The 144,179-nt window shown below is 38.7% G+C and overlaps 2 protein-coding genes across 4 annotated transcripts; one reads left to right on the top strand and one right to left on the bottom strand.

The window, feature by feature from the left end:
• The first annotated feature begins 33,074 nt into the window (after positions 1-33,074).
• LOC150085444 (heparan sulfate glucosamine 3-O-sulfotransferase 1-like) lies at positions 33,075-114,540 on the top strand. Of its 3 annotated transcripts, none has more exons than XM_090373251.1 (4): positions 33,075-33,160; positions 108,601-108,700; positions 109,212-109,309; positions 113,111-114,540. In XM_090373251.1, exon 4 carries the CDS (start codon positions 113,127-113,129, stop codon positions 114,207-114,209), a length of 1,083 nt encoding a protein of 360 aa, XP_090229377.1. In that variant the 5' UTR covers positions 33,075-33,160; positions 108,601-108,700; positions 109,212-109,309; positions 113,111-113,126; the 3' UTR covers positions 114,210-114,540. The 3 variants fall into 3 exon arrangements, with proteins under 3 accessions (XP_090229377.1, XP_090229376.1, XP_090229378.1); XM_090373250.1 differs by lacking the exon at positions 33,075-33,160 and adding an exon at positions 49,484-50,100; XM_090373252.1 differs by lacking the exon at positions 33,075-33,160 and adding an exon at positions 75,063-75,114.
• A 2,967-nt stretch (positions 114,541-117,507) lies between these two features.
• On the bottom strand, positions 117,508-128,960 carry LOC150085443 (uncharacterized). Its single transcript, XM_090373249.1, has 3 exons — positions 128,842-128,960; positions 124,477-125,356; positions 117,508-117,703 (listed from the first exon to the last, which is right to left on the bottom strand). Exons 2-3 carry the CDS (start codon positions 125,354-125,356, stop codon positions 117,549-117,551), a joined length of 1,035 nt encoding a protein of 344 aa, XP_090229375.1. The 5' UTR covers positions 128,842-128,960; the 3' UTR covers positions 117,508-117,548.
• Positions 128,961-144,179: the final 15,219 nt, after the last annotated feature.

Here is a 144,179-nt window from a genome sequence, read left to right as displayed (position 1 = left end):
AAATTGTACTGTCGTGCAGTGATTAGTCAAAAACTGCCTCTTCACCGGATTATTTGATGGTTTTCTTACTGCCTGTTGTATATAAGTTTCGATCCTTGTTTAGTTGCTCTCCGCTGTGTTGCAGAAAGAAGTAGCATTTTAATGTCACACAATTACTGGGACATGTTGGATGGAACCTGTCTAATCGAGACCCGCTAATGCATTTTTGTATAATTTATGGAAGATATGTTGTAACCTTGATTTACTTTAAGTGTGCGGGGAATCGACTTGGAAATCGCCAACATAAGTGTTTATTCTATTGATTCAGAAAGGCGTGGGCGTTGTACTTCCGATGCAATGTTGGAGATCAGAATAATCGCTGGACTCTCCATGCTGCCTGTTACTCTTTAGTGGTACGCTTCCAGATCTGCTTGAATCGCAATGATGTTCAGATGCACTCCGGCTTAACACTTTTGTGGGTAGAAAAACCCGCCCATCCCAAAATTTCATGCCTCCTCTCGCCGAGAACGTAATCCAGTTCAGAGAAAGTATTAACATGTCTTCCTGTAACACACCTGAAACAAACAAACGGTTTTCTGAAATCTACAACATTACTTCCGTTTCAACCAGAGAGCAAATTTTTGTATCAAGGTTGGGGCCCACAACACAGCCCAGAAACATTAAAGCCATAAGTGAGGGCGAACATGGGATAACTGTGGAAGTAAAGCAAGTGAAAACACGATTACTCCTCCTTTGTAATCTCTTGTCCACCAGATAAAGCAACTCGCCTACAAGACGTAAGCGCCTGGCCAGTAGGTACCTTAGTCAAGCCCTACAGAGACAGATGGGCCAGACCACTGGTTAAAAATGATGCAAGGAATCGGGCTCAATAGCAATCAAAAGAACTATCCCCAGCTGGGGATGCAGAACATCATATCCACTTGTTTGCACAAAACGTGAGGAGCATCTCAAATAAGCTTATTTGAGATGCTCCTGGTTGGGAAATGGAAAACAGTTAGATCGACTAACTGCGGCAGCAAACTACAAATGTGTGGGACCCGGAAGAACAGATAGACGAGGAGGGGGAGTTATACTTTGCTATCAAAATAAATACCAGCCTATAAGAGAACGAACAACCAATTCAAATAATTTTGAAGGGATTTGCGTTACCTTTTTAAAAGAGTACGTGAAAATACAGTTATGCATCATGTACCTCCCACCTGAGCACACAAAGGAGATAAGAAACGAACTCTATGCTTGGCTTGCTGCAAATCTAAAGCCATCAGTCGACACAATAATAGCGGGAGATAATTTGCCTCTTCCGAAACACAGGGAGGCCAAGAAAGAGCTGGATGCTACATTAGGTTCACTTAACGCAGCTTCCGACACCAGTGACAAGGGGAATGCAGCAACTTGACCTGTTGTACCATAATTCCTTAGACATAAGGCTAACGCAAAACTTCATAAAATTTAAGTCGGACCACAATCCCATTGAAGTAGAAGTAGCACTGAAGATCCATAAATACATGCAGGGTAAGCACACGAACTGGGAAAAGCAAAGTATCTTTTCTCCGTTAAGTATATTAATGCAGAAGTCATTCTCAGTTATCTGACTAGTTACAACTGGAATGACCTGCAAGAAAAGCCAGTAGACGAAGCTTTAGAAATGATCACTAAAAAGCTATACCAAACAGCATGGAAGGAGCAGCAAAAGAAATCAAAATATCTGAGAGAACAAAAGAATGGTTCAACCCACAACTGAAAGCAAGTTTCCTCAGAAAGCAAAAACTGTATAGAAAATGGCAAAGAACGGGTCATCCCGCCGATCACGTTCGTTATAAGAAAGAAAGAGCACATTTCATCAAAGCAAAACGACAGACACACTGCAGTGTTGTTTATAACAAACTAAAACGAGCAAAAAGAATTACTAACAATATAAATAGCACAGAGAATATGACTGAATGCATTTTCAAGGAATGGGCTAATAACACTTTTGGTAACCTGCCTGGACTGAATCAAAGTGAGAACACTGATAATAGTAACAAAATTTTGGACCTCCTGAAAGATTTAAACAAGCGAAACTATTCGACAAGAGAGGAACCAACAAGACCTCCTTTGAGTGAAATACAAATCACCAAAGAGAGCGTAATGAAAGCAGTCAACGATCTTCCCAATAAGGCCACTGTTTGGACCAGACAAATTTCCAATGTTCATCCTTAAAATAAGTAGCCTATTTATAATAGATCTATTACTGCACATCTATCAGGAAATCATCAGCTCAGGAGCTTTCCCGCAAGCTTGGAAAAATTACATTGTAACCCCAATACCAAAGATTAAACACGCAAAATTGGCTAAGGATTACAGACCATTTTCTGTTAGTTGCACCCTACAGAAGGTATTCGAAAAAGCACTGCTTTCCGCCATCAATCAACACTGCTTCAGCCATTGACCACCACATTTGCACTCAGTCATTTCGGGGAGATCAACGATAACAAACTTACTGGAAACCCTTTTTCGCGCGCAGAAAGCACTAAATGAGAAAAAACAAATTGATATTATTTATTTGGATATCTCCGCAGCTTACGACAACGTCTCAATTCCAGCGCTCATTGCGATTTTAAGGAATTATTTTAATGTAAGAGGAAATTTGTTAACTATAATAAGCAGCCTGCTAGAACACAGAAAACTTAATTAAGCACCTAAAGCTACAATCTTGCTTTACAATCTCGCGAGGAGTGCCACAGGGGGGAGTGCTTTTGGCTACCCTCTTCGCGGCAGCCCTGGAGCCGTTTCTTGCACGGTACTACAATTTTATAACATATGCTGACGATGTAAAATTCTTCATCACTTCCAAAGACCATGAATCAGCAGAAAGTATTTGCCAGATGGTAAATAGCATAATCCGAGAATTTGAGAGCTACCTGGATTGCATCGGGCTCCGTATTAATGCACAGAAGTCTGCACAAATGACCATAACTTACACGCAGAATGAAAACGACATCTCAATCTTTGTGAATGGGTGTAGTGTGGAAAAAGTGCACTCTCACCTGGACCTGGTGGGAAGACAGACTCACCTTTGCTCAACATTTCGCCCATATGAAGACAAAAATATTCGCCGCTTTATGGGCTACTAGACAGGAACTGGCGGGAATTAGGGATCCTCAGCTAGCGACCAAGTACATTTTAATGTGTGTGTCCTGCCAATTGCAATGTATGCCTCGCAAATCTGGTCTTCAGCTCCAGATTCACATTATAAGTCCGTCCTTGGGATCGAGTACTGGTTCTTACGATGGCTTAACAGAGTTGCTGGCCACCCTTTTACTATCTCAAGGGCCATTCTCTACTCAAACCTTAACATCACACCCTGGATGCAGCGGACAATTAACAGGAACATACACACTCTCGCACAAATGCTCACAGGCAGAATGGATTCTCCAGCCCTGGATAATATTCTAGTCAAACCGCGTGCCACTGCTAGACGTTGCGGAGAAGTAAATAATCCGCTGCGTCCAGTCCTGCACAATCTTAGTAGCCTGTAAAGATTCTTCCCATCAAATGCAGCGAAAATATTTAACTCACTACACATAGATGCCGAAAAACTGTGAGGATGCAACATACCGGAAAGAGATCTTCCAGAATTCGTACAGATTTAACGAAATATGAATCGGTTGCAAAGTACCAAAGAATTGTGAGTAAAAATGAAATTTTCTGCTTTAAGAACAATAATAATTTGGTAAGCTGTTGACTGGAAAAATATACCTTCTCTAACAGATATGTAAGTTATATATGGAATTATTAGTGAATTGTAAATATATGATTTGTATAATGTATGTACAGAATCATTAATGTGTAAATACTGCATATATTAAACATAAAATTTGTATATAATATTTCGGGACGAGACTACGTGTTCAGTATATGTAACCCACTGCACGTAGTATCTCGTACCCTGATATGTACTTAGCACCCTCCTGGCACTTTGCCGTCCCGGGGTGGTTTCCTTTACAGGAATAAACAGATGATGATAATAATAATGACTCCGATACGATCAGGATACCAATAGCATGCCATTAAGCAATAAGAAACGGCACAGACCATTTCGTATTATATCTAGCAGCCTGTATTGACGGTACCTAGGCGAATGAATCCTGTGTCTAGTGTGCTTCCCTCCATATATACTCTTTCATAGGTGCCTCCAGTCCTGCGACCACCTTTAGGTTATAGTGCATATTTATGGCCTTTCAGGACCATGAAAGTTTTTGACTATACTTTATATAGCCCAAACCACCATAGTCCTAATAAAGTAGCTAAGCAGTGCGCACTCTATACGGGCGAATGATCTGAAGATTTGAGGAACTGGTAATGGATATTCAATATCCACAAGCAGTCAGGAAAGAATACAGTTTACAGTAGTAGCGAAACTTCTGGGCACCTCCTTCTCCCTGCGAGACTTAAGAATGGGTCCCTCCTGTAGTCTGACAACCAACCTTCCGCTCCACCCCCCCCTCTCTAACCCGAAAGGCTCGCCGCTGTGGCGGGCCAGGTGCTATGGTAGTTTCACCACTGCAGATTAGTTAATAACACCTGCAAAAGTATGGTTAGAATTTCCACTCAGTTGAAAAACGTCATTAGTTTACAATATTAGACACTCCATTATTAATCAAGTTCAGAGACAGAGTCGCCAATATTCACTCGAAGAGAGCAATTCAAGAGGAAACTGGACAACCAAATAAAGCAAAAAAAGAAAAAAAAAAAACGAAAGGTACAAAATAGACCATAGGCTGGAGTTCTTTCTGAAGACCCTTAATGCGAAACCCACTAAATGGTTTCGAAATATCAAGTAGCTGATTCTTCAAGAAATAAATCTTGAGGTAAATTCACTTGCTGTCCCAGATCGTTGCCTTCCTCCCACCAAAAAACTATTTTTAATCTACGTTTTCTTAATATATGTGAAAGCTTGTAATATTCTCAATTTTTAATGTAGAGAAGAGCGTATAATAATATCCATCAGTTACATTGGTATGTTGTAACCTTAAAATAAATCAGTTTTCATTGCCATTGAGTTCTAAGACCAACGCAATTTTCTATTATATCTGCTTGAATAATGCTTATAAGAAGCAAGAATTCGTACATTACTACGTGAGCCTGTCCATTAAATTCCATCCTAGCGTGGAATAATGACGTGTCACTGGATATGATAAAATAATGCTGATGTGCGAAATAGAGATGAGAGAAAAAATAAAGAAAGAAAAAGGGATCCACTCTTATTCCATTCAAAACTTCCAGCTAAATTTATTATAGTGGTATAATGTACTCAAGATATAGCTGATTCAGTCTATTATATCACCGCCATCCACAGTATCAAGCAGGAAGGGGGATGGGTTATAAACTGGGATTTTGTTTGTGAGATCTTTGCAAACATTTGTACAAAATCATTACTGCATTACCACCCAGTCCATAAATCAGTCTTCCAGACTCGGACTCCGTTTTCCGTTGAGTCAGAATTTCCTTCATTTTAAATAGTCCAAAGGAGAAATCATTAATTACTGGATGCTACGGTTACCTTTTTTCTGCGCAAATGGATTTCCTTGGAGCAGGAAACTGTTTCAAAAGATGGATTATTTTAATCAATGACTGATTCCGGAAATCATTCGTTGTCTGTCAAGCCAGCAGACAAACCGTTATCCCACTGATTTAGTAAACCCAAAGTAGCGATAACTACTTTCCCCGCTACCCTCGGGACTATCCCCCCCCCTTTTCCACCACCCTCCACTCGTTTCTTCCATTTTCTAGCAAGAACCATCTTGAGCTTAGCGGCACATCCGAAGGAAGGGAACATTATGGTAACCCCTGATGATTGTCATCGATCTTTTCTCTCTGGGTCTCTGTCTCTGACAGCTATGATGAATGAGGCCTTTTGATCCCACTCTGAATACGTTTATACCGACTCGCTTGATTCTCACACCTGTGGAATTTCACAAGCGTTCCATTAGCTCCCCCAGCTAATATTGCCTTGCATGTCTTGTGGGCAACATTTGTTACTTCTTAAGTTTGTTCGCCGTTTCTTAGCTGTCGACAGCAAAGTTTCCGTGTTGCTGTAGATCCCCTCCTTCTATCCCTCTTTGCAAATAAATCTACGAAGTTTCATAACGAATATGCTTTTTTTTTCTTTCAGGTTTCTCTGCTGTCAGATAAAAACGATTTTCTTAAATGTTGTTCTTTGGTGATGGTGGCTAAAATCTGATCTTAGACCGGCCTTTTTGTTTTATAGATTTTTCTTAGTAATGTTTTTTTTTCAAGTAATTAGAATTTTTCCGCAAGAAAAGTTTATTTAAGTAATATGAGTATTTTCGAAACTGGAGCGCACGCTAGTTTATTTAGTATCTGTGAATGTACAATCTCAGAAGCTGCAGACCATCTTCAAAGTATTTGCATACAGGAAAAAGATAAATATCTTAAGTACAACGAACGGGATATTAATTATATAATATCAAATAACTTTATTATACCTCTTGTATTTCAAATTAATGCTCGCTGCATTAATTAAATGCTGCTATATTTATGTTTATCATAAAGGATGGAATACCAAACAAAAGGCAATCGCAATCTTCTTAACATCCATAGGCGTCCTCAATTTTAATTGGCATGGGTTTTTTCCACCCCACACCGGGTGGAAAAGACCTCAGTTCGAATCCCGTCAATGACCCGAGGAATTATGGGCCTTTATCACAACGTGGCTGAGTTTGTTGATCTCAGGAGAGGGTATCATGTATTTCTTCTCCTGGAAACTCTGGTTTTTCGTCCAGCAAATAGAAAATCGACCACAGAACACACAACACAGTAGTTGCTGACACTCCCAAAACTCTATTACAACGTCAGAAAGTGGCTATATAATGTTTTTTTATGTAAATTCGTTTTTCATCAGAAATATATAAATCTGAGTTGGAAGAGGGTGTAGTCATTTATCTTATAAACTAAGGATTTTTATCCCGAAAAATAGGAGTTGTTGTTCTCGAGAGATGGGTGTTTTTTTTTTCCTCTTAAACTGAGATTTTTAATCCGAAAAACACGAATCTGTCATGGTAGAAGGTTGCATGAGTTTCCTTAAGAAACTCGGGTTTCGCAACCATGCAAATCAACAATAGAATGCACTCTAAATAACAAACTACTAATTTACTAAAAAATACTAAATAACAACTAGCTTCTCCCAGATAATACAGATTATGTTGATATTTTATGGATATAAGATTTCTTCTTAGTTTAGAGTGGAGTTTCATTAAAAAAAAAAACTAATCTGTACAACTTAATACATCCCAAAAGAAAGCTTGCGAAAGAGAGAAAAATATACAAGAATATTTCGCTGTATAATATAAATCCTACGCGATTTAAGAGATGATTCTAGATGTGTAAAGGGACGATTATAATAAGAACAATCGATAAATAATTAGCACAAACGATACTTCCATATACGCTGTGGCTTGAAAACTGGCTTAAGATTAGCAGAAGTACCCGTATGCAGGAGAGATAAGCCACGCTGCTCGCAGCATCTCAGAGACTTGTATTTTTCGCTAACAAGGTAGAGATACGGTTACTTTTTTCCCCATCCCCTCGTCTGCCTACCTTCGTACCACTTATAAAAATCAATACTCACCCCAGGCCCTCATCCCGATATCCCTGATAGTCGCGCATCTATCACTGCCCACACACTTTACCCGGGCAATTCAGAAGGAGAACGCTCTTGAATTCACGAGGCTAGCGAAACAAATTTCCTCTACCCACATCAAGGTCTTTAGACGTAACTTTCGGGGTGGCTGATGACGGGTCCAGAAGCCTACGGGGGTCGGCAATAACTGTGTTTGCGATCAAGTGCGCTTAATAATGTTAATATATTCATTGCCCCATTCGGTGGAATAGGAAAGTGAATGAGAGGTTCGAAAATGGTTTCTGTCAGACACTGAAGAGTATAATCATCCTTCCTCCTCCTCCTGTATCTTTTCAAATAAACTTCGGTACACTGCGAGTAAGTAACGAACGAAAAGAAAGAGAAAAAAAAACTATTAGGGATGCTGGAGAGGGTGGAAGACCATTAATGCCAAAATGTGTTTGGATGCACTGAAATTTGCCATCTGCCTTACATATCTAATGTCGGTCTGCTTATTTCTCCCTTAAGGAAACTTCGGAATGGTTTGGGTTTTACAAGCGCTCCTACGAAAAAGCTAACTTTAGCTTGCAACATCTGAAAAAAATTATATTTGCGTGATATCCAGTTGAAATACGCCAACGTTTGACAGATATTTCCTCAGTTGGAACATTTGAGTTTGTCCATGTTAATTACTGTGGAAATCCGTTGTTTCCATATCTAGAGATACTGATATTTTAGACGATTCTTTAGAAGCTTCAAAAATACCAAGATGGAATGTAAAGGTTATGTGAGACCATCTAAAAATATTCTTACAAATAGAATCGCTGCAAATGAAATTCATCCATTATATTTCCAGACGTAATCCCATGTTTTATTACCGAATTTTAGTTGGGCAAGATTCCAGCCTCAATCGCTGGAATCTTGCCCAACTGTACTGGATCTAAAACGTTTGTATCATCTTCTCCGGTTCTACCAACCTACCAGATCTTCTATACCACATTGATTTTTTGCGTTTCAGCGGTGGCTTCTAGACAGAAGACTACATTCCACATTAGTAACTCTAGGTTAGAGACATCCAAGAACTCCTTCTTTAAAAGAACTATGGCGCTCATGAACAAGTATATCTGGTTATGGCTGTGGACAGGAAAGAGTTTCAGACAACTATCTGGGAAAAGTCCTCATCAATTCTTGTGTGTGTGCGATGATGTCTTCTGCTATTGCCTCCTCTCTGAGATTCTCTTCAAGATACTGAACTAAGGACGTCATGAATACCGTATTTTTATTTCCTTGAATTGGACTTTTCCCGTTGGAAATGAGCTATTATTGTACTTTGTGTGTTATTCTTTTATTTATTTATATGTTAATGTGCAGTCTTTGTATCTTTCTGTGTTTTTTTTCTGCTCTGTTATACATTTTAACTGGGCGCATGCCTGTTGTGTATGTTTTATGTTAATAATAAATAAATAAAAGATTAACGTGAAAAAGAACTACGTCTTAATTTAAAATTTTCAAACGATTCGTAAATATAATTAGAGAGCTTCAAAGAGCTAAAAGCGATTTAATGTTTTCCAATTTTTTTTTTAAATTTAATTTTAAAAAAAAATTAGGTCGAATTCCACCAACTGATGACCACTTCGACGGATCACTTAACATCTCCATTTATCTATTAGATCGATTTTAAGTCTCATTATAATGAATACTTTGATTTAAAATATTCGGATCAATTAATCCAAAACCGTGTCAAAAAAGTCGTTTCTAGAAAGAATCATGAGTACAGTAATTGTGAAAGGATATGCAGTTGAAAGAAATGTCTTTTGGGCCCATTCCAGCACTGCCTATCGGACTATGATTAGTGATGTAAATATCTTCGGGGGTTTGCGCACTTGCCATTTAAATCACAGATAACAAACTCCATATATGGGACAGCATAATAAACGCATTAATTTTGGTGCATACTGGGATATTTGTCCCCTCCAGCCAGTGAAATAATAACCCTTTGTGTAGACCTTATGGATTTAGCTGTATAATGAGTTTTTCGAACGCAACTTCTTTCCCCCAACCCCCTCGCCCCTCGCTTCCTTAATCAGCCTCTGCATGATGCCCTCTTTATTTACCTGAGTCAGCAGTGAATCCTTCAGCGTCTACGGTCATTAGGAAGAAAACCTTCAACATCAAGTCGGCGTTTAGCCGAGAAAAGAAGTCGGCTACACTCTGCTCAGCCACTCCTTTTCAACGTCCTCTTAGAGTAGGATAGAGCGAAAGAAAAGAAAGGATGAAGAACTTTCTCATTAAATGATGGTTATTCTTACAAAGCATTTTCGAGAAATTGCCTTGTTATTTGAGGTACCGTAGTTCTTATGTCGTATCGAAGGATATTCCTCATTATTTGAAGGCTTTTTTAGATATAAAAGAATCTTTTCATCTGATAGTCAGAATAGATATTTTAAAACCAATGTATTTCAGTTACGATAAAATGTTTTTTCTTTATTCAGTTTAACTTTCGTTATTTCATCAATACTCCACTGCTTTTACTATCTTGGCTCATAAATATTACTTTCTAAACAAAGCTCTAACAGAATCAGTATACAAAAGATGTTTCAGTTTATAATTATTACTATTTTTAATTATAAGCATCGTTTAGCACACTCTAATTCAATCCAGGAATTTATTTTAGGTAATTCTGTAATTAAAGGAAATATTAAACTTACACTAGTTACTAGCTTTTTTATTCAAAATTATGTTTTAATTAAAATACATTGAAAAGCGCAGACCTCATTGTTTGTATTGAGTCGAGGCATCGGTATTTTGTCTAAGACTATGAGATGTCTGTAAATTTCGTGTATTCTATAGTCAGTTTGCCTGTTTGCGAAAAAAATAAAATTAGTGTAATAGTACAGGATATTTCTACGCAGTAATTCAAAGCTGAACATAAGTCCAAGACTTATGTTCAGCTCAGGCAAATACCGTTGTCGTGGATAGCACAGTTGGTATGATCATCGCCCTCCTCACACCGGGTGGAAAAGACCTGAATTCAAGTCCCGTCAATAACGCGAGGAATTTTTATAGGTCTTTATCACAACGTGGCCGAGTTAGTCGGTCTCAGGCGAGGTTGCATGGTTTGTCCTTCCAGGAAACTTGGAAGAAAATGTGGTCTAAGTCTCTGATGCGTCTAAAACCAAACAACAACAGGCAAATACCGTTATCCACGGTTCTGCCTAAGTAGCCTTTTTAAATTTAAAATTTAAATCTTTTTAAATTGTATAGCCACCAATTGAATGGGTAATTTCGCTATACATTTAATAATCTGAGACACCGCCAGGACAGCTACTTCGAAGATAATGGCTTCTCATCAGTTGGCAGTTGATTCCTATTAGAAATCTTATGTGTCTAATGTAATATAGGATTATATAGTAGTTGAAATAAAATCAAAATTCGTGCGCAACACCAACTTTCGATTTCGATCCTGGAGGGACTTTCAGCTCTAAAATCTTTAATGTAACTACAGTAATCGCTACACTCTTTTTTTTCAATGATGTTTTAGCATATTTTGCTTAATCTTTCTTTCTACAGCACGTGAAAAGAAAATGGAGCCTTCCTTTGAAGTTGCATCCATTTGTTCTCTTCAGGCAGCAGTTTTTGTAATTTGATGTCTCTTCATGGCGCGATTTTAAATGTTCAGTACACTACCCCTGTATCTTGGAGGTAGTGAATGCCTGCTGTTAGCGTAGTGTACACACATTTTGTGAACAGTTTTATGTAACCACACTTAATAATTATGGTGTTGTAAATCACCCAAACATTTCCACTAGAAAGCATGCAACAGTCTAGCAAATCTCAAGGCTACTGTCAGGGACAAGAAATAATTGATGGAAAACATGTGTTACGTCCATTTATTTTCCATCCTACAGCATTTTCGATATCGATTTTAACTCCCTCTGTCCTTTTTCCTTGAAGAAACATCATTACCAGCTCCATCAAGGATAAAAGGTTCGATAAATTCCTCCCCCTACTTCCCCAATCATCGTTTTTCCCATCATTTGCCACTATGAAGGCTAATTTATTTTCTTTTAGCCGACTGTGTGTATGTGTGGGCTATAGTTTTCGTTTCATTCATACTTTTACTTGCATCTCTTACGATCGATGGCCATACCCATGATACCCTGCGTGCAAATAACTAATTGTTTGATCCGTGTGTAAGCTATTGCCACGATTTCCGATTCATTTCACTCAAACGTGAACCATGACTAGATGAGAGGTTTAAACCTGCTAGCTGAAGGATTAAGGATTGCTCTCGATACCATGGATTTTGTTCCGTATTTGGGGACAGTCTCCTGACTGTGCCTCGCTATTATTGAGGATTATAAAAACAATTTTTCTATTTCCTACGATGGATCATTATTATTATTGATGTATTCGTGCAAAAAATAAATACAAACAGATGCCTTAATGACATTTAAGATTGGAAATAAGTTTTATCGAAGCATATTTAGAGTATTTTGCAGGTTTCTATCGTTCAGTCAGTGTTGCGTTGGGGCGATTTCGAGAAAGGTTCGCATGGATTGTCTGAAAGTGTATTGATGCCCTTTAAAGGAGCCAATTTGAAGGTGATGGGCTTTGAGGAGAACTTATTGGTGTATTGAATTTTCCGATAGGCGTCTTTTCGTGGAGTAAACTTAAAGAACCGATGCATTTTGGAGTGAACTAGTGCTAGGCTGATTTAAAAAAAGAAAAAAAAAAAAAAGGAATTAAAGTCGACGTGGTGTAAAAAATCAATCAGCTGTGTTTGACCCATTACTCCCATCAAAAACTTACATTTTTTGTTCAAAAAAATAATTCTAATTTCTGTTTAACTTCGATTATTGTTATCTTAACGTTTTGCGTATATTAATTTTAATGGTTATTTTTAATTAATAAAATTCCATTAATTAAAATCATTAGTATTTATTAAATTAAATACTAATTAATATTTAATTGAATTCTGAATAATTTATATAAAATTACTTTTATTAAGTAATATCTTAATTTATTATTATATATTAATAGCATTATTTTAAGTTTAATTATCAATAATAATTACACGATTTCTAATAACTAATTATGACTTAACTACTATTACTTATTTTTCTTTTATATATTTCACGAGATTATTATTGAGTTCATCTACAACATTTCTCGCCAGATGGCGATAACAACAACGGAACCATATTGAAAATGAGTAGTTGTTGGCAATACTAGCATTTTGCTGGCATTTTTCTTAATAAATATGCGAGAAGTGACAGTGTGCCATCAGTTGTGCCATTTTGATTATGAGGTGTCTACAAATTCGGTACGTATTTCTCGCATTATTAATTGAGCTACATTAATCCTACAATTCAGAGAAACGCAAAGGTCACTCAGAAGTAATAATTCTAAATTAAAATCGTTATCAGTTCTCTGTTAAAAGCGTTACAACCGAAAGAAATATTTCAACTTGTGCAATGCCAGTGACCTACTTGCGCGTCATAGAAAACAGTGCCAATAATAAAATTGGATTCAGTCGCATTTTTTTTAGCAACAAAAAGAAATACTCGACCCACAATGAGGATTTAATGATAATCAATATCACTGCTCTCTTCTTCTCTCTCTCTCTCTGTGTTTGTCTCTTGGTATCACCATTTGCGACCTGGTATGTCGTAAATGCAATATTAATATCCAAAATTTCAATAAAATTACCATTTCACTGACGGGTGACATCTTTAGGAAGAATGAAAACGGCTAACGTTTTAAGAAATCACAATTAATTGTAACTGATGGCATAAATTCGCAAAACAGGACACCAAAGAACAAACTTGATACAAAAGTATATCAATTGTAATAATGCAATCGGTGAAATAATATTAGAGCAAGCGTAGAAAAGAGCCTTAAAATGTTTTAAGGCTAAAATTTCTAATTGAGATATATCAAATTACATTTAACAATTATTAAATGATTTAATTAAGCGAAATTATTTAATATATATATCACTGAGCTCCTTTGTATATAAAAACTTAGGGTTGCAAACCATGCTTTTTGAAACAAACTCTTACCTTTTATTCTTCTTGACTGATATCTAACTTGGCCCACTTCCCTCCTTTTCCCATTTTTAGTATTTCCATTATTATTTATAGGCAGTGTAGGACAACCCATGCAGCCGGGGCAATGAAAATCTAATAAAGTAGCAGTGATTTTCCAGGCTTAAGTTTATTTTTGCTTCTTCTCTGTTCCAGATCAATAAGTAGCGTCTGTGGGCTGCAGGTGCAGAACTAAAGTACAGTGCTCACTTCAAGTGCGCATAAAACTGACCCCGAAATCCCTCTTCTAATTCAAATATGTGTTTTTATTGAATAAGCTGCACTCACGTCTTTTCTACTTTAATGTAATTCGCTTTTAGCTTCACCACACATTCATAAGCGGACAAGCAGGAAAATTTAGGATGCTTTCTTTACGGCACATTAGGAAAATTTAAAGAAATGTGGTTCTTTTGCATTTGGAGAACGTTGTAGTTGGAAAATAGGTATTAAGTAGTTTTCGGAACTTGCTCAAGGAGTCACTGGATGTTCCTTCTGGAATATTCATTAAAGAAACGATATCTATCCGGATTCGCATCATGTGATTGAAGGTTAGTCTAAATTAATATTTATACTAACAAATTTTTAAATGAATCCTTTGAGCATCTTATAATAGCCTGTGCGCATAATATTGGAAATAAATATGGCTGAAACTGCAGCTGTTCCAGAGAGCTTTTTGGGGAAATAACATTCCTGATTAAAAATGCCATCGGAAAAAAATGTAACATTTTTCATCAAAACAAGTACTGTTAAAGGAAAACCATCAAAATGCTTTGCTTTTACGAATTATTGATGTTTTCGGGCATAATGGATCTCATCTATCATTGTCAGTGGTGTATTAACGAGAGAGCTTTTCCTCTTGATGGGAGGGAGAAGAGGGCCCTTGTACCTTAACAGCTATTAAGGGCTCCTCAAGTGGTTGTTTCTGAAATTATCTCTTGGGGTTTCGGTTCATTTTATCAGTGCTTATGTATTTATGAAGTTTCCACGTAATTGATGGAGTTCTTCTGCTACTCCATTGAAAATTTCGATTTGTTTTTCTTGATATATGCTTGCAGATATTTGCAACGAAAGGAACATTAGTTACTATTACGATAAAGTTGTAATCGATGTTAATTGAAAAAAATCCAAACAATATTAAATTCAAAAGAATTTTCAAATGTCTGTTTTGAAATACGTTGGTTGGATCGCTTTAAATCAAATATGTCCACTTATAATTACGCTCAATAAATTCTTTGTAAAGTATAAATATAAAATAGCAAAATAGAGATCTCAAGATAGTTTATGAGGTCGCACTATCGAAATTTATTGCATCCTTCGACGAAACAAATGGTAATGGTACCTCAATAGAGCACTCTGAGGCAGGAGCCACTTGTGTTTAAATATAGTTAAATGGTCGATATTTGCAACTCGTATTTATCTCCTTGATCTATTGGTTGGTAGTTGCAAGAGAAAGTCTTCACTGTTGGCATTCGAAGTATGGACTATAAATACGCCAGCTGTATGACCGATGGGCAAACTCCGCAATCCTGTCTTTTTCGACAACGGGCTGGATTCATATCTGTGCTATCATAGAACGATCTTCTATCATTACATGTCGAAAAAAGCTGGAATCATAAAAATAGTAAATCTTTAGGATTAATTGAAATAGTCTGTTGCATCGGATATTTGTACACTCGAAAACATTGTCCTTTCAAAATTATAAGATCTCTCTCACTACTATATCTGAATATTTTTCTTTCCAGTGTATTTTTGGAATACAGTATGAATGGAGATCTTAGAGATGTGATTTCTCTGCCAGCAAGTTCCTTATATCCTGCCAACAGTTATTCAGAGAGCAATCATAGAGTTAAAAATATATCTGAATGTCCCTAAAATATATCAAAAAGTAGCACGCACGCCGAAAGAGTTACTCAAACTAAAAAGGATTTTGTGAGTTGTGGTTAACCCCCTGCGACTTGACAAAATTGAGACTATGAATATAAATGCCTTTAAATATAATTTTTTTTCCTGTTTTGATGGTAAATCCGAACAAAAGAGCGGTTTAAAAGCGCAAAATCTGTACAGCAGCAACCTGGACATTAAAGCCTAAAATCCAGGACAATGAGAACTTCGCTGTGTTTTAGAAAATACGTCACTAAAAATGAGATTTTATAAAAATAGGCTTAATGTATCATATAATTAATATATGCAAGGAATAATTAAGTAAATATTACAATAAAATAAACCAGGAACGAAAGGCTTTGCTCAATCATAATTTTACTTTATAGACGTTAATGTTAAATTTACATACATAATCGCATAAACAAGTTTTTCAACCAGAAGGTTTCATCTAGCTGACCAATGGACATTGATAGGGTGAGATAGCATTCTGAAACCTACTTTAATTAACGTGGAATGTTAAAAATTTATTCCACAAATCCCGAGATCTGTTCTTTAAATACAAACTTCGGAACAAAACAATGCCTACTGACCACAACCGGATCTTTTAAGCCATCATTCCTCTTTCAACTCTTCTAAAATGAAATTTAAGCAAAGAGAGCTGACTAAATAATACGTTTTTATCAATTTGAAATTCCATATGAATAATATTTTTACACACACATTTAAAATGTGTTTTATAGATATTCAAAAATCGTTTTATAAATATCAAATATTTCATATTTAAATTATATCATTTCTACATCCTGAATTAGTTCAAGACATTGTCCCACCACGCAATACAAATTGTCTATCGTCCATTTAGAATTTCCCGCTTTTAGCCCACAGGAGAGTGCTCTGCAGGATGGCTTAGCTGGTGCAACTCAAAATCTTCATTACTAAGTCTGTTTATAGATAGAGGAGGAGATAAAAGGAAGTGTTTGCCAATATGTCACAATTTTCTTAGAATCAGGTCCTGGGGAACTTAAATGGACAAAGCACTGAAAAATCGGGATAAATCTAATTTATAAGACACTTCCTAGATTTAAACGTACCAAGCTGTAAAGTTTTTACTTGTATCATAGCCTGGTTGCAATTATTTATCATGTTACCTGCCTTTAAGTCACCAGAAAACTTTGTCAGAACGGGGGTATACGACTTTCCCTACATACCATCTTCAGTATAATTGAGAAAAATGGAAAACAAGAGTTTTTCATTCCTCCAGTTTGTTCAGTAACATTCATTTTTTTTTTTTTTTTTTTTTTGACAGTACAAAAATCTGTGACTTCATTCCACTATATGGCTAATACTAATCTCATGAAGGATCGAGTTAAAAGCATTATTAAAATCTAGGTATGCAATATCAAAATTGCTTCCAAAAGGCTTTATGGTTTAATCATAGTAATTTGACAAATATTACCAGATTTGTCAGGCAAGACTTTCCCTTCATTTATCCGTGGCGTGATATCTTTTGATACTGTTGCTCATGAAACACTGTTGTACAAATTGGAGCGATATGGCATTAAGGGCCAGTTGCTGCAATGGATAAAGGGATGGTTGAGTGGGAGACGGCAGAGAGTGGTAATAAATGGACACTACTCTTGTGGACAAAAGGTTATTAGTGGAGTTCCCCAGGGTTCGGCGCCGGGCCCATTGTTTTATGTATTCATCAATGATATTATTATTATTATTGCAATAAAGATTTCTATATTGATGAAAGTATACCAGGCTTAATGTCCAAGTTTGCAGATGATACAAAGGTTGGCAGGGTTGTTAATGACAGTAAAGAGTATGCTACTGCAACAGGATCTAGAAAAGTTAGGCAGATGGGCTGAGAAGTGGCAACTGAAGTTTAACATTGACAAATGTGCAAAGTACTGCATATGGGTACGAGTAACCCAAGAGAAACGTACCAACTGTGTGGTACTACACTCAGGGAGGTAGAGAATGAAAAAGACGTGGGAGTAATTGTGCAGTCAGATATGAAGTTCTCTGATCAGTGTAGACAGGCTGCCAGAGCAGGTCATGGAGTTTTGTCAATGATATGTAGGAATTTTGTTAGCAGAGGCAAGGAGGCGATTATCAATTTTTATAAGGCAATGGTCAGGCCATACCTTGAGTACTGAGTACAGGTCTGGAGGCCTCTTTTTAGGAAGGATGCAGAGTTGCTAGAATTAGTACAGAGGACAACAAGATTGGTCAGAGGAACAAAGGGGTGCGCTTACGAAGAAAGGTTTAAGTTCTGCAAGTTGCAGCATCTGGAGACTAGGCACCTACGAGGTGATCTGATTGAGGTGGTTAAGGCTTTGAATGGTTTGAGCAGGCTCAATGCTGACGTGATACTTCCGCTTGCTCAGACTAAGAACCTTAGGGGGCATAGATTCAAATTGAGGAAAGACAGATGTAGAATAGATGTGCGGAAGTTTTCTTTAACCAGCGGGTGGTTGATTGTTGGAACAAACTTCCATCTGTTGTGGAAGTTGAGAGCTTAAATAAATTTAAGGCTGAACTAGACAAACATTTGGCTTGACTGGATGGGTGAAATGGGAAGGTTTTTATTTTTTTCCGCTGATGCTGTATAAGTTTGCTTTCTTGCATCGTATGCCTCAACCAATGATAATCTTCAGGATTTCATTCTTATCAAGGTATTTCTGTATATTATCCTTAATCAGCGATAGTATTATTTTACCACTACAGTAGTCAAAGAGAATTCTAACAAATCAACACTATTTTTCCATTCTGGACTAATTACGTCATTGTGCAGATTTTAAACTCCAAAAATAACATACCTATAAATGGGCCCCTGATGTATACAATGCTGTCACAATTTCATTTAGCTCACCTAAAGCACATCTATTACCTAAACAGAGCATAATAACTCTAATTTTAAATAAATTATAAAATCGTGAAAATAAACAAGGTAAGAAGTATTTTCTTGTGGTGATAAACCCACTTCGTTTACAATAAAGATCCAACTAAGCATACAACTTACTTATTGGGGGAAGTGGGAGTTACGTTCTGAAGGAAAACCCGCTTGCTATTAAGCTAAAGTTCATTTTAGACCATCACACAAGAGGCTTACTAAAAGCGAAACGCCAAATGTGAACGGTGTCGATCGGCCTATCGCCAAGGGCACTCACTGCCAACTAAATCTATTACAGCGTACTCGTCACTTATCTAATGCTCAGCTCACGGGCAGGTGGGAGTGATGTCGCTAACCAACCGCATAGAAATCGGGGTTACAACATCGCTCTTTGAACTGAAAACGATTTTCCACTTCAAAATCTGAAATCCTAAACGGACATTTCAGTAAAACTGGCGATTTTGTGAACAAAGTCCAATATGTAACAGGTTCTTGAACTCGGGCATCCTTCTGCAGAACGAAACAGCTGAAAGCTCATTTTGAAAAAGTGTGGTAGTTTCCCAAAATCAAAATGAACGAACCCATAGTTCTCTAGAGTGGTTAGACAGCCGGCTGATAAAAAATAATAATAAACTTATTGACATCGTATTTGAATTGTTCATCAATACAAATTTAAGGTTATAATTAACTTCATATTATTATAAAGAGTATCACGATAATTTTTCTTTAGAAATACTTATGTACATGTGGATAACAACTGGTCCAGAGAGTAGAATTATAATGGGTGAATGGGCAAGAACAAAATTTGGATGAGTTTTTGAACTTCAGGAGTGAAAAAGACGTTGGCTGAATGCCACACGTGTTTGAATAGATTTAGGAGAAAAACAGAAACATTCAAGATGCCAATTTCCAGAAACGATATCGTAGAGAGTCTATAGAAATGTCTTGCAACGCCAACTGAATTTCTATTTGTCTTTTTAAAGTTATTAACTTTATACACATTTTTTTTAACAATTTAATTTTTAATAATTTTAACTTGATATATTTGACGTTTAATCACTTTAAATTTTATTCAGTTTCCCATCAGGTGAGATCATCCGCTGGTTACATCCCCCAAGGCTTCAAAGATGTCGAACCCCAGAAGGATGGAAGTTCTGGAAATTCACTATGAAGAGGTAAATAGTCTAACTGCTCATTCCTGAAACTTAAGTCAGGGACCACCAGGTGGCCCTGTAGTGTTATTATACAGTCTTTTGGTGTTCACTGTAATCTTTTCTGAGCCATCTTTTGATGGCATTCGGATTTCCAGTTGATGAATATGCCATAATATTTCATTAGTGGGGTTTATTAAGTTCCTGCAGCGCTCATTGCACTGCCGTCTGCTTAGGTTAATACCGGATTAGTTATTAGCTGGTGGCATTGCTTTTCAGAAGCCTTGCCAAGAGCATTTGTCTGGCTGATAGCGTGTTCTATAAAGAGCAATTACATTTTCGACCATTAATAAATCAAAACTAGATTTCGCTAAGTACGAATAATACTAGCTTAACTGGTAAGCAGTTTTAAGTTAATAGTGTCTTATACTATGGAAAGGATTACATTATGACACATTGCTGGAAGATAATCTGTTCCTTCTGGGTAGACAGCAGAACCCATGTCTTAATGAAAAGCTGTTTGGATGAGACATTCTGTTTAATATTGGATTTTTTTATAAGGCAATGTTTTTTGAATGGAGGATTGATGTTTTCAAGAAAAGTTTATTTTGTGGTAACAAATCATAATTTTATATTCTATGTGCATGTCGAATTATGGAGGTAGTTATTTGTGGATCATCGCAAAACGTAACGCAAAGCTGTCTCAATCAAGCAGTCAGTAATAGATGGGGAGATTTAAAACATTATTCCAACTGAGGATTATAAATTTGGGATGTATGCAGTTATCGGGTAATTGCCCCAGCTGGAGAATCATTTGCAACTTTAAAAGTCAGCCTAAAGGGAACGATTTCGTTTGAAATTGGGTGGGATTATTTCACTGAAAAATCAATTATTCTTCAGTTGACAGTCCACCCTCTCAAAACCGTCTATACCAGTCTATTATGGTTGTTTTGTGAACACGAATTGCCATAGACTGCTGTATTTTGCGATGAGTCTCCTTCGACTGGCAGCCCTCTTCACCCAAGAACTGAATAACAGAACACTGGTCGAAACCTAAGTTGTTCAGGAAGTAGGACACGTATCTGCTGGGCACCTCATATTTTAAGATTTAAGATATTCTGTTTTGCTTCTTCTTGCAGGTGAATGTTAAATGGCATATGTCCACAAATAAGAATTTTGGCACAAGTTGGACGCATTTGGAAATGGGTGGATCTATAAGGAAAAGAAGCCTCTGAAATGAAAAGTTAAGTGTTATGATAAATTTAGTTAGGTTTGTTGTTGTTGTTATTTGGTTTTAGGAGCATTAGCAGTTAAGGCCATATTGCTCCGGGGATATGCGGTGGTCATTCCCTGACTTTTCCGCATCCTTCGTCTTTGGTGGTCACGGGATCGAACCCCGGTCTAATCAAGAAGCGTGTGCTACGCACTGCTGCTCCTGGCTACGGAGGCGTCGATGTTAGGTCAGGTGTGTGTGTGTGTGTATTAAGCATCAATAGAATTAAGGTTTAGCAACCTAAGGCTATGAGTCAATATATTGAGTCTATTCTTCAGTCAGTTTGCTGTTCTTTGGACGAACCCGAGTCAAACTATGCAACTCTGTTCTGAGACCAACTAACCCGGCCACGTTGTGGAAAAAAACCATAAAAATCTCTTGCGTTATTAACGGGATTCGAACTTAGGCTCTTTTCTACCAGGTGTGAGAGGACAACGATTATAACTACTCATTACCCGCGAGGGCTAATTTAAATGGTATTAATCTTCTTATTTTAAATTTTAATAATATAATTTTTGTCAAGTTCAACTGGTTTCGAAAAAATATTTGTGATAATGTATCAATTATTTTGTAAGACTGTTTTTGAATGTACTCATTTTTTTTATGTTATTTCAAGTTATACACCTTGGAAATGTGTTGTAATTTATATATACAAACACAATTAAATTCAAATGTAATGAAAATGCGGTTTAGAAATTGGGAAACCTTTCTGGTGTGCCCTAAAAGTTTAGAGATGTTCAATATGAACTCTCTGCATCACCCTGCAGATATCGACAAAACGGGATATTCTATTTCTCGTGATACAATTGTCCTACCAGTGCAACTACCCTTGCACAAATCTTTGAATCTTTGATAATAAAAGTAAAGTGACTTTCCTGCTTAGAGTATCTTTGTTAAATTTCGTCCGATACGTCTCATAAATTTGTTAAATTTGGTCTCAGAAGATGGCAATAGCGAATTTTCTTCATGAAATCGAGAAAACATTTTTCTATTAGGGCACAACAATCTTGAAAGTTTGTGGCCATCTACTTAACATCAACTCTTAAATGAATATCGAAACAAGAACTTCTAGAGGTTCTTGTTTCGATATTCATTTAAATTTAAATAATTTCCAACTAAAGGTAATCATTTTAGGTCAAATTCGGTAGTCACCCAATTTTCTACTAAACTCGTAACAAAGATTGGGAGTAAGGCAATCTGATGAAGCAACTGTGCACTCCATCACTTGTATACGCCCGGGTATATCAAATGTCCGAGAAACAATCTCATTCAGGCTGCGTTGTACTTATAGCGAAATTCAATAGTGATAGCGTTATGGTCTTGACCTGTTTCGAGTGGTTCACTATAGGTCCATTGGTTATTGTTCTGGTTCACGAAATAGCGAACCAGATGTTTAACAAATCTGGTTCGCTATTTCGAAAGGGTCACTCACGAGCTGGATTTAGGGAATAATTTCGACATTGTTTATTTAGATTTCAGCAAAGCTTTTGACTCAGTCCCCCATGAGCGGTTGCTTTATAAGCTGGAACAGGTTGGAATCACTGGGAAAATCCTTAGATGGATAGAAGGATGGCTTCAGGGCAGGAGGCAGAGGGTTGTGATAAATGGCTATTCCTCAGATTGGGTTGATGTAAGAAGTGGGGTTCCCCAAGGATCAGTATTAGGACCACTGTTGTTTTTAATTTTCATAAACGACATTGATGAAGGGATAGAGGGCGTGATGTCTAAATTTGCAGATGATGTTAAAATTGGTAGAGTAGTTAATGATCACTGTCAAGCTGAGCTTCTTCAGAGAGACCTAGATAGACTGCAAGAATGGTCAGAAAAATGGCAGCTGTGCTTTAATCCAACAAAGTGTAAGGTATTACACCTGGGAAACAGTAATCCCAAAAAAACTTATTCACTTGGTGGAGTTCAACTAAACTCAGTACTGGAGGAAAGGGACTTGGGTGTTACGATACGGTCAGACATGAAATTCTCTGAGCATTGTAAACAGGTTGCAAGGAAGGCCCATGGTGTCCTATCGATGATCTATCGAACTTTTGCAAGTAGAGATAGGGACGTGATAATCCCATTATATAAGGCCTATGTTAGACCACACTTGGAATACTGTGTTCAAGTATGGAGACCGCACCTAAAGAAAGACATCGAGCTTCTTGAAAGGGTGCAAAGAAGGGTAACTCGCCTGGTGAGATCGGCAAAAGGGCGTCCTTATGAAGAAAGACTTCGAATATGTGGGTTGCAGAGTTTGGAAACTAGACACCTTAGAGGAGATTTGATTGAGGTGTTTAAGGCTCTGAGAGGCATCAGTAAAATGAATGAGGACAAAATTTTCAAGATTATAAATGATGCTAGAACTAGGGGACATAAATTCAAGTTACGCGGGGAAATGTTTAGATTGGACTGCAGGAAGTTTTATTTTAGCCAGCGAGTTATAAATTACTGGAATAAGTTGCCTTCATGGGTGGTAGAGGCCGACAGTTTGGGGAAATTCAAAGGTCATCTGGATAGTACTTTCGGGTAAGGGAAGCGCATAGGATGATAGGTTTAATTTCCTTTTTATTTAATTTTTAATTTCATTTTATTATTTTTATTTATTTATTAATTATTATTATTTATTTATTTATTTATTTAATTTTTGTTTTTATCATTGTTTTGTTCGGATTTTTTTTTTTTTTTTTTTTGGCTGGTGCAGCATAAGCCATAGGCTTTCTTGCACCATACGGCCTTAATACTAATACTAATACTATTGGGCAAGCAACCATGAATGCTGATGACTACAATGATATTCTGAATAGCTTTGTCCTACTTTCCTTGGCTTAGTCCTATGGTGAAAAGCCTTATCTGGCCAATTGGATGGTATTTGGCCAATGCCACATAACGAGACGCCCTGCTTATATAAAAATTGCAATGATAGAATTACTGGCTCTAGTTTTTCTCTATTGCAGATCTTTATGTATGGCTAGAAATGGACCTAGATTTGGAACTAATGTGATCTCAAGTGTGTAGTATGCACGCAAATACACTCTGGTGAATAACGAGAAATTTGTGGGTTTCATTAAGTGAAAATTATGTGGACATCCGTTAAAGTAGAGATCTCTAGAGAAATGCGTTAAGTGAGTAATTCGTAAAGGTATAGGTCGAAATAGACATCCATATTGGAATTCAATACCTTTGTAATTAATGTTTAACAGATTGCCGAGATTCGAACCAAATAATTTTAAATATACTTGAAAAAGGACTTGCACGAGCATGGTCACAAATTAGTTTCGTCTGATATTCAGCAACATTTGGGGGCTATGAACTCCTTTGGATGAGAAAATCTGAAGATGAGTAATTAAATGTCTCGTTTCAGATTGCCATTATGCCCTAGTGGTTGAAGGGAAAGTTTCTGTCCTGACTGAACGTTTTAAATAAATCTTGTAAATTAGCAATACTTGAATTTCTTAATTTGTGATTATATCCGATAACCATAAGTCACCTTTGGCAGCTTTATAAAAAAGAATGGAGATAGAGTTGGCTGATCACTTTATTACCTACAAAACATATATATAAAAAAAATCTGAGTTTTTAACAAAATTTCATCCCGTCCAGGTGGAACTCTGATTGCGCAGAATATGAAGAATTGTGTCAGCGACAAGAAAGTCCAATGACTTTCTTGGCTTAACTAAAATAGAATCTACCACACAGGTTCGACGAAATATCCAAAGGGTGTATTGAAGAAAAGCCACAATACGTTGAAATGGAATAATACGAAAGTTGAATGGTGCCGAACCAATATATAAACAATTGTTTATATATTGGTTTGGCATCATTCTACAGAATGTGCAGGTGGAAGAGAGAGAGAATACCATTTCTCTCTCGCTCCTGAACGAAGTGATTAAGGTCATTCAGATGAGAATACAATACCAAGGATGGTACCGACAACATTCAGCCTCTCGTCCAGGGAGGCTCCTTAGAATGGAAGGTGGGAAAGTGTAAGTGACGTGGCCTGTGGTGTCTCAGTAGACCCATCGTAATTACTGGTGAAGACTAATTTACTGGCTTTAGCAGTGCTGAACGGAAATCCCTTCCGTGTTGAACTGCAGGTGTTTCTCGCATTTCTATTAATCTGGCCAGAATTAAATGTTCGCCAATTTCACCTGCGCCCTCTTTTGCTAAAGTGTGTTGAAGGCAAAGTGGTTATTAATCATATCGTTCCGTGCAGTAAAGCAGACATTTCTCCCTCCCCCTTACTCTTATCCGTCAATCAATGCACCTTGCGATGCCACACACTGCAAGTTTTCCGAATATTCATCGATAAATCCGAAAAGGGAAAAAATTATCGACAGAGGTCGCTTCGTTAATCCTATTATCATGTAGATTTGATAGTGGATGTTGGTCATTGGACATTTAGGACACATTTTTTGTTTAATTTTACCTCGTAGTTGCGCTACGATCAGTGAATTATTGAGAAAGATTTATTAGATGATATTTCTCTCTTAATGCTAAGATATAAAAAATTATTGCAAAAGGATAATAGGAAGATTAGAAACATTGCTGCAGAAAATAATATATTTACACATAAAGCCTTTAGCTCTGACTAATCTTTCTAATTAAAATGGTGAAATTTGACTTTTTTTTGATGGGTAGAATCTTCCAAACTCCCTCTAGCGACAGTTTTGGTGCAAAACATTTCAGCCAAATCAGATCTATCGCAGGAGGAGAAAGTACCGCTGTTTTCATAAGTTATTTGGGATTTCTTTGTCTCATTAAATGGGTGTGAGGGCTTCGACAAAGCACTGCGTATTTGGAACATGACCTTACGGCTAACATTACTGCCCACACAGAAACCAATTTCCTAACATTCCTGGAAATAACAAATCAATGGTGACACGTGCTATTTTGATATAAATTATTCATTTCGTTTGAGTCCCATGTGCACGGTATGTTTGTTTACTTCGCCAAGAAACAGGCAGTATAGGTGTTTTTAAATATATTGATTAGATCTTGAGTATAGGTTTGGTGACCACAAAAGATGCCATAAATTTTTAAGACCCACTGGAGACCCTGACAACCGAGAGGTTAATTTGAGCAGATGGTAAAGAAACAGGGATATGAAACAACGATTGAGTGATTTGTTATATAAATTTGGCAGAAGTGACGATCAAGAAGTAAAAAGTAAACTCTTTTTATAAGTATAACTTATCACCTACTGGTATGACAGGTACAATAAGGGAACACGGAATATGTAAGAAATATCCCTATTTATAATTGATCAAAGCATAGAGGGATATCTCAAGAATTAGGATTACATCTAGTGGTTACGATCTTATGTTATACTCTTAATTATAAAATTTTATTTGGATCTTTCACGCCTTGGCCGAGTTAGTCGGTCTCAGATGATGGCGGCATGATTTTTCTCCCTAAAACTCGGTTTTTCGTGCAGAAAATAGGCACATAGCCTATCGAACACAATCCATTTACAGACACAATACAGCTAAGTCTCGTGGCCTTAATTGCCTTGGAGAAAAAAAATTAAAACAGAAACAAACGTATAAAGCCACAAATGCAATGCATATAGGCTTTTTACTAGTCATTCGGATGTTAACGTGAAGCGAGAGAATATACTTAGATAGATTACACTATACTCAGTATACAGGTATTGGGCGAATTTGGAGCTAAGTGCAAATCAAGTATTGGATCCTGTAACTTGCCAAATTTGCCACATAACTACTCAACCCAAACTCTGCATTTAGCTGGAATCACTATAAAAAAAAAGCTGTCCTCCCCTTGTAACGCAGTGGTTATCATCACCGTCTTCCTCATAGCGATGGAAAAGGCTCTGGTTCGAATCCTATCAATGACGAGCAACTTTCATGGCCTTTATCACTCTGTGGCTGAGTTAGCCGGTCTTTGGAGAAGACACCAGGGTTTTCTTTATATAGGGCCTTAGCATTTTCATTGTAGTTCCGCTGCTGGATATCTTCAATGGTATAATGCCACTACATTACTTTTCCCCCCTCTGAAATCGCTATACCATTAGGCCTTTGTTGTTGTGTGGTTTAGGCGCATCAGTGACTTAGGCCATATTGTGCCGTGTATATTATGCCAGTAAATTGCTTGCGCTCTATGGTCGATTTTCTGTTTTGCTGGACGATAAACCAAACTTTCCGGGAATAAAAACAAGAGCACCCTTCCCGCAGACCGACTAACTCAGCCACGTTGTGAAAAAGACTCCAACTGTGCTATCCGCGAGGACCTATTAGGCCTCTCCTCAAGTATCGACCTACCACAGTGGTGAATCAATTTCGACCCGTTTCTTACACTGCTAGCTTATCTAAGCTGGAATCCTGCTTCCCACCATAAGTTCCATTTTCCTACCACCTCAAATACACCAAGGCTGGCCTATCAACCATTTCGAATCGTGTCGAAGAATACAGCCATTTCATACTTCTTTGAGAACGAAGCGAAATGGTTTAAACTTATCTAGATCTTCAAGCAGCCTTTGATGACATCCATCTCTAGTATACCAGACGGGTGAATACTTTGGGATTAGTTGTGACATGCTCTGGTTTCTTAGTATCTTACTTTAACAGAGAAAACAACTTTCTAAATACCAGTCAATGTTCCCTTTCGCCCATTAATCCCCGGCAGGCGTTCCCCAAGGAGAAGTACTCTTAAGCATGTTGTTTACAGCTGTCCTGGCATCCTTCACTGTTAACAGACATAGCATCAGCTGTCATGCTGATGATTTGAAGGTACTTGCCAAAATCGATCCAGAAATGGAGGAAGTCGATATTCTAATACAGTCAACTAAAAGCCTGCCGAACTCCGGGAGTTACTTGCTTTAAGGTTTCAGATGAACCCTACTAAATTCGCCTGGATTGTTTTCTCCTTGAAACGGGTACCCACTAATGCCCAGACAACAAGGGGGACCCATTTGGGAATTGATTTCGATCCCTAATTCTTATTTCATCATCACGTCGACAAAATGATAACAAAAATTTGAAGGCTACAATGGACTGCAAAGAACCAATTTGCTTGGAGATCCAGAACTTGTGCATAACTTCATTCTCATAATAATGTTTGTTGTCATCTTTCATGATGCAGAAATCGGGGCATCTGCCTCCCCAAAAGCGTATTTTGGGAGTATGCTGGCGTCTGAAGGAAGTTCACTTACAAAAACATTCTTTATAATCAAACAATTGCAATCATGGCTCTGAAGCACCACACATAAAAATGTTACCCACCTTAATGAGAAAGAAGTGGCTTTGTCTTCACGATTTCAAATTATTACTTTAACGGTACATGAGCGTGTCGCTCATATATTTTTCATAGAATTTTGTGTTCGCAGACCAATTTGAGTGTTGTACGGGACTAGAAAATCAGGACCTGTACCTAAACAGAAAAAAAAATTCTCATGTGCATTATCTCAGAACCAGGACCTGTCCTCTTGAAGGATTCCACAACTAGAATTCAGACGAGCATCTGCGCTGATCTCAAACAGTAATAGACTTCCACTAACAGATTGACTACTGTCAAAGAAGATCAGCCCAGTCCAAGAACTTGCCTATATTCTTCTCTTCTTCGCAAAAAATTCTGGGTACGCGCGAAAAAGCTTGAATTCACAAGAGAAAGAACTCTCATGGCTAGCAGTTATAAGTCTTTGTAACTTCAGGGATTTCAGGCTTTGTAGAAGGTTTGGATAACGTGAATCGTGGATGGTCTTTATCTTAAGATGTGAGCATTATCTTCAGTACTTGTCTCAAGTTGTTCCATTAACCGAGATCATGGGCGCAGATTTTGACAACGAATGCACTCACTTCTGCTGATTTCTCCATTGATCACATCGGCCTTGGAATAACACCCTCCTGAACTACAGTTCCATTCTGTCACTTGACAACTCAATCATGGCTGTGGTTAATCATCGTTCTCTTCAAAGACATCTGTATCTTCATTAATGTGATATTAACCTAAATATACACTTATCATTATGAGCTTATATCTTATTTATTCTTTCATTATTTTATTTATGTGAGATGGCCAAGATTGAAGATTGCCTAATTAAAAAAAAAAAAAAAAAAAACACGAGTTCTCCTCGCTCCTCTTAAAGACAAAGTATGTTTCTTTGCCTGTAAGGTGTTCACTGACCAAAGTGATGGTGCTTAATGTGTGGAAACATTAGCGAAAGCAAAGTCGCTTTTATCGCTAGAAACTTGAGTAAGGAGTCCGTTGTAGGCGAGGCGTCCACTGTAAATCATGGCACATTTAGGTAATGCCTCCTAATGTCTCCGCTACGACAAGGAGACGCCGTAGCACACCGATGTCGAGGTTAACCCGAAGTTTTCAGCTCAGCGGGGCAGGAAGATGTTCACCCATCCAAGAAACGTGATTTGTCGTGGTCTCTATCAGGCATGCTGTTCAAGTGATCGCGGTTTCATGCGCTTCTGTTTATTTTGGCTGACTCGCTGCTGATTGGTGGTCTCTTGGGGGAGGGGGAGGGGGGACGTTGCTACACTTTACGTGACATTCATAGCTGAAGAGCATTGATTTGCCTGACGCGTCCTGCCTTCATTCACTAATAGTAGGTGCAATTTAAAATGCACCTGTTCGGTTGCTCTCCTAGCACACTTAAGAATGTTGATGTGGCAGAAGAGGGGGTGGATTGGAAGTTTGTAGATAACCTCCTCCGAGTTTTGTAGTCAAACATGTAATTCTGTGTTTGCTTTTGTCACTAACATCACTTTAAGGCTAATTTTTCACAAAATACGCTCTCTATCGGAGAATGTTTGAACTATATCTAATTTTCAAAGTTTCCGATTTTTTTTTTATTCGCTATAGAATTGTCCAGAAGAGTTCTTCGAGGCGAAGAACTCTTCTTCGTCTACTTTCCAGTAATAGTAGCAGAACAATCGATTGCAAAAGTTTTGTTTATCTTCTACTCATACTCCTGTAGAATACAAGCAGCATCCAAAACGTACTGCGCAACACGAAAGAGAAAGAAGAAAAAATCGTTTTTATGTTTTGCTATTTCTACTTCCCTAAATGTTCAAAGGAAGGGAAAAGATACAAAGAATTGTTTTTTCTTTACATTTTCCTCAAGAAATCGATGAGAAAACTTTCTGCAAAATGTAATCGAGATGATAGTAGTAACAAAATATATACATGGGACAGAAAATAATGACAATGTTTAGTATACAGTTTCACCAGTAGGGGGTCAACGTCCCAAAATTATATTTGGCTTCGTGCCCTATTTCTTCGCATTCTAAAGAAAAGTAGAAGCGCCAGTCTGAAACGTAGATTTCTATTCTAGACACACATTCACGCACGCACACTCGTACATTCGCATTGAAACGTATTTTTATTTTTTTCCACAAGAACCCGGGTGGTTGTTTACAGATATTGAAAAATAGTACCGCTGATGCGATTCATTCCTTTGCTAATAGTTTTTCGATCCTTTGAAAAATATAGATACGCGTAGGGCCACGTTTTGTAGCGCGTCAGTCAAATACGCCATCTGTATGCCGAGTGAAAATAAATATCGCTAACAACAGCCTTACTTCCATCGGCCATCCTCGTTCTACGTTTCGAAATTTCAACCAAAAGAAATGAATATCAAAAGCTACGTTAATCCGCACGCTGGTTGGTTTACCACTTCGTAATAACAGAACCTCTTTCTGGATGCAAAACATATTTGGATCACGCGTGTATATACTTATTTAATGCAACCTTATTGGGAATTCTTCTGCCAAACTTCGGGAGCGTGAACATGAATCCCACAACGCCTAATTCTGATGAACTAATCAATAGGTTAGTTCATCAGAATTCGAAGGCGTTGTCGATTGATGTCCATCTTTAGTTCAAATGGAGAACAGAGTGACCACCTAACTGGTCCCCAATGACTAGTTTATTTCCCAAAGAAAATTTCCTTTTCATTGTCTTTGGCAGCTTTCCATGATGCGAAAGAAGCTCTAAGAAGCGAAAGCACATTCTCAAGAACTTGACACGTGTGCTTTATCGACCTTCTATGTCAAGCAAAATCAAACTATAACAGGTGTTTTAGAAGAACTGTAAGGTCATCCACTTATGATTCGGAGACTGGGTGAGTTCTTAAAAGTCAATTCCTTCTGCGCTGTAGTTAGCCAATCCCAGGAGGACTGGTTAGTCCCAGTTTGTCTGCATGCATGAACTGTGGTCTAAATATTAATGGGTGGCCCACAGTGGATAGAAGAATAAAATTTTGTCTAAGTCTTAACAAAGAGTTTAAGGTCCTAAAGTTTTTACCCAGAATAATGACTTATTAAAGAGGTTGAAGTGTTCCTAATAAATTTTCCACGTAGTGTTCATAACTTTCTTAGAGGATATTGCATGTTTCTTGTAAAACTCAAGTATATGTGAAATTTCTTCTAACAGACCAAACTGTCAATATCCAAAAATATAAAATTTATTTTTATAAAAAATGGTGTTGTTGTCTCCTAAAATATAAACTTGTATTCTTCTCTGCGTGCGCTCAAAGTTTTACTTCCAACAAAAAATAAAAAAATACAGAAAAGAAAAACAAGTTAGAATCGAAAGCAGTTGTCTCCAGGGTGATAAAGACCCCCCAAAAAAATCCCCCATCTCCATTTCTTTCAAACTTAATTAATTCTCATTTCCCATGTAGAAATATCTTCGAAAAATCTCAGAGGACTTGGATTTCCTTTCACTGATTTCGTTTTTCGACCAAAACCCAATAATACTTCTAAATCTCAACACCAGATGGCGCGGACGACAAATTTAATTTGTAATAAGCGGAAGCTTCCCTTGATAGGCCATAAAGTCTAGCGCTACTCTTCTCACTCCCTCGACACTTAAAACAGATAAAATTCACCCATCCCTCGGTTATTTGTTACCAACACTCCCACCCCTGCCCTCGTCCCCCTTCTACCACTTTTCTCTCTCTTTGCTTTACTAATATTTGAGCCACGTAACTTCGGGGAAAGCAAGCAGCAGTTTTCCCTTAAGGTTTTGTGCAAGTCTGCTCCAAACAGGTCTGTTGAATTATTTATTTCTATTATTTGCAAGAGCCTCGTCACGGGTTATGTGTGTGTGCGCGCGCGCGCGCTCTTCATCCCCAGAAAGCTGTCCAGAATTCCAATACCGTCTGAGAAGTATTGATTATTGTAAGACTGGATTCAGCTTCTCACAAATCACTTGAAACTGTGCCTCGGGGTCCTCTCTCTTTCTCTCTCACATAGCTACACCTTTTATTCCTTCTTTTACTTTTTCTCCATTGCTAACCTTCATTTCCGAAGCTCTGTGAAGATAAGTTTGTATTTTGGAATTTCTTTGCTTTTTTTCTCTGTTCTTTTGTGAAATTGGATTTTATCTGAGAAGAGTTACAAGAATGATGAGTGTGGGTTATTATACCCGCTTCACTGATTGGTGGTCCTTACTGAGACAAATAAAGCGCCTTTCTCCAAAAATTACAACTTCTGTACAGTGACCTCTACCGGAGTTCATGTTTATGGACGAAACAATAGATAAAAAAAAGAGAAGAAATATTGTAGAAGCAATAATACACCACAAAAAGAGTTCTGACTTTCTCACGTGATCTTCATTTCTTGAGCCGAATGATTAGACTTAATTTGTCGATGATCAGAGTATGGGTTGGATTCTTCTTTCGTCCTGTCAGGTGATATGAGGTATGGTACAGATCGGCTGCCTCCTCTGCACGTGCTATGATGAAGAAGAAGTCGAGGTGCAATCCGTCGAAACCCCTCAGAACGCTGCCAATATCAATTTGATAGCTCGATGCAAGCAGCCGATGTTGTACATCTCTGTACAGGCTTGTAAACGTCTTCTGTTGTTCATAACCTGATAATAAGATACATAAAAAACAAAACGAAACGTACGTTGGCGCTAAAAAAAACGTAAAATGTCCGATAGAGGGCTCTATCATTTTAGTTGTTGGGCAAATCGTAAACCTATTGATTGTTGGTTGTGTGTATGGAACTAATGCAGGGACACACCGTTTACATGAGGGAGGCAATGATAAATTTCGAGGCCTCGGAGCAGCGGGGTAGGAAGCCGAAGAGCGTATTGATCTTCCGGAATCCGTTATGAGAGCACGTAGGTGGAGGGAAAAGTTAGTGTAGCTAATCTACGATCTCGTTATGCCCGTACACGCTGCTCGAAGGGGACACGACCGACCGACGGCACCGGAGAGGTGTACGGCGGCATCGGCTTCGCTTAGTCGGTGGAAAACACGCGCTGCATATTATGGTAATGTACGATTTTGTTAAATAAAGACGAGCAGTAGTGTTTTGGAAAATTGCAGCATTGTTAAATAAAGTAGTGTTTTCTATAGTATTGTTGAATAAAACACTATTTTCTGTAGCATTGTTAGTATTTTGTGCGTAGTGTTTTACCAGGTATTGTTACATAAAGTAGTGTTTTCTGTAGTATTGTTAAATAAAGTAGTGTTTTCTGTAGCATTATTAGTATGTTATGAGGTACGTTGTTTAGTGTTTTCTATAGTATTGTTAAATAAAGTAGTGTTTTCTGTAGCATTATTAGTATGTTATTCAGGTATTGTGTTTAGTGTTTTCTATAATTGTTAAATAAAGTAATGTTTTCTGTAGCATTATTAGTATGTTATGAGGTATTAAAGTATTGTGTTTAGTGTTTTCTATAATTGTTAAATAAAGTAATGTTTTCTGTAGCATTATTAGTATGTTATGAGGTATTAAAGTATTGTGTTTAATAGTGTTTTCTATAGTACTGATAAATAAAGTAGTCTTTTCTATAGCATTATTAGGGATTTATGAGGTATTGTTAAATAAAGTAGCATTTTCTGTAGCATTATTAGTGTGTTGTGAGATATTGTTAAATGAAGTAGTGTTTTCTATAGTATTGTTAAATGAAGTAGTGTTTTCTATAGTACTGTTAAATGAAGTAGTCTTTTCTGTACCATTATTAGGGTTTTATGAGGTATTTTTAAATAAAGTTTAAAAATATGTTTTGTGCATTATGTTTTGTGCGTTATTTTTTTTTATAGTATTGTTAAATAAAGTAGTGTAATATTGCTTGTATATTGCGCGTAGTGTTTTATGAGGTATTGTTAAATAAAGTAGTTCTATAGTATTGTTAAAGTAGTGTTTTCTGTAACATTGTTAGTGGTTTGTGCGTGGTGTTTTATGAGGTGTTGTTAATTAGTGTTATATTTCATAATGTGTTGTTCTATTGTTTTAATGTAAAATTGCGTAATAGATAATATTTAGCAATACAGTTTTAGAGAATAAAGCATCTGGCTAATGTGTTACAGTGATGGTCCAAAATCTTTGTTATTAAAATAAAACATGTGATAAACAGTAGGGAGGAATAATAATCCCTTCAGTTCATTCATTTCACTTGGAATTTAATTTAATTTATCCAGAAGGGGGGACAAACATGGTTTTTGGTGGGAGGTGGCTAATTATTCAGATGCTAGTCTAGTGACATTTTTAATGATTATTGTCGATAATTACAATTGTACTTTGAGTGAATTAAAGCTTTTTTTATCGCGTACATATCTACATCTTTATATCAATATTACACAGTGGAAGATAGGAATGTATAATTAATTTACAGTTTCGGTTTATGTAATATAAAGAAATAATTATTGTGATTTTCGGATCATAGAAATAACACCGTATAAGGGTCGAACCGTGAGGTTATATTTTTATTCTCCCACATAAGTTGTATCGCAATTTTAATAATTAATTTTCAGTTTACACATCATGGAAAATGGCGCACTTTTAAGACTATGCTTTGATCGTTATGCAACGCACTGGTATTTAGTGCTGGTATCACGATATCATATTTATGCATTTTGAAAATTTCTCGAATAATTGTAGCACCCTAATTTTTGCTTTCTAAATTTGTATAAAAAGGACCATGAGTACATGAGTAAATACGGTATATAAATACGGTGTGCTGATAAGTAACTGGTTAAATTTTTTTCTTTCAAATCCTAAATGTTTGGTAGATATCTAAGTTCAGTCGAAGCTGGACATATGAAAATCCTCTCTTCAACAAAAGGATTATTAGTTGTGATAATAAATTATCACTAATCTTTTAGAAGTGGAGAACTTATAGAAATTTAAGGAAAGGGTAGATCAGTGAATTAAACTATTTGAGTTTATATTTTAAATTAAGGCCTACTTGCCTTCTTTGCATCTATTTTCTTTTATTAATTAATACTAATATTCATAAAGCGATCTTTATTTGATTGCACAATGCCAAGAGTTCTAATTTCAGGTTTCAGGACTTTAAATTTATGAACGCCTTATATAAATTTTTCCGTTTTTAGGTGTATGCCTATTTTTTCCATGGTCAAGCAATACAGTTACTTCCCCTAACTGCTTTTGGCAGCTATGTTCAGCAGCAGTTAGTACTTTGAATGTATAACTTCTAATTCAACATGAACTTATATACCGAAAAATAGCTACCGTAATTTTCGGTATATAAGACTCACTACTAAGAACAGAACGAGATTATTAAATTTTAAAAAATTATCGTAAAAATACACCTTGAAATAATATTTTTCTCTACTATTTAAATTTCAAATTTAATTTTGTTTTCATATAGCGTGTCACTAATGGGGGTAACTTTTCATTATAAATGAAATATCGTTTTCAAATGTTTCGAAAAACATTTGCATATTTTAAAGCTATATTATGCAATTATATGAGGAAACATGTTTCATTTAGCATATCTTCATTAAAATAGTATCTTTTGGAATGCATTTACCAGGTGTAGTGAGGTACTGCAGTTGATTTCGTGCACTTGCTCTCGCCTCTAATTGGAATAGCTTTCCTTACAAACTTCCAAGATTTCATTGATCTTGAAACTACGTTGTTGTAGTAGGTGGCAAAATACTTGTAGGATATGTTTTACTATAAACGGTGCGTCTTATACCCCATAAAATACGGTAATTCTTTTAATATGCGAATATAATCTTTTTGCGAATGCAGATATCTGTATTTTTTTCCTATTTGTGTTTATAACGTCTTATTAATGAAAAGGAATGATGCATTGTAGGATGGCAAGAGTTTCGATACGTACGCAGCACTGAATGAAGTCGACTTCATATTCTAACTTCACGCTCGGCTATCTGATATAACTTTGCGTATTTCTGCATTCTCTAACAAATGATCGCCCCAGACAAATCAATAGCATCGCATATATTTTGCTCACGGGACAGCTGTGTGAGCAAAGAATAACAATAGAAAGAATAAATAACAGAATGGAACAGCCGTATAGCTGAAACAAAATCTTTAATTCAAAGGATTTCGATTATGAATCGATCCTTAAAAGGATTTTCAATAAAAGTATCCTTAATCAAAATAACTTACGAAAGATCCTTATTCTTTAATCATGGTTACATACCTTCCATTTTGTTAAATTACATGTACTTTTTACTCGATCAATCATATAATGGCAACTATATTCAACCATCTTAGGTCCCTTAATCTTATTGTTTATGCTAGTAATCCTGTCCATATCACCTACTATAAACAGGTTCATATTGCTTCATTCTCAAATGTAGATTCCCACAAAAATTTTGATTATATTAACAAGATTTGCTCTCCTTAACGATCACAGTCCAGTTGAATCCACATCAACTGCATCATTTGGAAATTAGCTATGATGTAAGGTTTAATTTTAAAAAAACGCACTACAAAGTATTTTAAGATTTTTTTTCTATTAACCATTGAAAAATGATTAATATTAACAACTATACTGATATTTTTCCTAAAAATATCCTCTACTAGATTTTATCGCTGCCTTACCAGACATGACATTCTGGTGATTACTTTTAAAATAGTGTCTTGACTAACATTATTCCAAGCAAGTTGCAAGGTTTCCTATAAATTTGAGAAGATGGGCAAACTTCATAGATTTGACAGGCTAGACGGTCCCATAAAAGCTTTATTGGGTCTAAGTTAGGCGATTGTGGTGGCCACACCATAATTTGCATTACTCGCCCCTCTTGTTTAGTTGCTAGAAAGTCCCTGAACAGCTTAGAGTTGCGCTTTGGGTCATTGTCTTGTAATATAAATTTTTTTCCTCCAAGTCCAGGTGATATTGCATCATGTTTAAGAATGTTTTTATAGCCTTCGTTTCTTAAAATTCCTACAATTCTGAAGATGCCACCCACATCGTAAAAACAGAAGCAACTCCAGACCACGAGGGAACCACCACAGTGCTTGACTGTAGGCACACATCGTTTAAATGTGGCACCATTTTTTTTTCAGTTGATTGTCTCAAATAAACTCCACGCTTGGATCCATACAAAAATCTTAAATTTGGATTCATCCATCCACAGTACGTTTTCCACCCAATTCAATTGTCCAGTGTTGATGGCTCTTAGCCCAAGCCAACCGTTTCTTCGGACTGGTACACGATCATGAAGCCCTGCTTGTTTAAAATGACGCTTTACAGTGGTGTAGACACGGGAGTTTCTCTGTTCCTGTTGGAACTCATGCGCAGATTTCAAGTGCAAGAGGCCTCCGTTCCCGAGTGGTCAGGAAGAGGAGTGCAATAGCACACGCTCCTGGAGTAGACTGGGTTCAAGCCCCTGACTGTTAAATACGGTCGATCTGCCAACCCGCACTGGATCAGTGTGGAAGACAGATTATGGTCCATTTCCCTCAACATTAATTGTTGAGGAGGCTTCCATCCTGCAGTGGGTTGATAATGGCTGCAGTTGACCTTTTTTACCTTTTAAGTCGTTGATTGCGTTTAGAAATCGGCGTTATGGTCTTATCTTGTGCTTCTGTTGTTATGCGCAGTCGTCCTGATCGTGGTTTGTCCTTTAAACTGTCGGTCTCCTTGAATTGTCGAATGGTAGTTTGTACTCCATTAAATGAAACATCTAGTTTTTGCCAGTACTTCTCATGGAATAACTTTCTTTTATATAGAGTTATAAAATCACTTCTTTTTTTCAACACTCATTTCTTGCCATGTTTTGTCACGAAACACAAAAATTACACCAATCACTCTTCCTGAATGACAGGTGTTCGATTTTATAAGTTACAGCTCTTACACCTCAATTTATATTATTGCAAAACACTCTAGAATCATCTACAATCTTCTGTAATATTGAAACAATACTCCGACTCTCTAGAATCATTTACAACAGTCTACCACATTCAGGAATCTTCTGCAATGTCCTACCACATTCAAAAGTCTTCTACATCTCTCTGGAATATTCTCGAATGTTCTAGAAGTTTCTTAGATATTTCTTAATTATTTCGGTTTTTTTGATTTTTATAAATAATAGAAAATATTTTAATAAAAATTGGTACGTGGATTGGTCCTATTTTAATAAAAACTTTTAAAATTAAGAAAAATGAAACATGGTTCCAAACTTTTAGGTGGTAGTGCATATATTTTCGTAATAAGTTATTTGATCAGTTTAGTTGAAGAAAATTCTTCAACTAAACTGATCAAAAAGGATTAAATTATTGTTGCGATATTGATGCTGGGGGGGCCGCTCCTAGCTTTTATTACCTCCTTGCACCCATCTGACATGGAGTATATCCTATTACTGATGTTAATGGTTGCCAGTTCAATGCACCAGACAAGAACCATGGACTGGGCGACGATTTATGCAAGCGCTTTTCTAAGAGGTTTAAATCCAGCTATTTTCTGCTCCCGATATGCATCCGATATTGGAGTCTTGTATTAATTCTTCACCTAAAGATAAAACAGTGCAATATTCGATACAAAATATTCATTAGCATACTGGGAAATGCATGGAATGGTTGTGTAATGTTGTACGAGTAGGTGGATTGCCTGTGATATGGCCGGTGGCAGGATCGTGCTGGAAAATCCAGTTTTCAGTTTCCGGAAGTAGTCTCTGATAACAGGAAAAAGTCTCCTCTAAAGAACTGTCCTCATTTTCTAGTAGTGACTTAACAGTGCCATTTAAAAATTCTATCCATGCCTTGTTTGTTATGCGTACCCAACCCATCTGCCTCAATTGAAACTTCGTTGATTCAGTACATTCAGGGTTCACCAGGTTCTACATAAATTGTGCTTCCCATCCGATCCGTTAAAGTTAAATGTGGAGATTCATCAGTGAAGATTACATATTCTCACTGCTAAAATGTCCAATTATATTTTTATTTAGCTGATATTAGACATAGTTAATAAGTGATTCTTACAATGTTGGTATGCTTTCAGATCACTTAAGTCTTTTTGAGTTAAGTGATCTTAAGTGATCTAACTAGCGTATGGTTTTTATGTGTATGGAACTTGTATGGCATAGTTCCATAGATGGAATTATGTCATAGGAGGCTTAGACCTTGGGAAAAATCTGTCTTGTGTTGACTATTGACCTTTTCAGCCCAGTTCCAGGTTTTCGTTCGACATTTCCGGTCACCTCTATAGGAATCCTTGATAGCGAAGATTAATTACGCTCTTCTTCCTTACAGTTAACTGCTTATATGCCATGCCACTGCCGAATAGAAACTGATGGCATGTTCTGGCTGGTGCATGCCTTTATACACAGGATGAGCAAAAAGTCTTGCATCTGTTGCACAATCTGCAAATGAGAAGTATTGAGCATGGTGCCATCTAAAATGTGTTGTTTGACTCAGTTCCTCACGAGAGGTTATTGTATAAGCTGAAACATGTTTGGGATTACTGGGAAAGTTCTAAGATGGATTGCTGGGTGGCTGTAGGGCAGAAGGCAGAGAATTGTGATTAATGGGTGTTTTTCGGATTGGTGTAAAGTCAGAAGTGGGATCCCCCAAGGATGAGCTCTTGGACCACTTTTGTTTCTGATTTTCATAAACGACATCGGACAGAAGGCTTGATGTCAAAATTTGTAGACGACATAAATATTGGTAGAGTAGTTAGTGATCAGTACTAAGCAGCGCCTTCAGAATGGCAAGTACCTTCAGAACGACTTGAACAGGCTGTGAGAATGGTCAGAAAAGTGGCAACTAAGGTTTAATGGTCAAGGTCTTACACTTGGGGAATTGCAACCCAGGGTCCAAAGACGAGCAACTCGAATGGTGAGATCGGCAAAAGGGCGACCGTACGAAGAATGACTCCGATTATGTGGAGCTTGGCAACCAGGCACCTCAGAGGGGACCAGATTGAAGTTTATAAAACTCTGAGAGGGGTTAGTAAAATTAATGAAGGTGGAGTTTTCTCTGTTATAGAGAATTCCACAACTGGAGGCTTAAATTTAAATTATAGGGGAAGAGGTTTAGACCAGATCGTAGGGTTTTCTTTTAGCCAGCGAGTCTTTGATTGTTGGAATATGTTGCCTTCACAGGTAGTTGAGACTGATAATTTGAATAAATTTAAAGGTCCACTAGATGGTGCCTATATGAGGAGGGAAGCAAATAATCTGAGTTTTCTTATCTACCTTCATTTTTTTAGGCCAGTGCAGCAAAAGCATATTGCTTCCTTGCACTATATGGCTGTTACTACTACTAACTTATTGGTCACCATGGAATAAACTGTCGACAATATTATATCTAGTAAAACCAACAGAGCAGAATCAATCATTTCTAATCCAGCTGAATCCCTTAAACTCAATTGCAACATCCTTCAAGTGAATGATTTCCTGCTGGTATCCAACTAATTATGGAGCTTCCATACAAGGTCCATAAAGTTCTCTACAAGTTTCTTAAAGTTGGACCGTCAGCCTTCGGTAATGACCAGACGAGTATGGCCAGGATGTGATGGCTTCTCATACCACGGGAGGATCTTCTCTCAACCTAAACGTGCCTTCAGATGTAAATGTGCTGTCAATATTCTCGAATTAGTATTGAGACTCGCCACTGAAAACTGCCATTTATTGTGCTAATCGGTTATTTCCTGATACTATTATAATTTCTGATGGCAATAACCACGTGGATTACGAGAAAGTAGGTCGAATTCTCTTGGTTGTCTCTTACAAGTGTTTGACACAAGCCATGCCAAATCAATGTTTGAAATCCAGCAGGCGGTTATAGATCTGTTCTGCTTAGCCAACCTACGGATCTGTCGATCATCCCATTCTAACCTTCGTCTGTAAGGTCTCAACGAACATCTGTTTACATTACACTTAAATAAAATAATCACCCACACGAATCAGGTATTACTAAGTGGATTTGTGCAAAAATCCCATAATTTACGAATTTATGCCTAAACAACATTGGCACGAATTTTCACACAGATCCATCTGCCCTTTCTAGTTGAGGAAACTTCAATAGCGATCAATTTACCAGTACGTCTATCAGGAACGTTTCTTTTATGCCATTTCCAATAAGACTGACATTGATATTTATAGATTGGTAAATAAAATAACTTTCCGCATAGTGGAGTTCCTTCGCAAGTTGTCAATCATCCAACAGGTAACAAGTCATCAATTTATCCAGGGGCCATAGATTCCCCGAGTACAGCGGTAGTTGTCAAACATCAATGCACAGACTCGTGTTTGATGAATTCAATTGATGATCTTCAGCAATAAGTCCAAATATAGACACATTTGTAATTTGACTTATCGAACGAGTTCATCAAAACAACCCGATGTTAATTAGAGGTTATTTTTAGAATCACGATCATCCCATTAATCGAAAGAATAACGTATTTCAGAGAAGTTGAAAAATCTCATAATTGCAATTTATTCGCAGCAATTAAGAGATGCCTAACAACGTTTCGTTTTGAATTCTTTCCTTCTATTCCATACACGTGTGGAGATCTCATTTTATTAGCAAACCCCGATACAACAATTACTCGCTTAAAAAGTCCTTCTCGAGCTATTTTTAAAAATTCGATTTAAATTAGAGCTAATGTACCGTTAAACTATTTATTATTCATTCCTGTTTCAGAGGATTATTATTATTAACCCTTAAAAATAAGAGGGAAAAAATGTTGGTTGAATGAGAAAAATTCACCAAAACCAACAAATGCCAATAGCAGTGGAGATTTATGTTAAGCAGTGTGGGAAATCTAAAATTAACGCTGCCCATCTCTTGATGTTTACACCAGATTACAGCAACGCTATTTATTTCTTCTATTCTACTGCTTATCTCTTTCTTTCTTCTATCAATCGACCAGCACTACGTTTTGATTTCTCTCCATCCATTTTGAGGCTAATGATTTTCCTATCTTTATGCTTTTTATCTGTTTGTTGTTCTTATTAAATATTACGCGAGTAACGCATAAAGTGACTGATGTTATTGATTTACGAGATAGGTAGGAAGACTTAATCGATCCTATCACACCTTTATGTCCATTATTAAAGATAAGGTGGAGATGAAAAGTGGATAACAAGCCAAGTATGATATCTAGTTTACATATGCCTTGGCAGAAGCAGATTAATTACTGAAATATGAACACGATCTTTCTGCTCTTCGTGTTTGCTTAGTTTTCTGTTTATTTGTATAGCGAATCTGCGATGCGCAGGTCATCAGTAATATCACCATCCCATCTTCAAAGAGCTGCACAGGCGCCATCTAGTTGCAAACCAGAGAAAAAAGCTTCGTGGTGGATGGCTGTGCGTTGTTTGGAAATTAAGAATTACAAGCATACGGGGTGGGGGAGGGATGGAGGATGGAATTTGAGCATCACGTCTCCCCTCTTTTTAAGAAGGCTGAATTTAATTGATTGAACTGGACAGGAGCGTGCCCTCGAATATAGTTTTCGATAATTGCATTACAGAGTGTTGTAAAATTTATGAAATCGAGCAGAAATCTGGTTAATCGAAAGAACGATTGAACGAAATATCTTTGCTCGTATAAAAAGGGATGTTTTTCTTCCCCACACTCCCCAACGTCAATACCAACGATCGAAATCGGTGATATAAAAACACCTGGTACTTGTCCTCGAGCTGTTAAAGCTGCTCAGATAACATTCGCTGGTCGAATAGCTCGCTGCAGCAATATCGACAAAAGTGACCAATAAAATAGACAAACTCCCTCCCACGAGGCTTCCTCTCGATCGTTCGCATTTACAGCAGTGCGGTACGTTTGACAGGTAACTCACGCAGTTCGAAATCTCCACCTACGCACAAAGATTCGCATTTCTGTAAGCGCACCATCATTTTGCTTGTGTTCAAAAGCCCACGTCCCAAACACTGTAAATAGCCTGAAGTGAGTGTTTAAAAAATGTAACTAACCATCTTCCAGTGGCACGTGCGTAACTTTCGCATACTGTAGGATATGGAGCCTTGGGGACATGGCATGGCATAGCTTGGAAAGACTCACTAAATCCATTTAACATTTACAGTTTCTCCAACTTATTATTTAGAGTGACTCCACTTTATTGTCTCAAAGTCATTTCTAGGATTGCATTGGAAATTTCTCCCACGCATGTTGTTTAAAACGTGGGATGAACTGAGTTCTCCAATACTTCTTTGGATAATTTTTCTTTAACAGTAATTACGAACATTCCTCCCGCCCCCTAATTTTCCTGTTTCTTCCTACTTATGCTACGATTGTCTCTTAAGTTTTCTAAAGATTTTCAGTTTTGTTTCTCTATATTGCTTTGTAGGCTCCCAAAATTTTCTAAAGGTTTTTCTCCAGATTTTTTCTAAAGGTGTCTCTCCAGTTTTTTCTGTGGGTTCCCAATTTTCTTTCAATAAGTGTTTCAAAAAGGTTTTTCTCCAGTTTTTTCTAAAGGTTTCTCCCAGTATTTTTCTATAAGTTCCTAAATTTTAAATGTTTTTCTCCAGTTTTTCCCAAGTTTTTTCTATAGGTTTCCAAATTTTTAAATACTTTTTTTAAAGGTTTCTCTCCAGTTTTTTCTATAGGTTCCTAAAATTTCAATGTTTTTCTCAAGGTTTCTCTCCAGTTTTTTTCTATAGGTTCCCAAATTTTAAAATACATTTTTTTTTCTAAAAGTTCCTCTAGCTTTTTCTATAGGTTCCCAATTTTTAAACGGGCTTTCCCCAATTTTCTGTACCTTTTTTTTTCTCTTCAAGGTTTTTTCAATTTTTTTTAGTTTTCCCAGTTTTTTCTATAGTTTTTTTCCACAATTTTTTTTTTTGTTTATTCTCTTTATTTCCATTTCAAAAATTTTTCTTAAATTTTTAACTGCAAGTTTTCTCATTCGTTCAACCTACTACCACCTATATTTATTATTTATAAAGCTATTGTTTAAATTATATACTATTATATTACTCTCCCGTTTACTTTGTAAACAACATATATTATAGACGATTACGCCATTTGTTTATCACAAGCATAAAAAGTATGAAAAGGAAATTTAAATAAATATCTTGAAAATAATATTTAAATAGAGCGCAGAACTGTAGCATCCTTGTAAAATACATTCTTATGTATTCGGCGCCGTTTATAAACTATAAATTTAACTTATATAAATAGTAATCAGAGCAATATCTGTCAAAAGCATAAAATACTCGAAGAAACCAAAATCGCGTTATACCGAAAATATGTAGAACGAAATACGTTAAACGGGGAATTACGTTCTTCTCTAAAGTAAAGGGAACAAAATTATATTTCTATACATTATTCACAGGATCATCGGTATATATTCATCTTACAGGTAGAGATGACAGTGTCAGATAGCGCCATCTGCAATGATTTTAACACATCGATGTTCGCCTTGCACATCAGGATATGACAGTCCAAGGATCTTTCTATCCGTTCTATAAAACAGCTAATCGCTTTACGACTTTCATACAAAGATTTATTTCCAGGGGGCTGACAAGCTTATTCAGATATTGAAGAGTCTTCCTACCAGCTGACGTGACCTGCCCCTTTATACAATGAATACGTTGCATTTTAACTGCTCTCACAGCTGGTTCTCTTGTATCTTCGGCCTGGTGATTTAGTAGGTGTCAGAGCTATGCTTGTTTAACGTGGAATACTTATGTGATATCTATTTAAATAAGTCCATAAAGATAGTTTCTATTCTGTTCTTCAACATCGATCCCCGAAAAAAACAATTCTCCAACATCTATCCATTGTTCTTGCATTTACAACATTTTTATTGTGTAAGTATGGGAAGCACATTTAGTATAGATCGATTACACGATTAAGGGAGTACCTTTCCTGCTGAGAGGGTGGTTTCAATAGGAGTGTGACAAGTTCTTTGTAATTTCTTCTTATTCAAGTGTCCCGGACGGTTGTACAAAGGATGAAAGATGCTTGAATAGATCTTTTAACAAATGATTCTTTTTTTATTTTAAATTCTTCTCGAATCTTACGTTCTTGTCTTCGTGGACTTAAAAGCTATCAATGGAACAGAAGAGGGAATTTATAAGTTTTAATCATTAAAGAAAGCTGGAAATAAGGGAGGGATGAGGGGTGAGAAAAATTACCTTCGAGTTTCTCTTTTAACCGTATCAAGCGTAGGGATACTTGCCTGGATAGAAGTTGTCAAAAGGTTTTATGAGACCTGTGCATCGTAGTCAGAGTGATGGTGTTGTCAAGAGCTGTCCTATCGCCGCATTCACCTCACGTACTGAGAAAGATGGTGTCAACCTATCTTTTGGAAATTTCTCTTCTCATTGGCATAAAAAGAGCATCAGTCACAAACAGACTCTTTCAAAAGTCCCATTGGACACCGGCTTACAAAAGGGATTCAATAAACATTCAAATTACGAACTTTTATTTAGGTCCGGCTATTCTCGTGTTTGGTGCGATTCCTCTGTTCGACACTATGAGCGCTATAAATAAAATACGACGCGTGGTGACATCTAGTGGCCGAGGTATGCTAACGCTAGACCCATACCTCTTACCATTTCGTGTTATTTTTAGTTCGGTGAAGATTACATCTTCCTGTGTGTGTGTGGCGAACATTTTCCAACCGCCAGCAATAATCATTCGAACCAAGAGGTGTGTGGGGATGGAGGGGAGGGGTATTGTGAGAGAAGAGCTGCACCGAACCCTATTTAGAATCCATAAATCAGAACATCGCGAAATATGAAAATTGTTTTGACACTCCGAAATTGTCTCACTCGCTCTATCCGTGGGCACGCGCTGCTTCTTCCCGAGGTGGGATGTTGTGGGTAGACCAGACGCACCCAATAACAATGATTTATTCGCTCCTCTCCGCGCCACAACTTCGTCGCTTTTACAAAATTTTATTGCTGTCATCGTATCTCCGTACGTTTCGCTTCTACAAAGATACTTTCGTCACCGCTAACCGCTCGTCCCCGGACGCGGATGAATGAGTGAAATACGATAGCCACTTATACATATTTCAGGGGGTGTGCACGTTCCGCTTTTTATTCCTTCCGATCGAACGACTCGCGACAAGCATCACTAAACACCCGCAAGAGACGTACCTGCACATTCCCTCTATCCTCAGATAACTAACCGACATTTTTCATCTCCATCCTCCTCCTCTGCATTTTTGTTATTTTCTTCTCTCTTTTCTCGTTTTCTGTCAGTCTCATCCTTTGTATTTCTTTTTTTTTTTTTCGCGCGCTCTCTCTCTCTCTCCTCATCCTTTCTATGAGAGGTAGACAGTTATAAAGAACTGTCCAACTCTCATGAATACCTTACACTCTTCTGCTTTCGTTTTTAATTACTCTGCCATTTGTTTCCTTATTTTTTCTCTTTGCCACTTTTCATTCCACTCTTATTCTCCACGTGTTTTTCTTTATTATTTTATTTTCAATAGTTCAGCTGTTGTTCACTGCGACTGAACAACGATTAAGAACTAGATTGATTGGATCAGTGTTTTGATCATAGTTTTGAGAGGTCCCTTTCCTGCATTTTAAATCTAATTCGTGGTCATCATCAGTTCTTTCCCACGTGGCGAGTCCACCATTCCAATTCTCCAACTTCCTCCCGGTCTCTTGCCCATCACTTTTCCTTCAATTACATCCCTTAATAAACTCTCCACCCTCAATACATATCCAATCCAATTTGTCTTTTCTTTCCTTACAGCCATTATGATACTTTGATTTTCTCCCGAATATGTCCACATTTCTAATCCGATCTGCCCATTTCACACTTTAACACCTCCTTCACACTCACATTTCAAAGGCTTCAATTCTTCTAATATCCTCCTTCCATAGGCGCCCATGTCTCAACCCCATGAAGTACACCACTCCATACAAATCATTTAAGCACCTTTTCCATAACTTGATATCCATTTTCTCTCTCTCTCTCTCTCTAAATATCTGCTTCCTCACCTCAAATTCTGTCTTACCCATTGCGGTTTAAATTTTAACGATCTTAGCAAACTTTAACGATCTTCACTCTCATCAAACTTTATTCTAGATACCACTTTCTTTACAACTTTTCTTAAGTCTTTCCAACAGATCCTATAATCCCTCTTCATTGCATCGTGTATAATGTCTTTAAACTGCGTGTATTCTGTGGTCGATTTGCTGTTTACTGGACGCAGAAACCTCGAGTTTCCAGGAGTAAAAACCAAGCTACCTTCTTCTGAGGCCGACTAATTCAGCTACGTTGTTAAAAAGATCCATAAATTCCTCGCGTCATTGACGCGATCCGAACTCGGGTATTTTCCACCCAGAACTGGGGAGGACTGTGATTATTCCAACTGTGCTACCCACAAGGGCACCATATCATCTATACTTCACTATCTGTGCAGTTTTACTCCCATTTCAACTGTGATTTTATATCAAATGTTTCTAGAGAGTGCACAACAACCTTTTGGACAATTAAGCTATTGTTCATTCATTGAAATACCGTTGTTTATCCAATGCGATCTTATTATCTCTGCAAAACGAATGTTCTCACGTTTCAAGAAACGTTATTTCTCCACGATGAAGTTTTAAATTCATAAAGGACACTGATGTGGTTCATTGAACATTTTTAAGTGAAGCTGTCTCTCACTCTGCAATAATCTCCAAAGTCATGAAAGATATCTAAAGATATTCCAACTGTCGTATCTTCTCAGCATTATATGCTGATGGAACTGTTTCCGTTTTGAATAAAAATCGAGTCAATTAACTCAGTCACTTAAAAGTCAGATGGTGAGAACTCTTTCTTAAATGCTTCGCAGCATGAATTCATCAGATATCATAACCACACACGTTTTCAAAAAAATTACCACATTTTTTTTCTTCTTGTAAACGAAGGAAGTTTTCCAATTTAAGTACACCATTGAATCATCCCCATTGGGATCTGTTGAACTTATTTGAGTCCGTTGACTTACAATGCAAAAGATTTATTGGTTTAATTCGTATAAAACATGTTTTTGTTATTTTGGGCAGATATTAATCTTCTGATAGTACAGTTAATGTTTCTGAGTCTTGCTGAGAACAATCTTTGTATGATTTTATCCAATTACTTCCGCATGCTGGAGTGTTTCTCCGATAGTACTCCAACTCTGGTCATTCACGTTGAGGCAGTAATAGCTGTGCATTGAACGGACATAGAATTCTAATAAAATCCAAAAGATTTCTCATGGAAAACCTGCAAGATGTTACTTTTTTTAATGTCTTGGAACTCTGCCGATGTTAGAAGTATAGGCAGAATTCCAAGAAACGGAAACATTTTACACCAGGGGTTAAACATCTGCGGTATGTTTTCACTACTGAAAAGCATGAGAATGACTGCAGAGGGTCAAAACGATGGAGAAGTCCACGATCTTATCTGCATAAATAATTTCCACGGATTCTTAATATTTGATGATCTCCTTCCATGGATCTTATCGAAAGTAATTATGAAGGTTAGACGTCAGTAAACTATGAGGTAACAAAATTGAATCGAAGCCAATTTCACGTTTGGCTTCTTTGCAGATGGTCACTGTAGGTTCAACATTCAAGAGGTGATTCGCTTGAAAAAACAATTGTTGTTGCCAAAATAGCCCTCGATTTTGAGTGAATGAAAGATTGAGATAGACGATTAAAAATGTACGCAGTGATGTCATATCTGTCATTTATTGTCGATTTAATTCGTGTGTTCCAGAAGTAAAGAACTGCATCGGACTCCTCGTAACCTTTTCGATGGTAACGAGGCTGGACTCATTAAATATGAGAAACGCTGCAGTGGATTAGTCTTATTATGAGTCGTCACACTTAATCCTACCCGCAGGCTTTCCTAATACCTGCCATTGCTTCCCACTCCGAAGTTGGGTACAAACTTAATGTCAGAGAGCTCAAGGATGAAAACTAAACTTATAAATGCGAATTTGACCTTTAAGATCGACTGGAAAAGGTCACATTGTGAGTATGTACGTGCGTGGGCTGCGATCCCTCGAAAAACACTGTTTTTCACCCCATGACCTTTTCAAGAGGAACGTGTACATTAGCAAAAATTCAGAAAAGGCAAAGGAAGATGGCGTTGGGATGAGAGAAATCTTTTCTTCGCGTGTGTGCGTCCCTCCGAAGGGCGTCTTGAAGAGTGGATCGGCGACCTTCACAAAAGACGTATATTTCGTCTTCCTACGCAACAGCCGGACTGCAGGGTGATTACATAATTACCCCCGCATACCTTCATTTACCCACGACGTAATATCTCCTTGGAATTCTCTCGCATAAGCACCGCATCGTCCAATCCCTTGCAAGGAATTGCAGACACCGTTTGCTGGCATCGGCCAATCGGAGATGAGCGGCCAGGAACGCAAGTCGCACGAGGGCCGCGCGAGTAGTCTTATGACTTGTGTGTTTGTTTGTTGTGAGGTAAGGAGCCTATGTGAGAACGGGGAAACACCGACTGGCTTCTGGTCATGGCAGCGAAGCTGACTCGCAGGGGTGACGAAGGCCGGCGGAAATGAATGCAGGGAGCGTTCGCAGTTGTGGGCTCGCGCTCACTAACAACATTATCTCTTTCGCGTTACATTGGAACGTGACGACGCCGACTACGCCGCCGCTACCGCTTCTGTAGAAAGGAAGAAGGAGGGTTTAAAAAAAAAAAAGCAGAGACTCGGAGTAGAAACCCCCCCCTCCGGTTTTTAAGTGGGTGCTTTTTTGGGGGAGTGAATTTTGGGCGGAAGTCAGAATTGCACGATTGACTGACACCGCGGAGAAGGTAACGGACGGGTTATCTTCCGCAGGCGGCAGCGCAGTGAATAGGAGGATACCAACATGTGTTTGTCTGTCTGTTCGTGTGGACGGGTTCAAGGTGGGAAAATATCTTCGAGGCAGAGCAGGTGAAATAACTGGATCCGCTGTCCGCGAGACGGTCGAGGTCCGAACAGTTCGGTTTGTGAGGATAACTGCTGCTTGGCATTGAAAGACAAAGGTCAAAGGGTACAGGTGGAAAGCGACTGCTGCGAGCCCCAAAAATGTAAGTAGCTTTTAATAATTTTTGAACCACATTGGAACCACATTGGGAGGAGAACAGTCTCTTCCCATTGTGGTTCCATTGGAGAGTCACACCAATTATTTTAACAACCATCTGGTCCAGTTCCAGTATTTGACGCCAAAAGTTACAATGGGATGGTCTGTTCCTACAATTGCGTTGTCCTAAATGGTTTTCCAGATTATTGGGAATAAGAAAAGGTTTCCAGCTGTACAACTTTCTGGTAACTCAATTACAACCATTTATTTTATTGGCTCTATTAGAACGGCTGCGTTTTCTTAATTCTTTTTAATCGTAATATCGCGTCAGCGTGATCAAGAGTACTGCGCCCGAGTCGATAACGAAAAACAGAAGCGATGCACGATAACCTTGACCCTGACCTCTGACATTTTACGAAAACAGTGTGAAAAGATTAATCGTGCGCGAGTGAAAATATACTAAATGTGGCATACGTTAATATTTGATGGGGCTCGTTTACAGAATCTAACAACAGAATCCATTTACTGCAGAATCCAGCAAGCCAGATCCTCACGAGCGTCGTCATTAGCCCCAGTAGAATAACAGCTACTCGTTTTCTGTAATGGGAAATAGAAGTTGCCCTCTTGTTTTCAACCCGAGGATTAATGCGTGACCTTGAGTGTGAGCGCCATGTTGAGTTGTTTAGATATATAAGGCCAGTAAAGGGGGGAAATCAGTGTATTTAATACTGTAGGTACAGCAATGGCAAATGGTTCCAGTGAAAAAGAAAAATTATTTACTTTCCTGGCTATTTTGTATTTCTCTTTTATCTATTTATGGGGCATCTTATCTATCTTCAATTCTTGCTGCTCCAATAATGAATTCCTTGTTTTCCCTGCCTACGTGTGCTCTTGCATTTGTTGTGAAATTCCTTGACTAACTCATAGAGTTCGATGGATTCGACCTCTATAAACTAAAACAATTTTTGGTTTTTGACTCTCAGTAAAGCATCAACGAACAAAATTGACTTGGACTCAATGCTCTGAGTAATACATTTCTGATCAAGGTTTTTTTTTCTAAAAGTAACAGTAATAAATAGAAATAAAACTAGTAGAGAAACTTCAGTCCCTCTAAGGAAGAGCAATCTTAGAGGGACCAAAAAAAAATCCTAAACAGGAGGAGTATAGATAAGAGCCCTAACTAGCAAGAAGATAGCCCAATCAACCCTGCTAGTAGGGAAAAGAACAGAAGGAATTAGATGCTTACGGTAAATAAATTAAACCAATAAGTTATATACAAAACCATAATATGTACAAGTGCATCACCTTGAAGCAACCAACAAGCCCAATTTCAGAAGCACAAAAGAGAATTACTGCGAAAAAGGAGAAAAAGTGATTGGAAAAATCAATCAAAAAATCAATTAACATTTCTGATCAGAAACTATCCTATTTTTTTCTTACTGCTTTTATCCATATGCTCTTGAAAACCCCATGGAGGATTTTCCAAGGGTTGGCTTGGACCGCCTAATACAATAAAAAAAAATTAGGCAGTGCTTGTCATAATACACTGGATCGAGCTTCTTTTGCATTAGTTTCAAGCAGCCAACTCATCCCTTGTGTTTTGAAAGTCATTTGTGATTTCCTGTCCATATTGCTTCGTCTCCATGTTTTTATGAACAGGCAGAAGGATCGATTGGCAAAATAATAACGGATTAAGTGCAGAAATAGGCTAAGTTGTGATTGTTATTCTAAAAATGTGTTTTGCACAGTAATCATTATGCCTGTCACACATTTTCTCGGTCAGGGCAGTGTTGGAGATGAATACCGTCTGTGTTTCAGCATTATAATCGTTAGAGGAACACACCGGCATGTCCACGGCATACTCTTCTGCTAAGAGACCTAATTTATCTTTTGTTCTTTGTTTCCATCACATTGATCTAAGAGTTTAGACGCATAAAAATTTCCTTTCATGGCTGCCGAAAGTTTAATAAATTCATTTGCGATTCATCAGAAAAAGGAAACAGTTTGATTAATACTCATTAGGTGTGAAAATCTTCCAACAGGAGTCATCGGATGACCTTGAAGTTTAATCTCAAGGTCACCGGAAAGAAATTCCCTACTGGATCCAATAGGATGTTCTAAACAATCAATCCCGGTAACTGTCACCAAAATAACTGCCTTCGAGTCCAGAAATGGATTGTCAAAGTTCTTTCCACCAAGAGAAGCTTCGAATCCGGTCCTTTTTACACGGACTAGAAGAAGAACTATGATAGCTCCTGTTCTAGCCGCTAAGGTTATATATGGTGTCAAATTATAGTATAGAGTGTCTGTATATATGATATCAGACTATCGAAATGTCCATTGAACTTTAATAATTTTATTCTTTTCGCCCTAGATCTGGAAGCCACATGTCCATATAATTCAGGCAATGGTAACCAAACCGTGATTGTATAAGAAATGTGGTTGAGGTCTGTCTTCATATATTACTTTGAAGAACTGAAGTAAATCTGGAGCACGAGAGCTATAAAACATAAATGGGTATGATTTGGAAAATTATGTATCTACTTGAAGTTCATGGATATATAATTTTTAATTAAATATGCTACTACAAAACGTGTCAATCTTGTATTGGGAAGTAAGTTACCATGAGTTGCCTTGGTCTTTCTCTTCAAATACGTAGTACTGCTCCCTAACGAGCAGTATTATTATTTTATATGCCACTGCTCAGACAATAGTTCAGAGATTCTGTTCTTCTGAGGTTGACCGAATGTCATCAATGCAGGATATAATAACTCAATGTTAAAATATTTCCATCATATGAGATTTGCCAAAATGGCAATGTCCTGTGCATTAATGTTTTATTCTTCTCATATATTTAGAAGCCTTTGTTGTAAATATGGTATGTTTTGAAGTATCGGCTCCGTTCAGCATTTCTGGTTGTTGGAAATGTTTCAGCACTTGGTTATCGGGTCCTAAACTGATGATTTATCCACCGATGAAGAGACAATCTCCCAAACGGCCTTCTGGTGGGTCTATTGCAAGTAAATAGCAATATACTTCTTCTTAATGAGTAACAGTGTTTATTTGAAATGTCAGACCGAGACAACCTATTGTGACTTCACAATATGAGACTGAGACAACCTATCGTGACTTCACAATATGAGACTGTGAATTCACAATAGGTTGCATTTTGTTTGCCCTCAGTTGATATAATCCATATTCCCCACACCGGGTGAAAAAGACTCGAGTTCGAATACTTTCAATGATGCGAGGAATTGAATTTTTATGGTCTATTTTCCACAACGTGGCCGAGTGAGCCGGTCTCAGGCGAGGGCAGAATAGTTTTCTTCCCAGAGACTCTGGTTTTTCGTCCATCAAAAAGAAAATCAACAACAGAACACACGCAATTTGCAGCCAGTATATATATACTCAGCAATATGGCGTTAGTCGTTGATGCTCCTAAAGATATCCTACTACAAAAACAGCAGCAGAGCACTAGTTTAAATTATTTAATCAACTTTTGATTAATACTTCACTTCAGTGGCCTTTTTTGTTATGATCAAATCTGTCCTCATTATCTATTTCGCTAAAGTTGAGCTCGGACAGTTGTTGGTTTATTATTAAAGTTTAATTCATATATAAAATTGAGAATGGAGGATTATATAAATTCAATTTAAAAATTTTTATGAACATTACAAGGTATATGCGTATATATACGTACATTATATGTATCAAAACTATAGTGGGTTGAAATCATTAATCCGTTTTTCTTTCCGTGTGCAGAATGGCCAGGGATGTCATTCGGTTAACGCAGCAATTATATTTAACATTAAGGGAGTTATGTTAGTATAGATTATGAGTTTTTCATCCAGCATGATACATGATACAAATATGAGATATTTGTTAATCATTATGAACAACTTTGATTAGAGGACCAGTCTTGCAATAGGCTTACAGAATCTGGCAACGTTGTCACCATCGAAGGAATAAAATATTTTTCATATTTCCCCAAAATTCCAGAAAATCGGTATAGATGTCTTTGGAAATCGTGGCCTTGATTGCCCAATTGCGACTACCTGTTTTATTCTTAGTGCTCTTTTTCTTGAACATTAATTTAATTTAATTTTTTTTTTCAGTTTCATTTATGTTGTGTTTAAATATTTTATTTTTATACCTCTAAGGATGATTGGTTTCTCTGGATCGTTTTAAATAATTTTCGAAAGGGTACCTGGAAGTGATCTTTAGAACCATGGAAGTCCTTGAACTCTAAGAAATTTGAACAGTAATGGATGCTGTGAATCATTCAATAGTTTCTGAAAAGCTTTGAGGTCATTACGTTGCGGACCTAAATCGAAGTTCAATGTAATACCAATTTTACTTCCTAACTTTGTTTATTTGTTTCTCTGAACCTTTTATTTAAGAACCAAAAAAGGGCTTATCATAATTGCCTCCCGAATAGCTTGTTGGATACCAGGGATTTATAACGAAATGAGATTTTAAAAGATCAACAAGAGAGAGAGAGAGAGAGAGAGAGAGAGATTACTATTAAAATTGATGTTCCACAAGAACCAGCTGGTACGATTTCGATCACCAGGCTTGCTCAATAATGGTATTTAACATGCTGAGCAGTTTTTGAATAGAATTATGGGATGGCATTCATAGAAATGTCACATGTGCCGCCATCTTCTGGCTGTTAAAGAAATTTAAACTAAAGTTAAATATACCAAAACGTTTTGATTACATTTAATGAAAGAAATTTGGCTAAGAGGAAAAAAATGATTGCCAGTATTAATTGATATTAATTATTGTTCAATATAGTTATGTTTATTCATTTTGTATGCTGCGTTACTATCAGAAGTAGAAAAATGATGCAAGGAAGATAGTTTAGAGCATCACCCGAAATAAAAACGTTTCCCACATCACCTGTCTACGAGGTTTAATAATTTGTCTAGCACTTACTTAAATTTATTCAAACTACTCACTTCCACAACACCAGGTGGTACTTTGTTCCAAGAATCAATTACTGTCTGGCGGAAGGCAAACTTTCGCACACCTATCGTACATCCATTCTTCTTTAATTTGAATTTGTACCTCCTCGTGTGTTGTCTGAGCACGTGTAATAATGTCATCAGCATCGAGTTTACTCAATCCATTCAAATATTTAAAAACACCTCAATCATCTCACTTCGCAGGTGCCTAGTTTCCAGACGCAGCAATTTTCAGAACTGAAGTGTCTTTCTTGATAAGAGCATCCTTTCACTGATTTAGTTGCCTTCTCTGCAGCCGTTCCAACAGATCCACGTCCTTCCTAAAATGGAGCTTCCAAATGCGGCCTAACGATTGTCTTATACAATGGGATAATCAACACTTTATCTCTGACAGCAAAATATTCCTGTATATCATTGAAAAACCCCATGAGCTGTCTTGGCAGCCTCTCTGCATTGCTCAGAGAACTTTATATCTGACTGCAAATTACCCTCAAGTCTTTTATATTTTCCACCACCCTAAGTGTAGTACCACACACTTTATACGTTAATCTTGGATTATTGGTACCCATGTGTAGTATCTTTCATTTGCTGATGTTAAACTTCAGTGCCATTTCTCAGTCCATCTGCCTAATTTTTATTAGGTCTTGTTGCAGTAGTATGCCCTGATTATTGCCATTAACCATATTGCTAACCTTTGTGTCATCTGCAAACTTAGATACTATATTAAGCCTAATATGCCTTCATCTCGATCATTGATAACTGAAGACAACAATGGGCCGAGCACCGAAACTTCTTGAACGAGTATTGTTAGTAGATGGGCCGGGCCCATCTACTAATAACACTCGTTCAAGAAGAGCAGTGTCCATTAACATTGTCTTCTCCACTCAACCACTCTTAATCCATAGTAGTAACTTTTCCCTAATGGCACAGTGTGCCAATTTATATATCAGGCATTCATGTATGAACAGTGTCAAAAGTTCTACTGAAAATCTAAATATATAATGTAAAAGTTGTTGTTTTTATCCAATTTATTTGTTCGTGTGTCATAGTATCTAATTAGATTAGTCAGGCAAGATCACCCGCTAACAAATCCATGCTGCGACTGCCCTATAACGTCATTCCTGTCTGAACGGTCCTACATTACTTCTTTAATCTGTGGTCCCTTATTTTCGTGGAGCAGAAGTCAGCTTATAAGTCTATAATTGCTCACCTTCCCCATTGATCCCCCTTTTATGAACTGGTGATGCATTTGTACATCTCCAGTCCAAGGGAACATCCCCTGAATCTAAGGATATTGAAATAATTATGACTAAAGATTTGTTTACCTCTTTTGTTGACTTTCTTATAAAACTAGACAAATTCCATCCCTCCTGGTACCTTTTTTGTACATTTACTTTCAAGAATTTCTCTTCCGCTTTCCTCTCAGATAGGGCATCAATGTGATTCATCCATTTCCTTCTACTGTATAACATAAATAAATCTTTGCTACTTTTCTAAAAATTTCTCGTAATCTTCCTTAGCTTGCCTAGCCTACGTAACTTTATTGAGGACCAGGTTATACCTACTGTATGTTTTCCGATAATTTTAAGTACCCCATGCATTTTTTTTCTCCGACTCTAATCTCCTCAGGTCATCTAATATCCATTTAGGTCTATGCCTTGAACTGTATCTCTTTGCACAAAAAACCTAGTAGCTTCTACGACTGTAGTAACCACTATAATAACTTTTTACGAAAACAAAAACTCTTCCCTTTACTCTTGATAGTAGTTACATCTTTAAGTAAATTCCATACTAATACACTCTGACCACTTCCACCCAGAAGGGCTTTTATCTGCAAGTTCTGAATGCATGAATGATGACTCTTGATAATCAGATCAAGAGTATTACTCCTTGTGGTTGCCTCTCGAACATGCTGTTGTAGAAAACAATCATCCGATAAATCCACAAAATCCTTGCTAGTGTGCGAGTGACCAATCTACAAGTTCCAGTCAACCTCTGGGAAGTTAAAATTCCCCATTATAAGACAATCTGATCTACTGGCCATCTATTTCTCTGTACAGTTGTTCGTTGTACTCATCAGAGTCATTAGGCCTATAACAGACTCCTATTCACAATTTCGTTTTCTCAGTGCTTATGTCACACCAAACTGACTCAACATTGCACTGTCCACCCATGTCAACTAGATGCAGTGCCTTAGATTTAATATACTCCTTAACCAAGACCATAACTCTTCTCCCCAAGTCCTCTCTGTCCTTTGTGTGTACTACAAATACAGAAAACAACTTGGCTACCTTTCAGAAAAACCACTTTCCATGCATTCTTTGCGAATTTCAAATGATTACTAATTAATTATCAATAAAAACTAGCTATTATACCACTACATAACACAATTGGTCAGTGTTTTGATTAAGGCGATAAATTGGCCATTCTATACAACGTCGATTATCGTACTTCGACATTTTTGTTTAATGGTCAATTGAGCAGTTGCGAAGCTACGATAGTTGGTTAGTAAATGTGGAATTTCGTTCTTCCCTCAACAGTAATTCTCCATGGTTACCAAACACAAAGCACACACTTTGCCACATGTCAATACGGTACCATATTCTACCATGACAAGACCACGTGATAGGCCATGGCTGCAGCAGAAAGAAAGAATTGGGAAAGAAAGAGGGAATGGAATGAGAACAAGAAAATACCGAGAAAAACAGAACGAGGTAGATACAAGGAGAAAGACAAAAAAAAACCCTAGAGAGAGAGAGATAAAATAACAAATATAAAAACACAGAAAAATGAGACAGAATAGAGAAAGAAAATGGTGGTAGAGAAGAGAGGAAAAAGACAGAAAGACAAACAAAAGGAAAAAAGGAAGAGACTGAAAATAAAGATAGAAAAAGCAATGAGAGAAACAAAGTGTGAGAAACGAGGAAGAAATGGTGCATCTCTGGTTGTTGAGAAAGAGGAGGAATACTTGCATATTTTTCATGAAAAGTGGGGGCACAAAGGAGTAGGAATATTGACGAATGCATAAAAGATGAAAGAACAGACAATCCCTTAGTAACGGTTTCCATTCACGGAACAACAGTAAACACTACCGGGCATTCATATATATTTTATGCAGCGCGGTTTTCATTAGGAGGCATCCATGTCATTTCCCTGGCAACCCTTTCATGGAACAGTCGATAGTGAATGAACCTGAATAAGAGCGCTGTCGTCCTACTCTGTCAATCGGATAATTGTGTCTAATGCGGACTGTCTGCGGAGACGTTACTATTTCGTTCGCCCTTCCGTAAACTCACATCGCTGTCTGTAAATTTAAGCGGCCAGCTTAAATTAATATTTGGTCTAGTTTTAAATAGACCACTCTTCAAACACCTTGTAGCAGAAGCAGCCGATTGAAAAGAAAAGGAATTTGTGTTTTGTTAGGGACGGGTCCTTTTATTCATTCGTTGTAATACTTCTGACATTCGGCTGTTTGTACAAATATTTGTGCAAACAGAGCCGAATACTAACAAAAGGGCCATGCAAAATAGCGCGTGTGAACCTTTTTTTTTAATGTGGACACCTTTCCAAATCTCACACTTACAACAAATTCAAAGGACTGATCACGGCACACCTGAATGTTCTTTAACTAAACCATGGCTTTCCAAGAAATATGCTTAGGGTGTTTAGAAAATAAGAATAAGGAATTCAAAATTGGCTTGAATCCAAATCTCCAACTTCATTCTCCGCCTACCCTAAAGCTCGCAACAATTCTAAACAAGTTATTAATAGATCTGGACTTGTAAAGTTCCAAGAGTAGAAAACGTACCTGTTATTCATATGATCGCCAACCTTTCTGGTCTTTTGCCAAAGTCATTGGCCGCAACTTCTGTCCATCCATACTTTCGCCTCTCTTACTTGCACTGATGATCTTGATGAACCACCACCTACCATACGAAATACGTTCCACTTGTCTTGCTTTTCTAACAGAGAGAGAAAGAGAGAAGTTAAGAAAAAATCTGAATAATCCCGATATCAAGAAGTGTCCAGGTACTGATGGTATATCTTCACTTGTTCTTAAAACCTGTGCTCCATTATTAACTCCTATTTTGTGTTGCCTCCTTTTTCATACTTTTTTTTACTTCACTACAATATTTTCTTCTGGATAAAAAATTTTAGGCATTTAGTATTAATATTAGCCAACAGCGCAAGTAAAACAACTGCTTTTACTACACTAATCAAAAAAAAATTATGCTTCTTGATTCGAGAGTCATTTACCGAAGTGAATTTCTAATTCATTCTGTTCTTTACTCTCTCTTATAGAGCCTTATAAACCTCAATTAGATCCCTGTAAGGAATGATCTGATTGAGGTTTATAAGGTCTCATATAAGTGGCCTTTAGCTAATCTCAGAAGGACCTAAAAAGAAAGAAAAATCCTCCCTTCTAATCATCGTCCCATTGCACTTACTCCTCAACCCTTTCCGAACTAATAGAGAAATCCATCAACGGCAATTCTTATACTGTCATGATGCCTTTCTTCTGATTAATGCTCACCAATATGGTTTCAGTATCGATTCACTGGTGACATTTTGGCTAATGCTACTGATCTTTGTAAGAGTTTTCTGTTTCTATGGTTTATATATCGTATTTGGCATAAACCATTCTAAACAAGCTTTTCTCTTGTAGGCTTGATCTGCTATTCTTTCTTTACAAACGGACAGCCACTCCTTTTGTAAGGAACGAACATCCTTTCTGGCATCTCGCTGAGTGTGATGGTGGACAACTTTTTGTCTTCTAACCTCTCAGCTAATTCTGAAGTTCCTGAAGGTTCTGTTATTTTTTCCCACTCTTTTCCTTTTGTATATTAATAGCCTTCATCCACTGACTGGAAATTCTGTCCATAGTTTTCCCAAAGATAGCTCAATACGTTCCACCTTCCAGTATGACAAATCCTGCTCTGCAAAAACCGCTACAAATTCTAGAATATTCACTACTGGTTCTTTAAATTCTGATTTTCGGATAATTTTTCAATGTGGAAAAACTTCAGTTAACTCCAATCTTTCTGGAACCCAATCTTGTTTTATTTCTCAGAATAAAGGATCTGTTGCTCCCAAGATTACCTTCAACAATATTAATTTCTAGATAAAATCGAATAATTTTTTGTAGTTTTTGTGAATAAAGTAATTAAATAACTTATTGCACTTCAAGTAATCAAACTACTACAAAATCTCTTCTGTTTGTAGGATAATGAGATCAAAGTCATAAATCTCGGATACAAAAATTCTTTCTTTTGATATCTCAATGCTTGTCAGCTCTACTGCCATCTCGAATCACTCTTTTTATATGGATTTTCCATTATAATACAAGAAATTAGCAAGCAATCCCCCCCCACCCCAACGTTTCTCAAGGTGTCTGTTCAAGGGGACTAAAAGAGTATTCAAAGAAAAATTCTCACATGCAAACATCTCACTATTACATTTGCAAACCACACCCTTCTGGCTTACTCGCCGAATCAACTTCAATTACACGCCAAAGCTAGATAAACAGAAGTTGAATGAATAAATGAGGAAGAAGAAAAGTTGGTTCTGTGAGTTTGAAATTGGACAGTAAAAGGATGCTCACTGCTTCTGGTACGAGTTCGGACTGATTTGGAAGAGAGAAAGTGGGAATTATAGAAGACAATTCAGAAGAACAGTGCCCATGGAAGTATCTATGGAAAATGCATGCAGAAGAACAGAACGTCTATGAGAGAGAAAGTAGAGACACTTTGTAAGAGATGGGTCATTAATTAACCCAACTGCCCTCTTTTGAATAGTCTTAGAAGCCTGAGAGAGGTTATGAGGGCTCCGTCCCCTATTGTGGAACAATGTTCCATGGTAGGATGGATTTGAGATTTGTACCAGAGTGAGTAGCTGTTTAGAAAAAAAAATTGTTGCCGAGAGAAAAAGAGAAAAACCACTCTTTTAGATGCAGAGGAAGCAAGCAATATTTGTAATATGCTTATGCCAAGAGATTAGAAGTCAGAGTAATCCCTAATAGAGATATGTGATCTTATCTAGCAGTCTGACTATGTCGTCTAAGGTAAGCATAGGAACAGAATAATCCTTTTAACGAGATATAAGACAGGCCTGAATTTTAGAAGAATTTAAATCAACTAAGTTACTTTTGCCTCAATGTGGAATTAACTGGAGATTAGCATTTAGGGAATTAGTAGTGAATATTCGAGGAGTTGAAGCTATTTGTGCTGTGCAAGGTTTCTCAAACTGGAAGGTGGAATGCAATGTCCTATCATCAGTAAAACTATGGATAGGATTTCCAATAAATGGAGAAAGGTCATTAATATACAAGAGCAAAAGAAGGGAGAGAGAACTGAACCTTGAGGAGCACCAGCATTAGACAGCTATTTGCCATCACCCGCAGTGAGCGGTCAGAGAAAAACTAAATACTCAGTTTAAAAGTAACAGTTAGCAAACCTTAAGATGAAAGCTTATTTAAAAGACTTATGCCAAACACGATCAAAAGCTTTAGAAATATCAAGAGCAACTACTTGAGGTTCACCAAAATTTTGCATTGAATTTGTCCATAGATGGTTAATATAAGCTAATGTATCACCAGCGGTTCGACAATGTCGTAATCCCTATTGGCAATCATTGATCAGATGGAAGGTTTCTAGACAATTTAGGAGTTGGCTTTTAATGGAATTTTTCTTCATTAATTAAAAAGAGTAGAAGTGCTATGGAACGATAATTGTATTGAAGGGATTTGTCACCCTTTTTAGGAACTGGCTGGATATGAGCAGATTTCCAAGCAGAAGGAAAAACACCAGTGCAATAAAGAAATGTAGAAAGGCGACAAAACAGAAACAATCTCAGGAGCACAGGTTTTGAAAACAAGTGGAGAAATACCATCAGGACTTGTCGCTTTCTTTGCGCAAAGACTATTCAAAATTATTCTGGCATCCTTTTGATAGAAAACCACAGGAGGCATTGAGTGGAGTGTAATGCGAATGGTAGTAGGTGGTTTACCAAGATCATCAATTGACGAGTTAGAAGACAAATAGGACGCTAGCAGGTCGGAGAAGCCTAGTGTAATTATATCCTAAAGATAGTGTAATTTTAAAATACTCAAAATTAGTGGATCTCTCTCTCTGAGTTCCTTGAAACACAAAGCTGCCCATTGTAAATAGAGAGAAAATCCATCTCTCGAAAACTTAAATTTTATCAACGGTAGGACTTTTTTTTCCTCCTTTAGAAGTTGGTTGTAAAGGAGTTGGTTGTCTATAAAGATCTGTAAGGATATAGATTAATTCCAAATTAGTGCAACGCCTCTTCTCCTTACCTTGTTCTAACTGCCAACGTTGAAGATTGAACGAATCACTATTATGCACTTCTGTTTTCATATGCCACCTGACTTTGCTATGGAAAGGAGACTCGGACAACACTTCGCTTCAGACCGAACTATCTGTAATCAGAGATGAACTTATCGCCTTTGACAATGGCCTTACAACTATCATCAGCACAAAAATTGATCTTTGTCCAGGTTATGCTAAATTTGTTTTGTCAAAATTGACCTTTCATTAATTATAATCAATAAAATCTTTATTGAAAGACGAAACCGGATTCCTCTTCAAACTCTGCAGTAGTTTACAAAGCCATCTCTTAATTCATCTGACAAAACCCTTCGAAAATGATATTCTCCTAAAATTATTCTTCCAGATATTTTGTAATAAAGATCTGGAAGAATATGTATGGCAATAACAGACAATATGGATGACAGAGATGGGTGCGTCCAAGCTAGCTGCAGTGTAATTGAAATTCCTACAAGTGGAGGACATCTCTGTATTTCACTTTCACCAATGTACGAATCTTTATCGCGTAGAAGAAAAACTTTGGAGGCTGGCCTTGGCCCAAGCGAAGCTAATGCAAGCTGTCATAGAAGAAAACGTTATCTTCATAGACAAAGTCGTCAGTGCGGATCTGTGTAAGAAGTTGGTGTGGCTAGGCAGTTAGATGTCCGACATGGTCCTGCCTACAACACAATCCATGGCAGATTGCAGTACAGGAAATTCTTCAAAGTGGATTCCACAGTGTCTCAACGATAACAAATGTTTGCAAAAGATTTTCTGCAGCACTTAACACACTGTGAAGAGGAAAGTTGTAGTAGTCAGGTTTTATGAGCTGTTGTCATGTTGTGACACTGTGGAACCCGACCGAAAAAATTATGAGCATCAACGACTAAGGCCATATTGCACTGTGTATATTGTCCATACATTGCGTGTACTCTGTGGTCGATTTTCTGTTTGCTGGACGAAAAATCCGAATTTCCGGGAGAAAAAGCCCTCGCCTGAGACCGACTAACTCAGCCACGTTTTGAAAAAGGCTCAAACTTTCTTCGCGTCATTGACTGGATTCGACTTCAGGTCTTTGCCACCCGGTGTGGGGAGGACGGCGAGTACTAACTGTGCTAATCACGAGGATCGGAAAGAAAGAAATTCGTGGACTGCGTAGCGACTGTAAATAAGACATGGTGTTAAGTTTAAGGACTACTGTGTGTTAAACGCCAAAGCAGCTAAGGATGCTATGATGTGTCAGTATATTGTATCTATAATTGCGTGTATATTCTTTGGTCTGTTTGCTGGAAGAAACACCGAATTCTGGGAGGGATAAACCATGCAACCCTTGCCTAAGGCAAACTAAATCAGCCATGTTGTGAAAAAAAAAAGCAACACACCTGGACGTTTTACTGATGGTGTTATATTTTGCTCAACACCATTGGTATTGAGCAAACTTAGTGCTGATGGGATTCTTCCTCTTGCTCAGATTACACACATAAGGGACATAAGTTCAAATTGAGAAATGATTGTTGCAGAATAGATGTGCGGAAGTTTGCCTTCAGCTAATGGTTGGTTGATAGTTAGAATTATTTGAACTACTCACTTCCATCTGTAGTTGTGAAAGTGGGAAGTTTGAATAAATTCAAGGAAGAAGTAGACAAACTGTTGGAGAGGATGGACGAGTAGTAAGGGAAGATATTTTTTCTTTGGATGGTGCTTGTTAAGCTTTCTTTCTTGCATATGCCACTACTAATACAACAATGTTGACCCTATACGCTGATCAATACACTAGGAAAATCAAACAGAAACTACACTTGGGGTGGTGGGGGAGATTGAATATCCTCTGTACAATTCGGACTTGTCGCCTTGTGGTGTCCGTATTTTTGGAAGACATCGAAGACATGGAAGACAAGGATGATGAAGCGAAGGAAGTAATCAAAAAAAGCGTTTCAACAGCAACCACATGACTTTTATCAGCAGGGTATAAAAATTGTGGTGAACAAATGGGGTAAGTGCCTAACTGCACTGGAGAATTTTTTGGAAAAGTACAATGTCAAATTATTGGTAAAAAATAATTGTGGTTGTTATTTTGACTCGCCCTGTGTATACAGGGTGTAACATGTGCGACCCACTTCAGGGATAAATTTAGGACGTAAACAACAATAAAAAAAAAAACCCGTTTGTGTAAACATCGGTCTGATTTAGCCTTGTTTCTGAGTTCCAGCCATTTTTCTGTTCCAGGACTTCTTTCCATGAACTGAGTTAGCATAGCGATATTAATTCCATAAGCTGACTCCCTTCAACTGTTCATAAGCAATGCTTGATATCTCATAGAGGGCCTTGCTGTAGTTATGTAAACAAATCCCATATTGTTCTTTGAGTGATTTCAGTTAGTTCTCCTGACAAGGGCGCTACATTTGGAGATCATTATTAACGTTTTGATACTGGGCATTTGAATTGAGGCTTATTCAGATTGAGAGATGGTGGACTTAGTATTAGTAATGGCCGCATGGTGCAAGAAAGCCTATGGCTTATGCTGCACCAGCCAAAAAAAAAAAAAAAAAAAAACGAACAAAACAATGATAAAAAAAAATAAAATAAATAAATAATAATTAATAAAAAAGGAAATTAAACCTATCCTCCTATGCGCTTCCCTGATCCGAAGGTACTATCCAGATGACCTTTGAATTTCCCCAAACTGTCAGCCTCTACCACCCACGTAGGCAACTTATTCCAGTAATTTATAACTCGCTGACTAAAATAAAACTTCCTGCAGTCCAATCTAAACATTTCCCCCCCGTAACTTGAATTTATGTCCCCTAGTTCTAGCATCATTTATAATCTTGAAAATTTTGTCCTCATTCATTTTACTGATGCCTCTCAGAGCCTTAAACACCTCAATCAAATCTCCTCTAAGGTGTCTAGTTTCCAAACTCTGCAACCCACATATTCGAAGTCTTTCTTCATAAGGACGCCCTTTTGCCGATCTCACCAGGCGAGTTACCCTTCTTTGCACCCTTTCAAGAAGCTCGATGTCTTTCTTCAGGTGCGGTCTCCATACTTGAACACAGTATTCCAAGTGTGGTCTAACATAGGCCTTATATAATGGGATTATCACGTCCCTATCTCTACTTGCAAAAGTTCGATAGATCATCGATAGGACACCATGGGCCTTCCTTGCAACCTGTTTACAATGCTCAGAGAATTTCATGTCTGACCGTATCGTAACACCCAAGTCCCTTTCCTCCAGTACTGGGTTTAGTTGAACTCCGCCAAGTGAATAAGTTTTTTTGGGATTACTGTTTCCCAGGTGTAATACCTTACACTTTGTTGGATTAAAGCATAGTTGCCATTTTTCTGACCATTCCTGAAGTCTATCTAGGTCTCTCTGAAGAAGCTCAGCTTGACAGTGATCATTAACCACTCTACCAATTTTAACATCATCTGCAGATTTAGACATCACGCCCTCTATCCCTTCATCAATGTCGTTTATGAAAATTAAAAACAACAGTGGTCCTAATTTGATCCTTGGGGAATCCCACTTCTTACATCAACCCAATCAGAGGAATAGCCATTTATCACAACCCTCTGCCTCCTGCCCTGAAGCCATCCTGCTATCCATCTAAGGATTTTCCCAGTGATTTCAACCTGTTCCAGCTTATAAAGCAGCCGCTCATATGGGATGGACTGAGTCAAAAGCTTAGCTGAAATCTAAATAAACAATGTCGAAATTATTCCCTAAATCCAGCTCGTGAGTGATCCTTTCGAAATAGCGAACCAGATTTGTTAAACATGATTTTCCCTTTATAAAACCATGCTGAGTATCCTTGAGAATTTCAATTCGATCCAAATGATCCTGAATTCCACCCTTGATCGTTGCCTCCATGATTTTCCCTACCACTGAAGTCAGACTGACAGGTCGGTAATTTCCCACTTCTCTTTTAGAGCCACCCTTATGTATGGGAGATACGTTGGCACTTTTCTAATCTAAGGGAATCTCCCCAGAGTCTAGTGATGCTCTCATAATTACCCTCAATGGTTCAATGCACTCACTTGCCGCCTCCCTTAAGATTATAGGGTACATTCCATCAACTCCAGGAGCCTTACTGGTCTGTAGGCTCGAAAGTTTTTTCATTAAATAATCTTGCGAAATTTCAATATCATTAATTACATATTTTCAACTTCGCTCCCGCAATTTCCCATTGCCACAAAAGGTTTTTTATTTGTAAATATCGATGCAAAATAACTGTTGAGTTCATCTGCAACGGCAGCTGGTGTATTTAATACTATTCCCTTTCTCTTACGTAAAGGTCCGATCTGGTTTGTCCTGCTGTTCTTGCATTTATATTTGTGAAGAATTCTTTATCCCCCCTCTTTGCTCTGTTTGCTAGTGATTTCTCATAAACTGCCTTTGCCTGTCGAACCTTTTCTGTGGCTCTATTACACACCACCTTGTAGCTGTTATAGGCTTCAGTACTTTTTATTGCTCTCTAACCTTTCCATGCCACCTTTTTCTGCTCAAGTAATGTGGCAACTTCACTATTCATCCAACTTGGAACCCTTCTCGTGGAGTATTTTTTTAATGGTATATACGCATTCAAGGCATCTGTGATTAATGTTTTAAAAGCGTACCACAGTTCAATTGTATTCATTCTCAGCGCGATATCTACCCAGTTAATAGAGGCCATGTAGTACCTTAAGGCATCGTAATTTCCTTTTCTGAAATTAAAACCCATTCCTTTGCCTTTTACTTCTGCTACCTCTCTCGTCATCATCCACCGTAGAACTCCGTGATCACTTCCTGCTACTGCTTCCTCTACTGTCAACCCTGTTATGTCATCTGATTCATGGGTGATGATGGGGTCTAGGATATTCTTTTCTCTAGTACTTTCCCTGACATGTTGATACAAATAACAGTCATCTAGTTGACTTAGAAATTGTTCCCCATGTCGAGTTTCCTTCCCATTTTCTCCAATCAATTAGAGGCAAATTGAAATCACCCATAATAAGGCTTGCTAGATGCAATGCAGCAGAGGGTAAGACCTTTTAGAGAACACATGAACACCTTGCTGAAACGGTTCAATTATAAAACGGGTTTCAGATGGTGGTAGACCCATTCAGAACCAGAACAGAAAATCCAACGGGCACCTGGAGCCGGGTAAGGAGGTCTATGATGAAACGTTTGCAGGCTTGTACTCAGGCGCACAGTGGTCATATTGAGCATTTCGTGTAAATGTAAGCAGATAGTTGCTGGAACACAAAAATGGGTGTAACTCGGAAACAAGTCGAAATCAGACCTATGTTTATGTGAACTTTTTTTTTTTTATTGTTTCAGGTCCTAAATTCATAGGTCCCTGTATATTAGGCCTAACGTACCCAAGTGGTCAGAAGAGAGTGCAGTGACACATGCTCTTTGAGTGTGTGCCACTCATTCTGCTTGTGATATCTTTTCCTTTCCTGAACACTTTTATATCAGTTAGCATAATGTTCTTTACTTGTATAAGTTGTAAGGGGGTGTCCGAATACTTTTGATAATATAGTGTACATAATTTCTACCTTTTTGTTTCTCTTCATTTCACGTGTTCCTCATAATTGAAAGTCTGTAAACCATCCTTATTCCTTCTTTTATGCTTGAAGCATTTTATCACATTAAAACAGACAAGTTTTCAAACACCTCTCCAGAAAAACACGTCATGCTCTTTGTGTTATCGACCTCAGTGATGAAGACAAACAGTCACCTTCTTCCTATTGTGTCTGTCATTCTTGTGTTGAAAAATTACGATAAAGGGTCAAGAAAAAGAAAATCCCTTTTGTTTGATTTTCTGATGGGTTGACGTGAAACAAGAAACCTGAGATGAGTGATGCTAAATTCCACACTGCTGCTTTCGATGGCCCACAAATCAAAGAGCTGCTGTAGATAATAATTTTATAACCTCTCTTTCGGAAAGAAGCGAGGACTTAGCATCGAGATCGCTGTGGAAAACCTTTTAGGCATTTATTAAGCAGGACCACGAAAAGATTATCAAGAACGTGTTTCTAGTTTCAAAAACCTGCATGAGCGTGAAGGTTCATTTACTGCACAGCCATCTTGAACAGTCCTCATATACTCGGAGTGATCGAAGACTAGGGTGAAAGGTTTCAACAAGAGATCAAAGCTACGGAGTCGATATCGTGGGGGAAAGATGCTGCGGTAAATGGAATGAAGCAATTATGGTAAACTAGCGTTGGCGTTAGAAAAAGATTCATTCAGAAAGAGTTTCAAAAAAGCACAAATCTGATGATTAATCTGATTCAGTTTTATTTTTCATTTTGTTCCCAAAAATAAACTGACGCGACAAGATAGAACCAACAGCTAATTTGGAATGAACACCACCAACCTTTGCGCGCGCACGTGGAATCAATTAATCTTTGCTTGTCATCTCGCTTCCTGCTAGCATTAAAAACCACCCTAATTCTGTGTACACCAACCAGCCACAATCCGATACACGAAAAACATCGAAATGAATAAGTTGGTAAACAATCAATGTCCACATTGGCATACATAAAGATTCTTCCACGCTTAATCCTGAACTCTCTTGTTTTGATACCGCTCTAATTGGGGTGTGAGCCATACGGAGATTGTGTACAATAAAACCACTTAACCGACACTACATGGACCATTGTATTCAATTAATGATTCCGCCACTGCACTCCCACCAGATAGTCCGTTAAATTTACCCCTCCACACGTCTGGTCAACGTTGCCCATAGCGAACAACGTAACCGCTGCTCGCTCCCTGAAAACACCCAGAACCGTGATAGCGATGCTTGGAATCTCTCTCTCTGTACTCTCGCCCCCCCCACGCTACCCCTCTTTCCCACCAACCCATGTCAGATGCAGGTTGTCAGGGTTTACTGCTGTTATTCGCCTTGGGCGTTAATGTACTGATAGCATCGAAGTTTGCAGTGCAAATTCGCGTCGTGTGGAGTGTGTGTGTGTATAGGTAGAGGAAGCGTTTGTGCGTGTGCGCGCGAAGCTCGTGCTATTCAAGGCCTGTGTACAAACCTATCAGTTGCACGATTATGCCGGTGAATAGAGGCGTTATGCAGTCGGGCCGGTTTCGTTTTCGAAACGCTGCCGGTCACAAGAACGGGTCTGTTAAAATAGCTTTAAATTGGATCGTTCCACAGAAGATGCGGATTTTAATTAGAGGTATCCGGACGCAAAAGTTGTTTTCCAATGGGTGTCGCGTGCATGGCTTTTCTACTCCGATATATCCTCCCACGCAAGTCCAAAATTCAAATCATATTTAACGTATGGACTTGGCGTGTAAGTCCTTACGTTAAAAGAAATGTAGAAAATGGATTGAATTCAATGTTTTTAGAGATGGCGTATAGTTTGATTTGTTTCATTGTTTACTGATGGCTCTTAAGATGACATTGCAGCCTCCATACTTGCAGACTGACATTGGTAAAAACCCTTGTATTTGACAGATAGAGGTTGTGGATCGCAGGTTGCCATGCATTTATAACAACGCCACTTAAAGCCTAATAAAAAACTTTCCCGGATTCAGACATTTCTCCTGCTGGTATAGAATCTGTACGGTGTGAGATAGTTGGAAGCAAAGGTATAACCAGTGTGGGAGTAATCTACAGGCCAGGTGATTGTGAAGATTATGATGAGAGGTCTGTACATACAAATGGAATGGGGAATGTCTTGTTATGGGTGATTTTAATTTGTCTCTTATTGATTGGAGCAAATGGGAAGGAAACTCCACATGGGGGACAAAATTTTTAAATCAACTAGATGATTGCTATTTGTATCAACCAGAGGATATTCTAGACCTCATCACCCATGAAACAGATGGCATAATGGAGCTGGCAGTACAGGAACCTGTATCAGGAAGTGATCACGGACTTCTACGGTGAGAGAGAGATTGCAGTTGTTAAAGGCAAAGGAATGGGTTATAATTTCAGAAAAGGAAATTTGATGCCTTAAGAAGCTACATGGCCTCTATTAACTGGGTAGATATCGCACAGAGAGCGAATGCAATTGAATTATGGTATACCTTTTAAAACATTAATTGCAGAAGCCTTTAATGCGTATATACCATTGAAAAAACACTCCACGAGGAAGATTCCAAGTTGGATGAATAATGAAGTTGCCAAATTACTTGAGTAGAAAAAGACATCATGGGAAAGTTATAGAGCAATAAACAGTACTGAAGCCAATAACAGCTACAAATTGATCTGTAATAATGCCACTGAAAAGGTTAGGCTGGCAAAGGCATATTATGAGAAATCGCTAGCAAATAGGGAGGAGATAAGGAATTCTTCACATATATAAATTCAGAGAAGAGAACGACAAACCAGATCGGACCTTTATGTAATGGACGTGGGATAGTATTAGATACCCCAGATGATATTGCAGATGAACTCAACAGTTACTTTGCATCGATATTTACAGAAGAATATTTACCTTTATGTCAATGAGAAATTCTAGGAGTGACGTTGGAAAATACGAAATTAATAATATTGAAATTTCACATGATTATTTAATGAAAAAACTTTCAAGCCTCCAGACGAGTAAAGATCCTAAGGTTGATGGCATATACCCCATAATTTTAAGGGAGGAGGCAAGTGAGGGCATTGAATCATTGAGGCTAATTATGACAGCATCACTGGACTCGCGAGTGATCCGTTAGATTAGATTGGAAAAGTGCCAATGTATCTCCAATCCATAAGGGCGGTTCTAAGAGTGAAGTGGGAAATTACAGGCCGGTTAGTCTAACTTCAGTAGTAGGGAAAATCATGGAGACTATGATCAAGGGTGAGATTCAGGATCACTTAGATAGAAATGGAATTCTGAAGGATACTCAGCATGGTTTTGTAAAGGGAAATCATATTTAACAAATCTGGTTAGCTATTTTGACAGGGTCACTCAAGAGCTGGACTTTGAGAATAATTTCGACATTTTTTGTTTGGATTTCAGCAAAGCATTTGATTCAGTCCCACATGAGCAGTTACTTTATAAGCTGGAACAGGTTGGAATCGCAGGGAAAATCCTTAGACGGATAGCAGGATTGCTTCAGGGGGCAGGAGTTGTGATAAATGGTTATTCTTCAGATTGGGTTGATGTAATAAGTGGTGTTACCCAAGGATCAGTATTAGGACCACTGTTGTTTTCGATTTTCATAAATTATGGGATAGAAAACTGACGTCTAAATATGCAAATGATGTAAAGATTGGTAGAGTAGTTAATGATCACCGCCAAGCAGAGCTTCTTCAGAGTGACCTAGATAGACTTCAAGGATTGTCATAAAAAATGGCAGCTATGCTTTAATCCAGCAAAGTGTAAGGTATTACACCTGGGGAACAGTAATCCCAAAATAACTTATTCACTTGGTGGAATTGAACTAAAGCCAGTAGTGGAGGAAAGGGACTTGGGTATTCTGATACGGTCAGACACGAAGTTCTCCGATCATTGTAGACTGGTTGCAAGGAAGGCCCATTGTCCTATCGATGATTTATCGAACATTTGTTTCTAGAGATAAGAACGTCATAATCCTATTATATAAGAGTATTGTCAGACCACACTTGGAATACTGTTTTCAAGTATGGAGACCGCACCTAAAAAAGACATCGAGCTTCTTGAAAGGGTCCAAAGACGGGTAACTCGCCTGGTGAGATCGGAAAAAGGGCGTCCATATGAGGAAAGACTTCGAATATGTGGGTTGCATAGCTTAGAAACTAGGCATTTTAGAGGAGAGGCTTGATTGAGGTGTGTAAGGCTCTGAAAGTCATAAGTAAAATGAATGAGGACGAAATTTTCACGGTTATGATTCTACAACTAGGGGCCATAATTTCAAGTTACGGGGGGAAATGTTTAGATTGGATTTCAGGAAGTTTTTTATTTTAGCCAAAGAATTATCAATTACTGGAGTGAGTTACCTACATGGGTGGTAGAGGCTGACAGTTTGTGGAAATTCAAAGGTCAGCTGGATAGTTTACCTACTGGTCTATTTCCTTTTCTTTTATTAATTTTTGTTTTCTTCGTATTTTTTTTGGCTGGTGTAGCATAAGCCATAGACTTCCTTGCACCATGTGGCCATTGCTAATACACTCTCTATATATTTCTCTCCGAAGATTATTGTTTGAAAACTTTTTGTTTCCCTGCCTTTCTGAGTTTTACGATCTTATTTTCTAGCACAATATTTGCCATATTGGGCAGTCTTTGCTATCGAGAAAACCATCGCCAATCAGAATAATTCTCTCAAGTAGCATATTGGTTACAATTGCTACCCTTCGACAACGTATGAAAAAGACCTCGCTTCGAATCCATAAAGAGGAGAGTTATAATTTGTTATCCAGCAAAACAAGCAAACACAATGCACGCATAGATGCACATACTTTACAGGCAAATACATTAACACCTCATACATTTAAAACTAAAAAAACCACGGCAGTTTGAAGTTTGGTGCCTCCACAGTTCTGATGGAATACCACCGAAATTTGAAGCTTGTCAAGATTTTCTCATGGAACTCTTCATTTTCTTTTCGCCAAATATCTCAGTATTTGTTGTAACTCCCTCCTGAAAGCTGAATACTGTTCAGTAATGGTACTGGCGAATCTAACCTTCAAGGGCAGGGCCATTAACTGCTACAGCTTTAAGATATACGGTGAAAAATAATTGAAACAGGTCAAATGTCTAGAGTGAAGAAGCGAGTAGTAGTAGTGGCACATGATGCAAGAAAGCAAGTGTAGGAGCTTATGCAGCATCAGCCAAAAAAAAAAAAAAAAAAAATCACACCATTCCCTCCAAATGCCTGTCCAGTTCCTCCTTAAATTTATTTAACCTATCAACTTCCACAACGACAGATGGAAGTTTGTTCCAGCAATTAACCACCCGCTGGCTAAAGGCAAATTTCCGCACATCTATTCTACATCTGTCCTTTCTTAATTTGAACTTATGTCCCCGTAGGTTGGTAATCTGAACAAGTGGAAGGATCCCATCAGAATTCAGCGTGCTCAACCCATTCAAGGCCTTATAGACCTCAATCAGATCACCGCGCAGGTGCCTAGTCTCCAGCCACTGCAATTTGCAGAACTTAAGCCTCGCTTGGTAAGAGAATCCCTTCATTCCCCTCACCAATCGTGTTGCTCTTCTCTGTACACGCTCAAGCAAATCTACATCCTTCCTAAAATGAGGCCTCCAGACCTGTACGCAGTACTCAAGGCGTGGCCTGACCATTGCCTTATACAGAGGGACAATCACCTCCTTTTCCCTGCTAGCAAAATTCCTATATATCATTGACAAAACCCCATGACCCGCCCTAGCAGCCTGTCTGCACTGCTCAGAAAACTTCATATCTGACTGCACAATTACTCCCAGGTCTTTTTCATTTTCTACCACCTTAAGTGTAGTACCACACAGTTGATACGTTTCTCTGGGGTTACTTCTACCCATATGCAGTACTTTGCATTTGTCAAGGTTAAACTTCAGTTGCCACTTCTTAGCCCATCTGCCCAAATTATCTAGATCCTGTTGCAGTAGCACACTGCCATTACTGTCATTAACAACCCCTTACAAATTAAAATTGACAAAAAACATTGGTACTGGAATAAAACATGTCATATTGAAATATACTGTTCAACCTCCCAAAACAATCGTTCATCGCATGCTACGTAAAGTCGATTATCCAAGTTTCGTAGAGGTCATTGGCATGTTCCATTGTAGTTCATCGCCCTACTGGAAACTGATGAAAATTGATCATGGAACAGCCAATGGTTTGAGACTCTCCTTTCACTTTATTGCTATGACTGTTTCCTGGTGATAGCACGTTAAACTACTTTTTTTCCATTGGAAAATTCCGTATAATTCCCACAGTCAGAATATCGTTCTTATGCCAGTTAGACTGTTCTGTATACCCTCCAAAGTAGACCAATTTTTCTGATCATGGTCTTTTTGAGCAGCGACCTTTGCATTGTTCATTTAACTATTTTAATTTATTTTCCTGTATCTGTTCTAACAATACGAGTTTGTTGGACTCACCAGAGTACCTTCCATTTGCTATGTCCATACGTAGAAGTAACCTGTCCACACGAGAGAATTGTGAATTACAAAATGAAAATCGTATTGGGAAATCCAACAATTTCTTCAAATCTTTGGAATAAAGATTTCTTCAAATTCGTTGTCCAGTACTGAATAAAGAATATATTCAGTATTGGACATTACCTCTTTTGTCCCATCAAAAAACAGCGAATATAAACGAGAGGGAATAAGAACAAAAAAGAAAGAGATCAGCACTAGGGATGAGGAACAGATATCGATAACTTGAATAATGAATAGAGTCATCTGTCTAATTAGAAAAAGCCAATCAGGATGCAGATTAATAAACAAAATACAAAAGAAAAACTTGCCATCCTTTGTAGCAATTGTGCATTGAAAATTCTTTCTTTCTGTTGAATGTACGGCTGTGTGAGTGTGACACCCGCTTGCACTACAGCCAACAGTGTTCAATTTTTGATTACCACCCCAGATGCCGTACCTACCCAGGTGTTGCCAGCAGCTCAAATACTCCCGCGCAGGCATTCTCACGGTTAGTATGCGCTCTGATATCGAAGAGAAATGAGGGGCATCGGGATTTCTGTAGACGCTACTCCTAAGAAATCGCAATCTCTCTTCTTAGTGCATATATCTAATAAACATCTCTTCCTGACACCACCATCCCTTCGAAACAAGCGATGGATAAGAATAAGAAAGGTATGGACTTGCCCTACATCTATTTTTAAATTAAATAAATAGATAAAAATATATTAAATGTATATATTATATAACGGAAGTTATTTTATTAATAATATTATTAATTATTTTCTTATTTTAAAGTTTTATATTTATTATGGACTAGAAGATGTACTCAGGAACAATCTAATAAAACGCACACGGTTGCAAATTTGTTTTCGACACTTCCTTAGGGCATTTAACCCTCCCCCCCCCCCACACGTACAAAGAATGCCCTTGCACAGTGACGTCACATATTCAATGGAGGGTTTTATGGAGTAAAAGTTCAAGATATCACGTTCTGTTAAGTCGGGAATACATTCAAGTATCACATAAATATCTAATTATCGTACAAACTTTGTTAAGCCTAATGATGTAAAGACTTGAAGGCTTTGCCGAATAAAAACAGAACGCGCATCCAAGATTACTCGTCTTTGCCATTAAATATGCATTAGTCGCAGAAGAGATTTTTAGCACAGATTGCTAATTTGGCGAAAAGAAGTGAAAAATGCAGAACAAGTTCGAATCTAGTTATTTATTTAAAAGTAACTGTGAGATCTTATTATAATCCTATCCTCTTTGCATGGCTTCTTGGGTTCAGTCGATATCTAAATGAAATTCAAAGACACTGAAAGATTTTGGATGTGTGAAGTAGAAAGATGTTCAAAATTCGTTATATTCTCTTCTGGAGGCTTTTATCGCGAAGCCTACTCCACCGTTTCTTGGTCAATATAGAATGCGTTAAGTTGAATTTTGTAGAACAAGTTGTGGACTATTTGGAATCAACGCTTTGCTTGATGAGTGATTTCTCGAAGTACCAAGGAAATAGAAGTAAAATTTTCCATTTATTTTTCCTTTTTAACTTATTTTCGCTTGTTCGAATATATATCAGCTTCCAGTCTGCTTTTCTTGATGACCCATGTGCGTTGGTAGATTCTGCAGAATTAAAACTTACTTTTATTAAGAGGTCTCTGTAGCGATACTGCTCATCAAGGTCGAATTTTAAAACAAATCCTAGTTTACTCTGAAGTTTAATAGTTAATAAATGCAAATGAATCAATACGTTTTCTTTTTAAGTACAAGTTAATAGTTCTGCGCTTAAAATTGAATTATCAGTATGTAATCTTTATTAAATTAAATCTTTAGATATCAATATCGCGAAAAAATTGTTAAGAATAAAATGTTTGCTTTCAGGCATGAAGAGTAATATTATTTTTCAGAAAATTCATAAAGAAAAGCGAATATAAAATGCATACGCCAACATGGCGTCTTAGTATTTTGTAGGCTGTCCTTTTGAGTTAACTTAAGTCCAAAAGAGTCTCACTGTTTGTTCAGAGCCTCTCTCAATTTCCCTTTTGTTGTCGATTGTTGATGTATCTCCTAACCCTCCTTTAACCACAAATTTTCTCCTTTTATACCAAATGGTGAATTATAATAAATGTAAATCAGCCATAAAGCGGCCATCATTGGATCTAACAAGCGTATTTCAATCCACAAGCGAATTCATTTCTCCCAATGTTTCAAACATATTTGGAGTTGACAGTCGACCATTGAAAAAATATACTTGCAATATGTATTGGGGCCCTCTCTTCTGAGAGTAATGGTTATTTCCAGAAGTCACATGATAAATACTTGTCATGTGACAATTAAAAACAGAATATAAGAAGCGTGAACACTCAGTAACAAGTGGAAGGAATAGAATGAGATAATGAAGTTCGATGGTGATTCTGTGATGGTCTTTCCGTGGTTTGGACTTTACATTCTGTCCTTAAGGGATGGGTGGAGCAAGGTTACACTCACCACATATCAAAATGTAGTAGAAAGTGTTTCCTTTACATGGTTATCAAAAAGTTCGGTGAATGATCTTATAATTCATGAATGCAAAGTGGTAAAAAGATTGAGGGTTTACCACGATATCCTTTGATCATGCGTACATGAAGTTTTAACTCATTACGCGCCAGCCCAGCGAAAAGCTGCTTTGAGTGAACACGTGTTTCTCTTATGGAAGAGGTCGTGTTATTGAGTTTTTGGAGGCGGTGGTGTTATCAGAATTTGTTCCGCCAGGTATTGAGTTTAGAAGGAAATTTCTTTTGCAAAGCAAGGTCACTCTTAATGTATCCTGCTACGAAGATTTTTAAAATTTGAGAGAAGTATTCCGATGTAAACAATCCGAAACGCTTTCTCCTTTATGGGATTTTTTTCTGCCCCGTGATGGGTACTGGTACAAAGTACGTGGGGTGATTGGTTGTGTCCGTATACTATTATTATTGTTACTGTTGATCGAGAAACTCTTACTGTCCTACAGGTGTTCAGGATTGCGGCTTTCTGGATTCCATGTACGTGTTCAATTATTATTTTATATAAACCCCAAACACGAAAGGTATTAGGACCTATAGTACTTGGTACCGTGTGCGGGTTAAAGTTTTAGAAGATACTTGTTGATATTAGACTTGAATTTCTGTAGATTGCACTTTTCAGGAAATACGTGTAAAGGAACGTTGTTCCAGAAAATAGAAGTAGAAGGGATAAATGAGGAAAAGTTGGTTCTGTGAGACTGGAGTTGGACAGTGAATGAATGTCAACTGGGTTGAGGCGCGTATTCGGACTGGTTTGGAAGAGAGTGGAGGAAATATAGATGCCAGTTCAAAAGAACTGGGCCCATGGATCTATCTGTAGAAAAATCATTTAACAGAAACTGAGCGGTTCGATGTGACAGAGAATAGACTCTGTAAGAAACGGATTATTAATTAATCCGACTGCTCTCTTTTGAATGGACTCTCGAACCCAGAGAGGTTTTGGGAGCCACCCAAGATGTAAGAAACAATATTCCATGGTAGGAGGACGGATCTGAGATTTATTCAGAAGAAAAGTAATGCCGAAAAAGAAAACCCAGTTTTTTTTTTTTTTCGATGCAAAAGCAATTTTAATGTGCTTAGAGGATGAGGATAGGAGCAGTATTCCGAACAATTGAGGATAGGAGCAATTTTAATGTCATCGAGGATGAGGTACTATAAGTAGATATTTTTTTTTTTTTTGGAGGAATAAAACAGTATTGAGTTTAGAAGGATTGAAATTAAATTTTTCTTTGTCCCGTTGGAGAATGATCTGGAGATCAGCATTTAAAGAATTGGTGGTGGATATTCCAAGTTGAAATTTCTTTTGCAAGGCAAGTTTCTTAAACTAGAAAGTGGAATATAGTGCGGTATCATTAGCCATCCTGCGAATAGGATTTCCAGTGAGTGTAAGAAGGTCATTGATATACAAGAGGGAAAAGAGTGAGAAAGAACTGAACCTTGAGGAACATCAGTATTAGTGGAGAAGTTAGAATACAGAGAGCCATCTACGATCACCCGCATTGAGCGTTCAGAGGGAAAACTGGATACCAATTGCAAAAAACATTCGACAATCTGTAACATGGTAGTTTGTCTAGAAGGCCTTTATGCCAAACACGAATCAAAAGAGTTAGAAATTAAGAGCAAATGTTTTTTGAGTTTTACATAATTTTTCCATCGAATTTCTCCAAGGAGGGGTAGCATAGGCTAATATATCACCAACAGATCGACACTGACGGAATCCATATTAGCAATCATTGATCAGATGGAAAGTTTCGAGATATAAAGATTATATTGAAGAATAACAATGTAAACATTTATCATAGAATAAAATTTAACTTTGATTATTCCTTGTATATTATTATTATCTATATGGTGCAAGTAAGCCTGAGGCTTATGAGGACCCTGGGTTTGCCAAGCCCATACTCACCTGAGCCCCTGGGGTTAGTTCGAGGACAGCGTATTTTGAATTACAAATTGCAGACTTGGTTAATGGGACGCTATGTCATTAATAACAATTATCCACTAATATAATTAGCGGATAATTATTATTAATTTGCATTTAATAAATTATTAGCATTTTAAACTGTTAGGCTAAAGGTTTTTAATACAGTAATTTGCATTTATAATAGTTAACCCATTATGTCTTTATTATAATTTGCAATTTTTATAAAGCCCACTGGGGACTTAAGTCAAACGAAAAATGTAAAAATAAGGGAAAGTACGGGAAATGCTCCCTTAAGATATAAATCGCGTAATCATTTTAGCAAAAAATGATATTTAAAACCATTTTTAACGCATATTTAACACTCATAAATAAAATGGTTCATCCTTTAAAATATAAAGAGGGCTTTGCAATATTGTGCCAAAACCAAAAGAGAAGAGAATTTTCTCTGAAGAAAATAAAAATAATAAAAAGAAAATAAAAATAATAAATAAATTCAAATTTCTTCACATTTAATTCGTCTTCCCCCAAAAAAGTCTTCTTTAAGGTGAGCACAAATTAATCTCCTTAATCCGTGCAGTTTTTCTTTTTTTTTTCAGCACCTCTTATCAATTTCGCCGCGACCTTTCCATTCTGGGCTTCGTTTGCTACTTGGTACGATGTCCTGTAGTCATCACGAACCTTCCGTCTTTGTGTGTCGGCTCCTTTGCTTGGCGGACCTTCGGGAGCTCGGCTTTGCTAAGGCAAATATCGATAAATTCATGGGAAGCTGCAGGTGCACGAGGGTGGAGAAACGGGGAAAGGAGAGAGAGAGAAAGAGAAAGAGAAACGGCGCGTGTGTGTGTAGGTAGAATTGTGGTTGTCTTTGTTAACTGCACAACCAAGCCCAACACTCCCCTCACTTACACAGCAAGTAAGACCGTTTTACTATCAGGATCATTCTTGGGTTAGGGCAGGCACGTTTGTATTGATTGCAGATGCCTGACATTAGCAAAGTTTGACTGTCTAACGACTACCACCATTACTGTTTCCGCATAATTTTTTTACGTTTCCAGAATAGACAGAAAGGCTGTTCAGTGCGTGGGAAGTACAGATGCCGAATTACTACCACGAAGATGTGCCACAAGTGGAGATTGCCCCTTTCTGATTCTGATGCAGTTTCTGCGTGGTCATTGATTTCTACGAAAATCATCGTTGGGGAGCCTTCAATGGGTAACAAAAGCTTGCTCAATACCTGTCCATATTCAAGCAGGTATACATATAAAATTAGTTAGGCAATAAAATTTAAAGTATTGATAATAAGAAAAGTAGTAATTTGTAAACAAATGGATACAAGTCAAGGAAATTGATATAGGGGCACATTGTATTATGACGACACCATGTATGAACTTAAGGATAAAAGATGCCATTTTCAAAACTATGTAAATCAGTTAATACGCACCTGAAAATGATGGTCCAGCAGACCTTGAGTAGGTATATAATTACTCATGACAGCCAGGCAACAAACGAAGAGAACTTTCATAATACTAATGGGAGAGCTCAAGAGTAGAATCCAAATGGTATTAAAACTCCTTTTCACCAAAAATTCCAAATTTCTCACCCCCAAAAAAGCTTCTCACGCACTTTTAGTTGGATTCGTGTTTCGAGACCTAACCGTTCACTCCATTCGGAAAATATCTTCACTCCGAAGAAAGTTCTCCGTTGCTTCAGGTCTGGTTGTCAAACTTTGTCGGCTATGCCTTTTAAGCCGTTCTTCATATGTGAAGATTTGAGGTCATCAATAATGTGATCGTTACTTTTCGAACCCTCTCCAGAAGTTCTGTGTGTTTCGTAAAAACAATGTTCCAAGTGCGGTATGATCATCGTCTTTACTAGCAAAGATCCTGCCTTACTGGGTGACACAGTTGGTAGAATCGCTGTTTTCCCCCCATCAGGTAGAAAAGACCTGAGTTCGAATCCCTCGATGACGTAAAGAATTTTTAGGCCTTTTTCACAACGTGGCTGAGTGGGTCTTGTCTCAGGCGAGGGTAGCGTGGTTTTTCGTCCAGCAAACAGCAAATCGACCACAGAGCACACGCAATTTATAGACGTATTATATACGGCGCAATATCGAGCGAAAAGTTCCTATAAATCATGGACAGGTAACCATGTGCCTTTCTATTCGCTTGTTTACATGCGGTGGGAAGAGGGTGTCTCGTGGGTCGTCTGCTGTGGAATTCAAACTTCTGAGTGTGTGGTGCATCGTCATTAGGGATATTGTTCTTGCATTCCCCATATTGTATTGCGATGTAAACTGTCTCAGAGTGACCTTCCGTTGAGCCCATGCAACGCGCTGCACCCTTCGCTCACCACGAACATTCACTTAGAGTAATCCCTTACTCTTATACCGGCTGGAGGTGGTTTGACCCATTCGACAACATTCTTTCTACATCTTAACCACAGTGGGCCGTGAGCAACCGACGAGACTTACCGTTTCCAATCAGGAAGCGCCCGACGCATGAGCTCCCATAATCGTGCCCTTTTGGTCTAAGAAGTGGGGTCGTCCAAGGCTCGGTCGTTGGACCACTGTTGTTTTGAATTTCATAAAATCACATCGACGAATGGACACAGGTATGATGTCCAAACTCCAGATGGGTGAAAATTTGGAGAGTGGTTAACGATCAGTGCGTGATATCTTTACTACGTCTCATAACTGATACTTTATCACTTTGACTGAACGACCTGTTGCAAATTACTATTGCTGTAGCGTACGAAGCTGTTCGGCTTTTTATACTGCGAGCTATGCAGCATAGTCCTTTACCAATGGGGTGGTCATAATTTAGTGATCACTGATGTACCTGCAATTTTCGGACCATTCCTGAAGCCTATCCAGTCGTCCTGAAGAAGTTCTACTTGGCACTGATCATTAATCACTCTCCCAATTTTCACTCATCTGGAGTTTGGACATCATACCCTCTTTCCATTCGTCGATGTCATTTAGGAAATTTGAAACAACAGTGATCCAACAACCGATCCTTGGACAACCCCACTCACTTCTTAGACCAAACTAAGGAATAACCATTAATCTCAACCCTCTGCCTCCTTCCCTGTGACCACCCTGAGATCCATACCAGTGATGAATGAATGAATGATCTTTGTTATGTGTTAGAGGAAAATGTAACTTTGTATACTATCCGTCATGGTGAACTGCCAGAGGACATAACAAGGAAATATTTTTAAAAATAGATCACACAGGTATCTTAAATATAATGTAACTTTCAGAAAAATTAGTATAAAGAACAGATAAATTATAATACATGTAGACTGCTGTACAGGATGGCCGCAAAGTCCCTGCACATGAGATTGTGTCCTCTGTTAATTATTTGTTTCAGCAGATCACTTGATAGGGCCATATTTTTTCGATATAAGTGTCAATGACACTACTTATTTGAACATGCACATACAGAGTTTGTTCCACAACTGCGTTGAGAGAGGTCTCGAGGCAACAGTTATCCTGCAAGATGATGGTACTCCAGCAAATCATGCTCTCCCAGTTAGAGAATATTTGACGACAAATTCAGTGGACGATGAACTAGGCGTGGATCTGATATGGTGTTTCTTCCTCAAAGTCCAGACTTAACAGCATGTGACAAATCGCTTTGTGGTATGTTGAAAGAATTTCTCAACTCCGCCTAACAACAGTTGAAGGCCTAGAAACAGCTAGCACGGACTGCTTTTATTACTTCCAATCGTCAACATGTAAGAAGATTCTAATGTATTCACCATCCCTCTACTATTTACCCTTTTGATAGAAGCCATGTATCGTCTTAAACTGTCACGGGCCTAGCATGAATAGGGACTTTGTGGCCGCTCTGTATAATGTTCTCAAAAAGTTATATCATATCTTATAGGATATTTTCAACAAATATACTAACGAGTATTTTATATAAATAATTATAAAACCATAGCCTGGAAACCTTTTCAACATTGGCACCCAACCTGTCTTGTTTGATTCTAACATGTTCCAGCTTTACAGTAATCCCTCATTTAGTACACTCAAATGCTTTGCAGAAATCAAAGTAATCATGGTCATAACTTTTTTCTTACACCCATCTTACGAGTCTGCTGTAATGTGAGATATCACACTCAGGAGAATGAAAAAAGCCTGGAAGTAATTGCGCACTCAGACATGAAGTTCTCTGAGCAGTTCAAACGGACTGCTAGGACACTTATGTGGTCTTTGTCAATGATATGCAGGGATAAGGAAGTGATTATCCCGTTATGAGGCAATGATTAAGTCACATCTTGAATACTGCATACAGATCTGAAGGCTTCATTTTAGGAAGCACGTATCTCCTGGAATTGGTGCAAAGAAGGGCAACGAAATTGTGTAGAGAGAGAGAGAAAAAAAAAAAAGGGTGCTCTTCCCAAGAAAGGCTTCAGTTCTGAAAATTGCGCTGTCTGAAGGCTAAGTACCTGCGAGGTGATCTGATTGAGGTGTTTAAAGCTTTGGACGTATCGGTCAAGCCCAATCCAACCAAATGGAATCCTTCCTCTTGCTTAGACTACACACATGGGGGAATATATATTCACTGAGGAAGGACGGTTGCAAGATAGATGTGCTGAAGTTTACCTTCAGCCAGCGAGTATTTGATTGTTGAAACAAACTTTTATTTAGTGTTGTGGAGGCTGGTAATTTGAATAAATTCAAAGAAGAACTAGACAAACTATTAGAGGGGACGGACAGGTGATATGGGAATGTCTGTTATTGAATTTTTTTTGGCTGATCTGTATAAGTTTGCTTTCTGGCATTATTTGTCATTATTATTATTATTATTATTATTATAAATACTAAAATAGCTAACCAGATTGGTTAAACATGGCGTTGACTTTACAAAATCATTCTTCCAGTGTTCCATTTCTATCTAAACGAGCCTGTACTGTACTCTTGATCATTGCTCCCATTATTTTCCCAACCACTGAAGTCAGACTGATCGGCCGGTAGTAACCTACTTCACTCTTAGAACCACCTTTATGTATTGACGATACACTGACATTTCTCCGGCCTAAGGGAATCTCTGCTGAGTCCTGCGATGCCCTGATAATTAACTTTAATGGCTTAATGTACAAAGTAATCTCGGTTGGAATCCCGCAAGGGGAGTACTATCTGGTCTCTTCTTCATCGCTCTCATCTCCCCACTGGTAGTCTTGGAGCTGAATACCCTGGTTTATGCTGATGACCTAAAGATACTGACGCCAATTAAGACAAATTAATACCCTCACCAAATCTAAGAAGAGCTAACCTCCACTCTCTCATCAATATCTACCTACCTCAAGCAATTTGGCCTACGATAAATCCTGAGAAGTCAGAAACCATGGTTTTCTCGCTCAAACAAAATCCTAAAAAAATCCATCCGGCCCTCAATGGAGGTTCGGTTCCGCTTGTTCAAAATCGCATTGACTTAGGGATCAGATTCGACCCAAAGCTTCTGTTTCGCCAACATGTTGACATGCTTCGCACACAAGCTGCCAGACTGGGATAGTTATACAAGCAGCATTTGCAACATTCAAATCCATCATGGTCAGATACATCGCATCAATTGTTTATCCTCCGCTTCTCTATGCCGCAGAGATTTGGGCATCTGCATCTCCCTCTACCACCAAATCAGCGTTCTCCTCCGAGTACTGGCTCCTCAAGTGGGCTTGCCACAAGCTCAACCTACCTCCTCAACTCCGAACCACCGCTATGACCAACACACTCGACCTCCCAAGGCTTACGTGGCTCATTGATGAAAGGAGACTCGTCATTATGGTCAAGCTCATGACTGGTCTCCTCTCCTCTCCTTCTGGGACACCTGTGCATGGAGGATCCCAGTGACGCATCTGCGGACAATTCCGCAGCTGTGCACCTGTCGGACCAGTTCCTTCCTCAGCAGATGTTAGCACGCATCCAGGATCTAGATGTCCATTTTAACAAGTTTATTCAGGGTCGACAATACAGGAAAGAATACTCCGTGTGGGTGGCCAAGGCCACCACTGTTATAACCTGAGCACCCCGATCAATGCATCCTATTACTCAATTCAATCAAATGTATATAATTATGTTATGTGTTTTGTAACTAAGGGTGTGTATACTCACTTAATGTCTAGTATACTTAATTATTTCTTTACTTTTTTTTCTAATACTTTATTAGCTTATTCATTATTATTTTATCCTTTTGGTTTATTCAGGCAACCTTGCCGTTATGTTATTTTGTTAACCCCTGGCCACTGTGCTGTGATGGGTAGTTGCAACTACATTATTATGTGATCATCATCTCTGTGCTGCAATAAAGATCTATTTCTCTCTCTCTCTCTCTCTCTCTCTCTCTCTCTCTCTCTCTCTCTCTCTCTCTCTCTCTCTCTCTCTCTCTCTCTCTCTTCCCCCCCATCTCCCTCAAAAGTACTGGGTGTATGCTATCTACTCCAGCCTTACTTGCCATTAGGCTCAAAGTTTTTCTAATAAATAATCATCTCTAATTTCATTATCGCTAATTTTACACTGCTCAGACTCACTCACACAGCCTCTCCTCATTACGAGGGATCTTTCGTCTGTAAAAATTGAATCAAATTGCCCATTAATTGATCAGCAACAGTAAGTGGACTGTCTGACTTCTTCACACCCATTATGCAAGGCTCCTATTTGATTCGTTTTCATCTTCTTTGTATTCACCTGCATGAAAAACTCCGTTCTTTGCTCTCCTGTGCCAGTCTAACCTTATCTGTGGTACTGTTACAGATCAACTTGTAACTCTCATAGACTTCAATACTCGTTATCGCTCTGAACTCTCCTGTGCAATCTTTATCTGCTCTATTAGATTCGCCACCTTTGTATTCATGATATGCTTTCTTAATGGTATATATGCATTTGTCGCTTCTATGATTATTTTGCTTTAAAGTTGTTCCATAATTCTAATATAATCACCATCCTTCTGCTATCTACCCTTTTGATAGACGCCATGTATTGTCTTAAACTGTCACCGGCCATTTTACTGAAATTAAAATCGATGTCTTTACTTTTAACAACTACAACCTCTTTCTTCGTCTTCCAACTAAGGACTGCGTGACCAATTCCTACTGTTGAGTTCTTTACCGAGAGCCCTATGATGTCATCTACTTCATGGGTAATGATCAGGTCTAGAATATTTCTATCTTTAATATTTTCTGTAACATGCTACTACAAATACTAATCATCTAGTTCACTTAAATTTTGTCCTCCATGGTGGCTTTCCTTCCCACTTTCTGCAGTCAATAAGAAGAAAATTGAAATCACCCATAAGACATTCACGCTTGCTCACCCATTCCATCTGCATGTAGGAGTTCTCATCGTATTCTTCACAATTTTCTGGTCTATGGATTATACTCCCACGCTCATTTTACCATTCGCATCCAACTACTTCACTCCACACAGATTCTATGCTGGCAGGCTTAACTTCTCAATCTCAGAAAATTAGTCGTGCTCAGACCCCTTCTATCTTTCCTAAATACATTGCACACATCCTAGTGAATATCATCACCCCACATTTCGGGTGGGACTACGTTTCCTTACCCCTGTTATGTCAGCGTTAGTTGTAATAACCAGGAATTTGAATACATTCCCATAAACAAGAACTCTTGTTTGCAAATGTTACTTCGATCCATATTATAAGATGAACGGGTATATAGTCTTTATTATCCGCGTCTCCCCTCCCATAACTAGCAGTTTCCTTGAACCCTTAAGGCCTCCTCAATAATATTAGCAAAGACCTTCGTTTAAGTGTACTCAGTATCCACAAAATAAATCCCTAACTTTTGTCTAATAGTGTAATACTCCACTTTGCATAATAACTAGATGACCGAAGGAACATTCCGATATAAATTGAAAATGAGTTTCCTACTTTGTTTGCAGAAGTCGGTTTTCTTTTTAATTTATTTAATATTGGTTCCCACAGCTAAATTCTTTATAAATTTCAAAGTTCACGTGACCTTTTCTAATAGTAAAGTTCTCCTGAACATCTCGCCATATTGTACACAACCGCGGGTGAGTTTTTTTCGGGTATTTCTTGAAAATTTGCGTTTTGTTTAACAAACACTCAACTAAGGGATCATCATGGGAGGCTGGAAAAACGCAGTGATGCTTCTTCCATAGTTGCGAATGCAAACAAGACGTACAACCACTTTCAATATTAAGTAGTTCGCAAGAGTGAGGCAAAGAGCAGTTAGCCCAATTTGGCGATTTCTATGCAACACCTGCAGATCCTTACGCGCGGTAAACATTTAATATTTTACGAATCACAATGCGTTCTACTCACAGGAGATGTCTATTGACTTAAACATGGATTCCCACATTTTAAAATACTTCGAACAGATGGACTTAAAGACACTCTAAGGGATTGTTCCCCTTGCTGCAATCTCTTTTCATTCCCTAAATACGAAATGTTATACAGTAAACCACCAAATATACACTACTGTCTCTAAACAAAGAAGAAACTCCTTAATGACAAGGCAGGTTCATCAAAGTAAACAACTCAAATATGTATGAGTTGGTTTCGCTTTTTGGTTAATCAAAATATTTTGTAGACATCAGATGACGTCACCTTAGCAGCACCTCTTACGTCATTGCTGTAAACACGATGTAGTACCAAATACATTTTTATTATTCAAAATATAGCCATCGTAGATTCAAATGAATCCTCTCACAGGCCGGTGAGAGGATTCATTTGGATTTACTTTGATCACTAAGTTCTGTTTCTGAGGGCTGTATCATTAGAATGAAGACAGAGAAGCCATCCAAACCCCCTTGGTTCCCCCCACCTTCAATTTTTCAGCGCTCCACTGTACCACTTAATTTGGTTGGACCACTCCAACATTACGGAAACCATTGAAATGACTCGTACCCTCAATATCTGATTGACACTCCCTTAGAGGGGAAAAGTAGACGGGGGCTATCGAACAATAGTGGGCGACACTGTCGTTGTGCTGAAGGTCCCCGTGGGGGAGGGAGGGAATATTGGTGATGCGAACTCCCCTTGGCTCTTCCCACGTAACCTGCACACTGCTTTTGTGACAACGTACGATTTAAGCGGGCGTCGCTGTAGGCGAATGGCGATTCTCGCTTATCGCTCCCACCTCGAAGCAAGAAAAGATAGCCAAACGTCTTGTGTAGAAAACGCCAAGAAAAAACAGTAAGTATGTGTAATGTAAGAAGGGCAGAGAGATTACTGCTTGTGTGTTGATTACGGGAAACGCTGCGATCATGTGACCCCCTCTGAGATGATTACGGTGATGAGGAGAGCTTTGATCCTTGGGCTTTACGCTCATCCTCTCCCCCCCCCAAAGCCCTCATCATACACCCGATCAGAGGGCTTTTATCGGGGCAAATGCCTGTCACGTTTCGCCAGAAGCCTCGGCCATAGCTACTACACTTTTATCCAGTCGGAAACAGTAGCGCACCCTCGCTAACTGACATATCAGGTACCATTAACGCCTGGCGCACGTGCGTCAACGTCACAGTGTGCGAAGCAACCCCCCTCCCTCTCCTCCCCTCACGGTTGCGTGTTATTGTTGGGAACCGAGGGGAGAAATAAGGGACAACGTATTGTTTAAGTGACCATCAGAAGATGCGGATTTCGGAGCAGTGCCAAGAAGTGGTTCTTAGATGAAGCATCCGTAATGGACCAAGGGGGATGCGAACGTTTGAAGAGGATTTGAACAAAGAAGAAATTTCTCCTTCGGTTTTTCTGATTGCAAAGCCGGGGGGTTGCAGTCAACGGAGAGGATATCGGTAGTATAGGACGCAGTAAAGGAGAAACGTGATCGGATGTAGAAGAGAGAAAGTGGTGTGGCTCCATGGGATACCAGAATTGGTAAGTACAATTTCCAGACTCTCTTTACAGTTTCCTTGTGTCTGTTTGTATAGCGAGAAGGACCCAATCACAATGCGACGCATACTCTCGCTAATAAAAAAAACAAAAAAAACGTCTATCTATTCGTAATCGTGGTACCAAAGAGCCATATCTAATAAATTCTTCGAACTTTTGGCAATCACTAATGTCTGGCATGTGTATCAACTTGACCAAGTGATTTCGGCTTAGAAGATTGCTCTGTCTAAACTGAATTTAACGAATTTATTTTTGGACTGTGCGGTTTTTTTTCCCCTTTTGAAATGTGAAAATGTAACAGTTAAGAATCAGTAAACTCATGAGATTGGGGGTACGGCTACGCGTATCTTATCTTTGACATCCAGCATAAAGATCAGATCTTTTGAAAATATGTAGTACATCTGGATTAATTTATCGAGAAAAACTGAACTGTTAATTAGTAATTGTAAAGTTAACTACCCCCTTTTTGGAGATGATTACCGCCTCTCATTAAAGGTGGTACCTTCTTAATGAAACTAGGAACGATATTCGAATTGGCAAACTTGCAAACATATATTTAGAAGATGCTAATCCATCGATGGAAAACCTAAAGATGGACAGTATATTTTCAAAATACCACTCATTCATTATTCTAATTAAATTTAATTAGAAAGTTTTGTCCAGATGACACATAAGGGGACATAAATTGAAGGATAGCTAGAGGATAGATGTGCGGAAATTTGCTTTCAGCTAGACAGTAAATAATTGATGGAATAAACTTCCATCTGATATGGAAGTGTATAGTTTCAAATGAATTGGAGAGTTATAAATGGGGATGGACAGATCAGGTGGTGTAGTTTTATTGGCTAATGGTATATAAGCTTTCTTTCTTGGCTCATCTGACACTACTAATGCTAATTGCTTGTATATTGTCAGACTCTTGCAATTTTATTGACATTCCACACTACAAATCTTCCTATTACTGCCATTATATTTATCCGTCTGCACACGCAACAGCCTTGTATTCATACTTCCCGTGCAATATTTGTTTATATGAATGAGTGTCGTGTCTGATCCCAGCATGTACGGGCTCATCGACTCTCAGAAACCTCCACCAGCCAGTGACCTTCAATCCCATACCTGACATTCACGGCTGAGAACGCATTGTACTCGCAGGTAAACTAAATCCAGAGAGGGATGAACAATAACATATCGTCTGTCTTTCTCCCTTTCTTTGCCACAACCCCCCACCACGCTCCACCCATATACACAAAGAGTTTAAATATCTGACAGGGTCGCCGCTAACAACTCACTCTTTGTTGGGTGTTCGATCGCCCCCTGTTTATTTTGCTCTTCCCTCGCACGTATCCAGGGCCGGCTTTGAATGAATAAACACCGACGTATAAATAAATTACAACTTCGTTACGTCATCGCCGTGTTGGCACCGTCGGCCTTGCTGCGATCAGGCGACAATCGAGCTAAGTCGGAGGGGGCAAGTGATAAAAGTTTTTGTCTTCGAAAGTTGACAGCGGAGGCCAGAGACTAAGGGCTAATCGTCGGCGGATGCACAGCGCGTCTTTTAAGTGTCACTTGTTCCACACTAGGGTGGTATTACCAGCCACGCGCTTAACTGACTCATACTAGGCGGGAGAACACCAGATTAGGTCGTCCCTTTTATACGCTATTCATTAGAGGGAGCAGGAGGCAAGAGCCGTACAACCCAGGGCAGGAGGCACGCACGTGGGTGACGAAGAGAGAGAGAGAGACATCTTGTGCCGAACTGTGGACATCACCCTGTACGTATGACGTCACAAATGCTGTAGCCTTTCTCCCAGTGGACAAGCAGTACGGTAGGGTGATAATCAAGGATTGGTTCTGCTTAGTCGGATATTGGCGCATTTCCTCCTTAACAAACCCGGGTGTTACTGGGTGGCACGCAAAGGACACACAGACAGGCCGAGAGAGAGAAGATTGAAAGAGAGTGCCAGTAAAGTAACACTGTATTAATATTAAAATGGCCTAATGATACAAGGAAGCGAACTTTTTCTGCATATGCAGAAAAAAATAAACTATTATAATTGGAGGACGTTATTTAAATTTTTAAGCGTTCTTACATTTTTCCAAAAAAAAAACCCTCTTCGCCTTGGCCACACCCTTTCAATCAGCTTATTTACAACTTCCTGCACGAGCAGGAGTACGGTAGACCTTCATCAGGTCTGCTCTACTCCTTAAGGTTTTACGGTTATCCTCTGCTTCTTGTCCCACTCACCAGTGAGAATAATCCTCCCTCATTTCCACTCCCTAAGGCCAAATTACCCTTCAATCCAATCCCCTCCCCCGCAAGATGTCTAATTGCTAAACTCTGAAACCGCATCTTCCAAGGCCATTTCTATCTGCTTTCAAAATTCCGATAAATCAATGGTAGAACACCATGTGCCCTTTTAGCCCCTTGTTCAGAGTACATGTTCAACTTCATGTCTTTCTATATCATAAAAAGCGCATCACTCGAAGTGCATAACTTTGCGTTTAGTAGTATTAAACTTTAGCTGCCATTTTTTAGCTCTTGCTTGCAGTCAGTCCAAATCCTTTCGAAGACTCATAGCGCTTGCTTATAACCGTTAAAAGCCCTCCCAACCTTTCAGTCATCAGCAGACTTTGACAGGTTCCTTTGTCTTCAATATCCTTCAGGAAGATAAACACGAGCGAGCTAACACTGAACCATGAGGAACCCCACTGCTTACGTCCATCCACTCTGAAGAGCATCCATTTATGATTATCCTCTGTCTTCTGTCTTTCAGCCAACTCCAATCCATTGCTGGATCTTCCCTGTTATCACGATCTACTTTAATTTAGGCAATAACCTCTCGTGAGGAAACTCTCAAAAGGCTAAAACCTAGATTGTATAATGTCAAAGTTGTTTTTCGCATCCAGCTGCTTTTAAAACATCGTCATAATAATTTACCAGATTAATTAGGCAACATATTCCCTTCACGAAACGAAGCTGAGACAGATTTAGTATACCATTCTTGTCGAGATGGTTCTGCATTGTGTCTTTAACCACAGATTCCATAATCTTACCAAGTTATCTATAATTGCCCATCACTTTTTTTTTGACTCCCTTGTGAATTTCGCGAGCCATTTACACTTCTCCAATACAAGGGAATAACCTGAGTCTAATGATGATGATTGGATGCACTCGACACCGCATTTTACTGTATAATGAGAAGTGCACCATCCGTCCCTGAGGCTTTACACTCCCCACCCTCAGTAACCTTTCAGATACGCACTTCTCTAATGTCATTGTATCATTTATTTTACAATGGTTCAACTCAACCTCCTCCACTTGGCACTAATGTAGCTTCAACAGTAAAGATGACTTATAAGGCTAAACAATGCAAGGAGGTGAACTTTTTCTGCATCTCCCAAAAAAAAAAAAAAAGGAGGAAACTCTGACTCATACCTTCCAGTTTCCAAAAACTGGTTATTCTCCGCTTTGAACTTTACCAAACTCTGCCCCTCAACAATAGTGACTGGTAATTCATTCCAGTGTTCTACCTTATACTGCCCGAAAGAAAACGTTGTTCGCACCAACCTTCTATTGCTCCCTAAAGTTTTATATTTATGCTCCCTGGCTTCTATTTCTCCTACCAGTGAAAATAAACCTCCCTCATTCACTTACTGTTTCCCTTCAGGGCCTTGTACACCTCTATCAAATCGCCCTTCCCCCAGTGATGTTGCCAATTTACAGTCTACACCCTCTAGCCATTCTTTAGATGGATATTGATTAGAACCCTTCCCAAATCTGGTTGAACTTTTCTGAATCCTTTCTAGTTCTTTCTTTCTTCAAACGTGGCCTCCAAACTAGAACAGGAACTAAATACATTGTTGCCATCATCTGAAGTTTAGTTTCCCTCCTCGAATCGACCTTCTTTTCTTCATTTGTTCCTTCTTAGGGGACAGCACTTTGGTGACGCCAGGGTTCGCCCCAGTCAGAGAACCTTTCACACCCTACAACCTGGCCCACCTTTTCATGATGAAGGACGGGTAACGTGGGACCCCGATTCCTGGGGCCCGCGACTAAGTGGCCAGAGGAACAACATACCAACACAACTCCACATTACGCAGACTACAATAAAACAGACTATCTTTGGCCTTCACAGAGTTTGAACTGCGACACAGAGTAAACAACACGAAGTTGGGGGGAGATGACAACCGGTGCCACTTAACAGTAAACATTGTACGTTATTTCCCCTTTTTTAGATCTTCTCTTCGCCAACGATTTTTCATATTTAACTTATCGTTCCCAAAATGCATTAATAACAAATAGCATACAGTAATAATTGCAGTTCATAGAGCTCAAGAAATATTTGAGTCCACTCCCCTTCCTGTATAAGCCTATGGCAGATATAAGCTAGTCTGTAATGAAGTCACAAAGCAGGTTAGGAAGGCGAAGGCAGATTACGAGAAATCTTTGGCAAAGAATGCTAAGAAAAACAGCAAGGATTTCTTTACTTATATAAACTCTAAAAGGAAAGGGATGAATCTGATTGGTCCACTTGACATCAATGGTTCGACTGTTGATGATCCTGCTCATACAGCCTGACAAACTAAATGAGTATTTTGCATCTACATTCACACATGAGGAGTTATTAAGGAAGGAAAATGCCAGAAAGTTATCAAATTATACCAGGGCGCTTAATGATTTTGTAATAACTGAGAGCACAGTGGAGGATAAATTGTTGAAGTTAAACATAAGAAAGGCACCTGGGGTGGATGGGATCTATCCAGTTATATTAAAGGAGGCGGCAAAGCAACTAAGCAAACCCTTATCCATAATTATGAGAGCATCCTTGGACTCAGTGGATGTTCCCACTGACTGGAGATGCATAAAGGTATCCCCAATTCACAAAGGGGAATCAAAAGGTGACATGAGTAATTACAGACCTGTTAGTTTAACTTCTGTTCCGGGTAAAATAATGGAGTCGCTGGTTAAAGATGCATTGCAGGATCATCTAGACAAGACTGCAGCAATAATTCAGACACAGCATGGGTTTGTTAAGGGAAAGTCTTGTCTGACAAATTTGATTGGATACTATGATGTGGTTACAAAGGAACTGTATGCAAAAAATAATTTTGATATCATATATTTGGATTTCAGGAAAGCTTTTGACACTGTTGCGCATGGAAGACTATTGTACAAATTGGAGCAGAATGGTATTAAGGGTAAGTTGCTACAATAAATAAAAGGATGGTTAAGTGGGAGAAGACAGGGTGGTAATCAATGGGTGCTGCTCTTCTTGGACTAATGTTATTAGTGGAGTCACACAGGGTTCGGTGTTGGGTCCACTGTTGTTGTATATTTATCAATGTTGTTGTTATTTGTTTTTTTTTTTTTTTTTTTTTTTTAGGAGCATTAGCAACTAAGGCCATATTGCTCCGGGGGGATTTGCGGTGGTCATTCCCTGACCTTTCTTCTTCCTCCGTATTTGGTGGTCACGGGCTCGAACCCCCGTCTAATCAAGAAGCGTGTGCTACGCACTGCTGCTTCTGCCCACCTGGTATTTATCAATGATATTGATGAAGGTATATCAGGCTTAGTGTCGAAGTTTTCAGATGATACAAAGGTTGGCAGGGTTGTTAAAGATAGTAATGGCAGTGTGCTACTGTAACAGGATCTGGATAATTTGGGCAGATGGGCTAAGAAGTCGCAACTGAAGTTTAACCTTGACAAATGCAAAGTACTGCATATGGGTAGAAGTAATCCCAGAGAAACATACCAACTGTGTGGTACTACACTTAAGGTGGTAGAAAATGAAAAAGACCTGGGAGTAATTGTGCAGTCAGGTATGAAGTTTTCTGAGCAATGCGGACTGGCTGCCAGGGCAGGTCATGGGGTTTTGTCAGTGATATACAGGAATTTTGCTAGCAGGAAAAAGGAGGTGATTGTCCCTCTGTTTAAGGCAATGGTCAAGCCACACCTTGAGTACTGCGTACAGGTCGTAGATTTATTGAGCGTGTACAGAGAAGGGCAACAAGATTGGTGAGGGGAATGAAGGGATCCTCTTACCAAGAGAGGCTTAAGTTCTGCAAATTGCAGCAGATGGAGACTAGGCACCTGCGAGGTCATCTGATTGAGATGTATAAGGCATTGCATTGAATGGGTTGAGCACGCTGAATTCTGATGGGATCCTTCCACTTGTTCAGATTACGAACCTAAGGGGGCATAAATTCAAATCGAGGAAATACAGTTGTAGAATAGATGTGCGGAAATTTGCCTTTAGCCAGCGGGTGGTTAACTGCTGGAACAAACTTCCATCTGTCGTTGTGGAAGTTGATGAGGTTAAATAAATTTAAGGATTAACTGGACAAACATTTAGAGGGAATTGTTCTGTAATTTTTTTTTGGCTGATGCTGCATAAGCTCATACACTTGCTTTCTTGCATCACATGCCACTACTAAAGCCCTGACATTTTCCTTTGACCACCGGAATTTCTTTGGGTAATTATGATATGATATGATCACTATAATAATATGATCACTACTCACTCACTATCGATTCCTCAATTGTCATAAATTTTGTGTGCTACTTGATGCTTGGTAAGAACTAGGTCAAGGCAATGTTAATCATGTTCTTGCATGTATGGCATTCATCTAGTTGATTCAGGAGACTGCATGTCCACGATTTTCAGTCTATAAGAGATATTTATCGTACTCTTCAGAATCGTGCATGAATCAACATGAGCTTAGACGTGACCAGGTTTGGGAACAGTCTCGTTGTTTTCAAGCAGCGCTAAGCAACACAGATTATTAAGTCTAATTCATTGAGTCTTCCCATGCCTATATAATTACGAAGTGTCCCACGGACATTCTCGATGACGGTTGTTATATATTTTGACGATTGCTATAATCTTGGTTGATATTCTTACCAGATTTTCCTGTCCTCCTTCAAATTATCGGTGTCCCTGAGATCTTGAGTCCTCCGCTATGACATCAACAAAGACCTTTCTACTTCCCCTATTCCAACTGTATTACATCCTTAAAAAATAAATTCCCTGTAGATGAAACACGGTGAGATCGGCTTACAGAATTCTTACTGTGGATTTATTACAGCCTCTTCATTCGTTAATGATGGTGAAGAGACCATGTCACTTCGCAGTTTACTGAAGTGGATCCATGCTTGACTCTGTTGGTGGATCTCAAACAAAATTCTGATGCGCAGATCAGATTCCAGAGGAGGTTTTGTTCAATCGGTAATGGGAAAAAGCATCCTTGCGTTTCACCTGTGGGAAGTATCTGCCTACAGCCCTCTTAGCTGACTGCATCGCTGAATTTTGATGAGGCTGGTCATCGTCCTACTCATGGACATGCCAGATTAGTAATATCGGATTCTGTGCAGTGCAAGATTAGCATCTGATGTGTTGTATTCGGTCCTGTAAGGAAGTTCTCAGTGTGAGTTTGATGTCTGTTGGAATGAGAAAAATTATGCAGATGTGGATCTCTGCAGTATCCAGCTTTGGCTGGATGCTCCAGATATCGCAGCGACTTCATGTGACTTATTGGTGTACTTTTTTTCAGTGAGTAAGTAGCGAGCTCTTGAATGGAACCCCAAAGGCTTGTGCAAGAGTTTCCAATGAGATATTTATTATGTTGTTGCTCTTGTATTATTTCTCCCTGATACGCTGTGGCAACTCCCCCATCGAACAAATGAGTAGCTTTAAATATCTTGGGAAGATCTTTACAAATAATAATGACCAAGGCACAGAAATTAGAAGCAGAATTGTATTGCCAAAGAGATATTTAAGAATATTAAGGACACAAAACTGGATTTTCAGTCGGGAAAGATATCGAATGGCCAAATGCTACACATGGAGCACTCTCCTATATGGATGTGAGCCTTGGGTCATGCAGGAAACTGGAAGCCTTCGAGATGTGGACGCTCGGAAGAATACTCAAAATTCTGTAGACAGATCGGGTCACTAATGAGCAGGTCCTTAAGAGGGCAAGGACCACAAGGACACTACTAACTACAATTGCAAAGAGAAAGACTGCCTACCTCGGGCATATTATAAGAGGCCCACAATATGATCTTCAGAGACTAATCCTGCAAGGGAAGATTAAAGGCAAAAGAGCAAAAGGAAGACTAAGAAAAGTGGCTTGATAATATCAAAGAATGGACAAGGGAGTCTTACGACACAAGAACTATTTCACAAAGCAAAAGGCAGAATTGGCTGGAAAATGTTAATCTTCAACGTTCAAATTGAACACGGAACCTGAAGAAGAAGATTGGGGTGGGGGTCCACCCCGCGACGGGTATTGCTACCAAGTACATACACAGGGTAGTTATGTCTGCTGTTACTTTTGGTCAAGGAACTCACTGGCTATTATTATTATCCTTTTATTGGTCAAATACCCCTGTGCAGGACTTCTCTAGGAGGGTGGCACATCCATCCATCCATCCATCCTATAGATAATAACATAAAAATAAAAAACAATTCCAGAGAAACAATTATTTACACTATTAATTGACTCGCAAGGTGTAAATCTGTTGTACAGTATTTCATCAGTGTTTTCAGGCACTCTTTATGCGCCTTAACTAATGTCCAGTAAGTTCTTAATGTGTACCTTACCAGCGTCATAAAATTTATAGAACCTTATTCTTTTGTTGTGAATTTGAGCAAGAGTGCAGATGTTACGTATGGTGATCAGCTGAATCCACTGGGCTACACTCAAGTTTGCATATACCGTAATATGGCTTTTGATATTGTAAAGGGATTCCCCGCAATTCTATTCATTCATCGGAGCACCCAGTATTCTAGGCCGAGAAACTTCCTTATATAGGTATTTGTGGCAGAGGGTCAAATTGTGGAAGCATATAGAGAAATGGAAGCGATGCATTTTTGGATGTATTGGGTCACTAGTTGGTGGTTACGAATCCAGTTATTTCCTATTCTTATTATTATTATTATTATTATTAGGTTTTGAGCATCAACGACAAAGGCCATATTGCTCCCTATATTCTATCTGTAAATTGCGTGTGTTCTGCGGTCGATTTTCTTTTTACTGGACGAAAAACCCGAGTTTCCAGGAGAAAAAACCATGCTACTCTCGCCTGAGATCGACTAACTCGGCCACGTTGTGAAAAAGGCCCATAAAAATTCCTTGCGTCATCAACGGGACTCAAGCCCAGGTCTTTTCACCCGGCGTGGGGAAGACGGCGATTCTACCAACTGTGCTGACCACGAGGGCGTTATTTCCTGTTCTACAGCCCATATGGCAGCTGGAGTTTTTATTGTGGTGTTTTGAAAGTGCAGTCGAAAGGTGAGGCCCTCCTCCCACGTCAATCCGAAGTCAGTGTATGAGTTGACTTCTTTATCTTTCTTCCATTAATAAATCTGTTCCATTCTTTATCTTCTTATTAGTTATGGTCAGCTGTGCTGATTTGTCAGAGTTTAGCCGTTAACCTATTTTAGATATGCATGCTGACAATTCAAAACAGCAAAATCGGCAAAACACTTCTTTGAGGAATGCCCAAATGAGGGTGTATTCTGCTCGACATTCTTTATATTGTACTATTAAATGCCTTGGCATCAAAATGATAATCTTTGGTAATCTGTTTTCAATCAATATGTTTTCAACTGCAGGTATTCATATGTTATCTAATGCCCCTTTATACAAGAAATGTGACATCAATTTGGACCTTTTCATTTAGGGTTTGTTGCACTCAGAGAGGTCCATAACAAATCGTTAGTAGTGGATTTACTTTGTACTCTTACTACGGTAAGGAGATATAGAGACCTATACGCAAAACACTGTTGGGTTAATGCAGAGAGGATGGTTTTTCGAAAGAGTTTTAGTAGAGTACAACTGATCGATATGGACCGAAAGTCTGAAGTATTTAGGTTCTTCTTTTTAGGAACAGGCCTCACAAAGTGGTGATTTCATCTTTGCGAGAGAACTCCATCTTTAAGGACGTTTTGGAATATGTGTAACGACACATCAACAATATAGGCACTGCATAATTTTAAAATAAAAACAGAGAACTCATCGGGGCTGATCGTAAATTAGTTTGGCAGTTTATAGCATATTTCGGCAGCCACGCGCTGAAATATGTTGTACCCTATCCTCAAGCTGATTTCCTTGCACATTCCTGACTATACCTTCAGTTGGATGTCTATCAAAGATCTCCCTGTTCCATTTCAAATAGGCCTTTTGTTTGGAACAAAAGCCTATTCCAAATTACAATTGGTACGATCGCCGTCCTCTCCACACCGGATGGAAAAGACCTGAGTTCGAGTCCCGTCCATGACGTGAGTAATTTTTATGGGCCTTTCTCACAACATAGCTGAGTTAGTCGGTCTCAGGCGAGGGTAGCATGGTTTTTTCTCCCTGAAACTCTGGTTTTTCGTCTAGCAAACAGAATATCGACCATAGAACACACGCAATTTACAGACAATATACACGAAGCAATATGGCCTTAGTCGCTGGTGCTCCTAAAACCCCACAACAACAGCTACGGTTTAGTTTTGTCCGTGATTCTTAGCTCTTTGAGGCTCCCTGGTCCCTACTTAATAAGAGTTCTTTAACAATCAAAATTGTAGCTTCTTCCAACGGTTTGTTGTACAGAGCGTTCCAGCTGTGTCTTAAGGTGTTTTAAGTTGTTATTTCATGTCTTACAAATTTTAGTGTTTTTTTAGTGTGACGAGTTTCCTCGTCGATGTCACCTGTAATATTGGATGGAGAAACTTCACAACTAATTGGGCAGTGACCTGACTGGCATTTCGTTTTGGGGGCACTATTTTTTATGCTTATTAGATTATCGTAAAATAAATCCAAATGATGCTGTTCTCTGGTCGGGAGCGTTCCAAGTTGGATCACACCTAAGGTCTGGAGGGTTACATCTAGGTGTTCTTTGACTTGGTCGTGTCTTGGGGTTATGCATATTAAAGTCTCCAGTTACAATCACGGGTATATCAGGAACTAGATTCTCTGTTATCCACACAAGAAGTTTGGTGTCTGCACTGTGCTCTGGGGGTTGAGGAAATATCCAGCTGGAGACATACTTGGATATTTTTGAGCTTTCTTCCTAAAGGAGGAGTATATCTCTTCAAAGTTCTCAGACTGGTTTGGTTTCCTTCTTTTAGGATGAAAACTTTTGTGATATGCTGCTCTCAATATATCTGTAACTATAAGAGTGTACCAGCAGATCCATTTGTTTGTTATGATTTAGCCATGTTTCCATATACAAATAAAATGAAATGTTATTCTTCAAGGTGCAGGAAAGTCTATAATGTATGTAGCTTGTTATCAATACTTACATTTTGTATAAAACAGCATATAGCCTAGTTCCATCCAGAAAGAGCACTGTATTCTTCGGGTCACTGTTGATAATCTTCTGGATTATCAACATTGACCCGAAGTATATATATTTTCATAAATATTATTGTCTTCATTGAAGTCACTGTGTTGCATATCGGCGGTGGAGTGAGGGGTTGGAGTACGGGCATCTTCCGATGTATTGAATTCTTCTGTCAACTCATTTCTTTATCTCTGTGGGGGAGAATCAGGCTTCTTATTGGTAGTTCTCGCAGTTCTTCCTGTTAATTTAAGCAACGTTTCCCCAGGAACCCTTGGCTGACTTAATTTTAATTGATAATAGCGGTGTACCTGTAAGCCCCTTGCGCATAAATAGATGCAGGAGCAGTTATAGGATTCATCAGAAATGTATCTATCCGTTAAATACGATTTTTAACTACATCTACATACATTATACAACGTTCCATGCCTGCTGCTTATTTGGACTGAGGTTTATCTGTTTTATCTGATGCAAAACGGAAGCAAGATTTATCAGTTAATCGCTTTTAAACGAAGTTGGGGGGGGGGGTGCTCAGCGTTTGCGTGCGCGATTGTTAAAATGCCAATTAAGGATGCCAGTCATTACAAGAGGAGGATGCATGTTGGCACAATAACTCGCTTTCATAAACCACTTTCTCGATGGTCAGAGCACTTTTTGATGGCAGTAGGAAGTTATGCCGTTTAGATATACAGCGCTGATTTCATAGCGGTAATAACTGCTTTATTAGCAATTAATCTTATTTAAGGCAGTTTGAAGAGGTTGCGTGAAGAGGCTTTTTTGTTGGAGAACAAAACCGAAAATTTTCATTAATCCCTCAATAAAATAAACGTTGTGTTTATTGTCCTCAATACGATTCATCGCAGATACGATAAAATTCCAGGAGATATTCTTCTCGCTGATTTAAGATTTCGTGGTTGTAACATAACTTTTGGACAGCAGTGCATTTAAATAATCGTAAAATATGCCGGTTGAGAATACACTAAACGCAGAACAGATCACGTACATTTATCACGATCAACAATATTCAAAACAAAAAGTCGAAACAAATCAAAATAGACAAAGGTGAACCATAGATCATTAACCCTTTGGCTACTCGATTTGTAGAGACGTTCCCAGTGAGAGCGTGTTACTGTTGTTAGCAACAGACGTACGATGGAACATATGCGTGATGTTTGCCATTCCATTGTGAAAGTCACTTCTGCTGGGTTATCCATCCTCACTAACGTTTTGCAAGCCACGTCAAGCGCTTGGACATGACAAAGAATAATCTCGGCTTACCTTAATACAGGAAATAGGAGGCGCTTTGCCTCACCTACATATCTGGACATTAATTCCTACATTTTGGTATTCTTTTAACAAGTACCGACTTTCATAAGCAGTTGCCCGGCCCTTTCACCCTCCCAGAAAAATCTGAAGACCCTCCCCAGAATGTATACATAATGAGGAGATGAAAATCCCTGTTCATATTCAGATCTCCGCACGCCCCCCTTCCCCCCCACCCACGATGCTTATGTAGGAGATGACGGGCAAGTTATCTGTTTGCACGCGCCAGTCGAAGATCGTGTGTTCTGGTTCCGAAAAACAAAACAAAAAAAAAAGCAATGCCGTTTATTTGCTAGTCATGTGCCTCGCTTTTCTCCGTGCGTTGTAAGTAGGCGCATTAGCCGAGGATCCCCCACGTAATGGTTCGTAAAATGAGATTAGCTCCCCCCTTAACCGGCACTTTACTATTTGCACGTGACACTCCTCCATCCCCTTTCGGCTGGCACGGTGGAGGAGCTCTCCGTATACATCGGCGCTCGCAGAACAGCGAGACTGAAGGAAGCCAAAATGCGCTGAACTATGTAGAATGCAAGATTGAGTTACAAAAGAAATAATATCGCAATTATAATAATAATAAAGCGTCTCACTAGATGGAGTTGTTAACTGATAATTCACTTTATAATGCTCGAACTCGTCATTGAGACTCGAATTGGTTGAGTGCAACGTCCTTATGCTGCAAATTACCACGGCAGTATAGCCAGCCGGTCCCCATTATTGGCTGGTGATTAGGGACTATCTGTACATCACCCGACCTTTACGGGGGGAGAGAGAGAAAGGAGAAATCAAAATTCTATGACGTAGAGAACAAACTGTGATGTCACAGTTAAAATTGAGAATCCAAAATATAAATGAAAGTTGTTCGATTTATTTTACCTAAAAGAAGCAGTGGAACAGTTTTGATTGCAAGCTGAGACCCAGCAGGGATAGTCCTAGATAGGGTCTGCAAGAAAATGTGGATTTTTTTTACTGCTATATGGTGATTGAAGCTTAATTAGTCCCCTTAATTAGTCCACAGTTTATTCAAGTCCCCTTGAATAAACTGTGGACACATCATTTTTTTAGTAAATTCACTTTAATTTCATTTAATGGTTAAAAAAAAATAAATCAACTATTAAGAAAAAGTTAAAAAATCAATCTCGCAGGAACGCAAAGAACCGAGCATCATATTCTGCGAATCAAGCCACCACGAGCTGCCTCGGTCTTGCACCAAAACCAAACAGCACTGCCTGTTTTGTGACCGCCGCTTTCCACTAGTCTTAGTCAGAAACGAGGTTTGTATTGTTGACAACTTTCAGAGTACGACCAGTTTCCCACAGATCGATCTTTGCTCACGCTGTTCCACCTTATCGTATTATTTTGCCCGCATCCCCCAGTTGTGATTACAACAGTGACCTGTAGAGTTCCAGTTTTCCTAATTGAGTTCAGATCCGTCGTTTGATTCCTTGGTGCATTGAAAGGTTGGCGCAGTTTGCGTTGTTGCCGGGAGCGAGATGACTGTTGGGTATTAAGCGCGATGCCCTCTCTTGCAGTTGTTGACAAACTTGGAGTATTTGGAGATGAATATCTGTAATTAATCCCGATTCGATTAATGCTACGCGCTCTCTCGTCGTGTCCTTGCTAGCTATTGGATTAATTAGCGTTGTCCACCCCTAATCAAGCGAGAATGCTCGCATTAATTATTGATCCATTGTAATAAACAAACTGTGCTTCTGCTTCTCTGTTTACTAGCTTATAAGATTTTGGCGTATGCAATGATCACATTAAAAGTATTTAATCAAATAACAAATCTAATTAACGAACGAAAGTTTAAACTTGGCGAATTGAATCTTGGAGGAAGTTGGAAATGAATGAATTCTACTTTTTATTTGTAGATGGCCCAAGGTGTGCCAGTGGTAGAAACTATCATTTATTTCCAGAGACAGAATTGAAAACAAATATTGAAGTGGTCTTCCAGTTGTGGTATTCAAGCATCATTGTTTGCCCCACTGGATATTCGTTTTTAACATGGATCACTTTATTAAAGATTAGGTGAAAACAGTGTAAACACACATCTCCGGTTTCTACATTACCCACACCTTCTGCTACTGGGCCCCCGACCTCTCATTCCATTTACTCGCTACACAGTTAGCTCCTGTTTGCCCTCCAAGAGCAGGCTGAGTCAACCAGTACGCTTGGGCATCGGAGCTCTGAACAGAACAGCTGGTCCCGTTCTCAGCCTTCTAAACTAGCGATCTACAATCAGCATAAATTATAACGTTTCCTCAGTGAGCATGGAATAGTCCATATGCTCAAACGGGGAAGGACAGGTTGCATGAGGGAAATGTACTCAACAGATGTTTCTAGAAGGGGATCACTTCTCTATAAAGACAGGTTTTCTACAGTTATTATGCAACGTTGAGAGGTGTAGTTTAACATTTGGAGGATTATTAATTGCGAGTCTTCATCTATCGACTCACTGGAAGAGTCCATGGATGCAATAACTGTAATATCCTTCCAGCAAATATCAAACATCTTAATTCCTCGAAATAAGAAGTTTAGTTAACAATGTGGACAGTTAAGCATGGAATTTGGTTTTATTTTTCAGTCATGTGAAAATTGGAAGGTGCAAGGTCAGGCTGTGTGTGTGTTCTAGGTTTCAAATCTTCGATGAAATCGAATGTTAGTCTGACAATATGGGATTAAGCGTTGTCCTACTGAAGGATAACTCCTGGAGACCCCTGAATTATCTAGATACACGAGCCATATCTCCAGGAGAAATAATATCGTATTTCTTGGTTGAATTTCCTCTAACTTTCCTGTACATCTACCATCTCTCTTTCGGTATTTCTTCCATCAGTTTATTTTATCAATATGTTTATTTTATGTGATTTATCCATCGCATTTCTAAGACGTATAAAAGAGGTCACTGGCTTTTTGGCTGTAACAATTAAATCCACGAAGTTGGTGTTCATTCATTTTTTTTCTTTCTGTGGAGAGAGAGAGAGAGAGAGAGAGAGAGAGAGAGAGAGAGAGAGAGAGAGAGAGAGAGAGAGAGAGAGAGAGATTCATTCTCTTTTCATTAAAGAAAATGGGAAAATTCAAATCCAGGCCGTTCTTATTAGCAAAGGTCCGAATACAATCAGCATCCATCACCAATACTTAAGGATTCTGCCAGAGAAAATAATCACAAAAAAAGCTTTTAAATTTTATTAAAGCCTTCTGCTAATTGGTTGGTGGTAGAACGTAAAGTTAATTGAATGGAAAGTTGGCTAATTGAAGAATTAACTTTTTTTTTGAAGAATTAACTTCTTTTTTTTTTTAACTCTGCGTCTATCTCGTTATTATTTAACCCTATAGCAGAGCTGCACTGCCTTATAAGATGATGCTGCAATTTGATTGCAATTTACGTGAAAGAATTCACATTGTCCTGAAGGGAGAAAGATTTGGTCAGAATAAAATTTTACTTTTAGTATCTGCTCATATTCAGGTTTTGTCATTACCAAGAAATAGTTAAAAATTATACTCTTCGTACACTAGGCTTTATACATCATCTTATATAAAGCCGAAGTTTGGGCATCAGCTGTGCCTACAAATTAGAAACAGCTATTAATGGGTGTTTTGAGGGAGTGAAACTACACCTCACCAAAAGTGAAGAGTCACAAAAAGTCGTCAGCAACTTAAAGTTGTGTATGATCCAGCAGTTATACCTAAGAAAAGTCTTTTTCTTGCAATCATTTCAGAGAAACTCGAGCTATACCCACACTGCCTTCTGCACACAACAGTGGTTATAACTTTATGGATGGAAAGTTCTTCTCCATCCACTGACATTGTCCCTTAGACTTTTGAATAAACATTTACTATCCTTTCATTGTTCTGTGATTCTTTTCTGAAAAACCTTTACCTTACTTTACAAACAGCCCTCAAAAATTGGGAATTGAGAGTAACATAAAAATCCATTAAACTGTATTTTTATGTCATTTAAGAGTAGGAACTTGATGTAAATTGTATTTTACATAAAGTTCCTTGAGTCAGACAACTTTTTACAAAAATTCTGCACAACAAACTGTTTTCTTCGTCACTTTCTGTTAAGTTGCTAAAATTGCTGAAGTAATTAAGCTAATTAATTAATAAATTAGTATTTTTTTTTCAAAATCGTAACCTGTTAGTAATGGGTGTAGTTTGCTTTCTGAATCTTTTTGAAATACCTTAGCAGCAAACTTTGATACAGGAAATAGAAGCTGCAAGAAAGAATTTGTTGCCAACTCTTATCTCTCTCTCTCCTGCACTACCCTTCTCGCACTGCGAAGGTCACATGACTACCTTGGTAGGGATGGGAGGGTGGGGGTTGCGTTAGCACAGCCAGGCAGGCATGAAAAAGACCGCTTCTCTGTTCAGATGCCGGTCAGCAGTATACTTACCGTGGAAGATGTCTCTTTTACTTAACCCTCTCCTTCGAGGAAGCGTATCGACAAGGTAGGCTACCTCCTCGATCAGACACAGCTATCGATTCCCTCGTGAGAACGAACAGGTGCGCGCACTGTGATGGTTACCGTCCTTGGAGACATCCAGGCTTGTTCTACATACTTGTCCCATCTTCTTTCTATCACTGTCTTTCTTACCAATATCTCTCTAATAAAGGGCGGAGTCTAAAGAGATGTGGCAGGTGCATGCTACAGTTCGCGAATACTCATCTTCGTAGGTCACACACGTCGTTACAGGGACGGATTACCGGTGTCTATGCTATCTAGTAATCGTTTGGACCTACAAGAGGATCTGCAGATCAATATTATCTTTCCCTGTGGCCTTACGCTGGGGAAACAGAACATTGGCCATGTTGGCAAGTACGCGTAAGATGTCAGGGAGTGCAGCGATGCCACGCAAAAATCAAATTCATTTGAATCGTAGAAATTTTGGCCACCTTGTTGGAATGAGCGTCTACAGTATCTGGTTTTTATAAACAATCTTTCAAAATGATCGTATTTCTCCATTGAGCTCAGTGATACACAATATGATCGTAGAATCCATGATGAAAGCTGACACGAGTAACTTGTTAACATGTTCAACCACGTGCTAGCATCCCAGCGGAGTTCACAGCTTGTTGCTAATTACACGAATGAGTAGCCACTCGCGTTCTTGTACACGCTGCTTAATGACGCTGGGTGTACTATTAAATTTATCCAGCAGTGACTGATAGGTTTCAGTAATTAAGACTGCTATTTCCTAAGCTGGTTTTGAAACGTGCATTTATCTTGATCCCATACCGGTTTGATAGTCCGCTGCCTGCGCAGCTTCCACTGATAAGACGTCTCTCGTCAGGGGGAAGTTGCACAAGCAGTGGACACATAAGGAAATGTAATAGACACGCGCGAATGCCTGTTATATTTCTTTATTTGGGGAATGGCGTGCGAAATACGATACGTACAAAGATTTTCACTTGGTTTAAGAAGAACCCGGACTCAAAACTCGTTGTGGTTTTACTGGAAGATTCAATAGGCGGTTTAATGTCTAATGCTTTGTGATTTTAGACTCGCTGCACCAATGACAGCGAATATTCCTTTCTTCAACTTCCTTCTAACTTGGTTTATCAGAGTTCGTTCTAACAGTAGTTTTCTTTAGTGACAGCGATTTATTTTTCCTAGTTCTTTCTGTCCAAGGTAGTTGTAATAGCGATATTATTTTATTAGAGTTCGTCAACACCGAATTTCTTGTGAGAGTGATGTGTTCTATCCGAGTTCATTTTAACAGTGATTTATTTTATTCAATTTCTCTGTATTCGAATCCTTTATAACAGCGATTTGTTTTGTTGGAATTCGCTCTAAGAGTGAGTTGTTTTATCCGAGTTCTTTGTGATGTATTCCATCCAAATTCTTCGTGGAAAGAATCTTGGAATCATGGAAAGAATCACTCATTTGGAAGATGCTGACTCAGCATCTTCCAAATCTGAATTTTTCTCAATGTTATTGAGAAAAATCCTTAGGACTTATCTCAATAACAAATCCAACCTTCTTTATGCTAATTTTTTCTCCATGTTCTTCATAACAAGGGTTCGTTTTATTCCATTTATCCAAAACCGGCTTTTTATAATAATAAATCGTTTTAATAGTAATGCATCCATCCCTAACTGCTAAGTGTTCCCAAAAGAGGCGATATTTTACAACGAAGTAAATCAGTGTAACCGGATTATCTCGAATTTCACTCATTTTTCATATTAATTCCCTTCTTGCATTTCCTTCTTTTTTTTTTTTTAATCTTTCAAGGCTTAAACCAAGTACAGAGAACTGACTATCAGCAATAAACCTTCAGCTGCGGAATTATTAATGAAGACATTACTCGCGTGACCGCTAAAGCAGGTAGAGCGTAGTTGTAATCATGCTTCATTCCAGTAGATGTCGACACAGTCGCGACAGATACAGCATTGGCAGTGCTAAAGGCACTTCCAGATGAGAGGAGACTCCAACTCTCGTCGTTTGTATGTGAAGCACGATTATCAGTGGTGAAGCGTGTTGTCAAGTGGCTTTATTACTGAACTAGCTCTAATAAAAATCACTCTCAGATTGCGTGCACGAACAAAAACAAAACACACACACACATACCAGATTTGTTTATACCATAAATATATATGGATTGCCAGGCAACACCTGGAAATCCAGTTAAATTCTTAATAGTAATGATTTATTCGATCCAGGGTTCTTATAAGAGAGATTTATGTTATCCGGGTTTCTTATAAGAGAACTTCGTGCTGCCTGAGTTTCTTATTGGAGAGAGTTGTATAATCCGAGTTTCTTATAACAGTGGCAATTTTTTCCGCATAGTTTTCTGTTTGCTCTCATTGTTTTCGAAGAAGAATATAGTTCCACAAAGCGCACACCCTGGTGCTACTTTTTGGAACTATTTTTGGTCTTTGATTTCCTCATGGTCTAGTCGATGGTGTGTAATCTTCAACACAGATGAGATTCTTCATCGGCGATAACGGCGCCATCTAGCACCATTTCCATGTCTTTTAACAATATACGAATCTAAATAAACCAACTGTGCAGTGTCCTTAATAAAAAGATTTACGCTTTGTCTTCTGATGGCAACCTTGCCCCCTAATGATAACCATCCCTAGATGTGAACATAAAAATTCAAATCTCTCATCAAAAATGCGAAGAACTCATAGAATTCTCTCTTTCTTTGCAGGGTTTTGAAACAGCTGTATTCCTCATCATTCCTTAGAAAGCAGAAGCAGCAGCAATCATGTTGATACTTTACTCAAGATGACCCCCTTGGTCACCTGAAGGTAAGTTTAAAAGTAGAATACAATCCGGGAACACTCCACAGTATCTTAAAACCAATTTAACCTTTAACTTAATAATAGCAAGCAATATACAGATGTAGCAGATTCTTCTTTGGGGTTAACAGCACCATCCAGCGATAGTTTCATTGTTTTGGTAGTGAAGCATGTTTGATAATATCGTGCTCTGATTTGTTGTTTTGAATATTTATTTCTATTAATGGACAATAGTACGTTGAAAAGAATACTACCTTAGCATTCATGGAACAGTAAAAATATTACAAATTTTAATTAAAGAAATTAAAATTTTAAAGTCACAACAAGACGGTGTTAAAATAAGTTTTGTAGTACGTTTGTAACGCATGTGGACTAGAGCTTGAGCCCGAGTCCCAAATAGCAGTCAGAAGTAGGCAATCATAGGGAGTGCTCTGAAAATGTCGGTGATGTACAGTGTACTTAAGTTTATTAGCTCTACACATCTCTTGATTTGAAATAAACAGTTTATTGTATCTTGCAGGTCAAATAATGCTACTTGCTGGAAGGAAGAGTCTTTTCTGACACAAAAAACACAAAGGAGAGTAGATGCTACTCAGGTGGTCCCTCAGAACTCTAGAGGTGAGTTTTTTGGGGTTTTCTTTAATCATTTACCACTGACTTACGTGTTCTTCTGAAGTCGTTACCAGCAACTAGAAATTGTGGACACCTAACTACATCAATCGATCACGTTTGTAATCGTTGGTCTGGTTCCGGCTTTTTGGTAATTGTAGCAGCATCTTCAGCTTATATACAATACCAAGCCTATTAGGTTTAAGAAAAAAAGAAAAGGAAGACCCGGACAGATTGTGAATTTTGTATGGCACATTAAAAATCGAAGATTTTTCTCTTCGGCAATTTCTATCTCAATACCAGAGGTGCTTCAATACTTTTGGTAAGGAAGTGTATGCTAGCGTGTTTTCTTGGTAATGTTCGTGATTAATGCGATTAACCATTCGCTATATTTCCCGGTTTGAATTCCTAGGCCGTAGCTGGCATCATCATTCAGATCACATGATCCGTAGATTACGATGAACCCTTAGTCTGTTTCCTGCGGATCGCTATCATGGAAACAAGTCAGAAGTAATCCTCTCATGCACTTAGACCTCATTGCAGTACACAGTTAATTATTACGAAATTATCGATTTATGTGTTGTGACTCCAGAGGTCGCTGCATTATTGCTAATCACTTCTGTACAGAGACACAAATCTGTAACAAGGTCGTCCCCAATCTTTGCCAGTTTCTCCCCCTACGCCATGTATCGGCAGGGAACCAATTAATGATTCACAAACAGTCTGCACTAGACCAAGTGTCCGTCCCTAGTTCAGTTTGGATATTTAATACTTCCTGAGCAGTGTTGAAGATTATCTGCAGTACGACGAGATAATTAATTTCAGATGGCGTGCGGAATCTGCGTGAAATATTCATGTATGGGAAACCGAGATAATAACCAGCCTACTACGTTGCCCTAGATGACCAGGACCGAATTTTACAACTTTGTGGGTAGCTTAGAGATAGATTTTCTGGTCTATGCAACTGATGGTGAATCAGCGTTATCAGATCTTCTCCATTGCTCTACTTAAGAAATAAATGTGGGAAAATATCGTTGACAAGCAGTCTGAGTGAATAAAATTAAAATTTTTAATTAAATATTGGATGAATTATGACTGTGAGCAATCCATAAACGTGGTCAAAGAAAACAGTAAAAATGATAATAAATAAATAGAATAATTTGAACCAAAAAACTCTAAAAATTAGTTTTATTAGAGAGAGAGTTTTTAAAAAATTATAGACATAAATTACCCTAGTTATTCGTTCATAATACTTCTAAGGTTGCGTATTTCCTGTTCCATGATTAATACAGGAAGTACAAGACGTACGTGGTGCCATCTAGTGATCGTAATGTACACTTAAATATATAAACTCTGAAATTCTTTGTTTGACTTTAGTAATATTTTTTTTTTTCTTCGTCTTCTTTTTTTTCTTTTTTTTGTCCGTAACTGATAATACATATTTAGAAAATAAATATATAAAAATTCTACGGTTTTTATTTGTCTTTGCTGCTTTTTTTTTAATTAGTTTTAAATTTTGCTTGGTCCAGTTTGGTACATAATATCAGATAAAAAATAAATAATAAATAAAAAAATGGAAAGAAAGAGACAGTTCTTGCTCAGTTAATAATGGACAATATTAACAACACGGTGTAGTTATAAAAGACAGAGAGCTCCGTGCATGACGTTTGTAGCGGACAGACTATCAGAGCAAATTGTTCCTCCAAGTGTGTTAGAATGAAACTTTAATGCAACCCTATGGAAAAACCAAAATAGATACTGCCTATCTAGGCTACATGAAACTGTCGTTAGCGATTAAAGTTAGATCATTTCTTACCGGGTACCTTATTATTTTCCAAGGTTCCACAGAAAACGAAAATCCGGTAGGAAGGGGAAAAAAAAAGAGAAATGCACTGAATTTTCAAGTAAGAACACATAAAAACTATTCAGTAGATGACGTCAGACTCTTGGCACGATGCCAACTTCAAGAGGTGGACGTTACTTCTTCAGTTCAAATGTTGATGCAACTACCAGCCATATTACCATCCGTGCCTTCTGGACAAGCGCACGTAATCATTTGTACTTCCATCTACATGGTTTTATTTTCCTTTTGAACTTGAAACCATTAATGGATATTTTCAGAAAGAAATACGTGAATAATTAAAGGACAGGAAATGTATGTATGGGGGACGAATCCATGGAAATGAAGCGCTTGACATCACACCATTGAACGTTAAAAATTACTTTCGACTATTTTGCTCTTAGTTACTTCTGGTAGCCTGCTACCAGGGGGCGTCTCCTTAAAAATAGTCGCGGATATTTGTGGTGTGTAAATCTCAAGGATGATAGTAGCCTTAGGTAGGGAGATCTTCACGTTCGAGTTGGTCGTAAGCCATAAATACGCGGCCTCTAACTTTCTCTTGATTGGGGGAACATAAGGTTTTTATGGTTTGTACGTGAATGCTGCAACAGATGACGCGTTAATTGATCTCCCAGGAAATTTTTCGTGGTTCCGCGCACACATCTGGCCTATCACTTGTGTTTCCCACCACCTTCCACCACAGTCTCCCTCCATAGTTAGCTGGAGGTCGATCCATCTTTTTGACAACCAACTATTCATTAATCAAGAAAGATTGAGATGGAAGACGTCGTACCAAATACAAGGTGATTGGCATTTGGGGTAAGAATTGGCCAATCAGTAGTCATGTGATCACCTCTGCACCCCATACTCCTTTATTCCAAGGTCGTTTCAAGAGCACCTCCGCCCACATATTCGGGAAACGAGTTTCGCAAGTTTACGTTTGGGACTAAATCGATCCATATACCAGATGGCATTTGAAAACCTAGAAATACTGTGTATACTCAAGTTGCAGTGCATTTAGTAACAGAAGTAAAGCAAAGATATTTATAAAAATATATGCTTTAGCTTTATTTTAAAATATACCTTACGTAATAGCAAGTGTTGCGAAATACCTTTGTTAGAGATCCCTCTAGCGGCAAATGAACCAACTACATATGCTCAGTAATAAAACCAATTTTCTAATAGCCTTTATTAGATATAATCGTATTCAGGAAATAGTCCATCTAGTGAAAAAATACCCAATATTTATACTTCCCACCATTCTTGTGTTATACCATTATAGGATTCTATTTACTGCTACAAGATGATTAAAGCTTATTGGTTCTGTGGAACACTGAGTCAGCCCCCTTCTTTAGAAAATCCTGCGACCATCCCTGACCATGTCTCCACAGAATGTTTGACTTGGTTTATACCATCTACAACTTGTGTGCAATCGCTTTCACAACAATCTGCATACTGTTTATTGCACTACACCAAGATCTATGGTCTGATACGTTAATTTTTGTGGACTGTCGATGAAACTGCTCACTTCCTCAATGCTTTTCTTAATCTAGGCCCGCTAGTGCTCATGGTGCCAAGAAAATCGGGTAGTTAAAAAGTTATGGCAATCATAGATAGAATGTCTGCTCAATGGATGTTTGCTCAACTTTGAAATTTAAGTTTAACTTGAGTAGGCCCCATCGTTTTGTTATACTCTTTCTGCACCAGCGTCACTTCTGTTTACTCTACAGCAGTGCCTCAGGAGGCTACTTCAGCAATCAATGACAAATGAGCATGAAATTTTCGACTTTATTAACACTGTTAGCATATGTGTGAACATATTTGCAAACTTTTAAAGTTGCAAAGCTACTTTTGGCGTACCCTGTATTTATAATTAAATGATTAAAAATAATATTGAGAGCATTAACCATAATAATTTATGATTGTGATTTTCCTCTCATTTATTATTATTATTTTTCTTAATCTTCCAGATGGGTTGAAGACAGCATGACCAGTAACAAGGAGCTGCCTTGCTCTCCTTGGCCGTTCTCCTCCCACTCTCCTCGGTCTTGGGCCTACATTAGCAGGGACTCCAGCTTCTCTGTTTCATCCAAGCGTCCCTGTTATCTCACCAAAGGGAGACTCTACACAATCTGCTTCCTTCTGTTCTTCTTCTCCTTCTGTGTCGCCCTACATCTGATGTATTTGGGTTATCCGCGGGCCCCCGTTATATGCCTAGATTCCTACCGTCGGAGTGGGTTCATCGAAAACGAGACCCTCAAGGACCGGGTTCGATTCCCACGGACTAAGCGCCGCTTGCCTCAGTGCATCATTGTCGGTGTTCGAAAGTGTGGAACTCGGGCGCTGCTCGAGTTTCTCAACCTGCATCCATCCATTCAAAAAGCCTCGGACGAAGTACACTTTTTCGACGAAGACGCGAAATATAATCTCGGCCTAGATTGGTATCGCAAACGAATGCCTTTCTCATTCCCGGACCAGATCACCATCGAGAAAAGTCCGGCTTATTTCATCACCGAATCGGTTCCGGCCCGGATTCGAGCCATGAACGAATCGATCAAGTTGCTGTTGATTGTCCGCGATCCGGTGACGAGGCTCATCTCCGACTACGCACAGCTCGCTGCCAACAAGGCCCGGAAGGACAAACAGTTGGCGTCTTTCGAGGACCTGGTTCTGCATCCGAATGGGCAGGTGAACATGGGCTACAAGGCAGTTCGCATCAGCATGTATTCCGTCTTTTTCGAACGTTGGTTACGGGTGTTCTCACGCGAACAGATTCACATCGTTGACGGGGACCTACTTATACGGGATCCCTTTCCGGAAGTGCAGAAGATCGAAGAGTTCCTGGGACTCAACCATAGGATATCGAAGGACAACTTCTTCTACAACAAAACGAAAGGCTTCTACTGTGTAAGGAACGACACCACAGAGAAGTGTCTGAACGAGAGTAAAGGACGAAAGCACCCCGTGGTGTCTCAAGAGGCCGTTCACAAATTGAGGCAGTTTTATGCCCCTTATAATCGAATGTTTTACAAGTCCATCGGGAGGGATTTTGGTTGGTCAGAGGACTGAGAAAAAAGAAAATCCCTCCTCTTCCCTTCCTCCGAACTGGGTCATTCCAAGAGTCCTTATGTACAGCGATACGAAGAGAGTCACACATGTTAAATATATAAAGATTATCTCTGTTATGCCATCTCATGAGAAGTTTCATGTAGCAAACTATGTTACAAATATTTTTGTATAATTTTATTCCATTTTTGTTGTTTTCATTTATAGTGGTGTGTGCCATCTGATGCGTTCCATTCATCAACTTCTTTCGTACCATTTTCATTCTTCTCTCTCTCTCCCTCTCTGTCTTTCTCCTACCATGTCAATCTCCGATTATTCCGACCTAAGATTAATCATCTCCGTGTATTCAGCATGTTTCCGCAATAAATTAATTTATCTAAAGTGTTGAAGCATTTCTTTCATTTCCGAAAAGTATCATTACGTTCACAAGAGAGAGAAAATAAGAAACAGCTCCGTATTTAGTAGTCAAGCGAGCTTGAACCATAGTCACTGAAAGTCTGAATAGGATCAATAGATCGTGGATTGTATTGTGTTCAATCAAATCGTCGACTTTATTCACGATAAAATTTCCTGTGCTTGCCACGGTAACTAGAGAGATCATTATCTACATGTCTTTTTCAGAAGCTTTTGATTTGGTAAATCAAAAGTCCCCTTTATAAAATTAAAACCTTGAGAACATCAAAGCCTTGTGATCTTATGATCCAAGGTCTTAAGATTCTGTGCTGTTGAATAGATGCAAACTCAACTTCATAAACTTCAAAATACACTGAAAGGACAGAATTCATGGGATACCTGATTCCTAGGCAACGCGTCACTGTCATCCCTCTCTCTCTAGTGGACGAACCCTTCATAGTCATGATGCACTAACAGAGCAATGAACTCTTCCAGCAGGACAATGCGCCTCCCTACAGAGCCGTGGTGACTAGAATATGGTTCGAAGAGCATTCCACAGATTTTACCACCATTGGTATCTTGGGATGCTGTGGAAAGGTCCGTTCGAACTTTGAATCCTCCACCCAAGAATGCGACGGAATTATGGACATCGGTGCAGCAAGCATGGATGGAAATACCTATGGAACGCTTTCGTGAACTAGTGAACTCCATGCCTCTTCGTGTGACTACCCTTATCCGGGCGAAAGGTGGGCCTACCTGTTACTAGGTAGGTATCCCATGATTTCTGTCCACTCAGTGTACATGACCATCACCTTAAGCATGCCAAACTTTGGAGATATCAGTTATTATATCAACAATGCAACACTACAAAAAAGATCTTAGCATCCTCTTTAGCTCTACTGACTGCTTTAAACCGCGTGTTCAAGTAATCACTCCTAATATCTCTAGCATACTTTGTCTCTGGAAAAGAATCCTTCATTTTTAATATCATCAGCAGCCTGAAGATATAAAAAAAAAAACAGTAAGAAAATTAGAACAATTTTGGTGGAAATAATCCCAAATATACGAGGAGTGTGTTTATTTACCTGTTTGCTTATAATAATGACTAATCACTTTTGAATCAATACGCCCAAACCAAAAGATATCTAAGAGCCACGGACTCTAAACACATTCCCTGAAATCGATCTACTCTCATAATCACTGGGAGACTCCAACCGTCTTTACCAGAATCAACTATCGATACCATGTGTTCTACTTCAGTTGTATAACAAAACAATATTTGACAGTTTGTTATTTATAATATTGGTTGCATATAATACATATATAACTGTTTTTTCCTAATAAAGACTTTGAGAAAAGGCTGAACTACTAGCCAGATGAGCAGAATTCAGCTATCCAAGATTTTATGCATGAAATCCTTGATAGTTGATGTAGTAGGATTTTAGGAGCACCGGTGACTAAGGCCATATTGCTCCATGTATAATGCCTGTAAATTACGTGTGTTCTGAGGTTGATCTTCTGTTTGTTGGATGAAAAACTAGTTTCTGGGAGAAAAAAACTATAGTTCCTTCGCCTGTAACCGACTAACCAAAATGCAAATCCATACTTGGATTTGCATTTTGGTATTAAGGAAATAAGCAACTAATAAGTCTTGGAGGACATCCATTAACGAGATTGAGTTCTAGATGGTCTTTTTTTTATTGGATCACTTTGCAATCCTGCGAGTGTTTCCTTAATCTCTCTGCCTGGTAAGTTTAAGCCAACTCTTCAACTAATAGCTTGAAAGATGTTCATAACTCGCTTCGACATTACTTGAACCTTGGAGCGCTAAAGCTATTTAGACAGTACCTTGCGCATTGGATAACAATATCACCTTTTACACCAGAGTACCAAAGAACCTCTATTCACGTTTATATAGCACATCGCTAATGGTAGTGTTTGGGTGTCGAAGTTTGCTAAAGCATCGAGAACAGTCTTTTATGTCTGGATGCTCCTACAAGTATTATGTAAATTGCATCTAATGTTGGACAAATAGCTGAGCACCAACTCTCTAATCAAAGTATGTTGAGAAAGCCAGTTTAATCTAATATTGCTAGAAGGAAGTAGTTTATTCATTATGACTGTCAACGCCATCTTCCGGAAGGAAGCTACAATAGAAAAATCAATAATCGGAATTTAAAAACTTGTTCTGTATGTTCTTTATACAAAATTCCACGTGGTTGGTGCTAAAATATTGAACATCTTTTCTAATGCAGATGGCGCTCACACATCTTTTTAAATTGTCACAAAAGTCTTAAAAGTAATTTTAGCAGATCTGAGAAAAAAATGCAAAATAACACCAAAATATAACTTAATGTCTTATTATAAGTTTTTGTGATTAACTTGTATCTGTAATATAAATTATTTTAGTGAAAAAGCAGTCGAAATTAAATTTTTAATAAAAATTTAGCCACTACATTCCTGCGCTGCTTGCAGCGCCATCCTTTGGCAATATTAGTAAATACTAAGATTATTTTGTTCTTTACAGTTTATTTTTATTATTATATTCACGGTTATTACAACTGATTATTTCTAAAATTTTTAATTTTATTTTTAAGATGTCAGTGAGAAAAATTAGAAGAGCGAAATTTGTAACTAACTTAAAGTAAATACCACCAAAAAAAAATTTTATTCATTTATTTTTAAGTGGCATTGGCCACTTGCGCATATACACTTATATTTTCCTTAATTGAACTGTCAACGCTCTATTGTTTGTCTAAGAAACTACCCAAAACCACACGTTAAAAACAAATTACCAGTGTGGTTTGGAACTCGCAAATAATCCATCACTGGAAAGAACTGCGCGAAAAAACATAAAACTCCAATACTGTGTTCGTTTTTTGATACTGATGAACTAATTTGTCTCGAATACATGAAGTAATTTGTGCAGGGTTTCAAAGTGTCTCGGAGCTACTTGTATCTGCATCTTAAGTCTCTTATTGTTAACTCCTCGAGGGGTTTTCCTTCCAGATCAGCGCAAACAAATCCACCCACGTGTCGTTTAACCTCGTAGGGCTGTTTTACAAGCCATGCAATATATTCGCACGTACATCGCAAGCGGTTATCTGGAAAGATAAAAAATAATAATAATTACTTACTATTATTTATGATAATAAAAACTTTATTAATGTGTTGTTTTCTGACATTGACCAAAAAGGTGGTAATTTTATCTTATGTGAAAGAAAAAAGAATTTTTTTACACGGGTTGAGTCAAGTGATTCATCCAGCGTGTACAACAATGCGCAGAGATCACTTTACTGGATGCGCTACTAATATTGTGTAGAACTTCTTTTTGTCTGCAGCACAAAGGTTGATTTTCCCCGAAAATGGATTCTATTAACTATGTATGGGCCACTACAGTGGCCCATACAAACTGGACGGAATCTTGAATCTCAGTAGAGTGGATGAAATTGGCTCCTGATACTAAATGGTCCGATGCCATCCCATACTTGCTCAATTGGATTGATGTTCAATGATTATGGTAGGCTATTGAAGAGGGAAGAAATCCCTGTTATGCTCTAAAAAAATCTGTTAAGATTTAAGCATGATAGCACTGTGCATTATTCTGCTGGGAGCAACCGTATCGGATAGAGTGCACCTTTTCAGCAATTTGAAGTCCATAATTTCCAGCGAAATACTATGTATAACAAGTCTACAGCTTGATAATCCCGCTCCATCAGCTTAATGCAGTTGGAGCAGGATGCGTGAGAATACCACTATCTTTTCTAGTTCTATAGGGTCCAGTTGTGATGATCAGTGTCCCAAACAGTAACAGAGAGGTCAAACACACAAGAAGAAATGCTCCTTAGTGAGCAACTGTGGTGTAACCGGGGTTCCTTCGGTTGCCAGTGTGTCGTCCATAATGTCTTCTCTCCTCTGGCTGATGAAAATGGATCCATTCATCTAGGGTGTCTATAGCTCGTGTCACGTGTTGTTAACAATTCTTTTGCAAACTAATATAGATTTGGCCATGGCGGGATGCATACATTTTTCCCCATGTTCTTTGAGTTGTATTTGCAAATAAAATAATAATAATATAAATAACAGTACAAAATATAATTACTCCAGCTGTAATCAACTAACAAAATGTGATCACAGATTTATAATCATCCCTTCCGTAATGGACTGTCTCTTGGCTCATAGAAAAAGCTGAGCTGGACTATGTCTCTGGTCGTTCAAGTCAAAGTGATAAAGCAGCAGTATGGGACAGTAAAGATTCGAGGAGTTTCAAAAGCGCATTATTGTGGGAGCTCATGAGTAGGGTGCTTCCATATAGCAAATGCCACGTCTTGTCTGCTCGCAACGCAGTGTGGTTAAGGTATACTAAGGATGGTGTCGAGCGGGTTAAACCACCTCCCGCCAACAGAACTGTAGAGGATTACTCAAGACGGATGTGTTCGTGGTAAACGAAGGGTGCACCGCGTTGTGCGGGGCTCAACGGCAAGTCACTGTGCGATAGTTTACGTCGCAATACAATATGGGGAATGCGAGAACAATATCCCAAATGATGCGTTGCACACTCAGTTGTATTCATTTGTTGATTGGCGGACCCCAGGGTTTCCCCATCAGCAGCTGCTTAATATCATGTGGAGAGAGCAGAGTAGATATGTAACTACCCAAAATTATCTACAGAACAATCAACAATATCTGTAGTTCTATATACAAGCCCTTGACTGCTAAATATGATCAATCTGAAAACCCGCACTGGACCAGCATGGCAGATTATGGTCCATTTCCCTCAACATTGTTGAGAAGGCTTCCATCCTGCAGTGGGTTGATAATGGCTGCACTTCACTTTACTTTTTTACTCAAATCTCAATAGCAACTTTATCACAACAATCTGTGTGATTAGACATCAGAACATCAAAGCTAATTAAACATAACCGTCAAATACATTATCGAAGCATATACAGCACAATTAACTAGTTTAAATATACTCAGACGTATGGGGTTCCACTGCAGATGACCCAAAAGACATCCTCTCCTCACTGCTGATCATCGTCGATGGCTAATTATGTGGTAAGTGTGTGTTGTTGTCATACTGAGGTTTCCCCCATCTTCGCGTTGATTTCGTTGTGGGTGAACCAGTTCGCTAGGAAATGTCAGAGATTTAAAAGCGTGTGGGAATTGTTCATGTGTAGTGTCCTGTACCGTTGTTCATCTGGTCATTGGATCCCTCCTGAGGCCCAACGTTGCCCCACTTTCGCCCCGTAGAGGCAGACTAGGAGCCCAGTAACCTTAGATTCACTCTGGCAGGTCCTGCCGCTTAATTTCCTTGGATTTCGGCGGCTAGGACCTAAAAAAAAAAAATCTGCGATATCGTAGGGATAATATCGCTTAGGTTTGCTAGGCCGAGTTTTGGGCGTAAGGTAATTTTATCATACTAAGTTTTTGATGTGTGGGGCTTTCGCTATGATGAAGGTAGAGATTGGAGGGAGACCGAAGATTGGGGGGGGGAAGCCAGAAATATAGGACCAATAGAGTAGATAGTCCCGGCTATCAGTGGGGCATACCCATGCTCCACCAGAGTAGACGTTTGGGGGTGGAGGGGAGAGAACAGAGAACGTCCCCCCCAAGGAAGTGGGAATAACAGGTGAAGGGGCTAGGGTGCCCTCTTCAGATCGCCATCAGGCTGTTTGCAGCTATGCTGCGTTTAGTCCATTCTGTTTTGTCACACATGGGGCAAGCCCCGTCTTTGCTTTTATTTTCCGTGTGATCAGCACTCTTCTTGAATTATGATGTGATGTCACCAACACGCCACTCTGGTTGGACACTGGAGGAATGGAACGAGTCTACCGATCGGATAAGCCCAAATACTTGGTGCAACACGCCGACGGGGACCTTTTTGTGTTGTGTAAGCAACGCGAGTCCTTGAGCCCATCCGCTCACTACCCAGGCAGCTGGCGGTGGTTGCTTAATACGAAACATGTTTTTCTGGCAAGAATACTTGGTGCGTATGGACCTGATCTGCGTGGGTAGCACAGTGGCATCGTCACCGTCCTCCCTACACCGGGTGGAAAAGGCCCGGGTTCGAATCCTGTCGATGACGCGAGGAACTTTAATGGGCTTTTTTCAGTCCGTGGCTGAGTTAGTCAGTCTCAAGCGTAGATACAAGGTTTTTTTTTCCCCAGAAACTGGGATTTTTCGTCCAGTAAAACAAGACAAATCGACCAGAGAACACGCAATTAACAGACATAAGACACAGCATGGTAGATGAATTTAATTATTCGGGTGGCCTAAAAATAATAGTTTCCTAGTTTTTTTTTTTTTTTTGTTTTTTTTTGTGCGTATGGACCAACGTTTCACTGGTGAGGTCTACCGGCAGCTCTGCGTGCACGTGCCATTGGATTTATTTATTGTCTACAGAGGTTTTTTTACAAATTGGAAAAGGGTATGTTGTTAACTTTTCTGGATATCACAATCGATTTGGAGAATAATATTAAAGAAGAAAAACAACGAATATGGAATAAATTAATGGATTTATGGCAGACCAGATGGGAAAGTGGTGATGTTGGAGCTGTGACTAGGAAATATATTCGCCAGGTGAACTATGCATTGTGAAAACCCGTGGCATCTTGGTTTGCGCCTTCTATGTATACTTCTTTTCTCTTAACAGGACATGGCTCACGTAGGGGCAAATTATATGAGAGAGGATTGGAGACAGATCCGTTCTGCACATGTGGCGAACAGGAGACTTGGATGTATGCAATTTTCTTATGTCGGGAGTATGAAGACCAAAGGAAGACTTCGATGGCAAATATTCCCGGTTTATCATGTGATACAGTGCATTTACTTATTGGAAATCGTGACTGTTTTAATTAATTTCAGGAGATTTCAGCTGCTGTTTTTGCAAGAAGAACTGTTCTTAGAGCCTTTCTTTGAGACGCAAACCTGGCAACTAGATTGCCTTCATGGAGTTTCTTGTTGGACCCGATTCCTTGTGTCGGTTCTATGATTTTGGAGAACGTTACGTTCAACTATTGGTTTCTACTTCTGGCTAGCAGCTGGAGTGCTGGACCTGATTCATGGTTGGATCTGGTGCTCTGGTTAGTTGTCTTTTGTGCTGCGATCATAAATACTCCCTTCTGGATTCTGGGGTGCTGGACCTGATGCATTGGGTCGGGTCTGGTGCTCTAATGGTTCTATTATCCAGGGCGTATAGTTGGACATTTGCTGGACAGTACCTTCATTTGGTTTGGAGGTGGAACAGCAAATAAGGAAATATTCAGTCGAACTGTGATTTTAAAGTTTATAGTTGTGCCATCCAGACTATTGATTATTAGTGGTCTTTTTTTTTTTCCTGCTGGCTCCCTGGTATGGGTAACCCGGGGAGCGGGATTGCTGGCACTCACTGGTATTGCACTACCTCCAGTGGGTGCGGGATTTCATGCCGAATTGCGCTACAGTAAAATCAGACTCAGGTAATTTAACATACTTTTTCAGCTGCTTTGTAAAGACTACACATTCACAAGTTCTCAGGGTAGAGTTGGGTTGGGCTTATGCCTGGGAGCTACCCTGATTAAAGAACACACTTACACGCACACAAATGTTTAATGATATGTACAGAGCATCTAATTATATGTAAATAGATCTTGTATATACTTTGATGTACATAATCTTGAGATTGTATATTGTGTGTAATTAATAAATGAATGAATGAAATGAAGCTCTTAGGTTATGGTTTCCGAGTTGGCTGAAGATACTTTGCACGTTCTTGTCAGAGATGCGTTGAGCTTTCGGGCTTTCCAAGACTTTTCTTATGCAGTGCGCCTCCGTAGCCAGGTGGGAAGGAGCAGCAGTGCGTAGCACACGCTTCCTGATTAGACCGGGGTTCGAGCCCGTCACCACCAAATACGGAAGATGTGGAAATGTCAGGGAATGACCACCGCATATCCGGGAGCAATATGGCCTTAGTTGCTAATACTCCTAAAAACCAAATAACAAACAAACAATCTTATGTAGTCTTCACTAAACTAACTATAATTAGACATTCTCTATGACTTTTGCTGTCTGCAAATGCTGAAACTACTGGGTTGGACTTGGCTCATGGTGTTGGGTTTAGCCAATGTTATGTGTTTGGCATGATTCATTGTGTCATTGCCTTGATCTTACTGTGATTTCCATGTGGAACCTAAATGTTTCTAATCCTGATTGACATTGACTCTACAGACATTGTGTCCTTTGGAGTAACAACCACTTCTTTTTTTTTGTTTGTTTTTGTTTTTGCTGGCTTCTAGGATTGGGCAACCTGGGAGCAGGACTGTTGACACCCACCAGTATTGCACTTCCTCTGGTGGGTGCTGGATTTGTGCTTTTGCGCGTCAGTTTTTTAAAAGTTGATACAGGTCCGGCTCCCCGTGCCGAAGACTGGCATCAGGTAGCAGCTGCCCTGGTGTCAGCTGTTCCCTGGTGGCAAAGTGACCTGACACTAACAACACAGTACTCTCACACACACACTTCTTTAACACTTACTTATACTTTCCTATTCAAAATATGATTTTTTTTTTAGTCAAAATTTTCTTGTTTTGAACCCTTTAATTTCATTTCTATCTTGTCAGGCCCAATTTACAGTTGATCTGCCAAATAAGGTAAAGTAGGTGGAGATGGGCGAATGCCTGGGGACAACCCCGACACAGTACACACATACAGCTCTTAGGATAACAACTGGAAGAAACCAGCAATCAGACAGAACGAGTACAGCTTGAGTGAACAATTATTTGACGACAATTAAATGAATGTCGGACTATTTTGGCTGCTGGGGCAGTGGTCTCATTGTGGCTGCTGCTCGCAGTGACAGGATCTATTCGAAGGACAAGAAAATCGTCAACAGTTAAACTGACAACCTGTCAAGTCGAGATTAGTGCAAAGGCACCTTTTGTTTTGTTGTTGGTACGTGAGTACCTATTAATTTATTGTGTCTGAGATATGCTGAGAATTTGGTTTTTAACTATAATTAACTTAACTATACTGTTTTTCTCAGAAGTAATGAGCTTTTGTACAGTGATTTTGCCACTAGTTAGTTTTTATTATTTATTTATTTTATTATTATTTAGTTTGCTGGCTTCCAGGTATGAGCAACCTGGGAGCAGGATTGCTGGCACCCGCTGGTATTGCGGTACATGCGGCGGGTGTGTGATTTTAGTGCGCTGAGCACTGACAGTGAACAGTAGACCCGGACCTGACCCCTCGAGCTAGGGAAGGGCATTAGGCAGCAGCTACCCAGATGTTGGCTGTGCCCTGGTCCAAAGAGGCCTGACACTAACAGCAGAACAAACACACGATACTAACACACATACATCAGCACTTTTTTCAGGCCCGTTTCGCAGAGATTCTGCGCCGACACAGCTGAACAAGGTGGGGATGGGCATATGCCTAGGAGCCACCCTGACTCAAGAACATACAAAAAAAAAAAAAAGCTCTTAGGAGACCATGTGTCATATTTCTTTCTTTTTTTTTTCGGACAGAAATGGTATCCTCTAAGACGATAATGCGCCATGTCATCGGCTCGCACTGTGCATAAATAACCGATGAAAACAGTGAAGATATCACTCATCTTGATTGACTTCCAAATTCTCCTCACCACAATCCAACTGAACACCTGTGGGATGTTTTGGAATGGGAAGGAAGGGAGGATATAGACACCCAAGGGTAACAATAGATCTGCTAGTTTAAGTTGTGTGCCTCTCAGGGCAATTTTTGGAGTCGACATTTAAGGATATCGTGGAGTGTCAGTGAATATGAAATAAATGAAGGAATCACAGAATAGTCTTGGTTTTATCAAAATGAAGATTGGCTAGACACAATCTAAAAACTTTATATAATGAAAGCGAATACTTACTGTGCACATCTATGCATCCTCTGTTAGCTTGTGCCATTCCGCACACCATGGCTGAAAACTGATGCTTCGTAAACTTCTTCAAGTTATTGTTGGACATATTCAAAAATTTGGGCACCTGGTTGGTGAAGGCGCTGTCAGCAATTAACATAATTTTGTTGTAAGAAAGGTCAAGGGTTAAATCGTAGTTGATTTGATTCAAAGTGAAAGCGTGATTATTAAGAACCACAATTTTATTTCTCTTAAGATCCAACCGGTTCAATGATGATAATTTCTGAAAAGCGTAAGATCCCACATAAGAAATCTGATTAAAAGATAAATCGATTTCTTTGAGACAAGGGTTGTCACGAAAAGCAAAGTCAGGAATTTCTTTGATGGAGTTATACCTTATAATGAGGTGCTCCAACTTATAGAACCCATCGAAGTCCTTAAAGGGAAACTTTTCCACATTATTATTCAACACTTCGATTCGCTTAATGTTTTGTCGTGATCCATCAAATACCCCGGATTCGATCGTTACTAGTGTGGTCTTCTTGATAAGGATGTATTCAAACTTCAAGGATCCCAAAGTATCCTTGGACAAGGTGGTGCTGAGAGGTTTGAAATTAGTGAGACTGAACTTGCCGAACTCTTTGACAGGAAAGTGTGCCTTAATTACATTCTCCAAGGTATATGAATCCTGAATTTTATCACAAATCAGCAGCGGAAAAGTCCTTGGACCTTCACACTTACAAGGCAATATTTTATCTGCATACGGACACCAAGAACGTTGTGGGGGAGGAATTTGCCTTCTCCATTGAGAATGAAAAGTGCCATCAGCTGTACTGGAGGTATATAAATAAAAATTCAAGTAGAGAAAGATCGCTAGAACTGTACCATCCATCTGGAAATAGTAAAAGAACGAACAGTAAACCGTCTAAGAATATTTTTCACATAAGAGAAACGATTACAGTCATTAATAATATAATTAATAATCAAAAACTAAAAGTGTATATATATATAGCTTCCATATATATGTAGTGTATATATATATATATATATATATAAGCTTCATTGTGATACACCTATAAAGTCAGTGATATGGCAGAAACAAAAATATCATATTGAGGACTGCTACTTTTGTTTAATCAAGACCTTTGACTATTCATCTAACAGTTAGAGGAGTATAACATTCAGTATCCCAACCTGTCTTCCTCAATGAGACTAGTAGCTCAAATGTTATGATATACCAAATCCCCAACCTCCTGAGACATGGACTTCAGATGAAGATATGCCATCTTGTGAAGGTGGTGAACAAATGTTAGTATCCGTCCTAGACGAAAAATATATTCCAAGCCAAGGTAGTCGACCTTATTTGATTGCTCAGCTGGAACTAAATGGCCTAAATAAGAATAAAGTCTTTCTGAGAGTCAAGCTAACCTTTTGAATTCTAGATTACAGGAATGGAACTTGCTCGCGCACCCATATCTAGATATCACAAGAATTTAATGCAGTTTTCTCCATGAGGAGCGATCTCACTTTCTGCAGTGATAAAAAAAAGTAAAGTGCAGCCATTATCAACCCACTGCAGGATGAAAGATTCCTCAACAATTCATATTGAGGGAAATGGACCATAATCTGCCACGCTGGTCCAGTGCGGGTTGGCAGATCGACCGTATTCAGCAGTCAGGGGCTTGAACCCCGGTCTACTCAAAGAGCGTGTGTTACTGCACTCCCGCTCCTGACCACTCGGCTACGGAGGCCTCTCTGCAGTGATACTGATGGCTTAATAGATGCTTTAAGTCACAAGCATAATCCTGAAGACAGTTTTTGTTGTTGGGTTTTAGGTTCATCAACAGCTTAGGGCATATTGCGCCGTATATATTATTATTATATTAATATAGTATTCACCACATTGTGCAAGGAAGCTACAGATCTTTGCTGCACTGGTAAAAAAAAGTAAAAACCAAGTAGATAAGAAAATACAAATTATATGCTTCCCTCCTCACACAGGTAAGTATCCGGTAGACCTTTGAATTTATTCAAACTGACAACCTCAACTACCTGCGAGGGCAACTTGTTCCAGCAATCAACCACTCTCTGACTAAAGGAAAACTTCCTACAATCTAATCTAAACCTCAACTCCTGTAATTTGAATTAATGACAGCTAGTTCTGGAATTCTTTATAACTGCAAATTCCACCTTCATTCGTTTTACTAATCCCTCTCAGAACCTTATAAACCTCAATCAAGTCACCTCTGAGGTGCCTGGTTGCCAAGCTCTGCAGCCCACATAATCGGAGTCTTTCTTCATACGGTCATCCTTTTTGACAAACTCACCATTCGAATTGCCCGTCTTTGGATCCTTTCAACAATCTCAATGTCTTTTTTTTTCAGATCTCTATAATGCATTATGCCTGTAAATATAAACATACTTGTGTAACTTGTAAAAATATACACCCATAGTGGTATGTCTGTAAATTGCATACGTTCTGTGATTGGTTTGCTGGACGAAACACCTGGGTTTTCGGGAGAAAAAACCATGCTACCCGCGCAGCAGACCGACTAATTCAGCCACGTTGTGAAAAAGACTCGTAAAAATTCCTAGAATCATTGACGGGATTCGAATTCAGGTCTTGTTTATCTGGCATGGGGAGGACAGCGATTCTACCAACTGTGCTACTCACGAGAGCCCTAAAGACAGAAGGCTCTTTATAGAATCGTCACAGCGAAATTTAAATTCCATCCGTGCCGTTGTATAATGCAAATACTCGTCCATCCGTATCAACTGGACGTGCTGTCCTTTTGAAGGACGTTCCCATTATACTGTCAATAATTTGTCGAACAGCGTATATTCCTGAATAGAACAACGTCCACCATTCACCACTAATTGATTGGGAAACCATTTCATTGTGGCCTATCAAATTAGGCTTAATGGAAAATTTCGTAAAAGCGCTGGAAGATAATGACATAGTTTAGAAGTTGAAAAAAAAATTCCAAGTTAGTGACGCGAAGATAAAAGAAAGCATATTCATTGGTTTAAAAATCAATGTGTCTTTTGACAACATCCTCGATGTACCCGAAAAAGAAGCGTGGAATGCCTTCAAGATACTCTGCTAAGACTAATTTTGTAGAAGCCATAGGCAGAGGTGAAATTGATTCGTGCGCTGCTTCTATTGGGAGTTGGGACACACCAGGGAAACAAGGTTTGGGGGATTACGAGTCACACGTGAAGAAGTTTTTACAGATGAGGATACCAGAAGTATAACAAATTATACCTGGGAGCTAAATGATCGGGGGATAACTGAAACCTATCAGTGTATTAAGAACTCAGCTATAATACGAGCTTAAATGCGTTTTTGTATTCGAATCTTAATTTCTCCTCCACCCGATTTTTGAATGATGTCAGCGATGAACATTTGGGAAAATTTCGCCGCTAGGACATTTTTTGCGTAGAAAAACGGCACGAAGGCAAATGGAATCCAAACATGCTTGCAGATTACTACTGGACACTTTTATGAGGTAAGCTGGAAGGGAAGGGAGGACACCAAGCATAAATCAAGGGCTAAACATATTTTAAGCTCTTAAAAATTATTTGCAAAAGTTTTGTTAACAAAAACATTTGCTAAAGCTTATTAAATGATTTGCTAATAAAATATTTAAACGAAAGTTTGAATTTTATCGAAATCCAGACAATAGCAAAATATTAAAGTGATATTCGGATTCAGCACTACAATATACACATGAATAACAAATTTTAATATGAAAATAAAACAAAATAGTTTAAATTTTTTGGTTAATAATTTGACATGTTCTTCAAGAAAATTGAAAGATAAATCATGCAGAAACTAAACAGCAATTCCTAATGCCAAACCTTGAAGAATACTTCCATTGTCCATTGAGTAATCTTTTTATTCACCGACATTAACGTTTTATTTTGTTATAAAACATTAGACGATTCAATTTTCAAAATAAGTTTAGCTATTAATGTGTACTAAACCAAATATTACAATTTTAATAGGACCACAACGGACAGTCCAGCAGAGAAACTTTTATGAACATTTTTACCACCATGGCCAAGTTAGTCGATCTCTAACGACAGTTGCATAGTTTATTTATTAATTTTATTTTATTATTTTTTAATTCTCGCAAAAGTTTGTTTTTCATCCAACAAATCGGGCAAACCAACCATGGAATAGATCCGAAATACTAACTCCTCATAGCCTGTTCTCAATTAAAAACATATCAGAATTAAGTTGTGCAATCGGAAAGATAAAATTAGGAAAAGTAAACATTTTCAACTTCGCTTATATACTTTAAAAATAAAAATAATGGCCGACTAATATCGTAACCTAAAATCTAATTGCAAAAGCGCTGGTAGAATACCTACTTGAGCAACAGGATGGTCGATTAATACGAGGGAGAAGCACTTCCACCGCCAACCGAACGTTACGCCCTTGATTCGCCACAAAACCGTAACCAAACCAGAGCTGACGACTCCAACAGGTGTCCTGCAGCCGTACACACAGAAAAATAAACCATTAGGGTTAGCTCCCGACTGCACGCAATTAAAAACAGACCATAGAATGGCACACATCCTTCCATAGCATCAGGGGGTGGGGTGCAAGGGGAATACAGGTAGGTAAACGTTGGTCTCTTTGTGAACAGGACGTTACAGCGACGTTTGTGTTATCAGCTGGTGGTGAAGAGCTCATTTCTAAAGACGCATTGGGGTTTTCAGATAGTATACCCATACATTGATGCACTGACACAATTGTAGCCTGAGAATCTGTTTCTTCACTGCAGGTTTCTCTTAAATACCTCTACAATAACTTGGTCTCTTCTGCTGTTATAAGCAATGATGTTTAGGTGATAAGATTCTCGTTATAATGATTCGAATAATGTGACCTCCTCCAACTCCATGAGCACTCATCATCCGCTACATTTCTAATAGATCATTCTGATTGTAGTCCAAGCCATGATTTCGTTGTTTATATTCATAACGTGGCTATAAGCATTCATTCCCTCTACATACGTCCCAATGGGAGAAAATGATATCGAAACCGTGTTTAATTAATCTATAGTTTACAATTTGTATTTAATTGCGTCCGTTGAATCACATGTCTGAATCTGGGCGTGATTTGTTTCTGTTAACGCTGAAAAGATTGACGTCAGATTCATCACATGACCATCTAGATGTATAACCGTCACGAGAACACTCGTGACACTTTAAAACTCTCCGAATATTTATCTCCTAGATTTAAAATCCTATTTTGCAATTGGGTAAAAATCAAATTAGGCTACTCAGCAGGCGGCGCCACTTTTAACTTCTGTACATATCGGGGATGACATTACAGCCCTTTTATCAGTTTAAAAGTTAGCTGCTCTGTGGAAAGATATCTGAAAAAGGATGGCGTAGCTTACAACCAACGAATCATAAAAACGTCATTAGCAGGGAAAGGAACGGGGGGAAGGTATTGCGAGGCACGTGCAGGTAAATTAATTGGTCTATTTTAACGCTTTAATGTATTCTAAGAAAGCAGATTGGGAAACTATTCTCTCTCTCTCTCTCTCTCTCTCTCTCTCTCTCGTTCCCTCCCCTCGTCGAATTTAGATTGCTATGGCAACGGTCAAGGCCCTCGGCTAACAACAGGGGTAAACAGTGGCGACAATAGCACTTGGGTGAGCGTCCATTAGTTGACCCGACACAATACGATCACTACACAAGTACTCGTTCGAAAGAGGAGAAACCGACAGGTGCACCCTTGCGGTTTCTAAACTCCTCCCTACCTTCCCCCTCTTTGTTATGGGGCGACGTTTGTTCGCGTGCAGTTTCGATCAGCGTGTCAATGTTAAACGAGCGTTCCATTTGACGCATCGAAACAGGACATCGCCCATCGCACTGGTGGGAATGTTGGACAATCTTATTTCACCCACAACAAGAGGACCGATTCGTTTTATAACAATTTTACCTTGCCCGCGTGTTCGATTTCAGCTTTCACATGCACAATCGTGTACACGATCTACGTGTGACCACGATGACCACGAGTCTTGTCAAAATTTTCCCCCAAGAAGCATCCAAAACTTACCTAAGAAGGATCGCTGAAACAGCAACTCGTATCTTCATGTGTTGAGATGTCGTTTGAAACGTACTGTTGCCTAAGGTATGGCAATTTATTACAGTGTGCAACGAATGTCGGGAACATTGTCGGAATCTAATTATCCCTCAGCTGGCTTGAATGACACACGTTCGCTCTATTATAGACTTGCAGCATAACGGAAGTGTTAATCACCCTGGTGGATGCTTTACATCGACACTACAGAGTGATCTGTTTTCAGGTGACGTTGAAGGTTGCCTTTTGTGCGATTACAAGGTTACCAGTGAGCATCTGAGGCAGGAGATGTCCAGCAAGTCTCAGTTGGTTGTCCAGTGAGTAACAATATGGTCAGAATGAATCGTACTTTACCTTTAGCTGCAATCAGCGAGACAATTTCATCTCCGTGTACCTGTACATCCCAGTCACTCGTTATTTTAGTTGATTGCTGTAATAAGCTGAGATAAAACTGACAAGAATAAAAGTAAATAAAGGTGCTTTACATTGCATATACAGTCGTAATTCGGTTTAAATATCTAATGATAAATCTTTAAATCCTCGGCAGAAGTAAGAAGTAACATCTCCATATTACTCATAAATAATGGTAAATCATTACTTAATAACGGACCCAATGAAGAGTCCCGTTTTAGGAGAAAACACCCCGAGTTAGCTTTCCCTACATAGACCAAAGTCCTATTAATTAGTAGATTTTTCATCCATTTGAGCGACTGTTCCAAAACTCCATAACGCTGAATCTTCAGTAAAAGGAGATTAGGATCAATTGAATCAGATGCTTTCGATAAATCAAGACAGATTTAAAAGAGTAAAGAAATATGTGGTTGAGATCTACCACATTTTGTTAATTTATGAAAAGCTGGAGGATCTTAGCGGCAGTACTCTCCCTGATTCCGTCTTGATCACTTGTTGCAAATTAAAGAAGCGAGACGTTTATGGAAAGCAGAATCTAAAACTAAGGACAGAGATGAATTATAATTCATCGTATATTGTGTATCCATTTCGTGAATTGGTTTATTTGTGTTTTTTTGAAAAAATTACAAAAAAAATTTTCTAAGAGCAAAGGATTCCTTAAAAAGGAAATAACTGGATGAGTTCTGTTTGATAAGCTACAAGGGAGGAGAGTGGAATTGCCATCATGTCCTATCAATGCATCTGTTTGTGGATCGACAGATGTATCAGTCATGTAAGTTAAGCAGTCATGAGTCACAATGCGTCTTTAGACATCATGGGCAGGTTTGTCAGGTGATTAGAGGATGATTAGTAGGGAGGTGGGTGGATGGGTGGGCTGAAACTTGGCAACTTCGTCATATCCTGAGGAATTTGTTACCCACCCAAAAGGTTTCCACATTTTTTTTTTCTTTTTTTGGGGTCTGAGAAAGCCTCTCTGAAGAGTATAAGGGCACAGTAAAACTTCACGATATCTTTCATAAGACCAATCTTTTAACCATAAAAGTGCATTCGCCCATTGAAGCGTTTATTCGTCTAGCCCAGTACTGACACCATCACTGAAAAGCGGGTTTTACAGGGGTAAAAGAAAATTGATTCCAGTGTATAAAATTAAATTGCAAAAATCTGAAAACAGAACTTTAACAGGTCGTTAGAGTAGCATCGTTGAAAAGTCCAGTTGAATTTCATTCGCATGAGCATTGTAACGTCTGACAAATCTAATACATCCAAATGTTGAACCTTTTTCCTCCAAACATCTTCTTCTTCTTCCTACACGAAAAGAATTAAAACAAGAAAAAAGTTAAAATAAAAATTGCAAATATTCAAAACAAAGTTCAAATATTGATAGCAAAATCACAATAAAATAATTTAATTTTATAGCGTCATCCATGAAATTGAGGGAAGACAATCGTTAAGGAACAACTTATTGGCCATCAATATATTTTCTTCTGAAAGTTACTATCTGCGATACTCAATTTCTCCATTTATCATATGAATCCTAAATTATTTTCATGCCATTCAGCCACGAATAGAAACACTAAAGCTGGCTCTAATAATTGACTTCCCACCCCCCAGACAAAAGCCTCTCCTATTTGAAAAGCTCCACTGGATGGCCTTTCAATAGAAGCAGCAAAAGTAAAACGAAACGGAAATAGAAAGTGTGTTATATCCGGTGTCCTTGACCTAGTGGCAAGTTTCCCGTTTATTCAACCTGATGGGAGAAATTTAAGCTTCCCCACTTCAATAGGGAACCCTCACTGGGCTCTATTGATACTGAACGGTAAGAGATCAATTGATGCAATTCGTGGTATCAACCCCACTTGGGATACGGGGGGTTTCTAGCGTATCAAAGATTTATTTGTTTTTCCAATAGCCAATTAAAATTCGCATGACGTGTTAAAAATGAAATAACATTAAAGATACTTTTATCAGACGGATAAACATTTAACATTAATTCAGACCGAAATTACATTAATAAATATTTTAATTCGAAAATTGTAGATCTCTTAAAGTACCATTTATAACTGACACAATAATAAATATTTTATTATTTTTTCCTACATCAGTGCGCAGGCGTCACAATTTCGATCTTAACTCTTTGATCTTTTGCATATTAAGCTGTAACAGCAACTCTTTCTACGTTATTGTATTTTAATATAAAATATTTTAAAATATTATCTTAAATTAACTTAAAATTAAAATTATTTTTCTCTTTTTAATATTAATTAATGATTTTTAATACTTCTGCTTAGTTAATCGAAATATTTTGCGTTTATGCCAAATTAGTGTAAATGATGGTTGAGAGATGGCGCCACTATACAACGTCAAAATTGATATTATCAACAATGGTTTACCGAATACCACATGATTTACTTTTAATTACTATTTTTAACTAAACTATAATTTATTTTACTTTAAATAAAAATCATATCTGATGGAATAAAAGGGCGAAATTATTGTTAATGCTTCTCAATTTAAAATAGGCGAAATTTATGATAATTTAATGTAATATAAAAGCTGAAAATAATTAATAAACAGGGACAGGTTTATATCCATTAAGCAGGATATGTTAAATTAAGAACAAATATTGATAAACAGTATTTTTTAAGTGTCTATATTTGTTTGTTTTTTTTTATTTTAAGTAAAATAAAACATCCTGATCTGACTGCTGCCTAAAAAAAAAAATAATAACAAATAAAAGCTTCTTCCCTTCCGTCTCACTAAAACATCCATCACTACCCTCACGGAAAGGGGTCATTAACTTCTAGATTATCCACATAATGATCGAAGAGGCGATTATTGAACGACACAACCTGATAAGATCGTTGACTCTTCGATGACACGATACAGTTATAGGCGTTTGATATATTGAGAAAATGTCTTCGTCTTTACCTTTCATACCTTTCATTAAGAAATATAAAAACCGGCGTATTTGTCCGCGAAAATTATTACACAGAATTCCCCCGAGGTACAAAGTGTGGCTTTGCGCAGTACAAAGAGTCCTTCAGTTGCCCTTGGGTCATCGGTAAATGGCCGCTTCATGCAACCAACTCATTCCCCCCTTACCAGAGCACGTTCTGACACCCGTAGTCAGAGGCCCAACGAAGGATCACTGGGTGGGTTTAGGTCGTTAACTTCCCTTTGACCTCGGAAGACTGAGGGAACCAATTTAAATGGGGAAGTGATGGTAAATTTTCTTACGTTGTCTCTCTACCTTTAGACTCTTCCTGGATTTTAATAATTTACCATCCCTTATAATGACAGATCCTTTCTTAACCCCTCCCCGTTTACCACCCCACCTTAGTCTTCACTCTAAAAAGACTCGATTCAACATTCGTTAGATGCTATTCACTACGCGGTCTGCATTAGTTTACAGTTTGCAAAGAAAAGCAAAAGCTCGTGGACACTACGAAACTTTGATTAGCAAAGAAAATAGTTGGAACTTTAGAAGAAGGGGTTGAAAAACGCCTGTCAGACTTTAACACAAAGTACGATTGTTAGTTGATAATCCATCATGTCCTCTTCAGAGAGTAACAACCTAGCAAATACTGCGTGTACTCGTAAAAACGGGTTTTAACCCTCGAAATGACCTTAGAAAAAAAAGAAAATAACATTTTTTTTTTTTGGTACCCTCACAATAAACAGCGATGAAAGTCGCGGTTAAAAGTACTTCAACCAGATTTAAGGACTACATTTTAAAGTTAAGACATCGTTAACAAATTAAAATACTGTCCGAATTTTTTATATATTTATTTGTTTTATTATCTCAAGCACTTTGGGACCAGTTTAAAGTTATCGATTGTGTTATAATGGAGTTTTTGACTTAAAATTTGTCAAAAGAATTCGCGTTCACTTCAATATACTTTGATTATAAACTTCATTAGGCTTAGAATATCCATCCAATCTCTTTTATCAGCTGTTCCCATGACAACAAGATAAAGAAAAATTAATCCCACCGTAATTGTTTTATAAAAAGATTATTCTTTATTTTATTACCGAAATAAAATAATTTATTGAACGTTTTGATTGGCTTAAAGTTTCTTCAAACAACTCGGAGACATCTCTTAGCTGCCATTCGCCATCTTTTAATCTCACGATGAATCTGTCTGTTTCTCTACCCCCCTCTGTTCCACGTAGCTGTTGTCGGTGTATCTGTACGTGTGTGGTGAACCCCCATTACGGTATCCAATAGCGGTAATTCAACTTGATCTTCTTCCTTCCCCCAATACAGAGAACGTATATTCACTTGACACTAAACCACCTTGCCAACAAAGGAAACATTTTTCTTTTTCTTTTCTTGTAAGCATCTTATAATTACGCCAACTCGGGGCAGGCTACAGAAGAGGTAGACGTGCAGAGAGCGATTTAAATCTCTGAAACAGCGGGACTTGCGAGAGAGAGAGAGAGAGAGAGAGAGAGAGAGACATGTTTCTGTACTGGAGGGAGGAAAGGGGAAGAATTTTCTTCTGCCGTTTTTCCAAGAAAGGGGGTGCTGCCTTGAGGGTGGATGCTTTAGGTGGTGCCCACGTCTGAATGCCCCCCCGCAATGCTGGATGAGAGCGGTTCAAGGAACGAGGTGTCGGAGGGCCAGACACATCTCGCCGACTCAGTTTGTCACAATTAGCTCGCTGTATTTCGCATCTTCGCAGCGGGAAGATGAATCCTAAGATTCCCTCACCTTTTTACCATCGAAAAAAATATAGAATAAAAAGAAAAAAATATGGTCTCACATGGTTCAGAGACATAACGAAGAAAAATTCCTAGCGTCCGCTTATGTCCGCTATTATCATCGGAGATGTCTGACCTTGACAGATACTAAAGGTCGCTGACACAGGCAGAGCAATGAACAAGAACCTCTCGTGATCACCTTTAGTGCCCCCAGCTCGGGAATGTCTGCCCTTTGAAGACTCACACAGAATAAAAGGTGGGGTGGAGGAGATAGCTGTGAGGATGGGGGAGGAATAGGGGAGGCGGGGGGTGAGCAGCATGAGCGTGGACCAGCATTTCGACCGCTTAGCTTTCGAATAAGGCGGCAAGGTTAAGGAAATGAGCCTTAGGCATACTCTGTAGGCTCCGGATAACCGCATATGCCGTCTCTGGAGATTCAAATCTATTTAATTTCTACGGGAAACAAAATAAAAATGTCTCCTTCTCTATTCTAGCGTTCGTACATCCGTCCCCCTTCAAGGGGGAACGTAATAGCGGAGGTAATAACACCGCAATCATTTGCAAATGTTCGCATACTGCTTAGGAATGAACGAGTTTTACTTTCACCAGTCTCCACACCACAAACTAGCATTGTTACTGGGTCTGAAAGAGCGCCCCCTAGCGAAAAGGAGCTGTTTGTTTATATTGTTCAGTCTAGAAGAACGTTTAAGCGAAATTTAATCTGTAACCGTATACGTTTCGGATGTTAGTATTATGAATCCTTCTTCAGGGGCGAAATTTACAACGTACGAGATGCAGACGCAAAACAGGTTGAAGGAAAAGGATAAATCGAAGAGTATATGCAACAAAAGAGAGCAGAACTACAAACTTTATTTCACTAAATCACATTTAGTAGTAAAGAATAAAAAAATTTCAGTCGCAGAGCGCCCTCTTTCGGTAATATCATGCAATAGATACGAAATTGGGCTGAAGCCTCATAGCAAAAGCAGGATATGTGTCATGTATTACTTCAAGGATATAAACAGTATATACCACGAAGTCTTGTTCATTGGCTTTTATTTATCTCACCAGGGGACCACGAGATAATGAAAGAGCGCATTGAAAAAAAAATTCGAATCACCAAAGCTTCTCTATAGGAGTAGTCATTTTAAGACTGAGTAATCAGACTTCCTCCTGATAACCATTACGTTGATATTTATTCATAGGAGGATGTGATGAATAGAGCCATTTCTTGATCCCGGATTCCAACCGGACAATAATCTGAGATCCTGAATTCGATGCTAATATTTCTTGGAAATCTTTGATAGCTTTCATTCACGATAAGTCAATTGTATCAAAAGCGCTCCATTAATGACAATCCTATTACCAAAGCGGAAATGTAGATAAAGAAAAGAAGAAAAAAAAAAAAAAAAAAAGGAGGGGGGGATAGTTTTTGCATTGTAGAAAAACTTATCTAATGACCGGAGTTCACGAACCATGAAAATGAGAAGTGTTTCAATTACGGGCGCACTGTTCGAGTTCCTTTACTTCTTTTTATTTCATACTTAACTACATTTTTTTTTTCTTTGTTAGCTAAACAGAAACCTTGACTGCACTCAGAAACACAGAATTATGTTTTGTTTAACTAAACTTTAATTATTTAAACTTCAATTCCATACAGAAAATAATTCTCAAAATAAAAAATTTAAATTTGACATCAAAATAATTACTTACATCCGATAGGTGATCGATATTGATACGTAAAATACCTGCTATATCTTAGAGATAAAAAAAAAAAAGTTAGGTAATTAGCGACCTCGTTAATCCGAAAGTAAACTTGTACGCATGCTCAGTGCCTATTGCCGGATATTCGAACACCGTGTCAGATAAGTGTAAATTCCTCTCTGGAGGGGGGGGGAGACACGTATTATCTAAAAGATTTTTAATTATATTTCTATTTAATTTCTTTAATTAGCTGGAACAGGATAAGAAAAGAAAAAAGAATTGATGGCTTCGTAGGTTAGTGATAATTGATCTTTGGCTTAATAACTACTAAGTCATTGTTAAAATAAGATTCCGGGAAGTCATTTACATAAGTTAAAAAAAAAAAAAAAAAGAAGAACTGTCTCTTTTATAATACTTCATTAATTTATGGCCTTTTTTCTTTTTATTTTTTGTTTGTTCCACCATAGATATGACAGTAATTGCATAGGCACTTTTAGAAAGATGACTTCCTCCAGTAGAGCTACACGTACAAAGATGAGATCTCTGATTAACGTCTCGAAGTGCTCAACCAAATGGACTTTCCAATGCCTAACAATAATTAGCTCTGAGGATAGATAAGTTGTATTGCAAACAGACCAATGGAACTATAGAATGTAGATGAAATTAGGCAGTTGTCACGGATAAAATATATCTGTGCACGTTATTATTATGGTATATTATAGTGAGACTCTTAGGGGGTTAATTATAGACAGAATCCCAGTTATTTAAAGAGTAACAATGGTTGAAATCCGGAGAAGATTGGTCGAACAATCCTCCATTTTGAAATACTGTAGTACTTAAATTTCTATAATAAAATGCATGCGCTTGAAAAAGATGGACTTCCCCCCCCCTCAAACGATTGGTGAGCGTATCCGTGATGTTTTTTATACATTTATGCGTCTGTAAAAGCATGTACGTCAGTGCAATCCTACAAAAAAAGTATGAGTAGAAAGGACAGCGCCCTTTTTATCTTCAAATTCATCAGTCATTCCAGTATTGCCGTGTTGTTAATGTCCCGAGTAAAACATACACACTTATCACGCAATAAGCGTAACCCCCCCTTTGATGCACGTGGTCTTCATTCCCCCTAACACAAATTATGTCCTACGTTGCCTCCACTTTGACACAGTCCAAGGGGTCAGGAAACTTATTCGTGAAATGGGAGTTAAAACTTAATGATTGTCTTAAAGAAACGTGATGTGATAGTAGTATCAGTGGGTGAACTTTAAAGGGTCTTTGTCTGGAGTTCCCTGTTCCCTATGAATTAGCGTTGTTATGGGCTGGACAATCCTTCACTTGCACTAGGAGAGTGGAACTTAGAAAGAGACGCGAAAAGAGAAATGAGCAGGGGGATTTTGTGGCGTAGTGCTCGTTCGAACTTGTAACTCGCAGAACTGCCAACAGGCATACTACCACGCTACCTTTAAGGATCTTTAAGGATGCAAACAAGAAACGTCTCTTTTGAGGAAAAAGTCCCATTGAGTTCCAAATTAAAGAGTCCCATTGATAATTAATATTCATTTTTTTGCCATTTCAGGGGCTCTAACGCGTGGGGTCACTTTCAGACTTCCTAGACCCTTGAATATTCAAAGTATTTGGTAACATTTTTTAACCCATCGATTTTAAATATTAATCTTCGGGAGGAAGGTGCAGCCATCTATCGAAATAATTTTGAACTAATCGCTACTCTAATTGCAGCACCCCCTTTTCATAAATACCAATTTTTTTAAGAAGATTGTAGATTGAGAAGCTGGACAAAAACCGCGAACAGATTTCAAAACCGGATCAGGGGGTGACAAACTACAAACGGCGTTCGTCCAAGGTCAATCGTTAACTTTCAATTTCAAAACACCTTCCTCGCTTACCTATTTGATGAACTGGTGATTTTAATTACGCAACAGCCTCTCGTCACTCAGTATGACCTTCGTAATAGGTCAGAGCACCCCACTGTGGTCGGCTGATTGTGTAACAGGACATATATTTTGTTTACAGCTTATGAAGCGAGGCACAATTTTAATGCTAATGGAAAAGGCCACCTAGCTCCTTACAGGTGGCCCGGATCGGGGGTATTAACTCATTACCGCGCTTGTCCAGACGGTAGAACCTTACACCAGACGGCGTGCACACACACACACACACACACACACACACACACACACACACACACTCCTTTCCGTATCACCTTGTTAGCCCTTGACCCCCTCCTTAACAAGGTAGCTCATTAAACCCTCTCACCTGGACCGCTTTCCAAAGAGATTTCTATGGACAAGCAGAGGAAGTAAATCTCTCTGATCCTTGGGGTTTAGTAATGAGAACCCACACACGCGCACACAACTGAGGGCTGGTCGACAGCTTACGGCAGTCGACCTGCGTTAAATCAACTGAGATAAGAGTCAGGAAGCTTGTAGAAACGATTTGTGTACTTGTGCTTTTTCATTCAGGGCAAGATGGGGGTCCGTCCCTTTAAATTGGCCATAAACGAAGAGAGTGATTTGTTCGCTTATCTCTTCTTTGAAGTATCGATTTGGAGAAACTCATAAAGATGCACGGCGGTACGCCCGATTATCCGAAAAGTCCCAACTAATTAATGAGTCTAGAAAAGGAGAAGCCCACGTACCCGGTGTAGATTTATCTTTTCAAAGTTTTTTTTTTAATATCCAAAAAAAAAGCCCAAAAATGGAGGACAGATCAGGGTATAAGGGAGGTTGTTGGCTGTTTATAAGAAAAGAAAAGGGAGTCATCGTGTCAGTAAACTGTCCATAATTTATGATTGGCATCATTATGTTTTAGAAAAATCTGTGCTCGGGACTGGTTAAATTGGCCACGATGTGTAATAAAGTTCATACTTTTTAATTCTAAACTAAAAATTGTTAATTTTTTTAAATTTTGCGTTTCCACATCCTGCCACCAGTGGTGTTCAAGTTAGTACACTACTGACTCATCGTGAGAATCAGTTTTTCGGGACCACAGGGTACTTTACAGTGTTGTTTGGTCCCTTTGGGAATTCTCATACTGCTGACTACACGAGACGGTATTTGCGCATGCTTTGGGCTATTAAACTGAACCAATAAAAGGTGTGTGTGGGTACCATGTCGTGAGAACAGTCCCAAGCTTAAGCATCGCTCTACAGAGCTGTCAGTTAACAGGACTCTATTAATTGGTAACGTTGGGAGGTTGTCTGGCCACCCTTGAGGCAGTAGGCGTGCTTTGATATGCACGTCTCCACTTCCTCCGCCCCTGGACACATCGGTCTGACACACTGATGGGAGGACTTCAGACAACAGATTCCGTGGAACATCCTCCTTATCCAAGGGCGTCGGTCGATCAGACTATAACCTCGGCCGATGCTCTAACCCCCGTGTCATTCAACTGACTGACATTCCTACTTGCTATAAATATAACATAAAAGTAAGCTCTAACCAACATTGTAAGGGATACTTTCTTTACTGCAGGCCCAATGTAGATTCCAAAGTGCACCAAGGGTCAAAGAACTTGTCCCATTTCCTGTAAAAATGCTTTTCCCACAAGGCATCCTCTTTCTTGGACCATAAATTAATCATGATTAACTGGAATTACTGTACCATCATTATGGTTAATCCCTTGCATTTCTTGGTGGGAGAAACCAAGATATTTTACTGTTAGCGCCATCTAAGTTAAGAAGTTCGAAATGGGGATGGTGGTGGGGGAGTGGTTTTGCACCCCTTAAGGTGAATATGTAAGTACAGGTATAGAAGAGGCAGATAAAACCGCGAATTGTGGATGACGTTGTGTCGGTTACCGTGGCAACAGTTTCTACTCGCTTTTTTGGTAGTGTAGAAGTTGAGTTTGGAGTTGGTGAGCTGTTTAAACAGTCTCTTTTCCCTTTCTAATAATTCATATATCGGTTTCATTTTCCTACCCCCCCCCTCCTCCACCAATGCAAACATATCTTTTGGACGATTGTTATTCCAGGTGTTCTCTGGAACTCCGTTTACTTTATTGTATAAGATAGCAAGAAGTCTAACATGGAGGCATGAAGTTTGGCCGAAATATTAGAAAAATATATACATTAGAGTGTACATTATGAACATTACAGTACAATGAAATCTCCTGAAATCTCCTTGGTTGCCATGCTCTGTAGCCAGCATATTTGATGCCTTTCTTCATCCCTCTTTGAAGATCTCACCAAGCGAGTTTGCCCGTATTTGGACCCTTTCAAGAAGTTCCAGATATATTTATCTCACGTTAGATGAAAGATTCAATAGAACAATTCCTTATTAACACATTCATACCATAAACCATGCACTTCCCTCGCTTGAAACCAACTAACTCAGCCATGTTGTGAAAAAAAAAAAAATGTATATATATATATATATATATATATATATACACTCGTGTGCAAAATTTAAGGACCAGTCAGGTTTTCACCTGAAGCTTCTCATAGGAGTGGCTTGGATATGGGAAAAGCATACCAAAGGAACCTCGTGAGGTACAGAAATGATGAAGGAAACAAAACGGTACAGAGGGACTTTATTCAAAAATGGCAACATAGCACTGGCTGCCAATGTACAGATGCATCACTGCCAAACATGGAACAAAGGGAAGAGGTAGTCCTCAGTAGGAGATATGGTCACCCCTAATGTCGTTGCAGGCTTGGCACCGCCTGTCCATACTTAGAACAATGTTGTTGATAAGTTCTTGTGGTAACATCGTCCATTCCTCTGTCAGCGCCGTTTACCGGTTACAGTACCGCCTTCCAGCATCTGGAGTTGAGTACGTCCATCCAAGATAATGCCTCCCCAGACGAGAACACCACGACCGCCATATCGATCCCTTTCAGTGATGTTTGCGGGGTAATACCGTGTGCCAACCTCTCGCCAGATTAGCTGACGTCCAGAATTGCTGCTGAGACTGAATCTACTTTCATCAGTAAATAGTACCTTAAGTAAAGATTTTGTGGTTGTAACCTTTAGAAATAGTGTTGGTCCTTAAGTTTTGCACACCAGTGTATGTTACTCACGTCATTGAGGGCATTCGAACACAGCTGTAAAGGGGGGGTTTCGTTGCCTATTTTTCCCAGAATAGGTGATTCTGAGATCTTTCACATAGCGACATTAGAAGAATCTTGAATAATCTTAATGCCAAGAAGTCTCTTGGTCCTGATGGCATTTCTTCACTTGTTCAAAATAACCATCGCTCCTTTTTACACACTCTTATTCCATTGGCGTGTTTCGTTCTGCTTGGAAATTTCCTCACATCCAGTAGACTGGTGATATTTTGCTTATGTCACTCATTTTTGGATTAGTCCGATGGAAAATTTTAATGCAACTCAAGCAGAGTCTCTTGACATTTCCAAGGCTTTTGATCGTGTTTGGCATAAAGGTCTTCTAAACAAGCTTCCATCTTATGGTTTGCCAACTGTTTTTAGTAATTGGTTATCCAGTTTTCTCTCTGATCGCTCACTGAGGGTGATGGTAGATGGCTCTCTGTCTTCTAACTTCTCCATTAATGCTGGTGTCCCCCAAGGTTCAGTTCTTTCCCCCACTCTTTTCCTCTTGTATATTAATGACCTTCTTCCATTGACTGGAAATCCTATCCATAGTTTTGCCGATGATAGCACATTGCATTCAACTTTACATTTTGAGAAACCTTGTCCTGCTCAATCAGCTTCAACTTCTCGAATATCTGCTACCAATTCCCTAAATGCCGATCTCCAGGTAATTCTCCAGCGGGGCAAAGACAACTTAGTTGATTTCAACCCTTCTAAAACTCAGCCTTGTCTTATATCTCGCTAAAAAGATTCTTAAACTCCTATGCTTATCTTAGACAACACAGTCATTAAAGTGAACAAATACAAAAATATGATCAATGGCTTCTCTTCAGTTAATGGAACGATCACCTGGGGATATCTCGGGTTCGCACCCCTTCCTAATAAATATTATTCCCAATTAAACGGGAACACGTTTTAATTTTTTCAGCCGTGAGAAAAGCATTAAATGGAATCTGTCCACGACAATCAACCCCACTCCGATTTATTTCATTTGCAACGAACACGTTTAAGTGTGTGCTGAGGGCGCACCTGTCAATTGTCTAACGCAGCTAAACTCGAAAGAAAAATGCGTATGGGAAGCGGTTAATAAAGACTAGACAGATCGTGGCAGGGCATCGTTGACAGAAATATCCGCGATAAGTCGATCAAACGAGCCAATGAAATAATGGAAATAAAGCGACAGTGTCGGATTATCGTTAATGGCTGAACCTGTCTACGGAGGCCTGCAGGCCGACGTTTTTCAAACGCTCAAAATGCACGGTTTATGGGGGCACCGTGAGAAACTCACCGGTTCGCTTTCTCAAGTGTTCATTAATGAGCGGGTGCATTCTACGCGCGAGGACGCGCTACCCTTGACATTTACGGACAAGAAATTGTTACGTGCAACAGGCGACACGGAATCTTTACGAAAATCGTATCGCCTCTCGTCGCTCGCCCGGCGACCGACCTGCGTTCCGATACACGCGCTATCCGAAGCGGTTGCCACGGCAACGAATAACAGGTCGGTAAATGTCGGATGTCGCCGAATGAAAGGCCCGTGACACGACGATCGGGAAAAGCGAAAGTGTCAGTCCGTAGATTAACCTATTTCGGAGCAAATTAGCCGTGGGTGTTGCGATAGATAGGGACGATGAAATCCTAGTTTAAAGGACGCGTTACGAAACTGTACGGATGAGCCGTTTGGCCAGAAATGACCTTTGAACCCGACGAAACGGAAGAAACGGCCGA

The sequence above is a fragment of the Mastigoproctus giganteus genome, chromosome 5, assembly GCF_048544385.1.
Source record: "Mastigoproctus giganteus isolate SK-2022 chromosome 5, ASM4854438v1, whole genome shotgun sequence".
NCBI classification, from domain to species: domain Eukaryota; kingdom Metazoa; phylum Arthropoda; class Arachnida; order Uropygi; family Thelyphonidae; genus Mastigoproctus; species Mastigoproctus giganteus.
Note: the sequence above shows the minus strand (reverse complement) of the source record. Positions and strands in the feature narration are given on the sequence as shown.

What these genes read in the sequence shown, in the direction of transcription:
- LOC150085443 (XM_090373249.1), bottom strand. Translation starts at nt 125,356, where the DNA reads ATGGATGGTACAGTTCTAGCGATCTTTCTCTACTTGAATTTTTATTTA. An exon ending in AGGATGCATAGATGTGCACA is followed by an intron (nt 117,704 to 124,476) that starts GTAAGTATTCGC and finishes TTATCTTTCCAG; the next exon opens with ATAACCGCTTGCGATGTACG.
- LOC150085444 (XM_090373251.1), top strand. Translation starts at nt 113,127, where the DNA reads ATGACCAGTAACAAGGAGCTGCCTTGCTCTCCTTGGCCGTTCTCCTCC.